Genomic DNA, 144,179 nt, shown 5'->3' with positions numbered 1-144,179 from the left:
TTCCTGCACCTGATGTTCCTGTGTTGGTAGCGATGGGTTCCCACCGGTAACCCGCTCCCCAGCTTGGATATGGGCCGGAGGAGCCCTACTTTGCCCGCAGGCGCTGGCCCTGAGAAACTGGTGCCCTGGCGGTGGTGGTGTCTCTCTGTAACGGTCGGACTGTTGCCTTCAATCGGGACTTGGTTGTTTGGAGACAGACGTCCCCTTGACTGACAGATTTGGCCAATTATGGCGACTCCTAGCCTTGCCGCGGTCCGAGAGGACCCTGCCCTGGTGCTGACTGTTCTTCGTATACTGCTCCAGACCGCCGGGCCACTACCCGTCCGCGGTCCTTGCAGCAACCTCCGAGCAGTCCCCCTCCAGACTATCACCGCCGTCTGCTGACCTTGCTGACACTGTCCTGGCACACACCCGGACCAACTTCAGGCTTTACTTCTGTCACTTTTCACTCTCTTTACACTTCACTGTTTACTCCTTCACTTAGCTCCTCACTCAAGCTCCCCCTGAGCTGACTCTAACACTCCACTCCTTCCACTTCCTCCTCCAAACTCTATCTTGCTTCCTCTCTCTTTCACTTCCCTTCTCTATCTGCCTGGTTCTCCCGCCTCCAGGGCTGTGAACTCCTTGGTGGGCGGAGCCAACCGCCTGGCCCACCCCCTGGTGTGAACATCAGCCCCTGGAGGAAGGCAACAAGGATTTTGGGTTAGCTGATGTGCCTAACTGGGGTGTAGGGTGTGGTGGTGTGATGACCTGTGACCCCTGGCTTGCCCAGGGCGTCACACCTGGAGCTGGAATAGCTTGACCCAGTGAAGCAGGAGGAGCAGAGAGGCACAGAAGAGACTTGGACATCGGAGTCTGTGGTTGCCAGGGTGTAAAATCCTTCCCTGGCAGCCGAATCCGGAGGGCAGGAGAGCTGCAAGCCCCCTGGCCCAGAAGCACTCTGAAGGTACAGCTGCATCCCAAGAGCCCGGTGTAGACTCCAGCAGAGAAGTACCAGGGAGGGCCTGCGCAGCCTACCACACAGAAAAAGGGACGAACCACCGGTCCCAGCAGCAAGAGGACCATTGCCAATCCAGAGAGCAGGGTCTTATAACAGTAAGGAAAGAACAGGAGTAGGCCTCATACTCATCTGGCCAAAAAGATTCCTCAGTTACTTCCAGGCCGGCTGGAGCCCTCTACCACCTGTAACGGTCTCCCAGGACTAACCGTTTGCAAAGTAAAAGAGGAGAAGGTAAAGAGACTGTTGTTTGTGTCCGGTCCTTTCACTGCCTGTCGGCCCTGCACTACACCTTACACCATAGACTCTCACGAGCACCAACAGTGTCCCCGGGGCACCGCTCCACCTGTGGGGAGCAGTACCACCATTTTTGCCATTCCATCACCCCGGAGGCCTCATACAGCAGCTGCGGCTTAATAGCCGCAAACCACAGGTGGCGTCACGACAAATATAAACTTTATTCACCCCAAGTCACCAGCTATATTAATTGACACCCACCAGGGCCAGGGAGCCGGGCCCCGCCACCACTGACGACCCCCGAAACTAGTCTGGCCCGGCACCGGGTGTCCCATAGCCCTGAGGTGGGCGAGTCAGGTGCCACATATACACACAGAAACCAAAGAAAATTGCGATCAAAGCCCAATTTATGAATATGAAAAAACTTTATTGGACAGGTAAATAGGTAACATGTGACACAAAACAACAAGGTAGGACGCATATTCCAAGGAAACCCAAGGCAGAATAAACAGAGTATTATGTGCTGTATATCATTGTACAACCATTGGATGTCACTAAATAGATAATTACATAGTAAATAATTATAACCAGCATATAGATGTCATGATAATTGGTGTACAATGTAAAATGTTGGTAGTCACTGTACATAACAGCGGGGCATATATAATGTGCATAATCATTAACCTGCAATGTAAAAGTCTAGCACAGGGTTACAATAAACCACACTATGCTACTAAACTGGGCAGGAAATATAAAGAACATTGATGGTAATCAATGAAATTAATGACCCATCTGTACATGCAATGTATAGTGTAACAGAGGACACCAGTCAGTGTAATGTAGTGCCCCTGAAGGACAATGATAGGCGAGAAAACAATCACACACTCGCATAGCACTCGTATGACATATGGAATAACATACACATGACCCTCGTCCCCCTATTCAGGATATCGGAGCCATTATTTATACTCTAGTGGAAGTGAAACCTGAGGAAAACATCCAGAGATGGAAGCAGCTGCTCCATGTTTAGTGGTTGAGGCCCAATTATGACATCAACCATGTGTAGCCACGCCCCCCGTGATGTCACAGTTTGATTCCAATTGTGATGTCACGGAATGTGTGCCTATAATGAGTGATGTTACAGATTGAGGCTTTGTCTGGAGAGACTCATTGTGCTAACTACACGATTAGTGATTTTCCTCCATACTAAAATGCTTTTTAAGCTACTTCTATTTCTGATTTTGCTATTAGCGCCTGTGGAAGGTGCCCCCATCAGAAACCGCATCCAGCGGTCTATACCGGAGAACAAGATCCAGGGAGGTAAGTGCATTAACAGATATACACTGACTTCGGGGTAAAGAGGAACCGCCATTTTAATTTTTATTTCATAAATCAGTAATACACATGGAAATAAGCGACTGTAATATTTCTTATCAGAGATAATCTGCTTCTTTCTCCTTCTCTCTGATTTTTCACTCTTAATTCACTTGTAAAATCTGTCTTCAGTGAATACAAATTTCCCATTCCTGAGATAGGAGATGACAGTTGGTGCTTTTCATATTCTATGGAGGAGGAGGAGCGAGTGGCCGACAGACATTCTGCTGCAAGTTCTCCTGACCGTAAGGTACAGATCTCTATAGAATATTATGAGAACCAACTGTCATCTCCTATCTCAGTAATGGGAGATTTGTAGTCACTGAAGACCGATTTCACCTCAGAATTGAGCATTTTGAGATAGAAAGATCAGAGAAGAAATAATCAGATTTCTATGTGAAGATATTACACAGTTCTGGTGAAGGGTTACACTCACATAGCACCCGTATGACATATGGAATAACATACACGTAACACTCGTCCCACTATTCAGGACATTGGAGCCATTATTTATACTCTAGTGGAAGTGAAACCTGAGGAAAACATCCAGAGATGGAAGCAGCTGCTCCATGTTTAGTGGTTGAGCCCCGATTATGACATCACCCATGTGTAGCCACGCCCCCCGTGATGTCACAGTTGGATTCCAATTGTGATGTCACGGAATTTGTGTATAATGTGTGATGTTACAGATTGAGGCTTTGTCTGGAGAGACTCCTTGTGCTAACTACACAATTAGTGATTTTCCTCCATACTAAAATGCTTTTTAAGCTACTTCTATTTCTGATTTTGCTATTAGCGCCTGTGATAGGTGCCCCCATCGGAAACCGCAACCAGCGGTCTATACCGGAGAACAGGATCCAGGGAGGTGAGTGCATTACCAAATATACACTGACTGTGGGGTAAACAGGGACCGCCATTTTAATATTTATTTTATAAATCAGTAATACACATGGAAACAAGCGACTTTGTAATATTTCTTATCAGAGATAATCTGCTTCTTTCTCCTTCTGATTTTTCACTCTTAATTCACTTGTAAAATCTGTCTTCAGTGAATACAAATTTCCCATTGCTGAGATAGGAGATGACAGTTGGTGCTTTTCATATTCTATGGAGGAGGAGGAGCGAGTGGCCGACAGACATTCTGCTGCAAGTTCTCCTGACCGTGAGGTACAGATCTCCATAGAAGGTTATGAGAACCACCTGTCATCTCCTATCTCAGTAATGGGAGATTTGTAGTCACTGAAGACAGATTTCACCTCAGAATTCAGCATTTTGAGAATGAAAGATCAGAGAAGAAATAAGCAGATTTCTATGTGAAGATATTGCACAGTTTATCTGGTGAAGGGTTATCTGCTCACTTCTGTTCTTTCTTTTTCTCTTTCAGGGGATAACATCGTCCTTACCAATAATTCTCAGGATCTGATGGTTATTATTGCTATCGCAGCCATTGTCTTTGTCATTGTGATAACGGCTGCTGCCATCTCTACCCTCATCTATAGGTAAGTATAGTAAGGAATGATTTATGGGCCACACTGGAGTCTGGAGGAGAAATGTCTCATCTTCAGGTCACTCCAGTATTGGGGACATTTATGTGTAGACTAAAAAACCATGTGCAGGACCCTGGTCCAGAGGCCATGTCAGTGCCTGAGGCCCCCGGAGCTGAGCGCTGAGGACTTCCTCCTCCCTGTCTGTATCCGGTGCTTCTTCTCCAATACCAGGACATGTGCCGCACTCCACAGAGGACATTGTGGCTCTTCCCAATCAGAAGAGGCGGCTGGACCAGGCCCCGCTCCAGGGCAGACTTCTAGGGTCTCTCCAGACTGGAGCCCGGGGACTGATGGGGCAGATTAGACTTTCATGTAGATAATGAAGAATAAATGTTGATTGACGTGACTGAATGGTGATAATTCTCCTGATAGAACATGTCATGTAACACGTGTTATTACCCTGTGCAGAAATCACTTTTCGTTATAATTCACAATATGACTTCAATGTTACCATTTTACAGACTTCGGAAAAACAACAAATCCAGAAGAGATGAGGAAGGTCTATGGCACGCCGACAAAGATAGAGAATACTACGGCGACTTTTACAGCCTATGGAATTCTTACAAAAAGCGAGAGTGCAGCGGCAGACCAAGAGGTAAATACATCTTTACACATGAGACATTGGATCACGGCCGGAGACATTTTACTAATACTGATTTATTTCAATATTCTGTGTTACAGAACATGAGTACACAGTAAAGGTTTGGCATGCCTACAAAGATAAAGAGTGCAGCGGCAGCAAACCAAAAGGTAAATACATCTTTATACATCTGACATTGTATCACAGCCGGGGAACGGCTTCTCAGGTGTGTGTGGGGCTCAGGAGCCGAGCTATACACGCGGCAGGTACCGGCTATACTCTGTAGCTGGCATTCAGAGGGCTCAGGAGTCGAGCTCCCTCCATACATGGCAGGTGCCGGCTATAATCTATAGCTGGCATTCGGAGGGCTCAGGAGCCGAGCTATACACGCGGCAGATACCGGCTACACTCTATAGCTGGCATTCGGGGGGCTCAGCAGCCAAGCTATACACACGGCAGGTACCGGCTATACTCTATAGCTGGCATTCGGGGGCCTCAGGAGCCGAGCTCCCTCCACACGCGGCAGGTACCGGCTATACTCTATAGCTGGCATTCGGGGGGCTCAGGAGCCGAGCTCCCTCCACACGCAGCAAGTACCGGCTATACTCTATAGCTGACATTCGGGGGGCTCAGGAGCTGAGCTCCCTTACACATGGCAGGTACTGGCTATACTCTATAGCTGGCATTTATCTCTTACAGCCGCAGTTAAGGGTACTTTACACGCTGCGACATCGCTAGCGATCTTGTTATCGATGTGACACGCCAGATCGCAGATAAGATTTGCTGAGATCACACATAGGTCATTTTTTGTAGCGCCGGTCACATGTGCGATCTCGGTAAATCATATGTGCGATCTGGCATGTTACATTGCTAAAGAGATCGCTAGCGATGTCGCAGCGTGTAAAGCACCCTTTAGCGTCCAGTTCCCGACACAGCTGTTAACCATTTAAATGCTGATGTTTTGCAAATAAATAGCTCCCATTATCCCTTGCATTGCTATCGTGGGTGACTGATAGTTTACTATGGCAGCCAGGGGTCCTTTAAAGACCCCTGTCGCTGTCATCTTAGTCCTCTTGTGAGGTTCAGCCAAATATTGAGCTCCCTAGGAGAACAGGGTTATCATTAGATCTTGCAGTATCATGGTATTACAGGATATAGTATAAGCAATTAAATCATTGCAGGTTCAAGTCCCCTGAGAGAACGAAGAAATATTGTAAGAAATAAAGAAAAAAAAAGATTTTAACACAAAAAATGATTACAAACCGAAACGTTCAATTCTTCCCCACTTCTCTGTTAAAAATACAGAAAGGAAAAAAAATAAAAATATACGTATTTGGTATGGCCACATTTGTAATAGTCCGATCTACTAAAATATAGAATTTATTATCTAATCAGTAAATACCATAAAAAAAAGAAAAAAAAATCAAATAGAGAGAATTGCATTTTTAGTTCCCTCACTGCACAAAAAAAAATGCAATAATCTGCAATTAAAGCACAAAACTGGTATCAATGTAACCGGACGGACGTAGACAAAAGTGTAAGAATTAAAAATTCCCTATTCCTGAAAGGGTTAATCTCTATATACATACAGGCAGTTATTGTCGGCTTTTACATTACATGGAAGCAGTCCGGGGCGTCCATTACTGTCACTGGGGACATTCTGGTTTGTTTCTTTCAATATATCAAAATGTATTTACCGTATTTTTCGGATTATAAAATGCACTTTTCCTTTAAAAAATTTGGGAGGAAAATGAGGGGTGCATCTTAAAATCCAAATATAGCTTACCGGGATGTGGAGAATTGGCTTCTGGGGTTCTGGGGGCTGTCAATGCGGATGGTCAGGTGCCTCTCTTTGTCGACTGCCGGCTGCCTCTCTGTGTGGGCGGGTGGCTGGCTGTGAGAGATGCGGTGGCTGTGCTGGCAGCGGAAGCTGTGGTGGCAGCGGAAGCTGTGGTGGCTATGCGGCGGGTGTTCCAGATGCTCTGGCTTCAAATGATGGCACCTGGAGTCAGTGCGTGTGCAGATGGAGCTTTCAGCTGAGAGCTCCATCTGCGCATGTGCCTCTACGAGCGCCATTTCTTTGAAGCCCAGACCGCCGACAGAGCATCTGAGACACACCTGCTCCACACACTCACCGCAGCTTCCGCTGCCAGCACAGACCCACCAGCACCGCCCCTGCTTCCTTTGACTCCACTCCACCACCGCTGCCACCCCCTCTTTGGTAAAACAACACCGGAGTATATATTTTTTTTTCACCATTTTTTATCTCTAAATTTGGCGTGCGTCTTAATAAACAAAAAATATGGTAATAGAAAAATAACATTTTAGGAAAACAAATTATTTACAAATCCAAATCCCGGCAGTGAATGAACCCGAGACATAAAGGAAATGGTCTACAAGAAACACAGAAGCTTTTTATTTTATTAATGCTGTTTTCAATATTCTGTGTTACAGGAGAACATGAGGGGAAAATACAGATTGTTATTGATGAAGCTCCTCATGGATCCAAGACTGAAAATGGAGACATCCTTGATGAGACCAAGATTTCTGTGCCTGGCCCCCCTGATGTAATAATCGACATGCCAGGTGAGGACGTGGTCACCGCCTCTGGCCCCCCTGATGAAATAATCGGCATGCCAGATCAGGACGTGGTCACCGCCTCTGGCCCCCCTGATGTAATCAGCATGCCAGATGAGGACGTGGTCACCGCCTCTGACAGTAAGTTTATTTCATCTTCACTTTGAACATTTTCTTTCAGAATTTTTCTCAGCGCTGGGGTGGCGCTTTAAATGTAAGTCCCTGCCCCATTCTTATACTCCCCTTCCGGTGGCTTTGCGCCACTCAGACATTATGCAACACTGAGGGGGGCTTTGCACACTATGACATCGCAGGTGCGATGTCGGTGGGGTCAAATCGAAAGTGACGCACATCCGGCGTCGCAGGCGATATCGTAGTGTGTAAATCCTTTTTGATACAATTAATGAGCGCAAAAGCGTCGTTATCGTATCATCGGTGTAGGGTCCGACATTTCCATAATGCCGGTGCAGCGACAGGTACGATGTTGTTTCTCGTTCCTGTGGTAGCACACATCGCTGTGTATGAAGCCGCAGGAGCGAGGAACATCTTCTACCTGCGTCCTGGCTGCAATGCGGAAGGATGGAGGTGGGCGGGATGTTTCCATTGGCCGCCTCCCGTGTGACGTCGCTGTGACGCCGCACGACCCACCCCCTTAGGAAGGAGGCGGGTCACCGGCCAGGTAAGTGCATATGAAGCTGCTGTAGCGATAATGTTTGCTACGGCAGCAATCACAAGATATCGCAGCTGCGACGGGGGCGGGAACTATCGCGCTCGGCATCGCAGCATCGGCTTGCGATGACGCAGCGTGCAAAGTACCCCTGAGAGCCAGAACAAGGCTCTCATAGACTTACATTGTCTTGTGACCTCCAGTGCGCTCCATGAAACACTGGAGCTACCGATTGGAGAGCCCCCGGAAAAAGATGAAGATGGCGGCAGGTGGGTATAAGACACAGCGCGGGGGACTTACATTTAAAGCACCACTCCAGCGGAGAGAAAAACAATGCTCGAGTGGTGCCTGAATCAGTTTCTTAATATTTTCTGGGTCTTCGCCCTAGGCCGACAATGAAGTAGAATCATTTTTCATTAAATTAACAGATAATCTTATGAAGAATTGACCTTATTGGCGCCAATTACTTTTCTGTTTTTTGGTGTTTTTCCCATTTTTTTGCCTAATTCTCATTTTGTTTTATGCCCTTTTAAAGTCTACTTTAAATGTGTTTGCCTGGTTTTATGTTCACCATTAGGGGCCGGGTTTTTGGTTTCTAGATATTATTTTCTGATTCATCAATCATCTATTCCGTACTCCATCCCCTCCCGGAGACATTTTATGTTTGCCTGAAATTGTGGCGCAATATTTACATCATTTTGTAAAGTGTGCAAAGAATGGCAAACCAAGTCACAGGCCAAAAAAGGACTTCTTGTTTGTTTTTCACAAAATCTATGAACCACCTGCGCCATTTTCAAGAATGTGGTGCAAAAACACCTTTGAAAAATACCAGGAAAACTAAATAAAAAATGCAACACCAATAATGTATCGGGTCTAATGTGTTTTACAGAACATCAAGAGGACATAGTAAAAATTCCATCTCCTCCTCCACTTCCAAGTTACAAGACACTTTTTGGACAAGGAACGGACATGATTGGATCAGAAGGCTCTATGTCTGACGACAAAAAGGACTGTGACCTCCAACCACAGTAAGTTCTTACCACTTATATGTCTGTATTTTTCTGTGTATATATATATATATATATATATATATATATAAAATGTTTTATGAAATATGTAGTTTTGACAAAAACAGGTACTGGGATACATTAGAAATTGGGCAATTTAGAGGTAAACATTTTAGCATAATTTTAGTATTTATTATCTAGAGTACGGCTTCTCAAACTCTTCTACTCCTTCCCCTTTAGACATACCCAAGAACTGCCCGAGTATCACCAGGAATATCTATCCGGTGATTGGGCCTGGACACCCGTAATGGACGGCTGTGATTGGGTCACCTCCGCTGACGGTAAGTTAATTATATCTTCATTTTAAGCAATTTCTAATATTTTCTGGGTCTCCAACCCCCGACTGGACACATGAAGTCAGTTACTTACACTGAGGACATTCTGGTTTGTGTCTTTCCATATTACAAAATGTATTTGTCACGCTCCCCGGGTCCCCTGCGCTGCCCTCCGGCTCACCTGTCACGCTCCCCGGCTCCCCTGCCTCGCTTCCCGGTTCCTTGGTCCGGTCACCGCCGCTCCCCGCTCTCCAGCACCCTTTGCCGGCGCGTCCCCAGCGTCCTGGTCCCCGCTCCCGGCGCCCGTCGGCTTCACAGCCCCAGGCCGGCCCTGCTGCTTCCTCCTCGCAGCTTCCTGCTCTGGCTTCTGGCACTCGGGCCGCGCGCATGCGCATTAGGGCGCGCGCGCGGTCATTGACCCTTTCTTAAAGGGCCAGCGTCCATTAACAGGAAATGATGCAAAACAGGTACAGGGTATAAAGGGGTTTAATGTCCAAGGGGGCGGGGCCTGATCTTCGTGTTTCTTAAGCTAGGAGTCAGGTCTCCTGGTGTCTCTGTGATATACTCACCTATCTCTCTTGTAGAGCCGTGCCTGCTTCGCCATCCGGTCCTGCCGAATCCCGAACCCCGAACGCTGTCCATCTGCCATCCTGACAGTCCGTACCATCTCGGATCCCTGCGGTGACCCGTCATCTCGCTCCAAAGGTTCCGGACCCCGCCTGACATCTTCTCGGCTTCCGAACCTGAGCTGCGTCACCCGGACTACCATCAGTGACTCCGTGGTCCCAGGGACTTCTCCGTTATACTCGTGTGCACGGACTGTTCTGCTGTCTATAGTGCTCCAGCTACCGGACCCCTTACCACCATCTAGGAGTTCGGCCCAGTGGATCCACCTCCTGGGTCTGCCCGTCCACCTGGCCCTGACAGTAAGATCAGGCCATGGATCCCGCTGCAGCACTAGCAGCCGTACAGGAGGAACTGCAACGCCAGCGTGAGACTCAGACCCGCATGCTGCAATTCATGTCTTCTGTGGACGCCCGCCTGAACAAGCTACAAGCGGCAGTTACGTCTTCAACATCCCGGGCTTTCACTAGTCAATCCACGGCTCCAGCTCCCGTGGCGACATCTTCAGATACTTCCAGACTTCGTTTGGCCTCACCACCCCGGTACGCTGGAGACCCCAAGACCTGCAGGGGATTCATAAACCAATGCTCCCTCCATTTCACCCAGCTGCCGCATTTGTTTGCCTCCGACCAAGCCAAGGTCGCCTTCATCATGTCCCATGTAGAGGGTGAGGCACTGGCGTGGATGAACCCCTTGTGGGAGAAGGGGGATCCTGTGACCACGAACATCCAGGAGTTCCTGCAGGCATTCCGTGGCACCTTTGATGAGCCCGGACGCGCCTCCGCGTCTGCTTCGTCTCTTCTCCGGTTACGTCAGGGGACGCTGATGGTGGGTCAATACGCTATCCGGTTTCGCACCTTGGCTTCGGAACTCGGGTGGAACAACGAGGCCCTAACTGCCGCCTTCTGGGAAGGACTTTCGGGGCGAATTAAAGATGAGCTGGCGGGTCGTGACGTACCGACCACCCTGGATGCCCTGATCGCCCTAGCGACTCGAGTGGACATTCGCTTTCAGGAGCGATCCAAGGAAGTGTCCCGTGAGAGACGTCCGGTACGGCATTCCTCTCCTCCGCAGAAGCCCTCCGTACTTCAGTCATCGACAGCTGGGGCCCCCGTCCACGAGCCCATGCAGATCGACAGAGTGCGGCAGTCTGAACAACGTCGAGCTGAGCGGCTCGCCAAGGGCCTCTGCTTTTACTGCGGAGAGGACACACACCTGCTACGCTCCTGTCCAGAGAGGCCGGGAAACTCCAAAGCCTAGGGTTGGTAGGAGAGGCCACCCTAGGTGCTGGGACTCTCTCAGACCCGGTTACGTGGACTGTGCAAGTGACAACGGGAGAGACGCGGTTCACGGCTGAGGCATACCTCGATTCCGGGGCAGCAGGCAATTTCATCCAGCAGGCCACGGTGGACAAGTACCAGGTGCCTGTTACTCCACTCGACAAGCCCCTCGTGATTGCCTCTGTGGATGGGAGACCCCTCTCTGACACCATCTCCTGGATCACCAAGCCGGTGGAACTGCGTATCGGTGCCCTGCACACCGAGAACATCGCTTTCTACGTCCTCCCACACATGTCCCATCAAATCCTGCTGGGACTTCTCTGGTTGCGGACACACGAACCATCAGTCAGCTGGGGCACTGGCGAAATCACCCGATGGGGCTCTTCGTGCCATGAGAAGTGCCTGAAGACCATACAACCCATCCGACGACCTCCGGTTCCAGAGAACCTACCGGGGCTGCCCTCGGCCTATTGGTCCTTTGCAGACGTCTTTGATAAAAAGGAATCCGAGGTACTTCCGCCACATCGTCCTTACGATTGTGCCATCGACCTGCTCCCAGGAACAACACCACCTCGAGGACGGATATATCCATTGTCTCCAGCCGAAACAAGGGCCATGTCTACTTACATCACAGAGAGCCTGGCAAGGGGATTCATTCGGAGATCCTCCTCTCCTGCTGGAGCAGGCTTCTTCTTCGTCAAGAAGAAAGAGGGCGACTTACGCCCATGCATAGACTACCGGGGTTTGAATCAAATCACGGTAAAAAACAAGTACCCTCTGCCGCTCATCCCCGAATTGTTTGACCGGCTTAGAGGAGCTCGTGTGTTCACCAAGCTGGATCTTCGGGGTGCTTACAATCTGGTACGCATCCGCTCTGGGGACGAATGGAAGACCGCGTTCAATACGCGCGATGGGCACTATGAATACTGTGTGATGCCCTTCGGTCTGTGTAACGCCCCAGCCGTCTTTCAAGAACTGGTGAACGACGTTTTCCGGGACCTTCTCTACGTCTGTGTGGTAGTGTATCTGGATGACATCCTTGTCTTCTCTCCGGACCTCCAGACCCACAGAGAGAACGTACAGCTGGTTCTACAAAGACTGAGAGAGAATCGTCTGTACGCCAAGTACGAGAAGTGTGTCTTTGAGCAGTCTTCTCTCCCCTTCCTGGGGTACATCATCTCTGATACCGGACTGCAGATGGATCCAAAGAAGGTCTCCTCCATTCTCAACTGGCCTCCTCCTTCTGGACTGAAGGCAATCCAACGCTTCCTGGGATTCGCCAACTACTACCGCCAGTTCATCCCTCACTTCTCTGCTCTGACTGCTCCTCTCTCCGCTTTGACCAAGAAGGAGGCTAATCCAAAGGACTGGTCACCTGCGGCCGACGCCGCGATTGGCTCTCTGAAGCGGGCATTTGCCTCCTCTCCTGTACTCCACCGTCCGGAGTTAAACCGCCAGTTCACCTTGGAGGTGGATGCCTCCTCCTCGGGAGCCGGAGCAGTGCTCATGCAGAAGTCCTCCTCCGGGAAGATGGTGACTTGCGGATTCTTCTCCAAGAGCTTCTCAGCGCCTGAACGCAACTACACCATCGGTGACCGAGAGCTCTTGGCAGTCAAACTGGCTCTGGAGGAATGGCGCTACCTTCTGGAAGGAGCAGTGTATCCTGTGATTATTTACACGGACCACAAGAACCTGGAATACCTGCAGTCCGCTCAGCGACTGAACCCACGGCAAGCCAGGTGGTCCTTATTCTTTGCCAGGTTTGATTTCCAGCTCCATTTCCGACCCGCGGACAAGAATGTACGCGCTGATGCCTTGTCCAGGTCTTTCATGCCCATGGAGCAGGAGGAGGAGACTACCCAACCCATCATCTGTCCTAGCAAAATCATTCCGGTGGCCCCTGTCACCCTGGCCCAGATACCGCCCGGGAAAACCTATGTCTCTGAGACAGACAGGCAAAAAGTGTTACACTGGGGTCATGCCTCGAAAACAGCCGGTCATGCTGGTCAGAAGAGAACATGGGGTGCGATTGTACGTCATTACTGGTGGCCATCCCTTCGCACGGACGTCGCTGCTTTTGTCTCTGCCTGCTCCTCTTGTGCCAGGAACAAGACGCCCAAACACCTGCCATATGGCCGTCTTCTGCCTCTGCCGATACCCTCAGTTCCGTGGCAACACATAGCGATGGACTTTATTACGGACTTGCCATTGTCCTCCGGACACACCGTCATATGGGTCGTGGTGGATCGGTTCTCTAAAATGGCTCATTTCGTTTCTATGGCTGGATTGCCCTCTGCTCAGGAACTCGCGGACGCCTATATACATCACATCTTCCGCTTGCATGGCTTTCCTTCACACATCGTATCCGACAGAGGAACTTAGTTCACCTCCCGCTTCTGGAGGGCTCTCTGCAAACATCTGGGAGTGACTCTGGACTTTTCTTCAGCCTACCATCCTCAGTCGAACGGCCAAGTGGAGAGGGTCAATCAAATCTTGACCTCTTTCTTACGTCACTATGTCAACGCCCATCATGACGACTGGTCCACGCTTCTTCCTTGGGCTGAATTCTCCCATAACCACCACATCAGTGAGTCGTCCTCCAGCTCTCCCTTCCATGTCGTTTACGGACTTCAGCCCTCCGTCCCATTGCCTGTATCCCCTTCTTCGGATGTCCCTGCTGCTGATGCTGTAGCCCGTGACTTTGCAACCATTTGGGACTCTGTCAAGGCGTCCCTTGGGCGTGCTTCCCTGCGGATGAAGAGACACGCAGACAAGAGACGTCTGGACCCTCCGTGTTTCTCTCCTGGAGATCTCGTCTGGCTTGCTTCCAAGTACGTCCGATTGAAGATACCATCCTACAAGCTGGGTCCTCGCTACATCGGGCCGTTTAAAGTCCTCAGCAAGATCAATGAGGTCTCCTACAAGCTACAGCTCCCGGCCACGATGAGGATACCCAACTCATTCCACGTCTCCCTGCTCAAGCCGGTTGTCCTTGGTCCCTTCTCCGCTGCTGCCAGTTCGGCTCCTCCTCCTATTGCCGATGACGACATCTATGCGGTAAGGGATATCGTGGCCATGAAGACTGTACGGGGTCGACAGTTCTTCCTGGTGGACTGGGCAGGGTATGGTCCTGAGGATAGGTCCTGGGAGCCCCGGGAGAATGTGGGTACTCCGCTGATCCGTGCCTTCCTGTCCCGGTTGCGGGGAGGGGGGCGTGGGGGGTGGAGGTACTGTCACGCTCCCCGGGTCCCCTGCGCTGCCCTCCGGCTCACCTGTCACGCTCCCTGGCTCCCCTGCCTCGCTTCCCGGTTCCTTGGTCCGGTCACCGCCGCTCCCCGCTCTCCAGCACCCTTTGCCGGCGCGTCCCCAGCGTCCTGGTCCCCGCTCCCGGCGCCCGTTGGCTTCACAGCCCCAGGCCGGCCCTGCTGCTTCCTCCTCGCAGCTTCCTGCTCTGGCTTCTGGCACTCGGGCAGCGCGCATGCGCATTAGGGCGCGCGCGCGGTCATTGACCCTTTCTTAAAGGGCCAGCGTCCATTAACAGGAAATGATGCAAAACAGGTACAGGGTATAAAGGGGTTTAATGTCCAAGGGGGCGGGGCCTGATCTTCGCGTTTCTTAAGCTAGGAGTCAGGTCTCCTGGTGTCTCTGTGATATACTCACCTATCTCTCTTGTAGAGCCGTGCCTGCTTCGCCATCCGGTCCTGCCGAATCCCGAACCCCGAACGCTGTCCATCTGCCATCCTGACAGTCCGTACCATCTCGGATCCCTGCGGTGACCCGTCATCTCGCTCCAAAGGTTCCGGACCCCGCCTAACATCTTCTCGGCTTCCGAACCTGAGCTGCGTCACCCGGACTACCATCAGTGACTCCGTGGTCCCAGGGACTTCTCCGTTATACTCGTGTGGACGGACTGTTCTGCTGTCTATAGTGCTCCAGCTACCGGACCCCTTACCACCATCTAGGAGTTCGGCCCAGTGGATCCACCTCCTGGGTCTGCCCGTCCACCTGGCCCTGACAGTATTTAATGGAGTAACAATATTTTAAGAGAAAAATAGTCTCTGAATCCAAATCCCGTCAGTGACTGAATCCTAGATATAAAGGAAATTGTCTACAAGAAACAGGTAGAAGATTTTTATTTAATTAATGCTGATTTCAATATTCTGTGTTACAGGAGAACATGAGGACAAAATACAGATTCTTACTGATGATCCTCATGGACCCGAGACTGAAAATACAGATATCCTTGAGGAGACCAAGATCCCTGTGTCTGGCCCCCCTGATGTAGATATCCTCATGCCAGATGAGGATTTGGTCACCTCCTCTGACGGTAAGTTTATTTTCTTCATTTTGAGCAATTTCTAATAATTTCTAATAGTTTCCACACCGGGAATAAAGTAGAATCATTGTCCATTAATATTTATAAACAATGTGTTTTACAGAAGGAGAAGACAACATGGAAGATGTTCTACTTACTCCAACAAACACCAACACTTGCCAGTGCGTAAACATGCGCTTTCTGGTAGACCTTTATGCGTACTTCAGAACAAAGGACGGAGACCTCCTGCCCTGGTAAGTTCCTATGACTTTGCATTCTGCCTATATGTTTTATGATATATGTTATGTTTTAACATAAAGTGAAGTTGTCCATTTTTTCTACTCATTCCTCATTAGACACACCAAACTAATGCCTAGTGCCTAGGCATCACCAGACAGACCATGAGGGGTGCCTGGGCCTCACCAGACAGACCATGGGTGGTGCCTGGGCCTCACCAGACAGACCATGGGTGGTGCCTGGGCCTCACCAGACAGACCATGGGTTGTGCCTGGGCCTCACCAGAAAGACCATAGGTGGTGCCTGGGCATCACCATGCATAGTTAAAGCCCATACTAATATCAAAAATATTTCTCAGTGTTATCTCATAAACCCAATATACAGTGGAACCTCGCATAACGAGTAACCCAGTTAGCGAGTATTTCGCCTAACGAGCAAGGCTTTCTGTAAATTTGTAACTCGGTTTACGAGAAAGCCTTGCTGTACAAGCAAAATACTCACCACATACACTTCCGGTTCCATACATCCACCGCGCTCTAACCCGCTCTTGCAGTCCACACAAGCACACACAAGCATGCACAAACACACACAAACAAATACACACGCACGCGCACACACACATATTATGCTCACCTTACCTTCCGTTCCCTCGCCGGCTTCCTGGTCCGATGCCGGACCTTCAGCCTTTGAGTAGTACCTGACAGGGGAAGGTCCTCCCTCCACAGGATGTGTATCTGGTAACCATCGCGACGAGGGAGGAACTTCCCCTGTCAGGCGCTACTCAAAAGCAGCGCGCTGGCCAATCAGAGGCAAGCGGCTCCTGCCTTTGACGTCAGCGCGCTGAGTGCGGAAGGTGCGGCATCGGTCGCCTTGGTTACCCGATACACGTCTTGTACGGGCGAACTGCAAGTTCCAGGAGACCGGTGAGGGAATGGAAGGTAAGGTGAGCCTAATCTGTGCATGTTTGTGCGTGTTTGTGCGTGTTTGTGTGTGTTTATGTGTGTTTGTACATGTGTGGAATGGCACACTAGGGGACCAGGATGGGACATTTAACAAGTTGTGGAATGAATTGTCTGCATTGCAATGATTTCCTATGGGAAATCTTGCTTTGCTGAACGAGTAACTTGGTTAACAATCACACTCCCAGAACGAATTATTCTCGTTAACCAAGGTTCCACTGTAATAATATAATGTTAGAATAACTACAAAATGACCAACAATGTTTCAAAATTAAATATTTCTGCAATCATAGAACGGACTGTGCAGCACACCATCACTTCTAAGGAAATTGTTCCCCCAGCTGCCTCCAGCCTTACAGTTTGAGAGACGCTGATCTGATGGAGGACATAATCTTCCTGACTGTCCTGATCGTTATCGTATACTAGGAATAATGATTCTTGCTCGTTATCATATACATCCATGTATTTATTTATCTCTAACTATTTTTCTTATTTTTGATCATGTATTACAGGTGAGGCAAAGCGAGGTCTTCAAGAGGCAGATTCCGGGCTCGGTCTCTGCCTCCACCCACTGGACATGACACTTACCGGACTTTCCGCAGTCAGATGTAGTCACAATACAAGTGACTTTCCTGCTGCATCTAGAGGCAGATTCCGGGCTCGGATTCTGCGCTCACCCATGAATATGACATTTACTGGACTTTCCGCAGTCAGATGTAGTCACAGACAAGTGACTTTCCTACTGCATCTAGAGGCAGATTCCGGGCTCGGTTTCTGCGCTCACCCATGAATATGACTTTTATCGGACTTTCCGCAGTCAGATGTAGTCACAATACAAGTGACTTTCCTGCTGCATCTAGAGGCAGATTCCGGGCTTGGTTTCTGCGCTCACACATGGATATAATAGTGGACTTTCCGCAGTCAGATGTAGTCACAATACAAGTGACTTTCCTGCTGCATCTAGAGGCAGATTCCGGGCTCGGTCTCTGCTCTCACCATTGGACATATAAAGCCCAAGGGAAGGGCTCTCCTTTAGCCATGGTTCCCTAAAGGTTTCCTCCACTGGGGGTTTTTCCTTTCCTGAGTGCTGAAGGACGACTCTTCATGAGTCAAGGCCCCCTGACATCATCATCATCAGGGCCACATAAAATATTGTCCTGACTTCTAATGGAAACTTCTATATTACACAATTTGAATGAAGTAAATAAAGAAGTCAGCGTATATCATGAGTATCTGAGTATTTTTTATAGATGTTGTTGTAGCTTTTTTGTTCTGATTCAAAGTTAGATTACCGGATCACCAAAGAGGACATATTGTGGTACGAGGCCCTCTTAGTCACGATTAGAGATGAGCGAACCGGTCCCGGTTCGGCTCGAGGTCGGTTCGCCGAACCGAACTCGAACCGCATAGGAAACAATGGCAGGCAATCACAAACACATAAAAACACCTAGAAAACACCCTCAAAGGTGTCCAAAAGGTGACAAACAACTCACAACACAACACAAACACATGGGAAAGTGACAAGGACATGTACTCATGCGAAAACAAAAGAGCTGGACAAGGAAAAAAAGGAGGAGACACAGATATAGGTATGGCACGCCCTTCTAAAATCATGTAAAACACCGCAAGGAAACTCCAAGCGGAGTCTCCCTTTTTTCCAAAAAAGCAATTGTGCCCCAGTTGTACACTTCACAGGTAGATTTCCATCAAGCACATTTAAAAATACGCCATACTTAACCGTTTCCAGGATGACCCCGGGTTAGGTAGCAAAGTCTTTCCTGATCCCAGATCTGTTCATCTAGGATCATTTTTAAAAACACAGCAAGCAAGGGTTACTCCAAGCGGAGTCTCCCTTTTTTCCAAAAATTGGGCCCCACACACACCCACCCCTTCAGTGGCAGCAGTTGTGCCCCAGTTGTACACTTCACAGCTAGATTTGCATCAAGCACATTCAAAAATACGCTATTCTTAACCGTCCCCAGGATGACACCGGGGTAGGTAGCAAAGTCTTTCCTGATACCAGCTCTGTTCATCTTGGCTTCATTTAAAAACAATGTAAGCAAGGGTTACTCCAAGCGGAGTCTTCCTTTTTTCCAAAAATTGGGCCCCACACACACCCACCCCTTCAGTGGCAGCAGTTGTGCCCCAGTTGTACACTTCACAGGTAGATTTGCATCAAGCACATTCAAAAATACGCTATTCTTAACCGTCCCCAGGATGACAGCGGGGTAGGTAGCAACGTCTTTCCTGATCCCAGCTCTGTTCATCTTCGCTCCTTTTAAAAAACACAGCAAGCAAGGGTTACTCCAAGCGGAGTCTCCCTTTTTTCCAAAAATTGGGCCCCACACACACCCACCCCTTCAGTGGCAGCAGTTGTGCCCCAGTTGTACACTTCACAGCTAGATTTGCATCAAGCACATTCAAAAATACGCTATTCTTAACCGTCCCCAGGATGACACCGGGGTAGGTAGCAAAGTCTTTCCTGATCCCAGCTCTGTTCATCTTGGCTTCTTTTAAAAACAATGTAAGCAAGGGTTACTCCAAGCGGAGTCTCCCTTTTTTCCAAAAATTGGGCCCCACACACACCCACCCCTTCAGTGGCAGCAGTTGTGCCCCAGTTGTACACTTCACAGCTAGATTTGCATCAAGCACATTCAAAAATACGCTATTCTTAACCGTCCCCAGGATGACACCGGGGTAGGTAGCAATGTCTTTCCTGATCCCAGCTCTGTTCATCTTGGCTTCTTTTAAAAACAATGTAAGCAAGGGTTACTCCAAGCGGAGTCTCCCTTTTTTCCAAAAATTGGGCCCCACACACACCCACCCCTTCAGTGGCAGCAGTTGTGCCCCAGTTGTACACTTCACAGCTAGATTTGCATCAAGCACATTCAAAAATACGCTATTCTTAACCGTCCCCAGGATGACACCGGGGTAGGTAGCAAAGTCTTTCCTGATCCCAGCTCTGTTCATCTTCGCTCCTTTTAAAAAACACAGCAAGCAAGGGTTACTCCAAGCGGAGTCTCCCTTTTTTCAAAAAATTGGGCCCCACACACACCCACCCCTTCAGTGGCAGCAGTTGTGCCCCAGTTGTACACTTCACAGCTAGATTTGCATCAAGCACATTCAAAAATACGCTATTCTTAACCGTCCCCAGGATGACACCGGGGTAGGTAGCAATGTCTTTCCTGATCCCAGCTCTGTTCATCTTGGCTTCTTTTAAAAACAATGTAAGCAAGGGTTACTCCAAGCGGAGTCTCCCTTTTTTCCAAAAATTGGGCCCCACACACACCCACCCCTTCAGTGGCAGCAGTTGTGCCCCAGTTGTGCACTTCACAGCTAGATTTGCATCAAGCACATTCAAAAATACGCTATTCTTAACCGTCCCCAGGATGACACCGGGGTAGGTAGCAAAGTCTTTCCTGATCCCAGCTCTGTTCATCTTCGTTCCTTTTAAAAAACACAGCAAGCAAGGGTTACTCCAAGCGGAGTCTCCCTTTTTTTCAAAAATTGGGCCCCACACACACCCACCCCTTCAGAGGCAGCAGTTGTGCCCCAGTTGTACACTTCACAGCTAGATTTGCATCAAGCACATTCAAAAATACGCTATTCTTAACCGTAACCAGGATGACACCGGGGTAGATAGCAAAGTCTTTCCTGATCCCAGCTCTGTTCATCTTGGCTTCTTTTAAAAACAATGTAAGCAAGTGTTACTCCAAGCGGAGTCTCCCTTTTTTCCAAAAATTGGGCCCCACACACACCCACCTCTTCAGTGGCAGCAGTTGTGCCCCAGTTGTACACTTCACAGCTAGATTTGCATCAAGCACATTCAAAAATACGCTATTCTTAACCGTCCCCAGGATGACACCGGGGTAAGTAGCAAAGTCTTTCCTGATCCAAGCTCTGTTCATCTTCGCTCCTTTTAAAAAACACAGCAAGCAAGGGTTACTCCAAGCGGAGTCTCCCTTTTCTCCAAAAATTGGGCCCCACACACACCCACCCCTTCAGTGGCAGCAGTTGTGCCCCAGTTGTACACTTCACAGCTAGATTTGCATCAAGCAAATTAAAAAATACGCTATTCTTAACCGTCCCCAGGATGACACCGGGGTAGGTAGCAAAGTCTTTCCTGATCCCAGCTCTGTTCATCTTGGCTTCTTTTAAAAACAATGTAAGCAAGGGTTACTCCAAGCGGAGTCTCCCTTTTTTCAAAAAATTGGGCCCCACACACACCCACCCCTTCAGTGGCAGCAGTTGTGCCCCAGTTGTACACTTCACACCTAGATTTGCATCAAGCACATTCAAAAATACGCTATTCTTAACCGTCCCCAGGATGACACCGGGGTAGGTAGCAAAGTCTTTCCTGATCCCAGCTCTGTTCATCTTGGCTTCTTTTAAAAACAATGTAAGCAAGGGTTACTCCAAGCGGAGTCTCCCTTTTTTCCAAAAATTGGGCGACACACACACCCACCCCTTCAGTGGCAGCAGTTGTGCCCCAGTTGTACACTTCACAGCTAGATTGGCATCAAGCACATTCAAAAATACGCTATTTTTAACCGTCCCCAGGATGACACCGGGGTAGGTAGCAAAGTCTTTCCTGATCCCAGCTCTGTTCATCTTGGCTTCTTTTAAAAACAATGTAAGCAAGGGTTACTCCAAGCAGAGTCTTCCTTTTTTCCAAAAATTGGGCCCCACACACACCCACCCCTTCAGTGGCAGCACTTGTGCCCTAGTTGCAAACAGGATGTTTTGATTTGAATCAAGCACATTCCAAATCCACAAGCATTTACTCTCCCCAGGATGACACAGGGGTAGTAAATTCCTTCTGGATCCATGACTTGTTCATTTTGATGAACGTCAGTCTGTCCACATTGTCACTGGACAGACGCGTGCGCTTATCTGTCAGCACACACCCAGCAGCACTGAAGACACGTTCAGAGACAACGCTGGCAGCTGGACACGACAAAATCTCCAAGGCGTAACTGGATAGCTCTGGCCATTTTTCTAGATTTGAAGCCCAAAATGAGCAAGGCTCCATTTGCAAAGTCATGGCATCGATGTTCATTTGGAGATACTCCTGTATCATCCTCTCCAGCCGTTGACTATGTGTCAGAGTTGTTGTCTCTGGTGGCCTTGCAAAGGAGGGTCTAAAAAAATTATGAAAAGATTCCATAAAATTGCTGTTACCAGCACCAGATACGGTCCTACTGGTACGGGTAGACTGTTGAAGATGACGAGACCGTCCCATGTTTGGCAAGTTACAACTGGGAGAATCACTCCCTGCACCTGCACGGTTGTTTGGTGGAAAAGCCGAGCTAAGATCGAGTAACAGCTTCTGCTGATACTCCTGCATACGTGCGTCCCTTTCTATGGCTGGAATTATGTCACAAAATTTGGACTTGTACCGGGGATCTAATAGTGTGGCAATCCAGTAGTCATCATCACTTCTAATTTTGACAATACGAGGGTCATGTTGGAAGTAGTGCAACAAGAAGGCACTCATGTGTCTTGCGCAGCCATGCGGACCAAGTCCACCCTGTGTTTGTGGCATAGAGGTGCTAACCGTTCTTTCTTCCTCTGACATCTCCCCCCAACCTCTTTCAACAGAAATTTGACCAAGGTCTCCCTCATCCGCTGAGTCTTCCATGTCCATGTGGAGAGTTGAATTCCAGCGTGTCGCCACATCGCATTTCAGGCGATTAACCGGCAGGCCGAAAGACTTCTGGAGCGATGCAAGTCGCTCAGCTGCGGCGGTTGAACGGCGGAAGTGAGCAGACAGTTTTCGTGCCCTGTTCAGAAGGCCATCTAGGCCGGGATAGTGTGTTAAAAATTGCTGGACAACAAGGTTCAACACGTGAGCCATACAAGGCACGTGTGTCACCTTGCCCAGGCGAAGGGCCGCACCCAGTTTTGCAGCATTGTCGCACACGGCCTTACCAGGCTGCAGGTTGAGCGGAGACAACCATTTATTAAACTCGGACCGCAGAGCTGACCACAACTCCTCAGCTGTGTGACTCTTATTCCCAAGACATGTCAAGCTAAAGACCGCCTGATGCCGTTGCGCTCTGCTGCCAGCATAGTAATGAGGCGTGCGTGATTCCTTCTGCGCAGTGAGAATGCTGGTGGCCTGACCAGGCAGGCTTGGGGCGGAGGTGGAGGACCCAGATGAGGTGGAGGAGGCAGAAGCAGTGGCGGAACTTGGACAGACAGAGGATTGACACACAAGTCGTGGGGACGGCAAGACTTGTGCAGCAGACCCTTCACCATCTATCACCATAGTTACCCAGTGCCCAGTCAGCGACATGTAACGTCCCTGTCCATGCTTACTGGTCCAAGTATCGGTGGTGAAATGCACCCGTTCACACACAGAGTTTCTCAAGGAAGCGGTGATGTTGTGTGCGACATGCTGGTGTAGCGCGGGCACACCTTTCTTAGAGAAGTAGTGGCGACTAGGCATCTGGTACTGGGGCACAGCGACAGACATAAGGTCTCTAAAATCCTGTGTGTCCACCAGGCGGAAAGGCAGCATTTCGGTAGCCAAGAGCTTACAGAGGGATAGAGTCAACCTCTTAGCTTTGTCATGGGTCGCAGGAAGTTGCCTTTTATTTGACCACATCTGAGGGACAGAGATCTGGCTGCTGTGTGTAGACGGTGTTGAGTAGGGTGTCCCTGGAAAAATGCAGGTTTGTGAGGAAAGTGCAGGCGTAGACATGATGTTGCCTTCATCCAACGTTGGTGCTATCGATGTCTGAGAGAGCTGTACACACTCACTTGTTTCCCCTTCCAAACCAACTGACGACCTACCAAGCAAAGTGCCTGTTGCGGTTACAGTGGTGGAAGTTGTGCGTGGAAAAACAGGTGTGACAGCTGTCCCCACAGTCCTAGAAGATGAAGAGCGCGCGGATGCACTGGAAGGGGCAGGTGGTGGATGGTTCGCTCTGCTAGGCCGCATTGCAGCAAGGTGAGCTTCCCACCGGGAGATATGATATTTATTCATGTGACGATTCATGGAAGAAGTTGTCAAACTGCTGAGGTTTTGACCTCTACTAATAGAACCATGACAAATTTTACAGATCACATAATTTGGGCGATCTTTTGCTATGTCAAAAAAGGACCAGGCTAGGCAAGGCTTAGAGGGCATGCGACCTGTTGATCCACCCCGACTAGTGCTCAGAGGCAGAGTGGTAGCTGAGGATGCAGTTGTAGACGTGCTACCAGTACTCCGACTCTGTCCAGGAAGGCGCAAGGTAACTTCATCATCAGTTGCATCCTCCTCCACCACCTCTGTTGACCTCCTCGAGTGCCTGACTGTGGGTTGACAGTAGGTGGGATCTAGAACTTCATCATCAATTGTTGTGTTTGCACTCCCTCACCCTCAGACCGAGCCTCTTCTTGCCCTGACCGAATATTTAAGTTGTCATCCCAATCGGGTATCTGCGTCTCATCTTCATCAGTATGTTCCTCATTGTCTATAACCACAGGTGATACAGTTTGTGACAAAGGGTCAACATTATGCTCAGAAACTTGGTCCTCACGGCCTGAATCAGAGTCACAAAGGTTCTGGGCATCACTGCAGACCATTTCATGTTCTGTACTCACTGTAGCTTGGGAGCAGACCTCTGATTCCCAGGCTATAGTGTGACTGAACCGCTCTGCAGACTCAGCCATCTCAGTTCCACCATACTGTGCAGGGCTGATGGAGACTTCAGAGCTGGGAGAAAGCAAGTTTGATTTGGATGACAACTCAGAGGACTGCTGTTTTTTGGATGCGGTACTTGAAGTGGCTGAGAGGGCACTTGTTGGACCACTTGAGATCCATTCAAGCATTTTCCTTTTTTGGCCATCATCTACCTTTGTTCCTGTTGTTCGTGTCCGTAAAAAAGGGAGCACATCGGATTGTCCACGGTAAGTAGTAGACATCTTACTTTTGCTGGTAGATGGTCTATCTTCAGCAGATGATAATGGAGCTTTGCCACCTTCCCCACGGACAAACCCTTTTTTTCCTTTTCCACCACGCCTCTTCCACTTTCCACCAGCATCTGTCATTTTGCCACTCATGTTGATTGTGACAAGATTGTGCTCTGAAAATGTGGTAGTAAAAATTGAGAGGTGGTGTAGATTGCAGCGGTGGTCTAGCTTTATTAACAGCAGAATAATAAAGAATAAATATCCCTGACAATGCAACTACGGCCCTTAAACTGGCAGCATAAATTGCTAGTATAATGGATTAGTAGCTATGAGTTGGAGTGTGCAATGCAGGCAGACGTGCTGCAAATGTCTTTGCACTAGTGTGACTAGACAAAAGTCCAATAGCCACGTTCAGGATGCCACTAGGTACACTGAGTGTTTCCTAGTATAATGGCTTAGTTATGAGTTGGAGTGTGCAATGCAGGCAGACGTGCTGCAAATGTCTTTGCACTAGTGTGACTAGACAAAAGTCCAATAGCCACGTTTAGGATGCCACTAGGTACACTGAGTGTTTGCTTGTATAATGGCTTAGTTATGAGTTGGACTGTGCAATGCAGGCAGACGTGCTGCAAATGTCTTTGCACTAGTGGGACTAGACAAAAGTCCAATAGCCACGTTTAGGATGCCACTAGGTACACTGAGTGTTTGCTAGTATAATGGCTTAGTTATGAGTTGGAGTGTGCAATGCAGGCAGACGTGCTGCAAATGTCTTTGCACTAGTGTGACTAGACAAAAGTCCAATAGCCACGTTTAGGATGCCACTAGGTACACTGAGTGTTTGCTTGTATAATGGCTTAGTTATGAGTTGGAGTGTGCAATGCAGGCAGATGTGCTGCAAATATCTTTGCACTAGTGTGACTAGACAAAAGTCCAATAGCCACATTTAGGATGCCACTAGGTACACTGAGTGTATGCTAGTATAATGGCTTAGTTGTTACATCTCGTGGCTCTCCTCTTGCAAGGAATGAGGTGGTCACCCATTCCTTGTCTGCCGCGAGCCCTCCTGCTCAACAGCGCCAAAGGCCTGGGAGACTGCAGGAGTTTCCTCCTCCTAGATGCAGCAGAAGGGTGACACCTAGTGGTTTACTCCTTGTAAGGAATGGAGTGGTCTCCCATCCCTTGCCTGCCACGTGCCCTCCTGCTCGGCATCGCAGAGGGTCGGAGTGGTTGCACAGTTTGCAAAGGATAGATGCTCAGGGAAGCAGCAAGACTTCCCTTAGCTCTGCACATTGTGAAACCGAAGATCCCGCCTTTATGACCCAGAGGCAGGAGGTTGAGCATGTGCCCCACGTGACGTCTTCTGATTCGCTCACTGGTATCACATGGCCAGATAACGAGGCTGGTGATGTGCTGAATCCTGACTGGCCGGGCCAGGACGTCACAGATCATGATTGGGTCACATCCGTCTTGCGCCCGCCCTTGGCTGGAGCTACATCTCCTTAAAAACCCCTCCTGCCATCATGGCGGCGCGCGACCGTCCTTCTATGTTTGGATGTCTGGCAGCGTGCTGCCACGCCACTGTACAGACATCATTGTATTTTGCAGGTCTTGCCCCTGCCTTGCTGCTCCGGCAGTATTCCGTTTAACAGGCTGTGTTCCTGTCCCAGGTGAGCTCCTTGAATCTCTGTCGGACTCACCTGGTTTCTGAAGCACACGTGCGTGGGCACCTCTGTGCTACCCTCGTGCCATATTCCTGTGACTCCCGCTGGCACACGTGCGTAGGCACCTCTGTGCGTCCCCGTGCAACAGGTACACTGAGTTGTGAGCCCCGTGCCATACAACCCTCACGGGTTAGGGCGGACAGGTGTACGCAGATCGTCTGTGACAATCCAGACGATCGCTAGCAGCAACCCGCTCACTCTTCTCCCACCATAGCAGCGGTCCCTTACACCGCACAGTGGACCTTGACCGGCGGAAGCTGTCCATATACCATCTTGGCACGCTTCCCCGGGTCCCCATCGTAACACATAGTTATGAGTTGGAGTGTGCAATGCAGGCAGACGTGCTGCAAATGTCTTTGCACTAGTGTGACTAGACAAAAGTCCAATAGCCACGTTTAGGATGCCACTAGGTACACTGTGTGTTTGCTAGTATAATTGGCTTTGTTATAATGAGTTGGAGTGTGCAGAGGACAGGAGGGTACAGTGCCACGGTTGTGGGGCTCTGGGTAGAGGAAAGGAAGCCTGCCTTTCTATTCCCTCCTAATGGGGAAATGCAGCGACGAAATCCCTGACCTTAGCTACACAGACGCTGTCTCTGTTTTCAGGACCTGTCACCTATGGCTCTGACCCTGCCGGTATGAGCCCTTAAAAGAACTTATAGAAAGTGCTATCCCTAAGCTGTCCAGCGCTGTGTATGGAGCGCATACAGCTGTATCGGCGATAGGACAAAGGACGGAGCTGCGCCAGTGATGTCTGACGCCAAGGACGCAGAAGGCAGATAATGGCGTGCTGGAGGAAAATGTCCGGTTTTATAATGCAGGGACATGTGACATGGACATCCTATCACACATGCCGTTGCTTCTCTGGCTAAAAGTCCACTTAGCTGTGTGTGTGTCTGGGATTGGCTGACATACTGGCCCGCCCCACAAGACGCGCGCGCTTAGGGAAGGAAGACAAGGAAAAAAAAAAAATGGCGATCGCCATTATACAAACAGCAGTGATCTGAAGGCGCTGTTCACGCACACTATACACTGAAATTTCATAATAGTGTGAGTCACAGAGTGACTTACACTATTACAGCGGAAAGCCAGCTAGGAATTAGCTGTTTTTTTGCTGCTAGAACCATTATCGAACGTTTCTAGAACTATCGAGCTTTTGCAAAAAGCTCGAGTTCTAGTTCGATCTAGAACAGGCCCCAAAATCACTCGAGCCTAGAACTGGAGAACCTCGAACCTAGAACCGCGCTCAACTCTAATCATTAGTGATGAGCGAGTACTAAAAAGCTCGGGTGCTCGAGGCTCGGGCCGAGCATCCCAAGATACTCGTGTACTCGGCCCGAGCACCGAGCCCCATGTTATCCTATGGGAGACCCGAGTATTTTTATGAAATGACCCCCTGGCAGCATGTAGAAACCCTAAAAATGTCACAAAAGTCTCAGAAGAGTGCTCAAATGACATGGCAACAGCATGGGGAAGACCCCTTGAAGCATTTATCACTCAAAAGTCACAGCTGTGAACAATTTTGTCCGCGTTTTACGCCATTTTTACGGACTCACCAGAAAACCTTCAAAAATGACACCAAAATGAATTTTCATGGCAGAAATGTTAAGGGCACATACCCAATAGTGAGATAGAGCTGGTGTATGTTACTTTTTGAGATTAATACATGAAAGATTTTACGTAAAACATTGTGTGGCACTCCGATGTCCCTGAGAAGAGACGTACATGAAGGCCTCTTGAGTCTAATGTGCCCATTTTGAGGAAGTGAGTCTTTGTAGTATTTTCCTTTGCCAGGGCAGTCCAAAATTGTGAGGTTCACCAATGCCCCTGCATACAGACGTGCATGAGGGCCTGTAAACCTGAAGTGCCCATTGTAAGGAAGTGTGTCTATTGTAGTATAGCCCTTAGACAGGGCAGCCAAAAATTGGGAGGCTCCACATTGTCCCTGGATAGAGACGTGCATGAGGGCCTATAAACCTGAAGTGCCCATTGTAAGGAAGTGGGTCTATTGTAGTATAGCCCTTTGGCAGGGCAGCCAAAAATTGGGAGGCTCCACATTGTCCCTGGATAGAGACGTGCATGAGGGCCTCAAAACATTGTTCCCATTGCAAAGGAGCGGGTCTCCTGTCATTGTAATGTCCATTCTGAAAGAATGGGCGAAAAAATTTACCACTGGGGGTATACCTGAAACAACGGCCTAACTATTGTAACGGTCATCATGGTGGCGCATGAGGAGAAGGAGGAGCAGTCCAGCGATTATCCAAAGTCCAGAAGTGTGTACCCATGGGTGAGTGGAGGTACTTGGCAAATTCCCGTTACAAACTTTAAATTCCGCTCTCATTTGCTGGTGGTGTAGTGAAGTCTGGCCCAATCCAACCCTTGTTCATCTTGATCAGAGTCAGCCTGTCAGCATTTTCAGTTGACAGGCGGGTGCGTTTATCTGTAATGATTCCACCTGCGGCACTAAAAACACGCTCTGACAAAACGCTAGCGGCATGGCAGGCCAGGACTTCCAAGGCGTAGAGAGCCAATTCATGCCACGTGTCCACCTTCGATACCCAATAATTGTAAGGCACAGAGGAATGTCGGAGTACAGTTGTTCGATCTGCAAGGTACTCCTTGAGCATCTGGGCAAACTTAGGATTTCTTGTGGCACTACCCCGCACCTCAGGGGCTGTGGTACGTGAGGGGCTGAGAAAACTGTCCCACATCTTAAAGACTGTTTCCCTACCTCTGGCGGATTGGACTTGTGCCTCTCTCGGCTGTACGCCTTGGTTGTCCACTGATTCCTGACCTATGCCGCTAGCGTTTTGTGAGGGGAATGCTTTGCCTACTTCCGTGACTATGGCCTTCCGGAACTGCTGCATTTTGGTTGACCTCTCCGCCTCGGGAATAAGAGACATAAAGTTCTCCTTGTAGCGTGGGTCTAAGGCGGGCTTTGCACACTATGACATCGCAGCCCGATGCTGCGATGCCGAGTGCGATAGTGCCCGCCCCCGTCGCAGCAGCGATATGTGGTGATAGCTGGCGTAGCGAAAGTTATCGCTACGCCAGCTTCACACACACACTCACCTGCCGTGCGACGTCCCTGTGGCCGGCGACCCGCCTCCTTGTTAAGGGGGCGGGTCGTGCGGCGTCACTGCGACGTCACACGGCAGGCGGCCAATAAGAGCGGAGGGGCGGAGATGAGCAGGATGTCAACATCCTGCCCACCTCCTTCCTTCCGCATATCCTACGGAAGCCGCAGTGAGGCCGGTAGGAGACGTTCCTCGCTCCTGCGACTTCACACACAGCGATGTTTGCAGGAGCGAGGAACAACATCGGACCGTCGCGTCAGCGTAATCATGGATTACGCCGACGCTGCACCGATGATACGATTACGACGCTTTTGCGCTCGTTAATCGTATCATCCAGCCTTTACACACTGCGATGTCGCATGCGATGCCGGAAGTGCGTCATTTTCAATTTGACCCCACCGACATCGCACCTGCGATGTCGCAGTGTGCAAAGTGCCCCTAACAGTGTTACCAACCAGTAATGATTGTCGGCCAAGATGTTCTTAACGCGAGGGTCACGAGACAGGCAGCTTACCATAAAGTCAGCCATGTGCGCCAGACTCTTAACGGCCAGGACTTCAGTAGCCTGACCAACACGATGACTGAACATGCTGTTCTCCTCCTCCTCCTCATCATCTACCCTGTCCTCTGGCCAGCCACGCTGAACCGAGGATATGACTGGTGTGCATGTCATATCCTCAATTTGGCCGGAGAGTTGCTCCATGTCTTCATCCTCCTCCTTGTCATAGTCCTCCACTGCATGTTGTGATGAGACGAGGCTGGGCTGTGTGTTATCACCCACACCCACTACTGTTTCTTGCTGCAACTCATCGCGCTCCGCCTGCAATGCATCATGTTTGTTTTTGAGCAGAGACCGTTTTAGAAGGCAGAGAAGCGGTATGGTGATGCTAATAATGGCGTCATCACCACTCACCATCTTGGTGGAGTCCTCAAAGTTTTGGAGGATGGTACGTAGGTCGGACATCCATCTCCACTCCTCAGGTGTTATGTGTGGAGTTTGACCCATTTCCCGACGGCTTAGGTGGTGCAGGTACTCAACAACTGCCCTCTTCTGCTCACATATCCTGACCAACATGTGCAGAGTTGAATTCCAATGCGTGGTGACATCACACACCAGTCTGTGAGCCGGAAGATGCAAACGGCGCTGAAAGCCGGCAAGGCCGGCTGAAGCAGTAGGTGACTTTCGAAAATGTGCAGACAGGCGGCGAACTTTTACCAGCAGATCAGACAGCTCTGGGTATGACTTTAGAAACCGCTGAACCACGAGGTTGAGCACATGGGCCACGCATGGAACATGTGTCAGCTGGCCTCGCCTCAAAGCCGCCACCAGGTTCCGGCCATTGTCACACACGACCTTTCCTGGCTTTAGGTTCAGAGGTGTGAGCCAGTGATCTGCATGCTGTTTCAGAGCTGTCCACACCTCTTCTGCATTGTGGGGTTTGTCACCTATGCAGATTAGCTTCAGCACAGCCTGTTGCCGCTTCGCCGATGCAGTGCTGCAGTGCTTCCAGCTTGGGACTGGTGTGGAGGGTAAAGTGGATGAGGATGCGCAGGAGGAGGAGGAGGCTGAAGAGCATGACATTCCGGAGCTGTAGAGTGTGGGTGAAACCCTGACTGAGGTAGGGCCTGCAAACCTTGGTGTGGGAAGGACGTGTTCCGTCCCTCGCTCAGACTGGGTCCCAGCTTCCACAATATTAACCCAGTGTGCCGTCAACGAGATGTAGCGGCCTTGCCCACAAGCACTTGTCCACGTGTCTGTGGTTAGGTGGACTTTGAGTGAAACAGCGTTGTTCAGGGCACGTGTGATGTTTTGTGACACGTGGTTATGCAACGCGGGGACGGCACACCGGGAGAAATAGTGGCGGCTGGGGACCGAGTAACGTGGGACAGCTGCCGCCATCAGGTCGCGAAATGCTTCTGTCTCCACCAGCCTAAAAGCCAACATTTCCAGCGCAAGCAGTCGCGACATGTTAGCATTTAGAACTGTGGCATGTGGGGCGTTGGCAGTGTATTTGCGCCTGCGTTCAAAGGTTTGCTGAATGGATAACTGAACGCTGCGCTGTTACAAGGACGTGCTTGATGATGGTGTTATTTCTGCGTAGGCAACTGCAGGTGCAGGACCGGAGGAGGCTTGTTCGCAGGCAGCATGGACAGGGGATTGGCTCGCATGCACAACAAGCGAAGACGTAGCAGTGACATCAGCAAGCACTGCTCCTCGACTTCCCACAAAGTCGGGTGCTTGGGTGACATGTGCCTGATCATGCTGGTTGTGGTCAGGCTGCTAGTTTTGGTACCCCTGCTGATGCTGGCACGGCAGGTGTTGCAAATGGCCTTTTTAGGATCATCTGGAGCCAACTTAAAAAACTGCCAGACTCGGGAAGACCTAACATTTGTACATGCACCTTGTGTCGTGTTGTTGTTCCGGGGAACGGTTGCCTGACTTCTGCCTGGAGCCACCACCCTGCTTCTTATTGCCTGTTGGGATGCTACGCCTCCTTCCCCCTGTGCACTGCTGTCCTCGCTCTGCATATCCTCCTGCCAGGTTGGGTCAGTTACTGGATCATCCACCACGTCGTCTTCCTCTTCCGCACCCTGCTCCTCCTCTTGACTTCCTGACAATTGTGTCTCATCATCGTCCACCCCTTGTTGAGACACGTTGCCAACTTCGTGAGAACGTGGCTGCTCAAATATTCGGGCATCTGTACATACGATCTCCTCATGACCCACTTCAACATGAGCTGGCGAGAGGCCAGAATGTGCGAATGGAAACGTGAACAGCTCTTCCGAGTGTCCAAGTGTGGGATCAGTAATGTCCGAGGACGTGTACTCAGCCTTGTGGTAGGAAGGAGGATCAGGTCATCTGAAATGTGCGGTGCAGTATCACGGCTACTGACACTTGACCGTGTTTGTGGTGGTGCCAATCTGACTGGAAGCATTATCCGCTATCCAACTAACAACCTGTTGACACTGGTCTTGGTTCAAGAGCGGTGTACTGCTGCGGTCCCCAAGAATTTGGGACAGGACGTGCGAGCGACTAGATGTGGCCCTTTGTTGTGGCGAAATTAGAGCTTGCCCACGACCTCTGCCTCTGCCTGCACCACCATCACGTCCACTTCCTTGTTGCTTGCCAACGCCCTTGCGCATTTTGCAATGCTGTGCTGACGTGTATTCACTAGACTTGTGCGTTATATCCAAGTTTGTGCAAATCGTGCACCTGTACGCTGCCACCGACAGGCACACACGTGCGTTTTTTAAATGCAAGCACGGACGCACTAAGAACCTAACAGGTTTTTAGGAGCGACAATTACTGAGAAGTCTGACACTATCAGACACTGCTGACTGACGTGTATTATACACTAGACTTGTGCGTTATATAATAGTTTGTGCAAATCGTGCACCTGTACGCTGCCACCGACAGGCACACACGTGCGGTTTTCAAATGCAAGCACGGACGCACTAAGAACCTAACAGGTTTTTAGGAGCGACAATTACTGAGAAGTCTGACACTATCTGGACTGTTTTAGGCCCCCTTCACAAGAGCCGGGTACAGCCCCAGAACTGTCGCATATAATGTATGCGGCAATTCTGGGCGGCTGCTGACTGAAATTGTTAGGCTGGGGGGCTCCCCATAACGTGGAGCTCCCCATCCTGAGAATACCAGCCTTCAGCCGTATGGCTTCATCTGGCTGGCATTAAAATTGGGGGGAACCGCACGCCGTTTTTTTTTAATTATTTATTTTACTGCAGTATAGACACGCCCACCGGCTGCTGTGATTGGGTGCAGTGTGACACCTGTCACTCAGCGTGGGGGCGTGTCTCACTGCAACCAATCATAGGCGCCGGTGGGCGGGGAAAGCAGGGAATAGGAGATTGTTTAATGAGCGGCCGGCTTTTTCAAAATAGTAAAAGCCGCCGCAGCAGTGTGAATGCCGTGCAGCGCTGCGCCGGAGATCGAGGAACGGTGAGTATGAGAGAGGGGGGGAAACTTCAGTCACTTGGGGGATTAGCGGTCACCGGTGAATCCTTCACAGGTGACCGCTAATCAGTACTCGACACAGACAGAGACGCGGTATGAGGATGAAGTCGGGTGAAGTTCACCCGAGTTCATTCTCATCGCGCAACTCTGTCTGCTGTCAGCCGACATTTATAAACGACATTGTGCATCACACACACGGACATTCCACACGGACATTCCATGTACACATACACGTTAATTCCACACGCACACACGGACGTTCTGCACACAAACACGGCTAGCATACGCAATTCACACAGGTGCCACACGGACCATAAAAACGGACACAAAAACGGGACACGGACCCGAAAAACGGCCCGTAACACACGTGCGTGTTTTTCACGGACGTGTGAAGGGGGCCTTAGACTGTGTACACCAGTCCTAGATATGATGAAGGCTGGTATACGGTCACCACTAGGAATGGCTATATACCCTGCCTGCCTGCCTGTATACTGCTACAATAGTCCTGACAAGGACTCTTCTGGTCACTAGCCTGTATTCCGACCTGGCTATACCCTGCCTGTATACAGCAACAATAGTCCTGAGAAGGACTCTGCTACTGTACTCCGACCTGGCTATACCCTGCCTGCCTGTGTGATGCCCTGGGCAAGCCAGGGGTCACAGGTCATCACACCACCACACCCTACATCCCAGTTAGGCGCACCAAAGCTACTGAAATCCTTGTTGCCTTCCTCCAGGGGCTGATGTTCACACCAGGGGGTGGGCCAGGCGGTTGGCTCCGCCCACCGAGGAGTACACAGCCCTGGAGGCGGGAAGAACCAGGCAGATAGAGTTTGGAGGAGGAAGTGGAAGGAGTGGAAGTTTAGCCCAGGCAGGGCTCGAGTAGAGTCCAGCTAGGGATGGATAGGAGTAAACAACTAAGTGAAAGTGAAGTGGTAGTGGAGCAAAGAAGAAAAGGAGCAAAAGTGAGCGTAGAAAGACCTGAAGTTAGTCCAGCTAAGTGCAGGACAGGTCAGCAAGGTCAGCAACAGCGGTGATCGTCTGGAGGGGGACTGCTCGGAGGTTGCTGGAAGGACCGCGGACGGGTAGTGGCCCGGCGGTCTGGAGCAGTATACGAAGGACAGTCAGCACCAGGGCAGGGGCCTCTCGGACCCCGGCAAGGCTAGGAGTCGCCATAATCTGCCGAATCCGTCAGTGAAGGGGACGTCGATCCCCCAACAACCAAGTCCCGACTGAAGGCAAAAGTCCAACCATTAAGGAGGAACACCGCCACCGCCAGGGCACCATTTCCTCAGGGCCAGCGTCTGCGGGCAAGAGAGGGCTCCTCCGGCCAATATCCAAGCCGGGGAGCGGGTTACCGGTGGGAACCCATCGCTACCAACACAGAAACACTAGGTGCAGGTCAAAGGGACATCACCGTTACCTACTGGGAGAGCAAGTGCAGCCGTCCGTGGGAACTGTCTTTCCAGCCGTGTGGTTGACCGTAAAACTGTGTCAACGTCTCAGGCTGAGTGAGTACCACAGTGCTGCAAGACACAGCGCTGCCCCCGCGTCCCTGCGCCCACCAGGCCCTGCACCTTCCACACCATCACTGGGCCCCGGGATCACCAACCCCTACCCACGGAAGGGCAACACAACACCTGGCTGCTCCGCATCACCACTCCCGGGATCCCCATATTGAGCAGCGGTGGTGCTACAAATCACCACAACCGTGGGTGGCGTCACGGCCAACAAACAATCCCCACACCCAACAAACCCCCCTTTCACTCACGGACGAGGAGCGCCGCTAGAGTCCCCGGGATCTGGCTCATCGCTCGAGCCACCGAGCAGCAGCAGGCCAGGCCGCAGCAGCCGTGGCAGCCGGACCCGAGCAGCAGTGGGAGAGCATGGCGTCCCCTCCTCCGCCCGCGACACCTGTATACAACTATAATAGTCCTGAGAAAGACTTCTGGTCACACTGTTTGCAGCCCTGATACGGAAATAGCTATAAAGGGCCGCAAACCTTTCCCTGAAGCAGCAACACTCTCCCTGCACTCACTGTCTGGATGGCTGTGTGCAGAGCACAGCGCGCCCGCCGGTATAAAGGCTCGGTCACACTGTGCAGGCCGGCCAATCACTGCAATTCCACAACTAACAGGGCTGTGGCATTGCAGTGGTCTGCCAGCCAATCCCTGCATGAGGGCTGGCTCTCAAAAGAGCGCCAACATGCAGGGATGAAGACCACGAGTACAGCACGAGTATCGCAAGATTACTCGGTCCCCGCCGAGTAGCCCGAGTACAGTGATACTCGTGCGAGTGCCGAGTAGTAACAAGCATACTCGCTCATCACTATTTATCATATGATTAGTTATGCAGATTCTCGTAATGTCACTGTATTGTTACTGCTTTGCTCCTAAAAATATACATTTTTATTTTTTGTTAGTGTTTTGTAAATCCACCTTTCATTGTCATTGAACCACTTGTTCATCAATCTTGCTGTATGCTGATATGCATTGATAAAGTTTGCCTTAAAAGTAAAGCACCAAATTTGCACCTCCTGGCAGAAAACCACACCAAAACTGTGTGAAAACCGTTTTTGTGCATTTTCCTGCCAAGAGATGTAGATTTGGGGCTCAAATACACTTCCTGGCGAAAATAATGCAACAAAACTACATGTGGTATGATGTAGTAGTGGTGCGATTTTTTAACAAGAGCTGTATAATGGGTGCAGGATTATGCTGTAGAAATTTCAGCACCAAAGCTGCATCTCTTGGCAAAGAAAATGTGGTTTCTTGCCAGGAGATGCAGGTCTGTGACCTCAGTTTTCCCACCTAAGGGGAGGTCACTGAGTTTAATGAGATTGTGTGAGGTCAGGTTACCTGCGATCACAGGTAGAGACTTGTGGGAACCTCCAGCTATGACCACAGATACCCTTAGTGATGCTATTGTGCCGCTCACTATCTGTCTGAAGCTCACAGCAGGCAATCATGTTCTGCACCCACTCACTGTCACTTCATATGTAGCATAGCTGGAATCATCATGGCAACTTGTGTGGATTATGTTGCACCTGGGTGCTTTGTGGTTATATAAAGGAGAGAAAGAGGGTCATTTTTTTGCATTATATTTCAAATAAAGAAATATTTCAATATTTGTGTTTATTTCATTTCATTCACAGATAAGTAATGGGGAGGTCTCATAGATGCCTCCCATTACTAATATAGGGCTTAGTGGAAGCTGTGGGATGTTATTAATCCCTTATTACCCCAATTTCCAATTCACCAGGGCAATTTGGATGAGCCGGGTAAAGTTCTGGGATTGTCACATCTAATGGATGCGACAATCCTGGGCTGCTGCAGTGTGTCATTTTTAGGCTGGGGGGCCCAATAAGTGTGTGCAGAGTGACAGGTGGGCGGAGCCTAGCGGGACCATGTATGCAGAGTGACAGGTGAGCGGAGCCTAGAGGGGCCATGTGTGCTGGCGGCGGAGTGCGAAATGGGTGGAGCCTAGCGGGGCTATGTGGCGCTGAGGACGTCAGTGTCATGGACTGCATGGCTGGGGACAGGTGAGTGTGAGTGTGAGTGAGTGTGTGTGTGTGTACATGCCGCGTGCAGGAGGGGGGCGGAGCGAGCTGAGCGGGGTAGTGTCGGCTTCCTGCACACGTAACTAGGATAAATATCGGGTTACTAACCAAAGCACTTTGCTTGGATACCCGATGTTTATCTTGGTTACCAGCTTACCACAGGCTGCCAGCGATGGCTCCCTGCACACTGTAGCTGTAAAAAGTCCTGCTTTTGCTGCTAGAACTGTTCTCGAACGTAACTCGAACTGTCAAGCTTTTAGCAAAAAGCTCGTGTTCTAGTTCGATCTAGAACAGCCCTCAAAATCACTCGAACCGCGAACTGGAGAACCGCGAACCGCGCTCAACTCTAGTGATGGGCGGACCTGGACTGTAAAGTCCGGTTCCACGAGGTTTAAAATGTACCTCTGCCCGGGCCTGGAATTCTCAGGGGATTCCAAGTATTGATTTGGATATGTCAACTCATGAAATAAAAAAAGGAAAAATAAAGAAAACAAGCGCTTCATACTTAGTCTCCTCAGTAAGTCTCCTCAGCTGTAACTGCTCCCGTGGCCACTCATTCTTCTTAAGGGGCCACTTGTCATTCATTGCAGGTGCCCTACTTTCCCCACCCAAAAGCATCGGTGATTGGTTGCAGTCAAACGGATGTGGCAATCTTGGGCTGCTGCAGGTTGCTTTTTAAGGCTGGGGGCACAATAAGCACAGGTCTCCCCACCCTGAGAAAAAATGCAAAACAGGACTGCCATGGAAACACCATCACATGTCTCAACGCTGGCAGGAAACTAGCCAGGTCTTTCACCGGGAAGGAACAACCACGGGAAGGGCAGTCTCCAGTCAAGGAAACCGCCTATGCCAAAACATGGTATCCATCCACAGACAGCTGTTTCGGGGTATTTGCCCCTCATCAGTGTGGAGTAGGAAACTGGCTAGAGGGAGCAATGCCTAGTAAAGACTACATAAGCAAGGATGATTGACCTTAGGGAGATCAACATCCAGCACCATGGAGACACCATCACGTGTTTCTCAACGCAGTGATTCTAGAACAAGGCCCCCTGGGAAAATATGCAAAACAGGACTGCCGCAGAAACACCATCACATGTCTCAACTCTGGCAGGAAACTAGCCAGGTCTTTCACCGGGAAGGAACAACCACGGGAAGGGCATTCTCCAGTCAAGGAAACCGCCTATGCCAAAACATGGTATCCATCCACAGACAGCTGTTTCGGGGTATTTGCCCCTCATCAGTGTGGAGTAGGAAACTGGCTAGTGGGAGCAATGCCTAGTAAAAGACTACATAAGCAAGGATGATTGACCTTAGGGAGATCAACATCCAGCACCACGGAGACACCATCACGTGTTTCTCAACGCAGTGATTCTAGAACAAGACCCCCTGGGAAAATATGCAAAACAGGACTGCCGCGGAAACACCATCCCATGTCTTAACGCTGGCAGGAAACTAGCCAGGTCTTTCACCGGGAAACTAGGCATTGCCAGTTTCGTACTCCACACTGATGGCACACAGAATCGCGTGGACCCATCACACTACTTACCTGCCTAGCGATGTCGCTGTGACCAGCAAACCACCTCCTTTCTAATGGGGCAGTTCATTCGGTGTCACAGCGACGTCACTAAGCGGCTGCCCAATAGAAGCAGAGGGGCGAAGATGAGCGGGACGTAACATCCCGCCCACCTCCTTCCTTCCTCATTGCCGGCGGCCGCAGGTAAGGTGAGGTTCCTCGTTTCTGCGGTGTCACACAGAGCAATGTGTCCTGCCGCAGGAGCAACGAACTACATCGTACACACAACAGCAACGATAATTGAGAATAGGGGGGCATGTCACCGATTAGCGATTTTGCACGTTTTTGCGACGATTCAAAATCGCTCAGAGGTGTCACACGTAACGACATCGCTAATGCGGCTGGATGTGCGTCACAAATTTCGTGACCCAAACGACATCGCTTTAGCAATGTCGTAGCGTGTAAAGCGGTCTTTGGATCGGATGTTGCACATTGAAAATTGTAAATATGTCGTCTTAGCAGTCAATACACTGTGCTCAGCTTGTCCTTGTGGAAACATGAACCTTGTAAATTGTGGATATTTTTCATTAGAGTAATGCCATACATGAGGACACTAATGCAGGGATCTGAAAAAAAGGCGTCTTTTGGTTTTGGAAATACAGACTTCACATGATTTTATCTGAGTGGAACCAGAGCTTTTGTGCTACTATGGAAACCACTATTATTTCATTGACATATGATGGACCAAATAGGTGTTTGTTTTTGGGGGGCGAGTTTACATTTTTATTAGTATAATTTTGGGGTACTTAACATTTCTTGATCTCTGTTAAGGGCAGGTTCCCCTTTATTCTGGATAAATCTGAAAGAAAAAATAGATTTAGCTGAAACACACAACGGAATTATTTATTATAAAAATGAGGATACATTCACTTTGGACTCCATCTATCATCTGGTCCAGTGTTGTCTGTATTTTTAGGCATATTTTTAGCACAGAAAAGTGTGGTCGACTACAATTCTATGTTTGAAAAGCGCAACAATGCTGGAAAACAAAGGCAGAAGGATTCAAAAGTGACTCCATCTTTCTTATTATAGTGAATGATTCTGTCGGGGGTTTCATTTAAATCCTGTTTTTGGGGATGTTGATGGACACCCTGAGGTAAGTGCACAGACTAGAGCACAGGATAAATGTTTTCCTACGCTTATACAGCATTTTATGAGGCAGAACGAACAAATAAAAAGCAGTTAAGTATAGTTTTTATTCTTTTTTTATGCTATGCATCATTGATACAACTTTATTCTTTGGGTGGGTATTTTTGCAGCAAAACCACATTTATATAGGGATTTTTTGCTACTTCTGCACAGTAAAAACAAATTTTTATAAATATTGTTTTTTGATAATTATATTACGAACAGTATAACTTTGTATTTTTTGGCCAACAGAGTTGTATGAAGACTATGTATTTGTGAGATGTATTGACGTTTATATTGTATGATTTTGGGGTATATAATATTTTATAATTGCAGATTATTTTGGACACAGAAAAAAACCAAAACCTAGCAATTTAGGAATTGTTTTTATTTATTCACTTATGTTACTGTTCACTGTGCGGATAAAGTGATTAGACTAATTTGGTGTTCGGGTTAGGATGATTACAGCAATACCAGATTTAGGAAATATAAATATGACTCATTTTAGATGGATTCCACCTGAAAAAGAGCTGCAACACTACAAATGGACACAATTACATTACTGTTCAGACTTTCTTTGAACTGATTTAGGATTCAGAAATCCTGCGGCAGTTAAAAGAAATGACATGCTCCTTCTTTGGGCAGCATCCATGTTATTGAAATTTTTTTCATTTTTATTACTACAAAACTTGAATATTTTTTACTTTGCTGGTTTTATGTACTATGGTACTTTTAACACTGACACAGCCTGTAGACCACTCATATTGCAGGGTGTAACAGGTCACTGTACCAAAAGGCCTTTACGTAGCCTTGGATTGCCATAACAAATATCAAGGCTATAGGTTTAACTGCCTAGATGCTGTTATCATGATTCATAGCAGCATCTAGGTGGTTAAACAGCTGTGACTGGTGCTAAAACGTAGTGACCAATCCAGTAGACCATCAGCTATAATATTCAGCTGATATTGAATGCATTTTCACCTATCAAAGGGTGCCATTTTCTTACTCATTAGCAACTAAAAAAGGGGATTCGGGAGATTTAGGCCTATAATCACTGCCATAAAAAGAGATATAAATGTTGTTAAAATATTAATAGGGAATAAATAGACCCAGTAACCATTTCCAATAAAACCACAACAACATTTTTATATGAGAGTCTTGTGGGCACAACGGCCCACTGAAGTTAATATGCAGGGTCGGACTGGTGGTGATGTGAGAGACAAGCTCAGGAAATCAACAGACAGGGCATGTGTTTTAGTGTTCTGCTTAAGGTTTCCTTTTAAATAGGACTGGTGCTTGGATTATTTACACCCTTGAACAAAGAAGGATCTGTGCTAGAAAAGCAAGATACAGGTGCAGCTCAATAAATTAGAATATCATCAAAAAGTTCATTTATTTCAGTAATTCAATACAAAAAGGGAAACACATTTATTATATGGAGTCATTACATACAGAGTGATCTATTTCAAGTGTTTATTTCTGTTAATGTTGATGATTATGGCTTACAGCAAATGAAAACCCAAAAGTCATTATCTCAGAAAATTAGAATATTATATAAGACCACCTGAAGAAATTATTTTAAACTCAGAAATGTTGGCCTACTGAAAAAATATGTACAGTAAATGCCCTCAATACTTGGTTGGGGCTCCTTTTACATTAATTACTGCATCAATACAGCATGCCATGGAGGCGATCAGCCTGTGGCACTGCTGAGGTGTTATGGAAGCCCAGGTTGCTTTTGATAGTAGCCTTCACCTCATCTGTATTGTTGAGTCAGGTGTCTCTCATCTTCATCTTGACAATACCTCATAGATTCTCTATGGAGTTTAGGTCAGCCGAGTTTGCTGTCCAATCAAGCACAGTGATAGTGTGGCTATTAAACCAGGTATTGGTACTTTTGCCAGTGTGGACAGGTGACAAGTCCTGCTGGAAAATGAAATTTCCACCTCCAAAAAGCTTGTCGGCAGAGGGAAGCATAAAGTGCTCTAAAATTTCCTGGTAGATGGCTGCGATCATATTCCGATGTATCAATTCCCCCCATTGTTTAAATATAATTAGATATCAGTCCAATTGATAAAAAATACTGGACCTACACCAGCAGATGACATGGTTCCCCAAACCATCACTGACTGTGGAAACTTCACACTAGATCTCAAACAGCTTGGATTGTGGCCTCTTCCTCCAGACTATGGGACCTTGATTTCCAAATGAAATGCAAAATTTACTTTCATCTGAAAACAACACCTTGGACCACTGAGCAACAGTCCAGTTCTTTTATTTCTTGGCCCAGGTAAGATGCTTCTGGCGTTGTCTCTTTGTAATGAGTGATTTGACACAAGGAAAGCAACAGTTGTAGCCAATGTCCTTGATACGTCTCTGTGTGGTGGTTCTTGAAGCACTGACTCCAGCAGCAGTCCACTTCTTGTGAATCTCCACCAAATTGTTGAATCGCCTTTTCTTAACAATCCTGTCAAGGCTGTGGTCATCCCAGTTGCATGTGCACCTTTTTCTACCACACTTTTTCCTTCCACTCATTTCTATATTAATATGCTTGGATACAGCACTCCATGAACAATCAAACTTCTCTAGCAATGACCTTTTGTGACTTACCCGCCTTGTGGAAGGTGTCAATGACTGCCTTCTGTCAAGTCAGCAATCTTCCCAATGATTGTGTATCCTACTGAACCAGACAAAGGGCCCATTTTAAATGCTTAGGAACCCTTTTCAGGTGGTAATTAATTTCTGAGAAAATGACTTTAGGGTTTTCATTGGCTGTAAGCCATAAACACTTGAACTAGATCACTCTGTGTGCAATGACTCTATATAATATATGCATTTCACTTTTTGTATTGAATTTCTGAACTAAATTAACTTTTTGATGATATTCTAATTTATTGAGATACACCTGTATGTTTTCTTCTGCTAGGGGAAGATATGTCTAGGTTTGCGATATATATCAGTCTCTTAGTTCCTCAAGAATTTAGGAATGATAGGCAAGTGTCAAGGCGAGTTTTAGTATAGATGTGCTATGCAGTGGATTTGAAATATAAAATGGAGATGTAGAGATCAAAATGGACTCTGATCTCCCACAGTCTAGACATTTGGTATGCACATTTAATAAAAAAAGATGTGAATGATTTCAATGGATGGCAACATACCTGGTATGTTAATCTATTTCTACTTTTAATGGAATAAAAGAAAATAAAGATGGCTGCATATTTTCAAACAAATTTAACAGCAAATAGCAGAAACTGATGATGATTATGATGTCAACACAGTATCTTCATAACTATGAAATTCCTAATGATTTATCAAAGTCAGTATTCAGAAAAGTTTCTTTTTTATTACAATGTGTAATTATAAAGTATGCACGAAAGAAGACAAAAATAAGGTATTTTGAAATGAGTTGTAGTTAAGATTGCTTTTATCTTCAGAATGAGCTGCAAAAACCTTGACATTTGAAATACAACAAAACTAAAATCATGTAAAGCTTCATAAAAAATATAAAGAAAAAAGGAAAGCGGAACAATATGAAAATAGATAAAGTGTATTATGAGAACTTTATATCTTATGTTCTACATTGCTTTAAAAAAAATAAAGTGTTGAGCTCTTTCCCCTCTACATGAATGCTGAGTGACAGTATTAACATAAAAGTACCTAAAATATCAACAAGTAAAAGTACTGCAAAACCTGAAATACTTAGCGATCCTAATATCAGTGGGAAAAGTAAATATGCCAATGTAGTTGTTATCTGGTGTTATGATTTCATCAGGTTTAACGTTTATTACAATATAAGAAGTTCTGAAATTGAGTAGACCCAGCAACCTGCTGCTGCCGCCAGGCACCGAGAACAGCTGATTTGTGGGTGTGCTGGGTGTCGGACATTGATGACCTATCGTAAGAATAATCCATCAATTTTAAAGTAGTGGACAACCTCTTCCATTTTTTATGTTATTTATCAATTATAGTGGAAAAAATTAGATACATAACTTCCAAAACAGCTTAAACCATTTTACAATGGAGCCACACTGTTGAGGCACAGCCATTAGCTTACTAGACTAATTAAAATAAGAAATATTGAGGTGGATGAGTTAAAGATATAGGCCTGGTGCTCTGAGACCCCTGCAACTACAGACAACACAAAACTTGGAGACCAAAGTTGAAGTTTCTACATTTAAAAAAAATAGGGGCAGACACTAAGAAAAGTGGCATCAATTACCCCAGAATACAAATAATATAATGGCACAGCATGGATGCATTGGACAGGGCCTGGAACAAGGCCTGGCCCAGCATTTTTAGCTTAAACATTGATCAGTAACAAGTGAACGAGTGACAGGTGTAGGAATGTTGCTTTGAGACCCCTGCTACTACATTCAACACACAACTTGGAAACTTAACTTGGAGTCTCCATATTTCCAAAAATTAGGGGCAGACACCAGGACAGTGGCATCAATTGCCCCAGAGTACCCATAGTGTCTACGCAGTAGTCAAGCATGGTCATGCATGAGACAGACCACCCTGTGCACCAGCAGAACAGAGTACAAGTCTGACACATAGTGAACAACTGGAGAGGATAGTGCCTAAGTATCTAGAGTTCAATATTGATGCCATCAAGGAGGGGTTGGGACGTTTAGCATTTTGGTCTTTTAAAATGGAAGAATGGCCTGAGCTCGCAAGTCACGCCATGGAAGCTTTCTTACCGGCAGCCGGCGTTTTCTCAGAATGGGTCTTTAGCACTGATGGTGGTGTTCTGATGGATAATCGCATCTGTGAAAGTGTAAGCCGCCTAATTTTCATCCTGATGAACAAGTCATGGATCTCTTATATCTTTTCCCCCCAGGTGCAGACTGTGCAGACTAGGCGATGCTGTAGTTTTCAGTGTGCTTCATTGATGTTGCATTATTGAAGTCTGTGACACCTTTGTTGTGGCTTCTGTGGCTCCTGTTGCGACTGTTGCTGATGTTACTAATAAGTGCCTTGGTAGCGCAACAATCAAATGATGTGTCCACTGCTGTTACTTTTCAATTTGCCCTTTTTTATGTAAGATGCTCCTAATATTCCTCTTATTCCTCCTCCTTTTGCTTAATTTTGAATCACAACAAGGAAATTTTTGGTAAATGTAGCGTGAAAAAAAGGTGTAACAACATGATCACATGCCAGACGTGAGGACAAAGTGACTCCATCTGCCTCATTACAGTGAATTTTCCATTGAGAATTTTGTCTGATTCATGTTTTTCAGACGTTTACACATTCTGGGTATAAGCGCACAGCATAGAGCGCAGGATAAATATGAGCTGCACTGTGCAAGTACAGTCTAATGAAGGTGGAAGAAAAATCCGAATATTGTGTGTGTTTGGAGAAATTATGAAAGCAGTAGGTGGAATACCAGTAATCGTCGCCCCATAAAAAGAGTTTACCATTCTGGGAAAAGGGGTGTAGGGTAAATAAGTGATGACTGGCCCAAGTGGATTAAACAGATAAGAAATTGTAAAAAAAAATAAAAATTGTCTATGGACATTCATAAGAATGATCTGTTGAAAATAAAAACATTAAAATTTTATGCAATGGGATCTTCAGCATAAAAAGATTAAAAGATTTTTTTTTTCAAATATTTATATTCATTACATAAATGTACGTATTTCTCGGCATTTTAAAGTATTTAAAGGAGTTGTCCACCCGCCAGATATTTGTTCTACTTAAATGCATGTATTCCAGCCTAAAAATCATTTTTGTTAGCGTTTTATCAAATAAATTGCAGTTTGTTTTTTGATAGCCTTTGTGTTAATGGATGCAGAGTGAGTTATTTGAGAATCTTTCAGTGAGCTTGTTCTGACTGACTCCTGAGGGTTTGAGAAGTTATTTTTTTGAGCTCCTCTCTCAAAGTTGGAAGGTGTAGGGAAACAAAATGCTTGTGAAAGCTAAACTTCAGTATTTTAAATAAAAATCAGTTGCAAGAATTTTAAGCCCCTAATGCCTAATCAAATGTAAATAGTTGAGCACCATTTAGGAAATGATCAGACCAGTATGAAAAAATGGCCATGCAGGTGACAAAGCATCGGCACATCTGTCAGGTCCCAGGAGCAATCAGCAGGTAGAATTGGTATTGCCTGGCAGCCCAACAGGATTGTGCATGATCAGCGCCTGATGAAAACTCCTTTAAAAAGAAAGCGTCCTTAACCCCTTAACGACCGCGGGCCGTAAAATTACGTCCTAAATGACATAATGTTACTGCCCGCGGTCCTCCGGCGGCAGCATGCCGCGATCGGCACACATCTCAGCTGATTTTCACAGCTGAGATGTGTGCCTGCTAGGCACGAGCAGAATCGTTATCTGCTCGTGCCGATTAACCCCTTATATGGCGCTGTCAATACATGACAGCGCCGTTATAAGCGCGATTGCGGTAATATTTTCCTTACCGCCCGATACCGGAAGTCACGTGACGCAATCACGTGACTCCCGATAGTTGTCATGGTAGCACAGGGTCATGTGATGACTCCTGTACTACACCTGACTTGGTTTCACTTTCGCTGTGCCCGGGGTACAGCAAAAGAGAAAGACAGCGTATCTGCTGTTTACAGCCTTTCAGCTGTGATCAGCAGATACTGCAGAGCGATCGGAATGCTGATCGCAATAGCCCCCTAGGGGGACTAGTAAAATAAAAAAAAAAAGTTAAAAAATAAGTTTTAAAAAATTAAAAAAAAACAAAAAAACCTAAAAGTTCAAATCACCCCCCATTCGCCCCATTGAAAATTAAAGGGTTAAAAAAATAAAAAATATACACACATTTGGTATCGCCGCGTTCAGAAACGCCCGATCTATCAAAATATAAAATCAATTAATCTGATCAGTAAACGGCGTAGCGGCAAAAAAATTCCAAATGCCAAAACGACGTTTTTTTGTCGCCACAACTTTTGCGCAAAATGCAATAAGAGGCGATCAAAACGTAGCATCTGCGCAAAAATGGTACCGTTAAAAACGTCAGCTCGAGACGCAAAAAATAAGCCGTCATTGAGCCTAAGATCCCGAAAAATGAGAACGCTACGGGTCACGGAATATGGCGTAAAACGTGCACCACTTTTTTCGGACAAACTTCCGATTTTTTTTTAACCCCTTATATAAAAGTAAACCTATACATGTTTGGTGTCTACGAACTCGCACTGACCTGAGGCATCACACCCACACATCAGTTTTACCATATAGTGAACACAGTGAATAAAATATCTCAAAAACCATAGTGCTATCGCACTTTTTTTGCAATTTTTCAGCATTTGGAATTTTTTTGCCATTTTCTAGTACACAATATGGTAAAACTGATGGTTTCATTTAAAAGTACAGCTCGTTCCGCAAAAAATGAGCCCTCACATGACCATATTGACTGAAAAATAAAAAAGTTACGTCTCTCAGAAAAAGAATGGCGAAAAAAAAAAACGGAAAGCGAAAAATCGGCCGGTCGTGAAGGGGTTAAACAAAAAAATACCCACTTAGAAATTGCAAAACTGTTTTAATTTAAAGTACAGATGAAACCAGAAGTTTTCCTACACTATCTAAAAAGACACATCTGCAGGTTTTTCTCACTATCTGACATGAAATCAGAATAAACCTTTCCCATTTTAGCTCAATTAGGAACCAACATTTTTTAAATTTTCGAAATGCCAGAATAATGAGAGAGACTGAATGTTTAAAGGCATTTTTATTACTTTCTGCAAAATCAAAACTTTACATACAGTAAGAGTAATATGCTTTTAAACAGTATGGGACAGCCCATTTGATGATGTCATGTCTGAGTTAATTAGAGACAGACCTGTGGAGTTATTTTAGTGAACACCTGAAACACACTGCTTCTTTGTGTACCATCATGGGAAAGTCAAAAGAAATCAGTCAAGATCTCAGGAAGAAAATTGTGAACTTGTACAAGTCTGGTTCTTCTATGGGTGCAATTTCCAGATACCTGAAGGTGCCTCATTCATATGTACAAACTATTATACACAAATACAAACAAAATGGGAATGTCCAGCCATTGTACTGCTCAGGAAGAAGAAGGGTCCTGTATATCAGAAATGAATGTACTTTGGTCATACATGTGCATATGATGCTGGCGGAAGCTGGTAGGATTGCGTCATTATCCACAATGAAACGAGTACTGTATCAACATGGGCTAAAAGGCCACTCTTCCAGAAAGAATCCATTACCCCAAAAGAAACATACAAAAGCCCGATTAATATTTGCAAATGCACACAGGATAAAAGACCTTAATATTTGGAGACATGTCCTGCGGTCTGATATATTGAACTGTTTAGCTATAATGACCATTGCTACATTTGGGGGAAAAAGGAAAAAGCTTTGAAGCCTAAGAACACCATCCCAACTGTGAAACATGATGGTGGCAGCATCATGTTATGGGGATGTTCACCTCACAAATAGATGGCATTCCTCCCGAGTACTAGAATACTTAATCGAGTATCAAGCGTCTCGAGCACCCCAATGCTCGATCAAGTACAGAGCGGTGCTGAGCATGCTTTCACATCATTAATGGGTATCATTTCTACACATGGGATATGTCTGGAATCTCAATCTAGCTCAATTGAAGTGAATGAGATTTAGCTGCTATAGGAGACACAAGCAATGTTCCAGAGTTGCTCTGTTTTTGAAAAAAACAGCCAGGTTGGTGTTATCTTGTTTTTTGAATCATCTGCCTGAATTACTTTATAGAATCTAGTTTGAGAAATTATTCCAAGATGAAAGTGAGACTCAGCGATTTCAACTGAGAGGGAAGTAATGCAAACAAAATAGCTTTAGGCTTATGATTAATTGCGATTAGTTTTACATCAAGAGAAAGTAGAAAAATCTCATAAAAAAACAAATAGAAAGACAACATAAAGGAGCTAAACAACTAGACATCCATATAAATGTAAAGATGTAGGTTGCATCTCAGAGGGTGGTAAAGCTATATTTGCTGTGGGCAAAATGAGCAATCCAAGTTCTTAGTATTTATCCATTCTGTCAATAAGAAAAGAGTAGAGCAAAGCTAAATTTGCCATTAATTCTTTATATCGATATCTTTCTAAACTCTATTGTCCTGTTTCTTAATGTAGTCAGCAGTATACATAGTGAATTTTCATGTGCAAACTTATATACTTATATGTATATAATTAGAAAAAAAAACACCTGGAAATGAGAGAGAAAAAATTAGCTTATATCTCAAGCTATCTCATGTCTTCAACTAAAGCCCACTTTACACGCTACAATATATCTTACAATGAGTCGGCGGGGTCACGTCGTAAGTGACGCACATCCGGCATTGTAAGGTACATTGTAGTGTGTAACAGCTATGTGCAATTGCAATTGAATGGTAAAACGTTCATTGCACGCACATCGTTCATTCCTCATGAATTGAACGTCAGATTGTTCATCGTACCCGGGGCAGCACACATCGCAGTGTGTGACACCCCGGGAATAATGAACAGATCTTACCTGCGGCTCCCGGCCGGTAATGCGGAAGGAAGGAGGTGGGCGGGATGTTTACGTCCCACTCAGCTCCGCCCCTCCCCTTCTATTGGCCGGCTGCCGCGTGACGTCGCTGTGACACTGAACGTCCCTCCCACTCCAGGAAGTGGACGTTTGCTGCCCACATCGAGGTCGTATGGACGGGTAAGTACGAATATTAATATATTAATATATTCAACAAATTGAACGTGCCGCACATACGATGGGGGCGGTTACGATCGCATACGATATCGTATGCTGGATCATAAGGTGTAAAGCAGGCTTAAGGCTACTAAGGTACTGTATATATAAATGATTAAACTGCATTTTTCTTTTTGGTGTGCAAATGGTGTATCTACTGGCTCTTCAATGCTCTAACCTTACTTCTGTACAGCTGTATTACAAGCTTTTATATAGTCCATATCTCCTTGCACATGTTACAGTGTATGCAATTATGGTTGATTCTTGGATGCCACTGTTGTTTTTCATATATGTTCAAATGGATATATGTATATTTTTTTAAGTTTATTACTCTTTCAGTAAAAATATTTAAAAATAATCTCTTTGGGGATATTAAAAAAAAAATTAAATATATGTTTCTGATGGTCATGAATAAGAGCGTGATACGCTCAAAATATGTAGACTGGCCTATGCCAATGGGTTTTACCAATAGGTGGCACTAGAGTTCGTCTCCTTCCTCCCTGAAAAGACAAACTGAATATTTCCCAGAGGAGCATTGAAGCTATAAGACTCCTCACTGGCAGCCAAATTGGATTGTCAGGTGTTTGCAAGGAGAAAAGTTTTCCCCTTAGACGGCACTATAGCTTCTCATACATCCAGATCAGATCTCATACTTTGCACTGACAAAGGGACATCATCCCGAAATACCGTGTTTGCAAATTGAGGTTCTGATCTGGAATAAATCCTAAGTCATATGAAAAGGCTCATTAAAGGGCCACTTTTGACTTTTAGGATTTCTACTCCATTAAGCAGACGCCAGGTGCTACTCTCAGGGCAGGGACTGGAACTGTGGCAGCTGACCCCAGGGCAGGGACAGATACAGGTGTAGACAGGCTAAGTCCCTAGTGTAAACAGGGACCACCAGGATAGCTGAAACAGACTGGATGGACAGGCATAGTTACTAACAAGGCTGGGGCACTGGAGACAGATGGCATGACTAGGAAGATCAGGCAGAGTCACTAAAAAAACTGGGGTTGTCGGACACAGTCATTTGTAGAAACAGGGCAGGATGAACAGATAGCAGGTACCAATAGGACAGCATGGACTGGAACCAGGTTCCACAGGGCAGGAAAGAGTGGAACCAGGTGCCAACAGGGCAGGACAGACAGGAACCAAGAACATGCAGTACAGGATGCACAAGAGCACCTGACAACTAGCTGGCTAGGGCACAGAAATAATAACTAACCAAACACAAGCATTAATCAGGCACCACCCATAGTTGGAGAGCACCTTAAGTACCCAGATTCACCACTTTATTAACCCATAATACCCCTGCAGGGTCGACATAATCAACACGAGGTCCCACGGTGATTCAGCTCTGCTACATCTCATTCACAGCGTGTGATCATGGAATATAACTGTCCATTGTGACTGTAGACAGAGACTGAGCCGCGATGAGCAATGACACTGGAGGTTCCCATCTCTGACTCCAAATAACCTGAGTGATGTCACCACTGATCGCGGCTCAGTCATTGTCTATCTGCACCCACAGCGGGCAGTTATGCGCTATGGCCACTCGCTTTGACTGAGATATAACAAAGCTGAATCACTATGGAACCTCGTGTGGGGTGCAAGGGTGTTTAGAGGGTTAATTAAGTGGTGAAAAAGGGTGTTTTTAGTATTTTATTCCAAAATAAAGGATTTTTCTCTGTGTTTGTGTCTATTTCTTTTTACTTATAGGATTATTGATGGGGGTGTCATAGACCCCTACCCATCACTAATTTTGGGCTTTATGACAGTTGTGCGCTGTTATTAACCCCTCATTACCCCAATTGTCACTGCACCAGGGCAATCGGGAACAGCTGGGTAAAGCGCCAAGCTTGTCGCATCTAACAGATGCAACAATCTCGGGTGGCTGCAGCTTGCTATTTTTAGGCTGGGGGGGCAATAACCATGGCCCTCCTCAGTCTGAGAATACCAGCTTTCTGCTGTCAGGCTTTATCTTGGCTGGGTATCAAAATTAGGGGGGACCGCACACTGTTTTTTTAAATTATTTATTTAAATATTGAAAAAAAAAAAAAGTTGCATGTGGTTTCTCTTCTTTTCGTACACAGCCAACATTAACGCAGGGTTGGGGGCTGTGGGCTTTATCTGTGCTGGGCTGTGCTCGACAGAGTGCAATGCAAGAAAATCTCACATTGCACTTGACCCCATGTACTGTAAGACAATGTTGCAGCTCACATCTTCTAGTTTTTCCTCAGCCCTAATAAGACTGAGGAAAAAAATCGCAGCATAGTGCGATTGTCTGCCAGTCTCCTATCACTCACACACATACAAGTCTATGAGTGCGAGAGAAACATCGGACTGCAATAATGACATTCAAGTGCAGAGCGATATATGCACAGGCTGACAATGGATGAGATCAGGAAGAATCCCTCCCTCTCCTCCGCGGCTCTGATTTGAACTCAGGATCAGATCACAGTCACATGACACTCGACACATGCTTATAGACTTGTACAGGGACCGGATTCCAGACCAGAACCTGATTTTTAAAAAAGATAATAGGGACTAGCAAGTCCCTGTTTTCTACTAGTCTGCTCATCTCTAATTATACACTGTTTCACGCAAAATGGATTTAATACACATGTACACTAAGTATGACAATATAAGGTTAAATTATTACTCAATTAACTAGCACTGCTAATTAATTACATACTTAAGTCAGGATAAATAGGAGCACTGGATGGCAGGACAGTTTTCCCTGAGGATGAAAGCAGTATGCATTTGAAACATGTTAGAGTAGAACTGTCCATCGGCCACATAAGGCCCATCATAAGACAGCCAGGATAACACATGCACAGGATTTGTGTCTTTTACTGCAGGAACTCCCACTTCCAGCCAAACCAAGCGCCCTGCCCATTGGACTTCTCACCTGCACATTGGACTTTACTCTGAAGAACAGCTCATTGATACAAGATACAAGGAGCTTAAAGGGTTGTTTATTGGACATCCCAATATTCCCAATATGCGCATTTATATTTTCCATTATTCCTCTTTACACTGTATGCCAGTGATAGCACAAATATTCCTTTTTCAGAGATATTCACATTTATCAGTAGTTAGACAGGGTATGCCAAAAATGAAATCTTGCAATAACAAGGGGAGATGTTCACACTTGAGAGATAGAGTGCAAAATCAATAAATCTCCTGAATTTCTCTTTCAACTGGTGAAATTATTTGACCACTGCAGCTAATCAGCGCTTCCTGATCAGCTACCACCATCAAATTCCATTAGAGACAGATTGTTTCTCCTGCTCAGCTTGAATGTGTAGGTTGCAGCCAATTAGTAACCAGTAATTAGTTGCAGCGGTCGCTTCTTTTGCCCTGTGGAAGTTCGAGTTTGGCGGGTTCCGCTGGACTCTAGATAAAGTTCAGTTCAAGACTTGTAATTGACCTAAACTTGAACCCAGAGCCCGAACCCCATTGGAAGTCAATGATTGGGCAGTTCAGCTCTCCATCCAGATACAACCAGCCATAAACAGAGCGGTGAATTTCCAGAGAATGGAGGGTGTTTTTTTTTGTACACACTACATCTGGAAATGCTGTTTTTACCCCCAGTGAGAGCCATTGAAAGACTGCAAGCAGCTCGCACTGGACCAAGCACTTAACGTACCCAAGCACCCCAAAATTCGAGTGGTTACCATACGTACAGCACCCAAACTTGGACACTGAGTTTTTTTAAAGTCTGTGTTCTGTACGAACCCCAAACTTTACAGTTTGTATTCGCTCATCTTCAGTCACTTTGAAGCCAGAGGAGGGAGTTAGGCTATGTGCGCACGTTGCGTCGGAGTACCTGCAGTTTATTCTGCACGTTTTCCTTCCCTTGGTTTTTGACCAAATGGCTTTTGACAATTTTTTAGCGCTAAAAACGCATGCGTATTTAGCGCGTTTTTAGTGCGTTTTCTGCGCTTTTTACCTGCGTTTCTGCAGATGCGTTTTGTAGATCAAGACACTGAGAAATAAAGTTGGAATAGTCAAAAAGAATGATAAAAGAGAAAAAAAAGGATAAAATTAACCTTTAATAAAACTATATTGAAAATTATCAATTTTAATTAATTAATAGTGGTTATGCACATTTTAACAGAAAAATAGGTAAAGTTTCTTATTTTTTAGCATTTAAATTTTCGGTTATTGTATGTGTGTAAAGGAACATTATAACCCTTTAATTTTATGCCAGAAAAGCATGCGTTTTTGAAGCTAAAAACGCAGTGGAAAAGCAGGTAAAAAGCATGAAAAACGCAGGAAAGTTGATTTTGGTTGCGTTTTGCCATTTCTCATTGACTCCAATGTTAAGGAAACGCTGCAGAAATGGCAAAAACAACTGACATGCTGCTTCTTTTTCAGCATGGTTTTTGACCCAAAATATGCAAATAAAATGCTGCAGAAAAAAAAGCAAAGTGCAGACAGGATTTCATCTTTTCCCATAGACTTTGCTGGAAAACAAAAACGCATGCGTTTTAGCGCAAAAGCGCTGCCGCTAAAAACGCTGCAGAAACGCGGGTAAAAACGCGATGTGCGCACATAGCCTAACAAGTAGGGTGGGAGACACTGTTTATCAAAAAATTGCTTACAAAATATAAAAAAAATGTATTGAGGCATATAAGTTAAAAATATGAAAACCGCAAAGGGGCGGAAAGGGGTATCATGGTATCATTTTCCCCCCTTTGCGGTTTTCATATTTTTAACTTATATGCCTCAATACATTTTTTTTTATTTTTTTATATAAAATAATTTTTGGTGCTGGATTCCGTTTTCCTCTGCACCCTTCCTCCTTTCATTGACATGCTGTTGGTTCCAGACTGGGCTATGCTGGAGGATCCGTGCACCGCAAATTTTTCCGGGGACCATACATCCTGGTAAGCTGAAAATACTTTTTTCTAATCAAAAAATTGTACATTTTCTTTTCTGTTGCATTGTATACCCCAAGAAGCTCAACTCTGATATGAAAAAAGATAGTGGACATCCTTTTAACACTAGAACTACTGGACTTGTGACACCTATATAGAAATACATAGTGCAAAGTAGTCAAAATGACTACCTCAGTAGTTCTAGTGTTAACAGGCTGTCGCAGAGCATATCTAGCATGTTATTTTGGCTGTTTTGATTTATTATAGTATTCAATGCATTAAAAATAAGATTGCATTAGATCTTTATTTTAAAGGTCAGTTTTAGTTCTCTATGGTTGTTTCTGGGAAAGACGACACACATTTTGTCATATTTTAGGCCAGCACTGATTTAAACAATTTTTCTACTTTTGTCTGTTTTCAAGGATTCTGAATGAGGTTGGTGCCAAGTAAATGTGACAGCTGTGGAATATGCTGTGCCTCGAGAAGGCATTACAGCTAATAGAAGGTGGGTTATGGTAGAATATCAGTGGAAATGGAGGTAAATTGGCCCAGTACACTGACAGAAATAGAAGAACTTTATATTAATTGAGAATAACAGATTTCTGACACTGACTAGACTGGTATTTGGAAACCGAGTGATAAATTTCATTTTTCAAATTATACAATAGAATCCTGAAATGTTTGTTTTCCATAGAAGTGCTCAACCATGTCAATTTATATTGTGGCACCTGTTCTGTCAGAAATATATGTTTCCTGTGCTACTTTTTTAAATTAAAAGCAATGTATTGACTGTAGCTTATATAGCAAATTGTCACTATCCATATTTCTTTCACTCACACAAAACAATTTCATAGAAGAATAAAAATAAGGCTATCTTCATGCACACTTTTTGCTGCCATTTTGCTTATTCTTTGTTTTTTTTTTTGTTTTTTTACCTATACAGAAGTCTATGAAGAAACAATGGTAAAAAAATCCCATACCCATGGGTATTGACATGAAAACATTGCAAAACTAGCATAAACACCTTTATGAAATGGGCCTAATGTGTGTGAAGGCTATATAAATATAATTGGCCTGCACAGACTTCTCTAATAAAAAAATAAAAATCATGTATAATAAGATGATTAGCTAAATCATCTTAGCCAATAGTTCCTGCTAACTGTTGGAAAGACAACACAGTCATGACTGAAGTTCAATTTATCAGAAATTTTGCAAGGGTTTGATCTCATGGTGCTTTACTCACCCTTCCTGGGTCCATTGATGAATCTCTTCCACTGCTCCCACTATCCATTCTTGTCTGACATCACCAAGCTCAACAACTCTAAACAGCTTGTGTAATGTACTTGGGCAGTGCCGCTGAGCTCACGTATTGGCTGCAGAGTTGTCAATCTGACATCAGATCTGCAGATAATAAAAGACAATGTGAGAAGTTTTAGAGTCTCAATAATTGACCCGCTTTTTCATAGCATCCTAGGGGAGAAAATCTGCAAAGTATAGCCTAGCAATGAATGATGACTCCTCTATGGCTCTCTCTTAGGTAAAGTTCATATAGCTGTGTAAGGAAATGGTGACTAACAAGGTTTAACCTGGAGCCAGGAAAACCCCCAGCAGGTGATACAACACACTGGGTACACAGGAGTCACAATTAGTGATGGGCAGACCTGGACTGTTTTGGTGCAGTTTTCTTCTAGAAGGTGCAAATTTGGTGCTGACATGTCTCCACCAGATTTCAACACCAAATTTGCACCTCCAGCAGAAAAAACACTTTGTTTTGCATTTGTGAGCTAAGAGATGCAAATTTGGTGATTACATTTTTACACCATATTAATGCACCCAATCTACATCTCCTGGAAAAAACCCAAATCAAAACCGCATGCTTTATGATGCAGTGATGCGTTTTTTGCCTGGAGCTGTAGATTGGGTGCAGGAATATGGTGTAAAACTTTCAGCACCAAATCTGATTATCTTGGCTAATGAAACGTGTTTTTCTGCCAGAAGATGCAGGTCTGTGAACCTGACTTTACTGAGGTCACATGAGGTGCTCTGAGGTCACGTTACCTGTGGTCATTTGTGGAGGACCGTAAGAAGCTCCAGCTGTGACCGCAACTAACCTGAGTGACGTCACCTCTGATCGCGCAACTCATTCATTCTGTGCCTGAAAGACAGCATGTGGTCATTGTTCTATGGCCACACACTGTCAGTTCAGATGTAGCAGAGCTGGTGTGGAGCCCCGCAAACGCTGTGTCGGTGCATTACCTTCAGGGACTCCACGTAGATGGATCTGTCTGGTCACAGGTAGGAAACCTTCTTTGTAGTTTGTCGTGACGCCACTCTCAGATTTGCGGTCAGTGGGGGACCGCCACTGCAGGTTAAGGGATGCCTGGGGCTGATGGTGGGTGCAGCCAGTTGTAGTAGCCTCCTGAGAGTGAGGCAAGCCCCAGGGCCCTGTGTAGATGCGTAGAACTACAAGGCGCAGAATGACTCAACACAGGCAGGATGTCTTTCAGGGTTTTTACTCACAGTTGATGGCAGGGTGAGTGACCCGGGCGTAGCTGGGATGAACCAAGTGGGAACCAGGTGTCCTTCAGGCTGACTTGTGAGGGTGACTACTAACTCGCCTTCCTTAGCCCTTGGTGGTTTGGGGTAACCCCGACTTTGAGTCCCTATGGGGGTCACCCAGGGAAGATGCTGCAGCCTCTCTCCCCTTCGTTTGCCGTTTGCTTGTCGCCTGGACCAGGCCACTCCAGCTGCTTGCCTCCTGTGACCTATGGGCCCTAACTGTGGCTACGTGGCTGCGGCTTTTGTGGTGTTGTGGCGTGGGCTTTGAGAGCCCCACACCGGCAGGTTTAGCAAAAGAAAGCTGGATCTATCTCCGCTTCGGGATCTGCCGCCCGTTTGGGCCTGGTACTCTCTAGCAGTCTCCTTACTTCCCACTCCGTTGCTCTCTCTCTAGCTGAAGATGGATTTCGGGTAGCACTCCTAGTTGACCGTTCTCCCCCGTCGGTAGCCACTGCGCGGACGCTGTCAGACTACAGCAGCCCACGGGATCTGCTCCTCACTCGAGCTCCCTGGACTCTGCACTGCCTGGCTCACTGCCCCTCCTCTCCTGTTCTTGCCTACGCCACCTAGCAACCAGACTCTCTTACCACACCCCTTGAGAGGAGATGGAGGCTTTTGGCCCCCTCCACTATTCCAGTGGAGGTGAAGGCTTTTCCCCCTCCTGGGATCCCCAGGGGTCCTCTCATAGGTACATGTGTGAGACCTGATCACTATGCGCCTGTGTACCACACCCCGGTCAGCCTTCTGGATTACCTGTGTTGTACTGTCCCCAGCATGGGTGCAGTACTCAGTGGTGCCTGACCAGGTCAGGGGCGCCACATTCCCCCTTAGTTATCACCAGCACGTCCTCGGGCTGCAAGACAACATTTTAAAATGCATAAAACATTAAAACATGGTAAAACATTTTAAGACCACCAGCTATCATACATCACCACCCTCCACCCACAAGTCCGTTAACCACCCAGACCCTCTCACGTTGGCCGCGCCTTCAGCCACTGCTGGCAGGATGTTGAGGCGGCTTTCCTGGTCTGGTAGTTTCAGGGTATACCTGGCCTGGTGGAGTCGCGCCTTCAGCCACTTCTGGCAGGATGTAGAGGCGGCCCCCACAGTTGGTGCTGACCAGGTACCCTCTTTGTGGTGGAGAGCCAGGCCCCATAAACAGGCATGCTCTCTGGTCGCAGGTGAGCCAAGGCCCTATATACGGACGGGCTCCTCCTGGTTGCAGACGAGCCAAGCCCCTAAACAGGCTGACTCTGGTAGTGGTGCCTCTGGTGTAACTATTTACACTGCGAGAGTTTGTGGCTATAGCCAGTTCATAGCCTTAAGGTTTATGGTTTTCTCACACAAGTTTATGTGGGCACATACTTAAACGTAAACGTTGCAAAACTTCAAACTTTTCAAAACTTTAACTTGCTGCATGCTTTCTTCTTGCTTTATGTGAACTTTGCTCCTGTTTCCTCCTTACCAGGGCTTGGGCCTGTAGGGCTGGGGCATCTGTTACTTCCTGTGCTTTTATCGTCTGTTTCTTGATCCTTTCTTTCCTCTTCTTCAGTGTCTCTGTCTTCATCTTCTGTTGTGACTGCAGGGCTTCTGCAAGGACTTCTAGGACATGGTGCAACATCTAGGGCATACCAGCTGTTACGGTTGCTGCGAGCACTGGAGACTATGTCCAGATTTCTTGCTACTGCACATGTGCGAGCGCTGGAGACTAAGTCCAGATTTCTTGCTACTGCACATGTGCGAGCGCTGGAGACTAAGTCCAGATTTCTTGCTACTGCACATGTGCGAGCGCTGGAGACTAAGTCCAGATTTCTTGCTACTGCACATGTGCGAGCGCTGGAGACTAAGTCCAGATTTCTTGCTACTGCACATGTGCGAGCGCCGGAGACTAAGTCCAATCTTGGAGCCATTGCACATGTGCGGGTGACATCATCGCTGACACAAGGTCACATGTCTCTGACACCTTCTATGCCGATTGGTCGCTGGTCATGTGCTTGTGACGTCTTGCTCGGTGATAGGCCAGCATGACGTCACTCCTGTCGTTCTGGCAGCGGATTGGCTCTGGTGTCCTCCATCTTAGATGAGGCACAGAGTCTATATAAGACCCTGATACACGCCGCATGGTGCTCAGTCCTCTTGGTTCATGCATATGAGTAGACGCTCTGTGCGCGTTCCTCTAGGCATTCCTCTGTCTATGCTAGGTGAGCGCTACCGGCAGGGTAGCGTTCTTATACCTTACAGCTTCGGCTGCTGTCCGTATCCTTACCTCTTAGGGGAGCGGACATAGGCAGGTGCCTGAGGCACATGGTCTGGCTGGGCCTTGTGATTCTACTCGTAGGTGGACGTTGCCGCTAGGGTAACGTTCCTTATACTGCGTCTGGCAGTTGTTCGTATCCTCGCACACTAGGGGAGCGAACAGAGGTAGGAGCTTTGTGCGGCTTACGCTGCTGTTCGTCTCTTTTGCACCACTAGAAGAGCGGACCTAGGCAGGTGCCATATCTAGTGGTTCGTGTCCTCGCACACTAGTGGAGCGAACGCAGGTAGGAGCTTTGTGCGGCTTACGCTGCTGTTCGTCTCTTTTGCACCACTAGAAGAGCGGACCTAGGTAGGTGCCATTTCGCACACATTGCCTTTGTCTCTGTGATTATTAACAGAGATCATTCCACACACCCTCCAAGTAAGGGAGGAATTGCTTTACTTACTTATTAGATTCTTCTGTGAGTTAACAGAGGTATTGCACTCTGCCATAGTCTGCAGCAAAGTCTTTGCACGGTGGACCCTGACTGTCTGATACTCCTTTCAGTTATTATCAGACAGCCCCCCGTAACATTAGGACTGAGCCTAGGGTCTGGCAGTTATGGCAGAATATCAGCAGTTACACCGTTACATACAAGTACTTGAGTCACGGCTCAAGAGTATAGAGGATAAACCTCAGACCATGGTGACATCTGCACATGATCCTCGACTTGCTCTGCCAAACAGATATTCTGGCGATGCCAGATCATGTCGTGGTTTCATTAGTCAGTGTCAGATACACCTAGAGGTCAACTCTTCTCGCTTCTCTACGGAGAGGTCCAGAGTAGGCTTTATCATCTCCTTACTTCAGGACAAAGCCTTAGAATGGGCGACTCCCATATGGGAGCGCTCTGATGTGGTTACTCTGAGACATCAAGACTTTCTTGATGCTCTTAAGGCGGTATTCATGGGTCCGCAGGTTACCCATGATGCGGCCCTGAGACTGTTAGATCTATCTCAGGGTTCGTTATCCACTAGTTCTTATGCCATTGCTTTTAGAACTCTGGTGGCAGAACTAGATTGGCCAGAGAAGGTGTTGATTCCTATCTTCTGGAGAGGGTTGGCAGGCTATGTCAAGGATGCCCTTGCTACTCGTGAGGTCCCTGCTTCTCTGGAGGACTTGATCACAGTAGCAACGAGGATCGATGTACGCCATAAGGAACGTAGACTCGAGGTCTCTTCCTCACGCCCTAAGCATCGGGCTATTCCAGTTGTTGAGGGTCCACTACCATCTTCCTCAGCATCTGAAACATCTCCCACTCCTATGCAGTTAGGTCATACGTCCTCCAGACTACGCAAGTCTTGTCCTCCTATATGTTACGTATGTCGTCAGGCTGGGCACTATGCCAACAAGTGTCCTAGTCGTCAGGGAAACTTCCTGGCCTAGTAACCATTAGAGGGGGGTTACTAGAGACGTCTTCTGCACCCTCTAAGTGTTGTATCCCAGGTCAGCTCTCGTTATCTGAGAATACATGGCCTATTATGGCTTTTGTGGATTCCGGAGCTGACGGGATTTTTGTGTCCTCAGGATTTGTAAAGGGACACAATATTCCCTCTATCATGTTAGAGGCGCCTATTCCTGTCCGTGTTGTTAATGGAACTATGTTGTCTGACTCCATTACATTGAGGACAGTTCCCTTGCGCCTTTCCCTGTCTCAGGGTCACATAGAGGAGATTTCTTTTCTTGTTTTGCCTGAGGGTATAGACGACGTCCTTCTGGGTCTTCCATGGCTTCGGACTCATGCTCCTCACATTGACTGGGAGTCTGACAGCATTATTAGTTGGGGTTCGAAATGTCAGTCCCGATGTCTTCCCTTACCACCTAAGGTCATTGCGGTTGCATCAACTGATCTCTCTCCCATACCTACACCCTATTTGGATTTCGCTGACGTGTTCTCCAAACAGGGTGCTGAGGTTCTTCCACCCCATAGGCCGTATGACTGTGCCATAGACCTTATCCCAGGTTCGGTTCCACCTAAAGGCAGGGTTTACCCCCTGTCGATACCTGAGTCGGAGGCCATGTCGACCTATATAAGAGAGAGTTTAGAGAAGGGGTTCATTCGTAAGTCTGTCTCTCCCGCGGGAGCTGGGTTTTTCTTTGTTCGGAAGAAAGAGGGTGATTTGCGTCCCTGCATAGATTACAGGGGTCTCAACGCAATCACAATAAAGAACAAATACCCATTACCTTTAATTTCGGAGCTCTTTGACAGACTGAGAGGAGCTCAAGTTTTTACGAAGTTGGATCTGCGGGGTGCGTATAACTTGGTACGAATTCGAAAGGGTGACGAATGGAAGACCGCTTTTAACACCCGAGACGGTCACTATGAATACCTCGTCATGCCTTTTGGGTTATGTAATGCACCCGCAGTATTTCAGGACTTCGTAAACGATGTGTTCAGGGATTTACTGTTATCCTCAGTAGTGGTGTATCTGGACGACATCCTGATTTTTTCTCCTGATCTGGAGACTCATCGTCAGGATGTCGTTCGTGTCCTTTCCCGTTTAAGGGAGCACTCATTGTTTGCTAAACTCGAGAAATGTGTATTCGAGCAGTCCTCATTGCCTTTTTTGGGTTACATTATCTCACAAGAGGGTCTGGCTATGGATCCTGCGAAGCTCTCTGCTGTCCTGCAATGGTCCGAACCTCGTTCCTTGAAGGCGGTGCAACGCTTCTTAGGATTCATAAATTATTACAGGCAGTTCATACCCCATTTTTCTACTTTGGTGGCCCCTTTGGTGGCCTTGACTAAGAAAGGTGCTAATCCCAAAGCCTGGTCTACTGAGACATCTCAGGCTTTTGAGGCAGTAAAAAGACACTTTTCAACTGCTCCCGTTCTTCAAAGACCCGATGAGAATAAGCCCTTCCTCTTAGAGGTTGATGCCTCTTCAGTGGGTGCTGGTGCGGTCTTGTATCAAAAGAACGGTGCAGGTAGAAAAAGGCCGTGTTTCTTCTTTGCTAAAACCTTTTCACCGGCAGAGAGAAACTATACCATTGGGGATAGGGAACTGCTCGCCTTGAGATTAGCCTTGGAGGAGTGGCGTCACTTGCTGGAAGGAGCGAAACATCCTTTCCAGGTCTATACAGACCATAAGAATCTGACGTACTTACAAACCGCTCAGCGTCTGAATCCTCGCCAAGCCCGCTGGTCCTTGTTTTTCTCCCGCTTTCACTTCTCCATCAACTATCTGTCTGGGAGTAAGAATAACAAGGCAGACGCCCTGTCTCGCTCTATGCTTTCTACCCAGGAAGAGATTGACGAACCTCGTCTTATCCTTCCCTCCAGGGTTTTTCATACGCTCTCCCCTGTGACGTTAGACCAAATCCCACCGGGCAAGACCTTTGTTCCGCCTGATCGACAGAATGATATACTGTCATGGGCCCACACCTCAAAGGTGGGTGGGCATTTTGGTATTAGGCGGACACGAGAGTTACTGGAGAGGTGGTATTGGTGGCCACACTTAGCCAGCCACGTCAAGAGATATGTCGGTTCCTGCTACTCGTGTGCTCGCAACCGTCCATTACGGCAGAGACCGGCTGGGCTCTTGCATCCTTTACCAGTGCCAGATAGACCATGGGAGGTGGTAGGCATGGACTTTGTGGGTGATCTTCCATGTTCACAGGGACATAGATTTGTGTGGGTCATTACGGACCATTTCTCCCGGATGGTTCATCTCGTACCGTTATCGAGAATCCCATCTTCCAGGGTACTAGCCAAACTATTCCTCAAGCATGTCTTTAGGCTTCACGGGATGCCAGATCGTATCATTTGTGATAGAGGCCCGCAATTTACTTCCCGTTTCTGGCGAGATCTTTGTAGCCTTCTGCAAATAGAGTTGAATCTCTCTTCGGCATACCATCCGGAGACTAATGGTTTGGTTGAACGTACCAATCAATCTATGATTATATACCTTCGACACTTTGTTGCTGAGAACCACGATAACTGGTCCTCCCTCCTACCCTGGGCAGAATTTGCCCTTAACAATTCGCTGGCTGAGGCCACTGGGCAGACACCGTTCGTACTCAATAATGGGCAACACCCTAGGGTACCAGTACCGTTTCCCGCTGCTGCACCTCCTCCTCTTGTGGCCGACTGGGCAACTAATGCCAGAGAGGTTTGGGATCGGACTCAAGAGTCGATCCAAGCAGCTAAGGACCGTATGAAGACGGTGTCCGATCGGTTTCGTCGCCCGGCTCCTGTCTTTTCTCCAGGGGACTTTGTGTGGCTCTCTGCAAAACACGTGAAACTTAGAGTGAGCTCTGTCAAATTTGCTCCTCGCTTCCTGGGTCCTTATGAGGTTCTTCGACAGGTAAATCCTGTAGTCTATCAATTGAAGTTACCTGTCCATCTTAGGATTCATGACAAATTCCATGTCTCACTGCTAAAGCCGGCTATTTTACCTCACGCTCGTGAAGTGCACTCTCCTGCCTCTGATTCCTCTCGCTCTAGCTATGAGGTACGAGCCATAGTTGGTTCTAAGATGGTTAGAGGGCGCAGGTTCTTCTTGATAGATTGGGAGGGCTATGGCCCGGAACATCGCTCTTGGGACCCTGAGTAGGCTGTCCATGCTCCCGACTTAGTTGCCGATTACCTGCGTCGCCGGGAGGGGGGCCCTTGAGGGGGAGGTACTGTTACGGTTGCTACGAGCACTGGAGACTATGTCCAGATTTCTTGCTACTGCACATGTGCGAGCGCTGGAGACTAAGTCCAGATTTCTTGCTACTGCACATGTGCGAGCGCTGGAGACTAAGTCCAGATTTCTTGCTACTGCACATGTGCGAGCGCTGGAGACTAAGTCCAGATTTCTTGCTACTGCACATGTGCGAGCGCTGGAGACTAAGTCCAGATTTCTTGCTACTGCACATGTGCGAGCGCCGGAGACTAAGTCCAATCTTGGAGCCATTGCACATGTGCGGGTGACATCATCGCTGACACAAGGTCACATGTCTCTGACACCTTCTATGCCGATTGGTCGCTGGTCATGTGCTTGTGACGTCTTGCTCGGTGATAGGCCAGCATGACGTCACTCCTGTCGTTCTGGCAGCGGATTGGCTCTGGTGTCCTCCATCTTGGATGAGGCACAGAGTCTATATAAGACCCTGATACACGCCGCATGGTGCTCAGTCCTCTTGGTTCATGCATATGAGTAGACGCTCTGTGCGCGTTCCTCTAGGCATTCCTCTGTCTATGCTAGGTGAGCGCTACCGGCAGGGTAGTGTTCTTATACCTTACAGCTTCGGCTGCTGTCCGTATCCTTAACTCTTAGGGGAGCGGACATAGGCAGGTGCCTGAGGCACATGGTCTGGCTGGGCCTTGTGATTCTACTCGTAGGTGGACGTTGCCGCTAGGGTAACGTTCCTTATACTGCGTCTGGCAGTTGTTCGTATCCTCGCACACTAGGGGAGCGAACAGAGGTAGGAGCTTTGTGCGGCTTACGCTGCTGTTCGTCTCTTTTGCACCACTAGAAGAGCGGACCTAGGCAGGTGCCATATCTAGTGGTTCGTGTCCTCGCACACTAGTGGAGCGAACGCAGGTAGGAGCTTTGTGCGGCTTACGCTGCTGTTCGTCTCTTTTGCACCACTAGAAGAGCGGACCTAGGTAGGTGCCATTTCGCACACATTGCCTTTGTCTCTGTGATTATTAACAGAGATCATTCCACACACCCTCCAAGTAAGGGAGGAATTGCTTTACTTACTTATTAGATTCTTCTGTGAGTTAACAGAGGTATTGCACTCTGCCATAGTCTGCAGCAAAGTCTTTGCACGGTGGACCCTGACTGTCTGATACTCCTTTCAGTTATTATCAGACAGCCCCCCGTAACACCAGCCTCTTTCTCCCTGATGCATAGTGAACTCCACTGAGTCTCCTATCTTCAAATTTCTTCCAGGGTGTCCTCTGGGCAAATGGGCTCTCACATCCCTTCGATTGACGAAAATCCCTTCCTTCACACCAGGTGATACTATAAAGCCGTATCCTGATTTGAGGCTGAAATCTTCGACAATTCCTCGACGCAGGGGTCCTCTGATCTGGGGTTTGAACCTTCTCAGGAACCGTTTCTCCTCTAGGTCTCTGGCGGTGACTTCGTCTTTCTGCTCAGGAGATTGTGATGTTGGAGGATACTTTGTACTACCGCCTCGGCGCCGTGTCTTGCGGGCTGGATTCTGCGAAGTACAGCTTACAAGCTCCCAGGTGGGGCGGTTGGGCAGGTCTTCTTCAGCAGGAGGTGTCAGGTCTTCCTCGTCCCAGCGGGAATATGGCAGCATCTCCGGCTCTGGGACTAGCACTGCTGCTGGCTCCGGGGGCAACTCCTCAGCTTCTTGCCCTCCTCTCCCCCTTAGTTCTTCGCTGCACTCTGGTCGTGGCAGCGCTGGGGATGAGTGTTCCTCAGCTGGCCCAGGCGGTGGACTCTTCGGCGTGGTTGCCGCAGGGGTTGCCTTAGGGGTGTGCGGAGGGAGCATGTACTGGTCCACCATCTCCTGTGGGAACTTGGCCTCCAGGTCAGCCTTCAGCTGCCAGTATGCGGGGTCCTCACCTACCAGGGATTTCCTAGTAGGGACTTCCTTAGACTGGGGAGCGGTGTCTGCTCTGGCCCTGCAGGCCGGGATAAATGGTGATGTAGTCTTTTCTTGGCGGGCCGCGCAGGGCATCGCTGCGGCGGCCTGGTCTTGGCGGGCCGCGCCTGGCATGGCGGCGGCCTGGTCTGTGCGGGCCGAGCCTGGCGTGGCGGCGGCCTGGATCTGCGTCGCTGTTGCGGCCAGTTCTTGGCGGGCCGGACTGGGCATTGCAGCCGCGGTCTGAATTGGCGTCGCATCCTCAATGGGGTCCGTGCAGGTGGAGCTGGGCGTCGCTGCAGTGATCGGGGCTTGACGGGCCGCACCTGGCGGGGCTGCGGCCTGGTTCAGCATCTCACTTGCGGCTCGGACGAGCGTCGCTGCTGCGGTGGGGTCTTGGCGGACTGGGCTCAGCAGGGTGGCAGCCTGGGTCAGCGTCACACCTGCGGCACGGATGAGTATCGCCGTGGCAGTCGGACCTTTGTGGGCCAGGCGGGGTGTCGCTGCGGCGGCCTGGATTTGGCGGGCCGCACCTAGCGTGGCTGCGGCCTCGCTCAGCGTCGCCGCGCCAGGCGCCTCTTCTGGGACCGCGGTCGTAGCAGCAGGGGTCGGAGCACTTGCGCTGGCCGGGGCAACTCTGGACTCACCCATCGGTGGCACCATCGGGATCTGAGTCGTCGCCGCTCGATCTGGCATGCGTCGCGCGGCTCCCTCCTCGTAGGTCCGAACCGCCGCAGCCATCTCCAGAAGCTCCGTGCGTCCCTCACCGAGCTGTTGCATAATCCTGGCCTCCAGCTGATCGCAGAAGATAGCAAGCTCCCGGCACCACCAGGCAGCAGAGCCTGGTTCTGGGTATCCACGTCTGGACTCCATTTCTTCTCTCTGCAGCAGCAGGCTTGTGGCTCCCTTTCCTTCCCGCCGTCTCCGGACGCTTCCGCTCTCTTCACAAGCGAGGTCAGAACTCTGCAGGGGATCTCTGGGTAGCCACACCTCTTCGTGGGCGGTAACTTCTTCCAGCACGGGCTGCTGTTGTTTTTCAGCGCGCTTTTCATGGTGGCAATATGGCGGCGCTTCCAATTTTTCAAGCGGACCGCCCAGGCACATGGTCACCTGTCTCAACAGGTCTAGTCCTTATCCTGTTCGTGACGCCAGATGTGGAGCCCCGCAAACGCTGTGTCGGTGCATTACCTTCAGGGACTCCACGTAGATGGATCTGTCTGGTCACAGGTAGGAAACCTTCTTTGTAGTTTGTCGTGACGCCACTCTCAGATTTGCGGTCAGTGGGGGACCGCCACTGCAGGTTAAGGGATGCCTGGGGCTGATGGTGGGTGCAGCCAGTTGTAGTAGCCTCCTGAGAGTGAGGCAAGCCCCAGGGCCCTGTGTAGATGCGTAGAACTACAAGGCGCAGAATGACTCAACACAGGCAGGATGTCTTTCAGGGTTTTTACTCACAGTTGATGGCAGGGTGAGTGACCCGGGCGTAGCTGGGATGAACCAAGTGGGAACCAGGTGTCCTTCAGGCTGACTTGTGAGGGTGACTACTAACTCGCCTTCCTTAGCCCTTGGTGGTTTGGGGTAACCCCGACTTTGAGTCCCTATGGGGGTCACCCAGGGAAGATGCTGCAGCCTCTCTCCCCTTCGTTTGCCGTTTGCTTGTCGCTTGGACCAGGCCACTCCAGCTGCTTGCCTCCTGTGACCTATGGGCCATAACTGTGGCTACGTGGCTGCGGCTTTTGTGGTGTTGTGGCGTGGGCTTTGAGAGCCCCACACCGGCAGGTTTAGCAAAAGAAAGCTGGATCTATCTCCGCTTCGGGATCTGCCGCCCGTTTGGGCCTGGTACTCTCTAGCAGTCTCCTTACTTCCCACTCCGTTGCTCTCTCTCTAGCTGAAGATGGATTTCGGGTAGCACTCCTAGTTGACCGTTCTCCCCCGTCGGTAGCCACTGCGCGGACGCTGTCAGACTACAGCAGCCCACGGGATCTGCTCCTCACTCGAGCTCCCTGGACTCTGCACTGCCTGGCTCACTGCCCCTCCTCTCCTGTTCTTGCCTACGCCACCTAGCAACCAGACTCTCTTACCACACCCCTTGAGAGGAGATGGAGGCTTTTGGCCCCCTCCACTATTCCAGTGGAGGTGAAGGCTTTTCCCCCTCCTGGGATCCCCAGGGGTCCTCTCATAGGTACATGTGTGAGACCTGATCACTATGCGCCTGTGTACCACACCCCGGTCAGCCTTCTGGATTACCTGTGTTGTACTGTCCCCAGCATGGGTGCAGTACTCAGTGGTGCCTGACCAGGTCAGGGGCGCCACACTGGAATCACCATGGGACTGCTTGTGGATTATGTCAGACCTGCAGGGGTGGTTTGGAGGTTAATAAAGTGGTGAAAGAGGGTGTTTTTTGTATTTTATTTCACATTAAGGAGTTTTTGGTGTTTGTGTTTATTTACTTTCACTTACAGATTAGTAATTGGGGGTCTCATAGACCCTCCCCACAACTGATCTAGGGATTCATGTCAGCTGTAAGCTGTTATTAACCCCTTATTACCCAATTGCCACCACACCAGGGAAATCGGGAAGAGCCGGACAAAGTGCTGGGATTGTCGCATGCAATGGATGCAACAATTCTGGGAGGTTGCAGGGTGCTATTTTTAGGCTGGAGGATCTAGTAAGCATGGGTCTCCCCAGCCTGAGAATACCAAGCCCCAACTGACAGGCTTTATCGTGGCTGGGTATCAAAATGGGGGGACCGCATTTTGTTGTTTTAAATTATTTATTTAAATAACTAAAAAAAAAAGCCACTGTATTTTGATACACAGCCAAGAAAAAAGCACTGTTGTGGTCTGCAGCTTGTAAAAATAGGCTTTATCTGTGCTAGGTATCATAATATAGGGAGACCCTACTCCAATTATTTTATTTGTTTATTTATTTTTACTGTACAAATGACATGCAGACAGTGTCTCTGATTGGAAGCAGTCAGCTGACATGCCACTCAGAGTCTGACTGCAACCAATCACAGACGCCAGTGGGCAGGGAGAGCAGTACATATGCAATAAAGGTAAATGAGCGGCCCCAGAAGTGAATGAATGGCCTGGAAGCAATTACAGCAATGGCAGAGCATCAGTAAGTACAGTGCGCTTGCTCCTTTTCCCCTATCCTTTCTACGATCATTTTTAATTGCCAGATATTGTTCCTCGTAGACTTATATGGGGACTTGTATCCAGCTAAGAACTGGCCTTTTTTTATTCTGGTTGGACTCGCCAGTCCCAGTTAGCTGTGAGTCCGCCCATCACTAGTCATGATGCAACGGACGTTCCTGCTGCTAGGGAGGGGATGATGGGACACTTGAACTCACCTCAAGCTTTTTCCTGCGCTGCATAGCATCCCTATACAGGTTTTTTCAACCTGTCGCCGACCACATTCCTAAGTCCTTACTAGCTCTAAAATTCATTCTGGCTAGTGAGCAGGCTGACAAGATCACTAGTCTCACCACTGCAGACAGAAACACAAGGGTAGGAAAACAGACAGCGGAGATAGACATGAAAAGGAAAAAAACACTCCAAGCAACTTCAGTGCAGCAGAAAACACAACTGCAAACAACTAGACAAACGTCTTTTAGAGCAGGCTCCTTCCAAAGTGGACCACATAGAAATGAGGATTCAGTTTCTATCACCGGCATCATGTGATCAAATTACATGACTTAAATAGTGAAGGGGAGTGATCCAAAAGAGCAGCACCTGATATTAAAAGCTACAGCCAGCAGCTAGGCAGGAAAGGGTGAATAGCCCTTGCAGAAGTTCTAGAAATAACATGTTTAAGAAGAAATAACAGTGGATCTGCCAGCCACAAGGCGCTGTGATCGTCAGATACCAGAGTCACTCAAGGTCGCCACCGGGCAGGATACACTCAGAAGAAGCACACAGCTAACATTTTGCACTACTTGCAAGTAAATATTACTACCTGCCGTCTCTCTCTCCTCTCTCTCTCTCTTCTCTCTCCCCTCTCTCTCTCTCTCTTCTCTCTCTTCTCTCCTCTCTTCTCTTACTTCTCTCTCTCCTCTCTCTCTCCTCTCTCTCTCTTCTCTCTCTCCCCTCTCTCTCTTCTCTCCTCTCTTCTCTTCTCTCTCTTCTTTCTCTCCTCTCTCTCTCTCTCTACCCTCTCTCTCTCTTCTCTCTTCTCTCTCTTCCCTCTCTCTCCTCTCTCCCTCTCCTCTCCCTCTCCTCTCTCTCTTCTCTCTCTTCTCTCTTTTTTCTCTCTCCTCTCTCTCTCCTCTCTCTCCCCTCTCTATTCTCTCTCTTCTCTCTCTTTTCTCTTTTCTCTCTCTTCTCCCCTCTCTCTCTTCTCTCTCTTCCCTCTCTTCCCTCTCTTCCCTCTCTCTCCCTCTCTCTCTCCTCTCTCTCCTCTCTCCTCTCTCCTCTCGCTCTCCTCTCTCTCCTCTCTTTCTTCTCTCTCAGACCTGGCGATGATCAGCTGATGCGGTCACCTGACGGCATCAGCTGACACTATAAGTTGAGCGGTGATGCCGGCTTTTTACCACCCGGCCGGCTAAACTATCAGCTGATGCCGTCAGACAGGAGTCTGCACAGAAGTGTGTAGTTGTTTTTTTATTTTTGCACTGATGCATCAGCTGATTGTATAAAAGCCGTTTATACAATCAGCTGATGTGTCATGTGATTCAGGCCCTTGAACCTGACACATCATCTGATCGCTTTGCCTTCCAGCAAACCGATCAGATGATACTGGATCTGGATTGGACGGTGCGGGACCCTTGACCCAGGATTACTGCGGAGGGGGGTTCTTTATTTCAATAAAGATGGAGTCACTAAATGTGTTGTGATTTATTTCTAATAAAAATATTTTTCTGTGTGTTGTATTTTTTTTTATCTGTACTAGAAATTCATGGTGGCCATGTCTAATATTAGCGTGACACCATGAATTTCGTGCTTAGGGCCAGTTGATAATATACAGCTAGCCCTAACCTCATTATTACACAGCGAGCCACCCATCACCAGGGCAGCTGGAAGAGTTTGATACAGTGCCAGAAAATGGTGCTTCTATGAAAGCGCCATTTTCTGCGGCGGCTGTGGACTGCAATTTGCAGCAGGGGTGCCCAGAAAGCTTGGGCACCCTGTGCTGCGATTCCAATCCCCAGCAGCCTAGTTGAACCTGGCTGGACACAAAGATTGAGCGAAGCCCACGTCATTTTTTTTTAATTATTTCATGAAATTCGTGAAATAATTAAAAAAAAAGGGCTTCCCTATATTTTTGGTTCCCAGCCGGATACAAATAGGCAGCTGGGGGTTGGGAGCAGCCCGTCGCTGCCTGCTGTACCTGGCTAGCATACAAAAATATGGCGAAGCCCACATAATTTCTTTGGGGGGCAAAAAACTCCTGCATGCAGTCCTGGATTGAGTATCCTGAGTCTTGTAGTTCTGCAGCTGCTGTCTGCTGTCTGTCTGTATGGAGGAGAGCAGACAGCAGCTGCAGAACTACAAGGCGCAGCATGATCCATCCAGGACTGTATTGTTATGATCCGGAACCATGGAAGATCACAATAGATCATCGGCAAAAAGGTGACAAGAGCACTGGCAACTAATCTGGCCGCCATCCCCTTACTAACCATCAACACTAGAAGTAGCTGAGGGGTGAACTAACATCCTATGCACCGCAAACCCAGCCGGAGAACTAGCTATCCTAAAGGAAGGAAGGATGAATAACTCTCTGCCTCAGAAATAGACTGCAAAAGGTATAGCAAGCCCCCCCATTCAAGATTACGGTGATATAGGAAAATACAATACACAGATGGAGGATAGGATTAGCAAAGGTGAGGCCCCACTGACTAAATAGGAAAGGATAGGAAAAAGGCTGATGCTGGCCAGAGAAAAACCCTACAAAAACACAAATACCTGATAGTACAAAAAGGTCCTCAGATCGCACGATCTGTACTCAGTCCTATATCAGGAGCTCTTGTCAAACCAATGAACAGAAAACAGGAACAATTACAAATTCAAGAAGCAACAAACACTCGGACTTATAGGAGCAAAACTCCAAACATAGCTGCAGGGAGCTTCCCAGCAAAGCCACAAAGAGGGAAGATTCCTGCATGCAAATAAACTGACAATAACCACAATAATTGACAACCCAGATAAGAACAAAAGAACAAAACAACGTAAGAAAGAACCAAGCACTTATCTGGGGTAGATGTGGTCAGAAGCAAGATGAAAAGGCTGGTATGCTACAGGACAATTATAACCGGCTCAGACTGCCACTAGGCCAAGGTATAAATAGGCAGAGAGTTAGCAATGGAAACGCCCATTGCTCCAGCACACTTGGTCTCTGTCCAAACCCTTACTGGCCACAAGAGGGAGACTCACAGCAGCAAAAGCATGACATTCACAACGCTGTATGCTGGAGGGAGAGGAAGGGGGAGCAGAGTTGCAAGGCTCAGCATACTTTATCCAATAGTGTATGCAGGAGAGCAGGCAGCAGCTGCAGAACTACAAGGCTCAGCATGCTGCATCCAGGACTGTATGCTGAAGGGAGAGACAGGGGGAGCAGAACTACAAGGCTCAGCATGCTCCATTCACTAGTGTAAGCAGGAGAGCAGACAGCAACTGCAGAACTACAAGGCTCAGCATGCTCCATCCAGGAGTGTATGCAGGAGTTTTTTGGCCCCCCCCAAAAAAATGACGTGGGCTTCACCATATTTTTGTATGCTAGCCATGTACAGCAGGCAGGTATGGCTGCCCCCAACCCCCAGCTGCCTATTTGTACCCGGCTGGGAACTAAAAATATAGGTAAGCCCCTTTTTTAATTATTTCATGAATTTCATAAAATAATTAAAAAAAAAAAAAAAAACCCGACATGGGCTTCGCCCCAGTTTTGTGTCCAGCCAGGTACAACTAGGCAGCTGGGGATTGGAATTATCAGCACAGGTTGGCCTGAGCTTTCTGGGCCGCTCCGCTGCGAATTGCAGTCCGCAGCCACCCCAGAAAATGGCACTTTCATAGAAGCACCATTTTCTGGCGCTGTATCCAACTCTTTCAGCGGCCCTGATGCCGGGTGGATCGCTGTGTAATAAGGGGTTAATACTATCTTTATTTTACTAGCTAGTATTAAGCCAGAGATTCTTAATGTCAGGCAAGTTTGATCTGGCCACTAAGAATCTCCAATATAGGGTTCAAAAAAAGACACCACACAGAGAAAACATACTTCAATAGAAATAAATACACAGACACACTTAGAGACTCCGTGTTTATTACTCCCTCTCACCCCTCCATGATCCTGGTCTTCTGTCTTCTTTCTCCTTCAACCCATGCAGCTCTGCTACATCAGACAGCACTGCATGGGAGGAAGAACGCTACTGCTCCCGTACAGTCTAATCACTCAATGAGTGAGCAGAGGCTGCGGGTTGGTAAGTGGTGACGTCACAGCTCCCACCATTGCAATAGTAACCTGACAAGGCGGGTTACTACAGCAACGGTGATCTGCGATCACCTGATTCCCGGCGCCGCTATTCACCTGCTGTGGCATCCAGTCCCTGCATTTGGGCTGACTCTGTCAAGAGCGCCGACATGCAGGGACGGGGAGCCGACCATGTGCATCTCGCCGGTACATGGAGATGCTCAAACGAGCACCGCGTACCGGAGAGATGCACTAACAGAACCTAGCATGACGTCATAGTAATGTGACCAGTCTGTAGCCAATGAGATAATACAAACGTGACTGTTCAAATGCTATGACATCACGAAAAGGTCCTATCATCAGTGCTGGTTACCAGGAGGACGCAGCAATGATCGGAAGGAGAAGTGGCGGGAGACAGAGTGCGGGACGCGTCACGGGACCTGTAAGTATAATGGCAATGTTTATTATTAAGTGTATATGTATATGTATAATGCGTTTGTATGTGTTTGCCTGCCATTGTTTTAAATGGGGTTCGAAGGTGTTCGTCGAAGGTTCATCGAACGTTCGACGAACACACCTGCCGTTCGACGAACCGAACCGAACTCGAACATTAGGGGGGTGGCTAATCTCTATACATGAGCCAACCTCTAGAAGCTCGAGTTCGGTTCGTCGAACGAACCACGCGTTCCAGTTCGGTTCGGCAAGCCGTTCGACGAACCTCTCGAACCCCATAGAAAACAATGGGAGGCAATCACAAACACATAAAAACACATAGAAGACGCCTTCAAAGGTGTCCAAAAGGTGACAAACAACTAACAAGACAACACAAACACATGGGAAAGTGACAAGGACAATTACTCATGCGAAAACAAAACAGCTGGACGAGGAAAAAGAGGAGGAAACACAAATATAGGCATGCCATGCCCTTCTAAAATCATGTAAAACACAGAAAAGGGACTCCAAGCGGAGTCTCCCTTTTTTCCAAAAATTGGGCCCCACAGACACCACTTCAGTGGCAGCACTTGTGCCCCAGTTGTACACTTCACATGTACATTTGCATCAAGCACAATAAAAAATACGCCAGCCTTAACTGTCCCCAGGATGACACCGGGGTAGGTAGCAAAGTCTTTGCTGAACCATGACTTGTTCATTTTGGCTCGTTTTTAAAAACACAGCAAGAGGACTCTAAGTGGAGTCTCCCTTTTTTCCAAAAATTGGGCCCCACAGACACCACATTAGTGGCATCACTTATGCCCCAGTTGCAAACTGGACAGGTTGATTTGCATCAAGCACTGTCAAAAAAATGCCAGCCTTTACTCTACCCAGGATGTCACAGGGGTAGTAAAGTCGTTGCTGATCCATGACTTGTTCATCTTGATGAATGTTAGTCTATCCACATTGTCACTGGACAGATGCGTGCGCTTATCTGTTAGCACACACCCAGCAGCACTGAAGACACGTTCAGAGACAACGCTGGCAGCTGGACACGACAAGATCTCCAAGGCATAAGTGGCGAGCTCAGGCCATTTTTCAAGATTTGAGGCCCAAAATGAGCAAGGCTCCAGTTGCAAAGTCATGGAATCGATGTTTATTTGGAGATACTCCTGTATCATCCTCTCCAGCCGTTGACTATGTGTCAGAATTCTTGTCTCTTGTGGCCTTGCATTGGATGGTCTAAAAAATTTATGAAACGATTCCATAAAATTGCTGGTACCAGCACCAGATATGGTGTTGCTGGTACGGTTTGACTGATAATGACGAGACAGTCCCATGCTTGGCAAGTGACAACTTAGAGATTCACTCCTTGCACCACAGGCGTTTGGTGGAAAAGCCAAGCTAAGATTGAGTAACAGCTTCTGCTGATACTCCTGCATACGTGCGTCCCTTTCTATGGCTGGAATTATTTCACCAAATTTGGACTTGTACCGGGGATCTAATAGTGTGGCAACCCAGTAGTCATCATCACTTCTAGTGCAGCAAGAAGGCACTCATGTGTCTTGCGCATCCATGAGGAGCAAGTCTTCGCTGTGTTTGTGGCGTAGAGGTGTTAACCGTTCTTTCTTCCTCTGACATCTCCCCCAACCTCGTTCAACCGAAATTTGACCAAGGTCTCCCTTATCTGCTGAGTCTTCCATGTCCATGGACAGTTCGCTCTCCATTTCTTCATGTTCTCCTGCACCTTCCTCAACATTTTGCCTGCTACCATGCACCCTTATTAATCCCTCTCCCCCATCGTCCCATGCCTGCTGCCTTGGTGATGATGAACGTCTGGACCTTGTAGATGTTGGTATCCTTTGTGCATATGAATCCTCCTGTACTTCCTCCCCTTCCTCTTATCCCACCCCCTGACTCCGAATAGTGTTTATCGTGTGCTCCAGCATGTGAATGACTGGAATTGTCATGTTGATAATGGCATTGTCAGCACTAAACATATTCGTCGCCATGTCGAAATTGTGCAGAAGGGTGCATAGGTCCTTGACCTGAGATTACTCCAGCAGCGTGATCTGCCCCACCTCTGCATCTCGTGTGCCCAGGCTATACGCCATAATGTATTGCACCAGGGCTCGGCGATGCTGCCACAGTCACTGTAACATGTGGAGAATCGAATTCCAGCGTGTTGATACATCGTATTTCAGGCGATGAACCGGCAGGCCGAAAGACTTCTGGAGTGATGCAAGTCGGTCAGCTGTGATGGTTGAACGGCAGAAGTGAGCAGAGAGTGACCGTGCCCTGTGCAGAAGCCCATCTAGGCCGGGATAGTGGGTTAAAAATTGCTGGACAACAAGGTTCAACACGTGAGCCATACAAGGCACGTGTGTCACCTTGTCCCTGCGAAGGGCCACACCCAGGTTTGCAGCATTGTCACACACGGTCTTCCCTGTCTGCAGGATGAGTGGAGACAACCATTTACTAAACTCGCTCTCCAGAGCTGACCACAACTCCTCAGCTGTGTGACTCTTATTTCCCAGACAGTTCAAGGTAAAGACCGCCTGATGCCGTTGAGCTCTGCTGCCAGCATAGTAAGGAGGTGTGTGGGATTCCTTGTGCGCAGACACAACATGGGTTGCCTGACCAGGTTGGCTTGGGGCGGAGGTGCAGGACCCAGACGAGGTTGAGGAGGCAGAATCAGTGGAGGAACTTCGACATACAGAGGATTGACGCACAAGTCTTGGGGACAGCAAGACTTGCTCAGCAGACCCTTCTCAATCTATCACCATAGTTACCAGGTGCCCAGTCAGCGACATGTAATGCCCTTGTCCATGCTTACTTGTCCAAGTATCTGTGGTGAAATGCACCCGGTCACACTCAGAGTTTCTCAAGGAAGTGGTGATGTTGTGTGCGACATGCTGGTGTAGCGCAAGCACACCTTTCTTTGAGAAGTAGTGGCGAGTGGACATCTGGTACTAAGGCACTGCAATGGACATAAGGTCTCTAAAATTCTGTGTGTCCACCAGGCGGAAAGGCAGCATTTCGGCAGCCAAGAGCTTAAAGAGGGATAAAATCAATCTCTTAGCTTTGCCATGGCTCAGAGGAAATGGCTTTTTATTTGTCCACATCTGAGGGACAGAGATCTGGCTGCTGTGTGGAGACGGTGGTGAGTAGGGTGTCACTGGAAAAATCCAGGTCTGTGAGGAAAGTGCAAGCGGAGACATGATGTTGCCTTCATCCAAAGTTGGTGCTCTCGATGTCTGAGAGAGATGTACACCCGCACTTGTTTCCCCTTCCAAACCAACTGACGACCTACCAAGCAAACTGCCTGTTGCGCTTAAAGTGGTGGAAGTTCTGCATGTAAAAGCAGTTGTGACAGCTGTCCCCACAGTCATAGAAGATGAATAGCGCGCAGAGGAACTTGAAGAGGCAGATGGTGTTCTGCCCGCTCCGCTAGGCTGGATTTCAGCACGGTGAGCTTCCCACTGGAACTTATGCTTGTTATTCATGTGACGATTCATGGAAGAAGTTGTAAAACTGGTGAGTTTTTGGCCTCTACTTATAGATTGCCGACAAATTTTACAGATCACATGATTTGGGAGATCCTTTTCAAGGTCAAAAAAGGACCAGGCTAGGCAAGGCTTAGAGGCCATGCGACCTGCAGAGCCACCCCGACTTGTACTCAGAGGCAGAGTTGTGGCTGAGGATGCAGTTCTAGACGTGCTTCCAGTACTCCGACTCTGTCCAAGAAGGCGCAAGGTAACTTCGTCGTCAGTTGCATCCTCCTCCACCGCCTTTGGTGACCTCCTCGAGTGCCAGACTGTAGGTTGACAGTAAGTGGCATCTAGAACTTTATCATCAAGCGTTGTGTTTGCACTCCCCTCGCCCTCAGACCTAACCTCGTCCTGCCCTGACTGAATAGTTAAGTTGTCATCCCAATCAGGTATCTGAGTCTCATCGTCATCAGTATGTTCCACATTGTCTCCACCAACAGGTGTTACAGTTTGGGAATGAGGGTGTACAACATTATGCTCAGAAACTTGGTCATCAGGGCCAGAATCTGAGTCACAAAGCTTCTGAACATCACTGCAGACCATTACCTGGTCTGTACTCACTGTAGCTTGGGAGCAGACCTCTGATTTCCAGGCTATAGTGTGACTGAACAACTCTGCAGACTAGGCCATCTCTGTTACACCATACTCTGCAGGGCGGGTGGAGACTTGAGAGCTGGGAGAAAACAAGTGCGATTGGGATGACAACTCAGAGGACTGTTGTTTTTTGGATGTTAAAGTTGAGGTGGAGGAGAGGCACTTGTTGGAGCACTTGAAATCCATTAAAGCATGTTCTTTTTTTGGTGCATCATCTACCTTTGTTACAGTTGTTCAGTTCCGTAAAAAAGGGAGCTCATCGGATTGTCCACGGAAAGTAGTAGACATCTTACTTTGCTGGAAGATGGCCTATCTTTAGCAGATGTTAATGTAGCTTTCCCACCTTCCCCACGGACACAAACCTTTTTTCCTTTTCCAACACGCCGGTTCCCCTTTCCACCAGCATCTGTCCTTTTGCAACTCATTTTGTTAGCAACAAGATTGGCCACTTAAAATGTGGATGCAAAAATTGAGAGGTGGTGTAGATTGCAGAGGTGGTCTAGCTTTATTGACAGCTGAAGAACCAACACTGACTATCCCAGACAATTTTAGTATGGCCCTAACAGTGGCAGCACAGTTTGCAAATAGAATTGCATTTCAAAAATGGACAGGTGTGTACAATGCAGAGGTGGTCTTGCTTTATAGACAGCTGAAGAACCAAAAGTGACTATCACAGACAATTTTTGTATGCCCGTAACAGTGGCAGCACAGTTTGCAATTAGAATTGCGTATCAAAAATGGACAGGTGTGTACAATGCAGAGGTGGTCTTGGTTTATAGACAGCTGAAGAACCAACACTGACTATCACAGACAATTTTTGTATGCCCGTAACAGTGGCAGCACAATTTGCAATTAGAATTGCGTATCAAAAATGGAAAGGTGTGTACAATGCAGAGGTGGTCTTGGTTTATAGACAGCTGAAGAACCAACACTGACTATCACAGACAATTTTTGTATGCCCCTAACAGTGGCAGCACAGTTTGCAATTAGAATTGCGTATCAAAAATGGACAGGTGTGTACAATGCAGAGGTGGTCTAGCTTTAAAAACGGCTGAAGAACCAACACTGACTATCACAGAATATTTTTTTATGTCCCTAACAGTGGCAGCACAGTTTGCAAATAAAATAGCGTGGCAAAACTGGGCAGGTGGGTACAGTGCCCGGGTTCTGTGGGTCAGTGAACAGGAAAGGAAAACTAACTTAGTATTCCAGACACTTTTAGGATGGCAGAAAAAGTGTTAGTTCTTTGGGCAAATAAAATATCGTGGCAAAACTGGGCAGGTGGGTACAGTGCCTGGGTTCTGTGGGTCAGTGGACAGGAAAGGAACAGTAACTTAACATTCCAGACACTTTTAGGATGGCAGAAAAAGTGTCAGCTCTTTGGGCAAATAAAATAGCGTGGCAAAACTGGGCAGGTGGGTAGAGTGCCTGGGTTCTGTGGGTACCAAGAAAGGAAAGGAACACTAACGTAGTATTCCAGACACTTTTAGGATGGCAAAAAAAGTGTCAGCTCCTTGGGCAAGTAAAATAGCGTGGCAAAACTGGGCAGGTGGGTACAGTGCCTGGGTTCTGTGGGTCAGTGGACAGGAAAGGAACATTAACTTAGTATTCCAGACACTTTTAGGATGGCAGAAAAAGTGTCAGCTCTTTGGGCAAATAAATAGGGTGGCAAAACTGGGCAGGTGGGTAGAGTGCCCGGGTTCTGTGGGTCAGTGGACAGGAAAGGAACACTAACTTAATATTCCAGACACTTTTAGGATGGCAGAAAAAGTGTCAGCTCTTTGGGCAAATAAAATAGCGTAGCTAAACTGGGCAGGTGGTTACAGTGCCCGTGTTCTGTGGGTACCAGGACAGGAAATGAAGCCTCACTTTATATTCCTCCTAATGATGAAATGCAGCAGGAATTCCCTGAGCTGAGGTACACAGACGCTGTTATCTAAAGCTGTACACAGCATTTGCACGGACCTGCCTATCAGCTATGGCTATGAACGCATGGAAATCAGCCCTGAATATGGCTGAAATAACCAACAGTCCCTAATCCCTACAGCGCTGTGTAGCTTGCACTATGTGTATAGCATACACAGCAGGATCGGCGGCAGTAGCGTGAGCGGTGACTGTCACCCACACACAGAAGGCAGTTAATGGCGGCGACAGGGAAAATGGCAGTATTTTATAAGGCAAGGACATGTGACATTCACAGCCTATGATACATGCCCTTGCTTGTCTGGCAAAAATCTACTTAGCTGTGTGTGTGTCTGTGATTGGCTGACATCCTGCACGCGCGCTTAGGAAAAAAAAAAATGGTGATCGGCATTCTCTCAGCACCACAGATCTAAACCGCGTCCCCCCTGCATACTATACGCTGAAATTTGATAATAGCGTGCATCACAGTGACTCACACTATTACAGTGAAAAGCCAGCTAGTAACTAGCTAGGCTTTTTGCTGATCGAACCGTTATCGAACGTAACTCGAGCTATCGAGCTTTTAGCAAAAAGGTCGCATTCAAGTTTGATCTCGAGCACCCCCAAAAATCACTCAAACATGAAATTGGCGAACATCGCTCAACTCTACTTCATCCCTACTTGTGACATCTGTGGCATGGCATTCTGCTGTGTGATAAAATTACTCAGTTTAGAGTGGCCACTTATTGTGGTCAGCTTAAGGTACATCGGGGTGATAATCATGGTGTCTAATCAGCATCTTCATATGCCACACCTGTGAGGTGGATGGATTATCTCAGCAAAGGAGAAGCGCTCACTATCACAATTTACAGTATTTGAGAGAAAAAGTAATTTTGTGTACATAGAAAAAGTCTTAGATCTTTGAGTTCAGCTCATGAAAAATTGGTACAAATCATAAGTGTTGTGTTTATATTTTGCTCAGTTTATATATATATATATATTTTTTTTTTATTCAATTTTTTATAGAATCTCTTGCAGGAATCCTTATTGTGTTGGCAAAGAGCCACTGATCTTGAGTATCCTGGCTTCAGCCCTCTCTGGCTGGAAGTCAGAATATTTACTTGCTGTAAACGTTGTAGATGAAATATAAGTACTTAACTGCAATAATACTACATCATTAATAGGTATTATTATGTTTATTTTAATTAGCTTGTACTTAAAGGGGATATAAATCCTAACTAAAAATTTATTCACAGGACTTACTGTATGCAATGTATTTAAAAGTTAATTTAAGTACCACTCTATTGGAAAAGATGATTCAAAAATCTGTGAATAGGCAATAGCAAATATAGTACCCATTAGTATAAAAAAATTACACATTTAAAAATCAATTATTTGAATGGGTATTCTGGTATCAAAAATTTGCCGTCTGACCACTTATTGTGGGGGTCTGATAGATAGGTATTACCTTCTTGTAACCAGAGAGCCCTTATATTACTAATTGCTATATTTCACTTCTTTAAAGGGAACCTGTCATCAGAAATTTCGCCCAAAAGCTAAAAGATTCCCCCTCTGCAGCTCCTGGGCTGCATTCTAGGAAGGTCCCTGTTATTATTGTGCCCCATGTGAGACCAAAATAAAGCCTTTATAAAGTTCTACCTTTTTGTATGCGGCTTCTGTAAATCCGTCACGGGGGCGGGCTCTCTGCCGTCCGTTATTCTGCCTCCTGGTCCTGTATGCCGCCCCCCATCGCTCCTTTCCATATCTGATGCACCGCCCACTGCTCCAGCCATCCCCGCGCATGCCCAGTGCCAGTCTCACAGGACTGAGCAGTTTGACCGCTGGTGACGTGTGCGCAGGCAAGTGATTATGGACGGGACTGTGACTGTTATCAGCAAGTACCCGGCCATAATCTCTTGAGCGCGCAAACCTCTCCAGCATCACACTGTGCTCAGTGTAGATGCTAGACTGTATGGGCTGCTTCCAGGAATGACGTCCCTTTGTCACGTGATAGTATTTCGAACACGCCCCTATCACATGACAAAGGGACGTCATCCCTGGAAGCAGCCCATACAGTCTAGCATCTACACTGAGCTCAGTGTGAATGCTGGAGAGGTTTGCGCGCTCAAGAGATTATGGCCGGGTACTTGCTGATAACAGTCACAGTCCCGTCCATAATCACTTGCCTGCGCACACGTCACCAGCGGTCAAACTGCTCAGTCCTGTGAGACTGGCACTGGGCATGCGCGGGGATGGCTGGAGCAGTGGGCGGTGCATCAGATATGGAAAGGAGCGATGGGGGCGGCATACAGGACCAGGGGGCAGAATAACGGACGGCAGAGAGCCCGCCCCCGTGACGGATTTACAGAAGCTGCATACAAAAAGGTAGAACTTTATAAAGGCTTTATTTTGGTCTCACATGGGGCACAATAATAACAGGGACCTTCCTAGAATGCAGCCCAGGAGCTGCAGAGGGGGAATCTTTTAGCTTTTGGGCGAAATTTCTGATGACAGGTTCCCTTTAAATGGTTACAAGTAGAGTTAAGAAGATCGATCTTTGAGAAATTGACTATGAGTAGGTTTTTCTGAAATTTCTAACACGAAGATTAATTAAAAATACAAATAAAAATAAATAAAAAACATTTTGCCATTTCACACACTGCTAAAGACTCAGACAGAGAGATAATAGAGTCAGGAAGGGGCTTCATAATAGTACCCTGTATCTATCAAATCCCATATTCTAGCACCGCTAATCATCAAACAAGAGCAATTTTATGATTTTACAGTATAGGGATAAAAAGTCAAAGTGCACTGCCATTTCTACCTAGGGATAGTAGAGGACTACTTTCAGTGCAAAAGCAAATTAAAAATAGAAGAGTTAAGGCCACTTTGCACGCTGCAATATCGGTACCGATATCGCTAGCATGGGTACCCGCCCCCATCTGTTGTGCGACACGGGCAAATCGCTGCCCATGCCGCACAACATCGCCCAGACCCGTCACACGTACTTACCTGCCCGGTGACGTCGCTGTGACCAGCGAACCACCTCCTTTCTAAGGCGGTGGTTCGTTTAGCGTCACAGCGATGTCACTGAACCGCCGCCCAATAGAAGCGGAGGGGCGGAGATGAGCGGGACGTAACATCCTGCCCACCTCCTTCCTTCCGCACAGCGGACGGGAGGCAGGTAAGGAGAGGTTCCTCGTTCCTGCGGTGTCACACGGAGTGATGTGTGCTGCCGCAGGAATGAGGAACAACTTTGTTACTGCTGCTCAACGATATTTGAGAATGGACCCCCATGTCACCGACGAGCGATTTTGCACGTTTTTGCGACGAAGCATACTGTATGCAGGAGTTTTTTGCCCACCAAAAAAATGATGTGGGCTTTACCATATTTTTGTATGCTAGCCAGGTATAGCAGGCAGGTACGGCTACCCCCAACCCCCAGCTGCCTATTTGTACCTGTCTGGGAACAAAAAAAAATAGGGAAACCCTTTTTTTAATTATTTCATGAATTTCATGAAATAATTAAAAAAAAAAAAATCGACATGAGCTTCGCTCCATTTTTGTGTCCAGCCAGGTACAACTTTTAAGCTGGGGATTGGAATCGCAGCGCAGGTTAGCCCAAGCTTTCTGGGCCCCTCTGCTGCAAATTGCAGTCCGCAGCCACCCTAGAAAATAGCGCTTTCATAGAAGCGCCATCATCTGGCGCTGTATCCAACTCTTCCAGCTGCCCTGGTGACGGGTGGCTTGCTGGGTAATAATGAGTTAATACTAGCTTTGTTTTACTAGCTAGTATTAAGTCAGAGATTCTTAATGTCAGGTAAGTTTCACCCGGCCATTAAGAATCTCCAATAAAGGGTTAAAAAAAAGACACCACACAGAGAAAAAATACTTTAATAGAAATAAATACACAGACACACTTAGAGACTCCATGTTCATTACTCCCTCGCATCCCTCCACGATCCATGGTCTTCTGTCTTTTTTCTCCTTCAACCCATGCAGCTCTCCTACATCAGACAGCACTGCAAGGGAGGAAGACTTGCAGTCTATATCACTCAGTGAGTGAGCAGCAGCTGCGTGCTGTAAGCGGTGACATCACCGCTGACAGGAGCGTTGCTATAGCAACGGTGATCTCCGTTATTGAACGGCTGTGGCAGCCGGTGAATAACGGAACGGGGAAGCAGACCATGTGCCAAAGCATCTCGCCGTTACACGGGGATGCACAAACGAGCACCGCGTACCGGAGAGATGCACTGACAAGACCTAGCAATGACGTCTAGCCATGTGACAAGTCTGTAGCAATGAAATAATAGACACGTGACTGGTCACATGCTTTTTTGATGTCACGGAAGGTCCTATCATCAGTGCTGGTTACTGGGAGGACGCAACGATTATCGGAAGGAAAAGCGGTGGGAGACAGAGTGCAGGACGCGTCGCAGGGACCTGTAAGTGTAATGGCAATGTTTATTAACTGTATGTGTACATTTATAATGTGTTTTTATGTGCTTGTGTTTGCCTGCCATTGTTTACAATGGGGTTCGAGAGGTTCGTCAAACGGTTCGTTGATCCGAACTCGAACGCGGTCTCTGTTCGACGAACCAAACCGAACTCGAACTTCTAGAGGCTCGCTCATCTCTGGTCATCATTAACAAAGGCTTTTGTGCAATGTATTAAATACATTTCAGTATGCGTATTTAATACCTTTTCCTGGTGTAATTTTTTACTATTACACATAATACAACGACTCCAGTTCAAAACATTAACCATGACATACAAAGCCATGCACAACCTGTCTCCTCCCTACATCTGTGACCTAGTCTCCCGGTACCTACCTGCACGCAACCTCAGATCCTCACAAGATCTCCTTCTCTGCTCCTCTCTTATCTCCTCTTCCCACAATCGCGTACAAGATTTCTCCTGTGCATCCCCCATTCTCTGGAACGCTCTACCTCAGCACATCAGACTCTCCACTACTGTGGAAAGCTTCAAGAGGAACCTCAAGACCCACCTCTTCCAACAAGCCTACAACCTACAATAGCCCTCAGTCCAGTAGACCACTGCGCAACCAGCTCTGTCCTCACCTATTGTACCATCACACATTCCCTATAGACTGTGAGCCCTCGCGGGCAGGGTCCTCTCTCCTCCTATACCAGTCTGTCTTGTACTGTTAATGATTGTTGTACGTATACCCTCTTTCACTTGCAAAGCGCCATGGAATAAATGGCGCTATAATAATAAATAATAATAATAATAATTTATGGACATCTATGGTTTTATTTCTTCGCATGTGTGAATTGGATGGGTTGTTACTAAGATCAGGTGAGACTTTCATTTCAATAGCACCTTTAGAAATATAAACGTGCTATAATGTCAGGACTTTATACTGGCTATCCATATAAAAACCAATACATATTTTCTGCAGCTTTGCAAAAATGTCTACATATTTTAATTTCAAGGATTTACAAAATTTTATTTATCAAATGTTTTATTTTAAATAATTATTTAAGATGAAAAAAAATAGCTAAAGCTGTGTACTCTCAAATTTGCAGAGATATCATTATTAAATATATAAATAAGTTTGAAAAAAGAGAATTTCCATGTTTTTTCCAGATATTTAATGGGAACTCACCAGTAATTTTCTAAGAAGCTCATTTTTGTTTAATCCTAACTTAGTCGTATCCATAAATTTTGAACTGTTTCATTATGGGAAACCATATTATGGGATCTCCTTCTGGCCATGAGTCTAGATAAGAGGTTCACAACCTTTTTTTTGTAGCATGCCAAATTTTATGATTGCTCTACTCGCAAGGGCCGCAAACATTTTGATCTGGGGTATAGTGGGGAAAAAAGTATTTAGTCAGCCACCAATTGTGCAAGTTCTCCCACCTAAAAAAGATGAGAGAGGCCTGTAATTGACATCATAGGTAGACCGTAACTATGAGAGCCAAAATGAGAAAACAAATCCAGAAAATCACCTTGTCTGATATGGTAAGATTTTTTTTTGCAAATTATCGTGGAAAATAAGTATTTGGTCAATAACAAAAGTTCAGCTCAATATTTTGTTATGTATCCTTTGTTGGCAATGATAGAGGTTAAACATTTTCTGTAAGTTTTATCAAGGTTGGCACATACTGTTGGTGGTATGTTGGCCCATTCCTCCATGCAGATCTTTTCTAGAGCAGTGATGTTTTGGGCCTGTCGCTGGGCAGCAAGGACAACTCAACTCTCTCCAAATATTGTCTATGGGGTTGAGATCTGGAGACTAGCTAGGCCACTTCTTACGAAGCCACTTCTTTGTTGCCATGGTGGTGTGCTTGGGATCATTATAATGCTGAAAGACCCAGCCACATTTCATCTTCACTGCCCTTGCTGATGGAAGGAAGTTTGCACTCAAAATCTCACCATACATGGCCCCATTTATTCTTTCATGTACACAGATCAGTCATCCTGGTCCCTTTGCAGAGAAACAGCCCCAAAGCATGATGTTGCCACCCCCATGCTTCACAATAGGTATGGTGTTCTTGGATGCAACTCAGCATTCTGTCTCCTCCAAACACGACGAGTTGTGTTTCTACCAAACAGTACTACTTTGGTTTCATCAGACCATATGACATTCTCCCAATACTCTTCTGGGTAATCTAAATGTTCTCTAGCAAACTTCAGACAGGCTTGGACATGTCCTGCCTTAAGCAGGGAAACACGTCTGGCACTACAAGATTTGAGTCCCTGGTGGCGTAGTGGGCTACTGATGGTATCCATTGTTACGGTGGTCCCAGCTCTATGCAGGTCATTCAATAGGCCTGGGGTTTTTGTTCACCGTTCTTGTGATCATTTTGACCACACAACGTGACCTCTTGCATGGAGCTCCAGATCGAGGGAGAGTATCAGTGGTCTTGGACGTCTTTCATTTTCTTATTATTGCTCCCACAGTTGATTTCATCACATCAAGCTGCTTGCCTATTGCAGATTCAGTCTTCCCAGCCTGGTGCAGAGCTACAATTTTGTTTCTGGTGTCCTTCGACAGCTCTTTGGTCTTCACAATAGTGAAGTTTGGAGTGTGACTGCTTGAGCTTGTGGACAGGTGTCTTTTATACTGATAGCAAGTTCAAACAGGTGTCATTACTACAGGTAATGAATAGAGAACAGAGGAGCCTCTTAAAGAAAAAGTTACAGTCTGTGAGAGCCAGAAATCTTGCATGTTTTTAGGTGACTAAATACTTATTTTCCAGCATAATTTAAAAAAAAATCTTGCCAAATCAAACAAGGTGACTTTCTGGATTTGTTTTCTCATTTTGTCTCTCATAGTTGTGGTCTGCCTATGATGTCAATTACAGGCCTCTCTCATCTTTTTAAGTGGGAGAACTTGTACAATTGGTGGCTGACTAAATACTTTTTTCCCGACTCTATATATTAAAAGTTCTATATTCCATAATCTAAAATATGTTGGTTACATATTGTAGACAAAGAAGTCACTGTGCTCTCCAGTTTAGCTCTTCAGAAAAAGGAGTCAAGATAAGTATAGAATGGGTGCAGAATAAATAACATAGATTATAAAAGCTACTCAATACAGTGGATTCAGAGATGGCTGGAGGCCACACAGAATGTTATGTTTTTCTACATTTGATCCCCAGGCCACACGTTAAAAAACCCTGGTCTAGATTTTTTTTTCTCTGTAAAAATCCATTAAGTTTAAATTTCTGTGAACTTCAGGAGTATATTAGAATCTATTAAATCACTCCAGACTGCATATAATAATCTTTGTTTCCCACCATGCTCCCTGCCCCTCTGAATGTGCCTCTTGTGCATAGAGTGCTGCTATAGTTGAAAATTGATGTACTATATAAAACACGAAATAAGCAATGATACAGTCTGTGAATTCCTACAATGATTAATTGCATTTATAAAGCTCCCTTGACTCATACTGACTATCAATGCTATCTGTTGGTGCTGTTTGCTTAGAGTCCAGTGTATTCTTTATGGAGGTCAGCTTTCTTGCTTATGATTGATACATTTCACCCTGTCAGCTCCGTTAAGCAATAGGTTTAGCAGGGTAATGTGAATCTTCAACTTATAGTATATACTGGACAGCGTCGGACTGGCCCAGCAGAGCACCGGAGTATCCTCCGGGTGGTCCCCAGGGCCCATGTGGCCCTGGTGGGCCCCCCTGTCCCCAGTAAGCCCCCATGCTTTATATAGTGAGGGGTAACGCGGGCTTGTTACCGCGGACTGGGCAGGGGTGTTTAGTGGGCAGACTGGGCCCCCATGCTCTGATGTGCCCCCATGCTCTGATGGGCCCCCATGCTCTGATGGGCCCCCAGCCTTTTCATCATAAACTGCAGTCATCACACAGAATAAGCTATGCGATCTCTGCAGTTCTGTGGTTGTAGCAGGACCTGTGGTGACATCCCAGTCATGTGACTCACCACAGGTCCTTGCAGTGTGGGAGTCCTCAAGGAAGCACAAAATGAGGTGCACGCAGGAACAGCAGACTGCACCTCTCATATTCAAAAGACAAAAAGAGAAACTTTCAGCTCACCCATTCCATGTGCTCAGATTTCCTTCTGCTGCTCGGGCTGCAGGTGCTGTTACCTGTGTATAATGAAGAGGGAAGAGTTCTGCCCAGCGCAAGAAGGAGAGATACGTCAGTAAATTTCCAGGTGCTTTATTCTGCTTGGTTTCCAATAAAAATGGTCATATAAACATATGAACAGTTAAGACATAGTCCTCCATGGATAATGACACAACAGCGACGCGTGTCGGCTACTGGAGTGTAGCCTTTGTCAAGTGGCTTTACTATGTGAACTGAGTCCTCTTTATACCCATACATGGAAAAGTTCTCCAAACAAACAGGTGTAGGTTCTTGCTGAAATCCTCAGAATTAACCCGAGATCCACTGGCTCAAGATGTATCACAGCACATTACAGGTACATGAGTTCAAATACAATATAAAAACAAAAGATAGGCACATTATATAACAGTTCTCTCATATCAAAAGACACTGCTTGAGAGTTACATAATAATATTCATATAATAAAAGTTACATGAAAAATACATGAATATATAACAATCAGAGTGATATGAACCATTACCAAAGAGAGTGTGTCATAATACAGATGCATTGTTATAATTGCCCTGTTCCTTAGAGATGATGGAATAATATATGTAGTAAATATTCCATACCCAGCGATCAATGCACAAATACAATTGAATCCAGAGAGAAAAGAAAAAAAAAAAAAGGGAAAATTTTGATGGGTTTATAAACCTTTTCTATGTCTCCAGAGCTGAAACTACTATTGTATAACAGTTCTCTCGTATCAACAGACACTGCTTGAATGCTACATTATAATATTCCCATGATAAGAATTACCTAAAAAATATATACAAATGTATAACAATCAGAGTGATGTGAACTATTACCAAAGAGAGTGTGTCACAATATAGATGTATTGTCATAGTTGCCCTGTTCATAGATATGATAGAATAACATATGTAATAGATATTCCATACCCAACGGTCAATGCACAAGTACAAGTACAAAAAAAAAATTATTTTCGAAAAAATACCTATGTGGCTGTTCTTTAAGTCCCACCAAACCGCAACTCCACTGAATTCAACTAACAATAGTATTGACAAATCTCCGCTATAGAGGGAGGAAAAAAGGGGGGGGGGGGAGGGAAGAGGGAGGGGAAAAGGGGGGGGGAGTGTGTGTATATTTCTCTGTTCATTTATTATATATCATGTATAATTATAATTCTTTATTTTATTTCCATATATATTATCATTTGTTTAATCAATTATATATGTATTACACCCTACGGAGACATGTCAATCAATTGTATTGCAATATCAGATCTTTGGTTTTATTAAAGCAAACATGAATTCCTTTCATACACACAATAGGGACTACTATCTCATTAATTCTAGACCCTTGATTTTTGATAGATTCCAAGATCTCATTGAGGAAGATTTGGTAAAACTGCACTCCTCACACAGGGATATTAGATCTAATCTCACTAAACTAGAAAAAGCAGCTTTACAAGAAATAAAAAATGACTGGCATATCACAGTAAAAAGGGCGGATAAAGGGGGCGCAATCACAATTATGGACACGGATCTGTATATTAAGTGCAATGTAGAACTTCTTAGCAATAGTGATACCTATGGGATTTTGGGGGGGGGATCCCACCTCATTTTTTCAAAAGGAACTGCTATCAGTACTACGGGATGGAGTGGAGATGGGGATCATTACGCAAAAATTAATGGATTTTTTATACGTTGATAATCCTGTTATCCCCATCTACCACTCCCTCCCCAAGGTGCATAAGGGTGGATTCCCCCCTAAATTTAGACCCATCGTGTCGGCCATAGGGTCTCTATCGGAAAGAATAGGGGCCTGGCTAGACCATGCCTTGCAGCCCTTGGTCAAGTCTTTGCCGGGGTACATAAGAGACATTAAAAGTGTCCTTTGTGCCTTTGAAAATTTTCAATGGGAGGATCGTTTTATATGGCTGACAGCAGATGTGGTAGCTCTTTATCCCTCTATCTCTTATGAGGTCATCATGACATCACTCAGACATTTTTTATGCAAATATAGTGACTATGACAATTACATGCAGTCTTTTATACTTGATGTTACTAAATATCTTTTGAATAAAAACTACTTTCTCTTTAATGGAACTTTTTACATCCAGAAGCAGGGTGTTAGCATGGGAGGGAAATATTCACCCTCCCTTGCTAACCTCGTTATGGGTTTCTGGGAAGAGATTTTTCTGATGAATGATGGTAACCCGTGGCAACGGCAAATAATGTGGTACGGAAGGTACATTGATGACCTCCTGTTAGTGTGGGGTGGCACCCAGGAAGAAATCGGTCTGTTTATAGAGTACATCAATCGCAATGATTTTAATTTGCGTTTTACTTCAAATTATCATCAAAGCCAAATAAACTTCCTGGACATCACCCTGCAGGCTGGCGTAGGTACGCCTGATGTGCTTCTTACTCCTTACCGTAAGGAGATAAGTGAGAACACCATTTTGAGATATGGTTCATGTCATCCTAGGCATGTGACTTCTAACATCCCTAAGGGGGAGTTAATTCGAACTAAACGTAATTGCTCAGATAGCAGGTATTTGGAAGAAGTATTAAGGGACAAGTGTAAGGATCTAAGAGATAGAGGTTACCCCAAAGATTTGTTAGCTAGAACATATGATGAGGTCTCTCAGATAAAACGGGAGTCACTGCTAATAGATAGGGTAAAACCCTCTTGTAGTAGTGACAACAATGTCATAAACTTTGTCACTACTTACAGTGAGGATTTTAATGACATTGTTAAAATTGTGAGAAAATACATTCCCATTTTGAATAGTGATTTGACAACCAGAGAAGTACTGACCAAGTGTGATATTAGATTCATTCCAAAAAAAGCTCCCACAATTGGTAATATAGTATCCCCAAGTTTTTTAAAATCTCCCCCGCAAAAGGGTTCTACATGGTTGGACCTTAAGGGTTTTTTTAAATGTCATCACAATATTTGTATTTCTTGCTCCCATGCTGATAGGACGAAAACATTTACCTCAATAGTTAATGGCCATACTTATGACATTAATGGATTCATCAACTGTAATACCACCGGAGTAATTTATCCAATAACATGCACCCTATGTCGAATCCAGTATGTAGGGTGCACTATTGGTCCCCTTAAGAAACGAATAAGGCGACATTTATCTGATGCCTTGGGAACGAATAAAATTGGTACTTCAATGGTATCAAAACATTTTTCTGAAGTACACAGAGGTGATAACAGTAGTTTCAGTTTTTGTGGCATAGAAAGGGTTCAGAAACCTATCAGAGGGGGATGTTATAGACGTAAAATCGTGAGTCTTTTTGGATCTTTAAATTAGGAACTAGGCAGCCAAATGGTTTGAATATACGAAAAGATCTGATATTGCAATACAATTGATTGACATGCCTCCGTAGGGTGTAATACATATATAATTGATTAAACAAATGATAATATATATGGAAATAAAATAAAGAATTATAATTATACATGATATATAATAAATGAACAGAGAAATATACACACACTTCCCCCCCCCCTTTTCCCCTCCCTCTTCCCTCCCCCCCCCCCTTTTTTCCTCCCTCTATAGCGGAGATTTGTCAATACTATTGTTAGTTGAATTCAGTGGAGTTGCGGTTTGGTGGGACTTAAAGAACAGCCACATAGGTATTTTTTCGTAAATAATTTATTTTTTTTTTTTGTACTTGTACTTGTCCATTGACCGTTGGGTATGGAATATCTATTACATATGTTATTCTATCATATCTATGAACAGGGCAACTATGACAATGCATCTATATTGTGACACACTCTCTTTGGTAATAGTTCACATCACTCTGATTGTTATACATTTGTATATATTTTTTAGGTAATTCTTATCATGGGAATATTATAATGTAGCATTCAAGCAGTGTCTGTTGATACGAGAGAACTGTTATACAATAGTAGTTTCAGCTCTGGAGACATAGAAAAGGTTTATAAACCCATCAAAATGTTCCCTTTTTTTTTCTTTTTCTTTTCTCTCTGGATTCAATTGTATTTGTGCATTGATCGCTGGGTATGGAATATTTACTACATATGTTATTCCATCATAGCTGAACTGGAGAGGGTGCAGAGAAGAGCCACCAAGATTATTAGAGGAATGGGTGGGCTGCAATACCAAGACCGGTTATTAAACTTGGGGTTATTTAGTTTGGAAAAACGAAGGCTTAGGGGGGATCTAATCACAATGTATAAATATATGAGGGGACAGTACAGAGACCTTTCCAAAGATCTTTTTACACCTAGGCCTGCGACTGGAACACGGGGGCATCCGCTACGTCTTGAGGAAAGAAGGTTTAATGATAATTGCAGACGAGGATTCTTTACTGTACGAGCAGTGAGACTATGGAACTCTCTGCCGCATGATGTTGTAATGAGTGATTCACTACTAACATTTAAGCAGAGCCTGGATGCCTTTCTTGAAAAATTTTATATTACCAGTTATGTATATTAGATTTTATGACAGGGTATTGATCCAGGGAACTAGTCTGATTGCCGGATGTGGAGTCAGGAAGGAAATTTTTTTCCCCATTGGAACTTGTTTGCCACATTGGGGTTTTTTTGCCTTCCTCTGGATCAACATGTTAGGCTACGGGTTGAACTAGATGGACTTAGAGTCTCCCTTCAACCTTAAAAACTATGATACTATGATACTATGATCATCTCTAAGGAACAGGGCAATTATAACAATGCATCTGTATTATGACACACTCTCTTTGGTAATGGTTCATATCACTCTGATTGCTATATATTCATGTATTTTTCATGTAACTTTTATTATATGAATATTATTATGTAACTCTCAAGCAGTGTCTTTTGATATGAGAGAACTGTTATATAATGTGCCTATCTTTTGTTTTTATATTGTATTTGAACCCATGTACCTGTAATGTGCTGTGATACATCTTGAGCCAGTGGATCACGGGTTAATTCTGAGGATTTCAGCAAGAACCTACACCTGTTTGTTTGGAGAACTTTTCCATGTATGGGTATAAAGAGGACTCAGTTCACATAGTAAAGCCACTTGACAAAGGCTACACTCCAGTAGCCGAAACGCGTCGCTGTTGTGTCATTATCCATGGAGGACTATGTCTTAACTGTTCATATGTTTATATGACCGTTTTTATTGGAAACCAAGCAGAATAAAGCACCTGGAAATTTACTGACATATCTCTCATTCTTGCGCTGGGCAGAACTCTTCCCTTCTCATATTCAAATGTACGCGAATCTTTCATCTGTCATCACCGGTGCCGCACAGAAGAAGAGTATGGCAAAGAGAGAAAGAGTAGGCAAGGAGCACTCTATGAGTGCTCCTTGCCTACTCTTTCTCTCTTTGCCATAATCTGTTTTGGTAGGCTTTGCACCCTAGCTTATTCACTCTATATTCCTATGATTCTAGCTGTGCGGCTCTGCCCCCTCTTCTTGCACAGAAGAAGAGGACGTGCAGGCACCAGGTAAGCGCTTTGGCCTCCCCCTGCCATGAGCCTCACCTTGCTATGAGCCTATCCCTTGCTGTGAGCCTATCCCTGCAGTGAGCCTCCCCCTGCTGTGAGCCTCCCCAAGCTGTGAGCCTTCCTCTGCAGTGAGCCTCCTGCCTCCCCCTGCTGTGAGCCTCCCCAAGCTGTGAGCCTTCCTCTGCAGTGAGCCTCCTGCCTCCCTCAGCTGTGAGCCTCCCCCTGCAGTGAGCCTCACCCTGCAATGAGCCTCCTGCCTTCCCCTGCTGTGAGTCTCCCATTGCAGTGAGCCTCCCCCCTCCTGTGAGCCTCCCCCTACAGTAAGCCTTCTCCTGCTTTGAGCCTCCTGCTTCCCCCTGCAGTGATTATCCCCCTGCAGTGATCTTCCCTTTGCTGTGAGCCTCCCCTTGCTGTGAGCCTCCCCCTGCTGTGAGCCTCCTGCCTCCCCCTGTTGTGAACCTCCCCTTGCAGTGAGCCTCCTGCCTCCTGCTGCTGTGAGCCTCCTGCCTCCCGCTGCTATGAGCCTCCTGCTGCTGTGTATGCCCCTAGTACTGTGTGCCACCAACTCAGTGCTGTGCCACCCATGGTGTAGAAATTGGGGGAAAAGTGAGGAATGGGCTCTGGGAGTGATCGGCTATGGGTGACTGTGTTATTTTCTGCAGAGTCGCGTCATGGCAGGAAGAAGTGATAGAGCTCAGTGCCAGATGAAGAGGAAAAGCAAAGATGAATAACCTTAGCTAGAAATGTCACTGATAAGTCAGTGTATTAGATGTACCCACACTATACACTATATACACAGCTCCTGTGTATAATGTCACTGGTGATCACTGTATTACCTGTACACTGACACTATATACAGAGCTCCTGTGTATAATGGCACTGATGGTAATATTAGTATTGTGGTTTTTATTCATGATCATTATTGTAGTATTATTCAGGCACTGTGTGGTGGTAATATGTGATGTGGTCACAGTGTGGTAGTATGTCTTTGTTGTATGTGGTATTATTTGGTCATTTATGTGGTCTGGTCATAGTGTTGAGGTATTTCTCCCTTCTATGTGGTAATATTCGATCACTATGTGCTCTGATTATGGTGTGGTGGTATTTCTCGCTTGTATGTGATTGTATTCAGTTACTATGTGGTGGTAGGTAATATGTTGTCTGCTCATGGTGTGGAGGTATTTTTCCCTTGTATGTGGTATTATTGGTCTTGGTAGAGTGGACTTTTTCTCTCTATCAATAAAGGGAAGATTATTTCCAGTAGAGATTAAATACTTGAATGTTTAACCCCTCCCTGTCCTGTAGACTATTACACTGTAGCAAATATGCTACATAATCGCCTATGCTAAGACCATGTGCACACGTTGAGCATTTGGTCAGTATCTTACCTCAGTATTTGTAGCCAAAACCAGGAGTGGTAAAATCAGAGGAAAAATCTAATAGAAACACCTCTGAATTTTTAACCCACTCTTAGTTTTGGCTTAGAAAAACGGATGTAAGATACTGACCAAATATTGAACGTGTGAACAAGGCCAAAGGATAAGTGATAACTTATTCATCTGTGGGGACTGATTGCTGGGACCTGCACCGATCGTGCAACTTTTATCCCCTTGAAAGTGGAGCTGATGTCCGACTCGTCCCCTGATAGATTCAATCAATAAGGTATCACCTCCCTAACCTGTGGATCGGTGATCACTTGTTTTCACCAAAGATCCCTCTTACTGCAAACTATTGTAACTGTACATCAGTTATTGTGTGTGCACAGGAGATGTGCAGGAGCCGTCTGTGTTTTACAGTCAATGCTCCACTATAACGGGGATAATGGCTAACAGGTATTTGCATATCACTGTAGGGTGGGCCCCTGGAGTCAATTTCTCTGGTGGGCCCCAGACACCCCAGTCTGACGCTGATACTGGATATTCTGCAGTCACTAATGTTCTGTCACTGAAATTGATCACTTGCTGCTGTAGCACCCACGGGGCAAGGGGGTTCAATTTACTCGTCGCCAGGTCGGTGATGTCTGGTTTGGGGATAATACGGGTGACCCTGACCGGCTTCATGGCCCCGAGGCATACAATAAGAGGGAAGGATTGGAGGATGGGATGATGGGGATAGTTGTTTGTCTCGTGTCGCCACCTGTGGAACGCGGCCAGGGTTTAGCTGCCACTGTGGTTGATGTCCTCCGGGGTTAACGATAGTGTGGCAGCAAGGATTGTGCTGCTCCCCACAGGTGGTGCGGGTCCCAGGGAGGATGATGAGGGTTGTAACATGGCCGTTGGCGCCAAAGCGCGGGGCAACGGCGTCGGCAATAAGAGGCTGAGTCAGCTGCTGCGGGTCTAGGTCTTTTTGCTCACAGTTCAAGTGCAGGCCCAGGGTGCCGGCCTCCGCCGTGGTGGGCCCCAGCTGATCCAGGGTAATTCGGAGGTCACCGCCGTTGTTCCCACTGTGTGTCCTTTCTGGTCGGGTCCCTCCAATCCCATGGATAGAATGTAGAACAGACTGCGGATGTTTACTGCACTCGCTGCAGACGCTGGAATCCACGGGAGCTGTGGAGAATCCGGGCTTAGCTGCTTGCTCCAAGCCACGGGCCTCGTAATGCTGCCAGAAGTGTGAAGGTAGAGAGAATATGCTTGGACCGAAGCCCCGACTGTGCTCCCCACCCCAAGCTGTTCCCGGGGCTAACTGACTATTTGTGGAGATGCTCCTTCCTTTTCCTTAATTGGTGCCCACCCCCCAGGTCGCTGACCGGGAAAGTCCCATGCCTCATGATGGCCAGCCCCTAACTAGCCTAGGACAACCCCCAGTGGGAAATCACCTAACTGTGTGTGGTTTTGTGAATGTGAGAAACACCAGCAGTTGACCTCTTCTTTACCCGGGATGAGTACTGCACCTTAAGTGGGGTGTACTACCCTATGGCGACTGAATCTTAAGGGGCGCCACACTGCAATTGGTCCCATTATGGCACACATCTCTGCTTATAAGGATCTGCAGCAAAAATTTGAGAACAATGTCCTGATTTCTAACTTGAATTAGCTATGGAACCTATTAATTTCTGTTTGCTAAGTTTTAAGCTGGAGAATATAGACACATCAGACAAGACCTGAGCAAAGTATAGCCCGCAGACCACATCTTTCTGTTCCTGTCTGGCCCGAGGACCAAGAGTGCCCTTGGGCAGACAACACTTGCCCACAGACCTCACAATGCAGCTGCCTTCCCTCACCTGGCATATTGATTTCCCTTCTATCTGCATGCTAACGATGCAGATAGCAGAGAATATAATAGTGGAGGATTGAGTCACCGTCTCCTTCTTCCACTATTCAGCAAGCGAGACTAAAACAGCTGGCACGATGACGTCACTATATCATGTTTGGTATGCAGGGTCTTAGTGCACACAGCAGACTGGAACAGATGGCCGGGGGAACAGAAGCAAGATAATTATTTATTTAATTTTTTAAAATATGTGTCATGCCGGGTAGAGGGAACTCCCGTAATATTGCGCAAAAGGAGGGGAACACAAGGGAAGATGTAAAGGAATTCCCTGACAATAGGGAGTGAAAAGAGGGGTCACCACCTAATGGCTGATCCCTGAGCTTCGTAATGTGGCGCCCTGGCCTAGCCAGGTCATCACAGGTAACATACAAACACCCCCACCCCCATTAGACAGGGACACCAGCCAAACAAAAATCCTTGTTGCCTCCCTCCAGGGTCTGATGTCCACACCAGGTGGGGCGGGGCTAAGCGGTTGGCTCCACCCACCGAGGAATTCACAGTCCTGGAGGCGGGAAAAGTGACAGTTTAGTGTTGAGCAGTGAAGAGTGAGGAGTGAACACTTGGGTGTCTGGGTTTGTGGCCCAGGCACTGACAGCAAGGTTGGCAGACGGTGGTGGCCGTCTGCAGGAGTGGTGGAGCAACGCGGAACCGTAGGACCGGGGACTGGCGACGGCCCGCCGGTACCGACCGGGGAGCGAAGTCAAGCCAGCAAACACAGGCAGGGCCATCGGACACCGACCAGGCTTGGAGCCGCCATCAATAGTCAGATCCGAATATGACTGGAACCCCAGGGGTTTCACAACAGCAAAAGTCCTGATTGAAGGCAGCAGCCCACACCGTGAGGGTATACAGCTACCGCCTAAGGCTAGAGACCCAAGGGCCAGCACCTGTGGGCAAACGGGCTCCTCCGGTACCCATACACCGGGGAGCGGACTACCGTTGGGAATCCATAGTAGTCAGCAGAAGAACATCAAGGTGCAGGGAAAGACAGCCACCATCACCTGTCCGGGGAGAGACACTGCAGCCGGCTGTGGGACCCGTCCATCCAGCCGTTTGGTTTACCGAGGACTTTGTACCTTTCTTGCTGAGTGAGTACACCTGTGCCATCCGGCACCGCGCCGCGCTGCCCCTGCAACCCTGCACCTCACTGACCCTGCCTCCCCGTCACATCACCGGGCCCCGGGACCACCGACCCCTACCCACGGAGGGGGAAAACAACATCCCAGGTGCTCCCTACCATCGCTCCCGGAATCCCTGTCACCAGCAGCGGTGGTGCCTATCTTCACCACGACCCGTGGGTGGCGTCACAGACTAAATTCCCCAAACCAACCACCCCTTTCACTCACGGGCGAGGAGCGCCGCTCAAGTCCCTGAATCCGGCCCACTGCTCGAGCCACCGAGCAGCCGCAGCAGCGCCGGAACCGAGCGTTAGCTAGAGCGCAGCAGCGACGGCGTCCTCCCCGCCCGTGACACTAACATCCCTAGATGGATCCTTATTCTGATGTGCAATCATGTGCCTGGGCCTGGCTGACCTTGGTCTAGTCCTGATTAGTGAGTATGCCAGCAAGACACTAGTCTTTCTACTAATGTAAAGACAACACGAGGAAGGGAAGACAGATCCAACAAAAGAACTGTCATTTTTCTCCAGAGAGAAATTCCACCTCATCCACTGGAAAGATAACCACAGCTTTCTCTAAATATAACTCATTCACAGGTGAGTATAGAATGAACTGTAAACTGCAAAGAGAAAGGAGAGAGTAAGGAGTGGGTTTACATACCATAAAGGAGTGTCTACAGCTGTTATTAACAACCACATATAACTCACAACAGGATAGAAAAAAAACTTAACCCCATCAGCATCAAATGGAATTAAATAAACTCCTGCTCAGGATAAATGATGAGCAGGTTTTAAAGAGAATCTGCAATTAACTAAACGCTGTGACATTCTGATCCCAGATCTCCTCGAGGTCTCATCAGGCTGTGAAATGCTCTTGACAATATGTGAAATTGCGGGAACATCATACCAATTTTGGAGCACTGTGTGATCAAACTGTATATTGGAGGTCTGTTTGTGGGATGCATACTATTTACAGGAGAACTACGTATGGGCTCATCTTGTATAATATATGGAGGACGTTAAGTGTGTCATCATACTGTATACAGGGAGGGCTGTGTTTGGGAACATACTGTATATGTAGGGATTGTGTGAGGGATCATATTGTATATAGTGGGGTGTGTGAGTTCATATTTTATATTGGGGTTTTGTGTGGGCTCATACTAATATAGAGGCGAGTTGTCTATGGGTTCATACTTTATATAGGGGGCCACTGTTTTCATACTGGATAGGTGGACTGTGTGTAGGCTCATACTTTACATGGGGGCTGTGTGTTGGATCATACTGTATACCTTCATATGCACGTGACATGACCGATGTACTGACTAAAACCAATGAACTAACTATTTAGCAGGACATGTGGCTGATGACTGCAGATGTAGAGTTCCTGTACACCTGTATTGCACACCAAGATGGATTGGAGGTGGTATGCTTCTTCTTGGGGACCAGCCAGTGGGATGGCCCTATTCGTGGATGGATTATGCATTACTTGAGTTTATTTTAACTCTTAATGCATTTGTATTCAAAGACCAACTCTTCCTGCAAAGGAGTGGCATCACTATGAGGGCAGCATGTGCATCGTCTTATGCCAATTTATTTCTCGGCATGTGGGAAAAGACGGTATTCTTTGACATCACCCTGGCCGAACACGTGGTGTGCTGTTTGAGATATATCGATGACGTGCAGTTCAGCTGGCAAGGTGCTAAGCCTGAGCTGGAAGAATTCTGTCTGATTAACAAAAATCTTGACATCAAATTAACATACTGTGCACATAACAAAATAATAAAATTCCATGTTTGAGGTGGGGGACGATGAAGTATTGCAAACTGACATGACAGGAAAGACAACACAGTGAACCCCATGCTGGAGCCACGATTAAATCCATCCCGATGGTACAGTTAATGGGGATGAGGCATATATATTCAACAAAAGACAGGTGTGTGTGTGGGCACATTATTAATATATATATACATACTGTGTATATATATATATATATATATATATATATATATATATATATATATATGTATTATTTATTATTCTAGCACCATTTATTCCATGGCGCTTTACATGTGAAAATGTGAAAAGGGGTACACATAGTATGGACAAGTACAGTAATCATAAACAAAACAGGGCACAGACTGGTACAGGAGAGAGGAACCTGCTCACAGTCTACAAGGGATGGGTGAGGATACAGTAGCTGAGAGTAGAGCTGGTCGTGCAGCGCTATATTAGACTGAGGGTTATTGCTGGTTATAGGCTTGTTGGAAGAGGGGGATCTTCAGGTTCTTTTTGAAGCTTGTCAAGGTAGGCGAGAGTCTGATATGTTGTTGCAGAGCATTCCAGAGTATGGGGGATGCATGGAAGAAATCTTGGATGCGAAGGTGGGAAGAGAAGATGTGAGGGGAGTAGAAAAAGAGATCTATAAGACGCACTTTTCCTCCCAAAAATTTGGGAGGAAAATGAGAGTTGCGTGTTATGATCTGAATATAGCTTACCGGGAGGTGGATAGTTGGTGGGGGGCTGACTGTAAGGGCGGCCAGGTGCCTGTCCTTGCATGTAGGAGGCTGACTCTCTGTGCCAGCGGCTGTCTGCTTCTCTGTGTGGGCAGGCGGGCGGCCTGCTGGCTGCCACTCTGTGTGGGTGGGCAGCCGGCTGGCTGTGCGGGCTGCGGTGGCTGTGCGGTGGGAGTCCCAGATGGTCTGTCTGCAGTCCAGGCTTCAAATGATGGCACCCGGAGTCAGCGTGTGCGCAGATGGAGCTCTTTGATGCGAGCTCCATCTGCACACACACCACTTTGGGCGCCATTTCTTTGAAGCCCGGACTGCCGACAGAACATCACCGATCTGGGATACTCACCGCGCCGGCCTGCTCCACCACAAAACCACCGCAGCTTCCACTGCCATCACTGACCCACCACTGCTAACAATGACCTGCCGCTGCTAAAAGCACTGACCAGCTGCTACCAGCACTGAACCGCCGCTGTGAGCACTGACCTGCCGCCGCTGCCAGCACTGACCCGCCGCTGCTGTGAGCACAGCCTCTGCCTCCTGTGACCCTGATTTACCACGCTGCCGCCCCCCTCCGGTAAGACAACACCAAAGTATAAGACGGATTTTTTTGTTTTTGTTTTTTCTTACCTTTTTTTATCTCTAAATTTGGGGTGTGTCTTATAAACCAAAGCGTCTTATAAAATGAAATATACAGTATATACATATATAAAAATAAAATGTATTTACTGTTTCAGCACTAGTTTTGCAAGGCATCACAATATTGATGTAATATATTCTGGCAGGAAACCTTGTATGAGAATATACTTGAATCTACGTTAGATTTTCTTCAACTGTCATAACACACAGAAATAAATATTACATGCTGCAAGGCTGACAGCTAATGATAGATGAAAAAATCAGAAAGGTTACAAAAGCAGCAAAAGTTCACCATAAATAAATGTTATAATCATTTGACTATGTGGCTTTCAATTCTCCGATTTTTCTGTAAAGCAAATACTTTTTATTATTATAATTCATGGGGGAATATGACAGATCATGTGGATAGATATATGTAACAGTTTTAATTATTCAAGACATTGTCCACTTTACCCTTTGTCAAACTACTTTTTTTAAATAATAAAATCTAAATAAATGCATAAATAATTAAAACAGAAAGAGACTTAAGGTCGCTTTACACGCAACGACATCGCTAATGAGATATCGTTGGGGTCACGGAATTCGTGATGCACATCCGGCCTCGTTAGCGATGTCGTTGCGTGTGACACCTACAAGAGTCCGCTAACGATCAAAAATACTCACCTAATCGTTGATCGTTGACACGTCGTTAATTTCCAAAATATCGTTGCTCGTGCTGGACGCAGGCTGTTCGTCGTTCCTGAGGCAGCACACATCGCTATGTGTGACACCCTGGGAACGACGAATAACAGTGTTCCTGTGTACTCCGGCAACGAGGTGTGTGTGACGTTAATGCGGCTGGTCTCCGCCCCTCCGCTTCTATTGGCGGGCTGCTGTGTGTCGTTGCTGTGACGGCGCACGAACCTCCCCCTTAAAAAAGAGGTTGTTTGCCGCCCACAGCGACGTCGCTAGGAAGGATAGTATATATGACGCGTCCTAGCGATATTGTTCGCCACGGGCAACGATTTGCCCGTGACGCACAACCGACGGGGGCAGGTGCGATCACTAGCAACATTGCTAGCGATATCGCAGCGTGAAAAGCGCCCTTTAGTAGAAATGATAACACTTTAACCTTAAATATTAGAGATAATTGAATCAATCCACTGTAAATTGACTTTGAGACAAATTTTATGAAATTCTCAGATCCTAACAAGTTCAAAAAATGTGTGATTTGATTAGCCACAGTTATCATATTACATGGCTTAGCGGACACAAACAGAGGGAACAATAGTCACTACAAAAGATGAGGTCAGGAAAAGCAGTGGCCATTTTTGAGCTTTATCATGGCAGACAGGGATAGAAGGGCCGAAATTAGAGTATTGTGAACTATTGCAGTACTGAAAAACAGAAAATGACAATAGTTGTTTCAGACTGTGAATAATAAACTAGAGATGAGAGAATTTATTTGAATGGAATTAAATTCTATTCAAATGTTACAAAAATCTGTATTCGCCAAAGTGTAGATTTTTTGTTTTGTAATTTACTTCTGTGCAGATTTAGCTTCCTGACATTTTCCTGAACCGTAAATGGCCATCAAAATGGTAAAAGTTAGGAAGAATAAATATACTAACCTTATCACTAGAGTTGAGCGCGGTTCGCGGTTCGTGGTTCTCCAGTTCGCGGTTCGAGTGATTTTGGGGGCTGTTCTAGATCAAACTAAAACTCGAGCTTTTTGCTAAAGCTTGATAGTTCTAATTATGTTCGTTCGAGAACGGTTCTAGCAGCAAAAAGACAAGCTAATTACTAGCTGGCTTTCCGCTGTAATAGTGTAAGTCACTCTGTGACTCACACTATTATGAAATTTCAGCATATAGTGTGCGGAAACAGCGCATTCAGATCACTGCTGTTTGGATAATGGCGATCGCCATTTTTTTTTTTCCTTGTCTTCCTTCCCTAAGCGCGCGCGTGTAGTGGGGCGGGCCAGCATGTCAACCAATCCCAGACACACACACAGCTAAGTGGACTTTTAGCCAGAGAAGCAACGGCATGTTTGATAGGATGTCCATGTCACATGTCCCTGCATTATAAAAACGGACATTCTCCTCCAGCACGCCATTATCTGTCTTCTGCCTCTGGGTGTCAGTCACCGCTGGCGTAGCTCCTGTCTCCGATACTGCTGTGTACGCTCTACACACAGCGCTATACAGAATAGGGATAGAAGTTTCTATTAGTCCTTGTAAGGGCTAATACCAGCAGGGTCAGAGCCATAGGTGACAGTCAGGTCCATGAAAACAGATTTTAACAGCTACAGAAGATGACAGCGTCTGTGTAGCTAAGGTCAGGGATTTCCTCGCTGCATTTCCCCATTAGGAGGGATAGAAAGTGAGGGTTCCTTTCCTCTACCCAGACCCACAACCCTGCCACTGTACCCTCCTGCCCTTTGCACACTCAAGCTCATTGTTACTAAGCCATTATACTAGCAAACACTGAGTAAACTTAGTGGCATCCTAAAGGTGGCTGTTGGACTTCCATTAGTGTCCCACTAGTGCAAATCTATGTGCAGCACCTCTGCATTGCACACTCAAACTCATTGTTACTAAGCTATTATACTAGCAAACACTAAGTAAACTTAGTGGCATCCTAAAAGTGGCTGTTGGACTTCCATTAGTGTCCCACTGGTGCAAAGCTATTTGCAGCACCACTGCATTGCACACTCAAACTCATTGTTACTAAGCCATTATACTAGCAAACACTGAGAAAACTTAGTGGCATCCTAAAAATGGCTGTTGGACTTCCATTAGTGTCCCACTGGTGCAAAGCTATTTGCGGCACCACTGCATTGCACACTCAAACTCATTGTTACTAAGCCATTACACTAGCAAACACTGATTAAACTTAGTGGCATCCTAAAAGTGGCTGTTGGACTTCCATTAGTGTCCCACTGGTGCAAAGCTATTTGCAGCACCACTGCATTGCACACTCAAACTCACTGTTACTATGCCATTAAACTAGCAAACACTGATTAAACTTAGTGGCATCCTCAAAGTGGCTGTTGGAATTCCATTAGTGTCCCACTGGTGCAAAGCTGTTTGCAGCACCACTGCATTGTACACTCAAACTCATTGTTACTAAGCCATTATACTAGCAAACACTGATCAAACTTAGTGGCATCCTAAAAGTGGCTGTTGGACTTCCATTAGTGTCCCACTAGTGCAAATCTATGTGCAGCACCTCTGCATTGCACACTCAAACTCATTGTTACTAAGCCATTATACTAGCAAACTATGCTGCCAGTTTAAGGGCCGTAGTTGCATTGTCAGGGATAGTTATTGTTGTTTATTCTGCTGTTAATAAAGATAGACCACCACTGCAATCTACACCACCTCTCAATTTTTACTACCACATTTTAAGTGCACAATCTTGTCGCAATCAAAATGAGTGGCAAAATGATGGATGCTGGTGGAAAGGGGAAGAGGCGTGTTGGAAAAGGAAAAAAGGGTTTGTCCATGGGGAAGGTGGCAAAGCTCCATTAACATCTGCTGAAGATAGACCATCTTCCAGCAAAAGTAAGATGTCTACTACTTACCGTGGACAATCCGATGTGCTCCCTTTTTTACGGACACGAACAACTGGAACAAAGGTAGATGATGGCCAAAAAAAGAAAATGCTTGAATGGATCTCAAGTGGTCCAACAAGTGCCCTCTCCTCCACCTCAACTACCGCATCCAAAAAACACCAGTCCTCTGAGTTGTCATCCCAATCACACTTGCTTTCTCCCAGCTCTGAAGTCTGCATCCGCCCTGCACAGTATGGTGGAACTGAGATGGCTGAGTCTGCAGAGCTGTTCAGTCACACTATAGCCTGGGAATCAGAGGTCTGCTCCCAAGCTACAATGAGTACAGACCAGGAAATGGTCTGCAGTGATGCCCAGAACCTTTGTGACTCAGATTTAGGCCGTGATGAACAAGTTTCTGAGCATAATGTTGACCCTTATTCACAAACTGAAACACCTGTTGTAATAGACAATGAGGAACATACTGATGATGATGAGACGCAGATACCAGATTGAGATGACAACTTAAATATTCGGTCAGGGCAAGAAGAGGCTCGGTCTGAGGGTGAGGGGAGTGCAAACACAACAATTGATGAGGAAGTTCTAGATCCCACCTACTGTCAACTGTCAACCCACAGTCAGGCCCTCGAGGAGGTCAACAGAGACGGTGGAGGAGGATGCAACAAACGACGAAGTTACCTTGCGCCTTCCTGGACATAGTCGGAGTACTGGTAGCACGTCTACAACTGCATCCTCAGCCACCACTCTGCCTCTGAGCACTAGTCGGGGTGGATCAGCAGGTCGCATGCCCTCTAAGCCTTGCCGAGACTGGTCCTTTTTTGACATAGCAAAAGATCGCCCAAATTATGTGATCTGTAAAATTTGTCGTGATTCTGTTAGTAGAGGGCAAAACCTCAGCAGTTTGACAACTTCTTCCATGAATCGTCACATGAATAAATATCATATGTCCCAGTGGGAAGCTCACCGTGCTGCAATGCGGCCTAGCGGAGCGAACCATCCACCGCCTGCCCCTTCCAGTGCATCCGCACGCTCTTCATCTTCTAGGACTTTGGGGACAGCTGTCACACCTGGTTTTCCACGCACAACTTCCACCACTGTAACTGCAACAGGCAGTTTGCTTGGTAGGTCGTCAGTTGGTTTGGAAGGGGAAACAAGTGCGTGTGTACAGCTCTCTCAGACATCGATAGCATCAACGTTGGATGAAGTCAACATCATGTCTACGCCTGCACTTTCCTCACAAACCTGCATTTTTCCAGGGACACTCTACTCAACACCGTCTACACACAGCAGCCAGATCTCTGTCCCTCAGATGTGGACAAATAAAAGGCCATTTCCTGCGACCCATGACAAAGCTAAGAGGTTGACTTTATCCCTCTGTAAGCTCTTGGCTACTGAAATGCTGCCTTTCCGCCTGGTGGACACACAGGATTTTAGAGACCTTATGTCTGTCGCTGTGCCCCAGTACCAGATGCCCAGTCGCCACTACTTCTCTAAGAAAGGTGTGCCCGCGCTACACCAGCATGTCGCACACAAAATCACCGCTTCCTTGAGAAACTCTGTGTGTGAACGGGTGCATTTCAGCACCGATACTTGGACCAGTAAGCATGGACAGGGATGTTACATGTCGCTGACTGGGCACTGGGTAACTATGGTGATAGATGGTGAAGGGTCTGCTGCACAAGTCTTGCCGTCCCCACGACTTGTGTGTCAATCCTCTGTCTGTCCAAGTTCCGCCACTGCTTCTGCCTCCTCCACCTCATCTGGGTCCTCCACCTCCGCCCCAAGCCTGCCTGGTCAGGCCACCAGCGTTCTCACTGCGCAGAAGGAATCATGCATCCCTCATTACTATGCTGGCAGCAGAGAGCAATGGCATCAGGCGGTCTTTAGCTTGAAATGTCTTGGAAATAAGAGTCACACAGCAGCTGAGTTGTGGGCAGCTCTGGAGACTGAGTTTAATAAATGGTTGTCTCCACTCAACCTGCAGCCTGGTAAGGCCGTGTGTGACAATGCTGCAAACCTGGGTGCGGCCCTTCGCCTGGGCAAGGTGACACACGTGCCTTGTATGGCTCACGTGTTGAACCTTGTTGTCCAGCAATTTTTAACACACTATCCCGGCCTAGATGGCCTTCTGACCAGGGCACGAAAACTGTCTGCTCACTTCCGCTGTTCAACCACCGCTTCTGAGCGACTTGCATCGCTCCAGAAGTCTTTCGGCCTGCTGGTTCATTGCCTGAAATGCGATGTGCCGACACGCTGGAATTCGACTCTCCACATGTTACAGCGACTGTGGCAGCACCGCCGAGCCCTGGTGCAATACGTCATGACATATAGCCTGGGCCAACGAGATGCAGAGGTGGGGCAGATCACCGTGATGGAGTGGTCTCAGATCAAGGACCTATGCACCCTTCTGCACAGTTTCGACATGGCGACGAATATGTTTAGCGCTGACAATGCCATTATCAGCATGACAATTCCAGTAATTTACATGCTGGAGCAGACGCTAAACACTATTCGGAGTCAGGGGGTTGGACAACAGGAAGAGGAGGAACTACAGGAGGATTCATATGCGCAAGACACAACAACATCACCAAGGTCCAGACGTTCATCATCACCAACGCTGCAGGCATGGGAATATGGGGGACAGGGATCAACAAGGGCGCATGGTAGCAGGCGAAATGTTGAGGAAGGTGCAGGAGAACATGAAGAAATGGAGGACGAATTGTCCATGGACATGGAAGACTCAGCGGATGAGGGAGACCTTGGTCAAATTTCATTTGAAAGAGGTTGGGGGGAGATGTCAGAGGAAGAAAGAACGGTTAGCACCTCTATGCCACAAACACAGCGTGGACTTGGTCCGCATGGCTGCGCAAGACACATGAGTGCCTTCTTATTGCACTACCTCCAACATGACTCTCGTATTGTCAAAATTAGAAGTGATGATGACTACTGGCTTGCCACACTATTAGATCCCCGGTACAAGTCCAAATTTTGTGACATAATTCCAGCCATAGAAAGGGACGCACGTATGCAGGAGTATCAGCAGAAGCTGTTACTCGATCTTAGCTCGGCTTTTCCACCAAACAACCGTGCAGGTGCAGGGAGTGAATCTCCCAGTTGTAACTTGACAAACATGGGACGGTCTCGTCATCTTCAACAGTCTACCCATACCAGTAGCTCCGTATCTGGTGCTGGTAACAGCAATTTTATTGAATCTTTTCATAATTTTTTTAGACCCTCCTTTGCAAGGCCACCAGAGACAACAAGTCTGACACATAGTCAACGGCTGGAGAGGATGATACAGGAGTATCTCCAAATGAACATCGATGCTATTACTTTGCAAATGGAGCCTTGGTCATTTTGGGCTTCAAATCTTGAAAAATGGCCAGAGCTCTCAACTTATGCCTTGGAGATTTTGTCTTGTCCAGCTGCCAGCGTTGTCTCTGAACATGTCTTCAGTGCTGCTGGGTGTGTGCTGACAGATAAGCGCACGCGTCTGTCCTGTGACAATGTGGACAGACTAACGTTCATCAAAATGAACAAGTCATGGATCCACAAGGAATTTACTACCCCTGTGTCATCCTGGGTAGAGTAAATGCTTGTGTATTTTGAATGTGCTTGATGCAAATCTAGCTGTGAAGTGTAAAACTAGGGCACAAGTGCTGCCACTGATGGGGTGTCTATATGGCCCAATTTTTTGAAAAAAAGGGATACTCCACTTGGAGTAACCCTTGCTTACATTGTTTTTAAAAATGATCCAAGATGAACAGAGCTGGGATCAGGAAAGACTTTGCTACCTACCCCGGTGTCATCCTGGGGACGGTTAAGTATGGCGTATTTTTGAATGTGCTTGATGCAAATCTAGCTGTGAAGTGTACAACTGGGGCACAAGTGCTGCCACTGAATGGGTGAGTGTCTGTGTGGCCCAATTTGTGGAAAAAAAGGGAGACTCCGCTTGGAGTAACCCTTGCTTGCTGTGTTTTTTAAAAGGAGCCAAGATGAACAAGTCATGGTTCAGCAAAGACTTTGCTACCTACCCCGGGGTCATCCTGGGAACGGTTAAGTATGGCGTATTTTTGAATGTGCTTGATGCAAATCTAGCTGTGAAGTGTACAACTGGGGCACAAGTGCTGCCACTGAATGGGTGGGTGTGTGTGGGGCCCAATTTTTTGAAAAAAAGGGAGACTCCACTTGGAGTAACTCTTGCTTACATTGTTTTTAAAAATGATCCAAGATGCACAGAGCTGGGATCAGGAAAGACTTTGCTACCTACCTCGGTGTCATCCTGGGGACGGTTAAGTATGGCGTATTTTTTAATGTGCTTGATGCCAATCTAGCTGTGAAGTGTACAACTGGGGCACAAGTGCTGCCACTGAAGGTGTGGGTGTGTGTGTGGCCCAATTTTTTGAAAAAAGGGAGACTCCGCTCGGAGTCACATTGCGGTGTTTTACATGATTTTAGAAGGGCGTGCCATGCCTATATCTGTGTCTCCTCCTCTTTTTCCTTGTCCTGCTCTTTTGTTTTCGCATGAGTATATGTCCTTGTCACTTTCCCATGTGTTTGTGTTGTGTTGTGAGTTGTTTGTCACCTTTTGGACACCTTTGAGGGTGTTTTCTAGGTGTTTTTATGTGTTTGTGATTGCCTCCCATTGTTTCATATGCAGTTCGAGCGGTTCAGCGAACCGAACTCGAACAAGACCTCCGTTCGGCGAACCGAACTCGAGCCGAACCGTGGCCGGTTCGCACATCTCTACTTATCACTCTCTCTTTTACTTAAGGGGACCACATTATGCTCCGCAAAGTGGGGAGAACCCAATATTTGTGAAAATGAATCAGGCATGGATCAGTGCTGACTTTTGTTCACCAACTGCTGATGGCGATAATTAGATTGGCTTTCAAGTCAACCTGCCTATTTCTCCATTGCATTCTAAAATGCTCTCCTAATAGTAGAACTCTTTTGAACTCTTTGAATTACTAATATGGACATACAGATTTTATAAAGCTGAAATTAATCATACCTGCATGCCTCCTGTATGATGGTTTGTTCTGCAAAATCATCTTTTATAGCTTTTTTCTTCCAGGCTATGGACCATATGCTGACCAGAAGAAAAGACTGCCTCCGGTCTTCATTATACAAGATTTCTCCTCTCTTTTTTTTCAGTGTCCCTTTGACATCAGGTACGTGGCCTGAAATCCTGCATCAACATATTCTGCCTGCTGTCTTTCCTCTATACTACTTTGTACTGTTCCCGTATTCTGGGGGCAATGTCTTCAATTTTGATATGCACGGGCGCTGGATAGTAACAAAGAGTAAAGGTGGTGTCACACACAGCGACGATGACAACGATGTCGCTGCTACGTCACCATTTTCTGTGACGTTGCAGGGACGTCCCGTCGCTGTCGCTGTGTGTGACATCCAGCAACGAGCTGGCCCCTGCTGTGAGGTCGTTGCTCGTTACTGAATGTCCTGCTTCATTTTTTCGTCGTTGCTCTCCCGCTGTGACGCACACATCGCTGTGTGTGACAGTGAGAGAGCGACAAAATGAAGCAAGCAGGGAGCAGGAGCCGGCGTCTGGCAGCTGCGGAAAGCTGTAACCACTGTAAACATCGGGCAACCAAGGGAAGACCTTTCCCTGGTTACCCGATATTTACCTTCGTTACCAGCCTCCGCCGCTCTCGCTGCTAGTGCCGACTCCTGCTCTGTGCACATGTAGCTGCAGTACACATCGGGTTAATTAACCCAATGTGTACTGTAGCTAGGAGAGCAAGGAGTCAGCGCTAAGCAGTGTGCGCGGCTCCCTGCTCTCTGCACTGTGACATGTAGCTGCAGTACACATCTGGTTAATTAACCCGATGTGTACTGTAGCTAGGAGAGCAGGGAGCCAGCGCTCAGTGTGCACGGCTCCCTGCTCTTTGCACATGTTGCTTCGGCTGCTGTGTTTGACAGCTAAGCAGCGATCATAACAGCGACTTACAAGGTCGCTGCTACGTCACAGAAAATGGTTACGTAATAGCGACGTCGTTGTCGCTGTCGTTTAGTGTGACCCCAGCTTAACACAATACTGAATAGCACATAGTTCATTATATACCAAGAGGAGTGAAGTCCTTGCTAACAAGCTCACAACCTTTTAGTAAATAAGGGGTATCCCAAAATGTAAAAATAAAGTGCTTGTCATGTAAAGTTCAGCCATAAGTATAGTAAATAGGAGCCTTCAAATAACACTGCACAAACCTTACACTAGCCAGTATCTGTACAAGTAGAGGTGCTGAGTGCTCCAGAGTGCATGGAAAAGAGAACAGGGGATAGTTCATTAAATCAGTGAGGGGAGGTGATAAGCCAGTCTGAAGAAATGTATTTTTAGTGCACTCTTGACACTGTGGATACTGGAAATTAGTAGGTTCTTCTGGGGTAGTGCATTCTTGAAAATTGATGCAGAGGAGTCCTGGAGATGGGAGTGCAAGGTTCAGAGTACAAAGGATGTTTGTCTTAGGTCATTAGCTGAGAAGAGAGGATGGGTAGTGTGGTAGACAGAGATGAGGAACGAGATGTGGGGGAGTGCAGAACTGTGGACAGCTTTGTATGTAAGAATGATGAGTTATATTGGACTCTGGAGTGGATGGGCAACCAGTGCAATGACTGGCACATGGTGGTGACATTAGTGTAGAGGTTGAACAGAAATATCCTGGCACCTGCATTCATTACAGATTGGAAAGGGGAGAGTTTAGTGAGAGGGAGACCACCAGTTAATAGAGAGATATAGTAGGCCAGGCTAAAATGAATCAGAACAACAGTAAAAGTTTGTACAGAATCGAAAGTAAGGAAAGTTGAATTCTAGAGAATTCTTTGAGGTACAGGTGACATGAGTGAGCAAGTGATCAAATATTGGCATTGAGGGAAAGTTTTGAGTCAACTATAACACCAAGACAGTAAGCATTCTGCCTAGGAGTTATAGTAGTAGAATCACAAACAAAAGTCAATTTTAGGTTTCAATAGGTTAGTAGAGGAGGGAAACACAAGTGTGACACCCCTGGACTACCGGGTCATCACAGGGTATTGCACAATCTGCCCTCCCGTGCAGCATCCACCTCCCTCTTGGTTTAGGGTCCCTAACTACATGGTGCTGCCTACATCAGCTAATCAAACCCTAGATACACCCTGCACCACACCCACCAAACACACCAGTGGACGGCTTGAGTGGAATAGAGTCGCCCACCTGGGGGGTTGTAGAGGGGAGTTCAGGAGTGTCAAAAGGAGAGAGATGGGTCTGAGAAGTGAAAGTTAGAGGAGGTGAGGAGCGGGGCTCCTGGGAAGCAATCTAGGTGGCAGATGGTGGTCTGGGCCTAGAGGATCTGGACCCCTGGTCGCAGGGGATTGTGGCAAGGGGCACGGATCTGTCGAGGAGGACAGCCGGCGGCCTTGCACCATCACCGGGCTGGGACCAAGGCACAACGGGGTACGTGGACCCTAGGTCGGGCAGTAGCTTCAGGCAACCCGATAATTTACCCGAGGAGAACTGAGTCTTTAAGATCCGTTCCCACCCACTCCAAAATCGGGGCATTAGCGCAATGATAGGACTTTCCAATTAAAAATAGTCCAGAAAATCCCAAGCGTGAGCCCTGAGAGCAAGCTCCCACACTTAGCCATAGTGGGGAGCGGGACCCAGCAAGTTTCACACTACCGGGACGACCAAAGAAGTAACATAAGTGCCAGGAGACAGGTCACGGATCACCAGGCAGCACCATTGGGGACAGGACCCAAACTAAGCTCTACTCAGCGGCAGCAGTGTCCAGACACTTGTTTGACCAGTTGTCGGTGTCAGCTTGAAGGAGTTGTCCGACATTAGCTTACCAAAATATTTTGAGTTTATCTGTGCTGTATTGTCATATAAAACACCCCTACATTGTTATTTTTTGTTTTCTAACTTTTGTTCCTCTTGCACCCTTTATTCTCTGCAGCTCTTTGTTTACATTCAGCTCCAGCAAACATGATAACTTCCTGTGTTAAACCTCAGTCAGAGCTGACACCGCCCGGCCTCAGTGTCCAGCCCCACCCTCTGCCCGGACTCAATGTCCAGCCCCGCCCCCTGCCCGGCCTCAGTGTCCAGCCCCGCCCCCTGCTCGCCCCCTGCCCACACATTTCTTGTCAGCATTCTACCCCAGCACCTGACCTCTCATCACTACAGCATTGGAAATAACAGCCCCACATCGGGCTCTGCACCCCACACCACATCAGGCTCTGCAACCCTCCCCCCACACACAAACATGGCGCTCTCTGTACCGACCCCCCATCGTTCTGCACTGACCCCACCCACCATTGTTCTGTACCGACCCCCTACCCACATAGGGAACACATGTGGGCTACATTCACATGACTGTTCTGTTTTTGCGGTTCACAAAAAATGGTCAGTTTTTTTCATGGATGCATCTGTGTGCCTTCCATTTTTTTTGCGGATCGCAAAAAATGGAAGCAGCAAGGAAGATAAATAGATGAGTAGATCTAGAGATGAATAGATATAGAGACAGAGAGATAGAGGGATGAATGAATGAATGGATGAATGAATGAACAGAGGGATAGATTGATAGATGGATAGATAGATAGATAGATAGACAGATAGATAATGGATAGATGAATAGATAGATAGACATATATAATGTCCTACCCCCCTGCATATTCTAAGCTGGCACTCTTTAGTGACTTTCATTTGGCACTAAAGGGTGCTTAGCCTTGTATTTAGCCAAAAAATAAATAATTTAAAAAAAAAAACGACGTGGGGTCCCCCACATCTTTTGAAGCCAGCTAGGTTAAATCAGACGGCTGCAGCCTGCAGACCACAGCTGGCAGCTTCACCTTGGCTGGTAATCCAAAACAGAGGGCACCCCACGCTGTTATTTTAAATTAAATAAATAATTTAAAACAAAAAACGTGGGGCCCCCCCAAATTGGATCACCAGCCAAGGCAAAAAGGACAGTTGAGGTCTGGTATTCTCAGACTAGGGAGGTCCACTGTTATTGGACACTCCCCAGCCTAAAACTGGCAGGCTACAGCCGCCCTAGAAGTGGCGCATCCATGAGATGTGCCACTCCTGGCGCTTCGCCCCAACTCATCCCGTGCCCTGGTGCGGTGGCAAATGAGTTGATGTCAGATGTGTAATGTCACCTGGCATCAAGCCCTGGGGTTAGTGATGTCACGCGTCTATCAGATACCCGACATCACAAACCCAGTCAGTAATTAAAAAAAATAGACAACAAAAAAAGTTTTATTTGAAAAAACACTCCCCAAAACATTCCCTCTTTCACCAATTTATTGAAAAGAAAAACAAATCCGGGTTTAGCGTAATCCAATAAGGGGGTCCCACGACAATCCATACCATAGTCAATGTCCCAGTCAATGAAGAACAGAATGTTCCCCATTGGCTGGGAGAGTAATGCAGTGACCTGAGCTAACATCAATATGTCAGCCCACGTCACTGCAGGGGATGACGAGCGCTGCTGTCAGGAGGTTAGATGAGATCATTACCTGCTGTGACAATCTTCTGCACTCCTGACTTCAGCGCCTTCTATGCCCGCCGCATTCTCAGCGAAGAATTGTGGGAGCCTGCGATGTCACCGCTAGTGACAATCTCGGGCCGCCCGCGAGACGTGACGTGAGAACGCGGCGGGCATAGAAGGCAGTGACAGCGCTGATGCAGGAGATCGTCACCGCAGGTAATGATTTCAGCTAACCTCCTGACAGCAGTGATCGTCATCCCCGCGGCTGCCTGCGTTGCACTGTGAGAAGCTGCTGAGCCTGCACTGCTTGCAGCCGCGGGGCTGGCAGGGAGCGGGACACAGACTGCACGGGCACTACTGCTATCCTGAGCAGGGGGCCCGGTTCTGGCAGTGACACCGTGGGCGGAGAGAGTACGGGGTGCAGGGGAATGTGTGGGAGGGTGCAGGGAAGGGGGCGGTGACTCACGCACTGTAGCCGCCCAGCAGGGCTGCAACAAGCTGCTCCCAGATTTGCATGTCAACATGGTCCTGCCCATGTTGACATGAAATGACCGGAAGCAACAAAATCGCAGCAGGAGCGGTCATATGACCACTCTGAGCCGGGGGAGAGGGGCTGACAGCAGGGCAGGTAAGTAGTCACTATCTACTTACCTGCCCCAATGTAGGCCAATAGGGTAATAATAAAAAATGTCAAAATAAGCCAGATAACCCCTTTAATGGATTGAGTGAGTACCACAGTGACCCCCTTGCATCCAGCGGCACTCCCCTTCGATCACCGAGCCCCGGGGTATGCCCCCTAGCCATGGAGGGTCACAACACCTGGCTACCCAATTCCATCATAACAGGGTACTCCCAACTGCAGCGGTGGTACTCCTAATTACCACATACCACGGGGGTGGTGTCACAAACTCTATAAAATCCATTGTAAATCACCCCCTTAATTTGAGTGACCGCACGACCCCCGGGTCTGGAATCCCTCGAGCCACTGAGAACCCAGATCCGAGCAGCTCGGCTGCTTGCACAGAGGCAGCACAAAAGGAGTTATTGAGAATAATTTAAACATGCTATGAAGAAAAAGACATGGATCGCACATCCCACAAAAATACAATGATCTAAAGCCGCTAGGCAAAAAATTAATTAAATAGAACATGAGGATCTTTTGTTACCATTCTGATCAGATTGTATTAAGCCCACTGCCACTTCACGGCAAACCTCTTGAGTGGGTCCCTATCCTAAACCTTATAGTGCAGCACCGTGCAACAACCACAGCCGCAGCGACAAAGCGCAAGCAAGGCAGGCGACCTGGTGCCTCACAGCACCTATGCTGCAAGGCAAAGCCCCCAAGGCTCCAGGTCGCAGTGCCCCACTGACACGACACCACCACAATAGCGGCCACTACACAGTACCAGCACTCAGTGAGAGGAGCTGCGCACTCACCTCCCACTGGCTCCCATATGTGGACTGGGAGCAAAAAAAGGCTGACCCCTCTTGCAGTCTCCTGCTGATTAACATCACGTGTGCCAAATGGGGGGAGTGCAGATCCAAGCAAAAAAAAGAGGGGGATAGAATGTTGTATAACATGCTATGAAGAAAAAGACATGGATCGCACATCCCACAAAAATACAATGATCTAAAGCCGCTAGGCAAAAAATTAATTAAATAGTACATGAGGTTATTTTCTTACCATTCTAATCAGATTGTATTAAGCCCACTACCACTTCACGGCAAACCTCTTGAGTGGGTCCCTATCCAAAACCTTATAGTGCCGCACCGTGCACCAACCACTGCTGCAGCAACAAAGCGCCAGCAGGGCAGGCGACCTGGTGCCTCACAGCACCCATGCTGCAAGGCAAAGCCCCCTAGGCTCCAGGTCGCAGTGCCCCACTGACACGACACCACCACATCCTGGTTGATGGCTTAAGATGTTACTTCAGCATTGTCACATAATTTCTTTCCTCATGATTTCATCTATTCTGTGAAGTGCACCAGTCCCTCCTGTAGCATCCCACCCCCGACAATATGATGCTATTACCTCCTTGTTTCACAGTTGGGATGATGTGCTTAGGCTTCAAAGCTTCTCCCTTTTTACGCAAAATGTAATGATGGTCATTATGGCCCAACAGTTCAATTTTAGTTTTGTCAGACCACAGGACATGTCTCCAGAAATTAAGGTTTTTCTTCCTGTTTGCATTTGCAAACATTAATCTGGCTTTATTCTGTTTCTTTTGGAATAATGGCTTCTTCCTCACAGAGTGGCTTTTCAGCCCATGTTGTTACAGTACTCGTTTCGCTGTGGATAATTACACAATCTTACCAGCTTCTGCCAAAATACATCCACGGGTGCGTCTCTAATTAAGTCAGATGTTGCCAATCAACCTATCAGAAGCTTCCAAAGGCATAATATCATCATATGCTCTGTCCCATATTGTTTAACTGCATAGTACTCTTCGCGTATGCAAACTTTTGACTTTGCAGAAAGTAATAAAAATGCCTTAAAGAATTCTCTCTCTAATAATTCTGACATTTGGCAAATATAAATAACTAGCTGTAGTACCTGGGCATTGCCCGGGATAGTAACTGTCTCTGTCTCTCTCCCAGTCTCTGTCTGTCTGTCTCTTTCCCTGTCTGTCTCTGTGTGTCTGTCTGTGTCTATCTCTCTGTCTCTCTCTATCTCTGTGTCTGTCTGTGTGTATGTCCGTCTCTTTCTATCTCTGTCTGTTTGTCTCTCTCTCTGTCTGTCTGTCTCTCTTTCTCTTTCCCCGTCTGTCTCTTTGCCCGTCTGTCTCTTTGTCTCTTTCCCCATCTGTCTGTCTGTCTCTTTCACCGTCTGTCTGTCTCTATCTCTCTGTCTCTTTCCCTGTCTGTGTCTCTGTCTGTCTCTGTCTGTCTCTCTATCCTTCTCCCCACCGACATCATATTACCTCACACATAAGCTTGTTATACTATGAATGTCTTTCGTTCCTATAGCAACCAATCAGAGCTGCTAATAATAACCTCTGGCATCCAGCTGAATTGACTCTAATGGAGGCATGATTTTTGGAGAGCAACTGTAAAGTGCGGGGTTAAATTTTCCGGTTAAAACAGTCTATGACGTTTTCTCAGTCACATGAGGCGTCTGTGCAAAATTTCGTAATTGTAAATGCGACGGTGCGGATTCCTTTAGCGGACATACACACATACATACATACACACATACACACATACACTCAGCTTTATATATTACATTTTTGTTCCTAATGGACCTAAAATAGGAAAGGTTTATTCTGATTTCATGTCAGATAGTGAGAAAAACATGCATATGTGTCTTTTTAAATAGTTTATGTCAACTTCTGGTTTCAACTGTATGGCTTAAATCGGAGTCTGTATCAGGTCCTAAATGCCTAAATAATAAAATACTATAATGAAATCAGAGCTTGCAGTAAGTTAAAGTTATGGGGGAAATTACCCTGAGTAGATATGCACAGCAGTCTCAACACTATTCACTTACCACGACGCATGTTTCAGTGAAGGTAAGGATTTTCTTGCCATATCATTTGTGAAACGTTTATAGATCAGGTTGTTGCAGATGTGGCTATACCAAATATGTATACTTTCTCCTTTGCCTCTTTGCTTTTAAATTATTATGCATATTTATTGACATTGTATTTTTGTGATTTATTTATTCTTATTTTGAGGGTTTTTATTTTCATTATCATTTTTGTTTTTATTCTCTTTATGGGACTTTATGTTTTACTTGTCTAACATACTTATGTATTGCAGGATATTAGACCTGGAAGTATTACACTGACAGCAAGCTTTCTAGGCTCTTCCTATGGCAGGACCTTACGGGCCACAATACTTTTACTTTTTAATACCATAATACTTTTTTACCATCATAGCTGTGACAACCATTGGCAACCCCACAATCATACGTGGTGCAGAAAGATTGATAGATCTTGCCTCTTCCCTCTTATAACCTTCTAAATACCATGGTCGCTACATTTAGAAGGTTAAATAGCTGTTACAGCAGAAATATGACTGTCAGTTAGGTTGAGCTTGCAGTGGTGTCTGTGTGGTGGGAGCTCCCAATTTTGCATAATCACCTGAGCATATTAGTATGTCTATTTCAATGAAGGCTGCAAAATAGAAGATAACAGTACGTCCACTGGCAGGACGTGGTTAAAAGGGTTGTGTCATCAGAGGTATCATATTCAGAATATGACCCCACTCAGTATCCGGCAGCTGATGATGAACTAGGCAAGAAATGAATTATTACATGTCACGTCCTTGCTGATAAAGTGCACATTGAACACAAAGGATATGTGCTTCAATGCTGGAATGCACTGCCATTGACCCGTCAGGTATGATTATGCATGCTCAAAGTAAAGGCATATGCTCTCTAACACTGGAATGCATCACTATTACCCCACATCAAATCTTGTTTATGATAATGATATGTGCATGCGCAGGAACTAGAGTGTACATTCTGACGCTAGAGTGAACCAAGAGATAACCATACATAATAATGAAAAAAGCACACCCCAGTCATATTTCAAAGAAGTTGTTGATGTCAATACCCAGAGGAGGGGGGCTAGTTTTTAATGCATAACGGGTAGGCAAAACAGATCTGTGAAAGTTCAGGTTTGCTGAACTTTAGTTAAAAGTTCAGTTCGGGATTGGGACTTGACCCGAGCATGACCCCAAATGCCTTATAAGTCAATGGAGACCTGAACTTATGTGCTGTAAAATGGCTGTAAAATGGTTGTAGTAATGGATAGGGGCTGCAAAAGGATGCAAAATTGAGGCAATTGCCTTGCAAACAAATGTGGGTGAGGATTACATTTTTTGAAAAAATATGTGGGATCCCACCAATTTTTGATAACCAGCAGAGGTAAAACAGAGAACTGAGAGCTACAACCCTCAGCTGTCTGCTTTAACTTGGTTGGTTATCAAAAGCAGAGAAGATCCCTCACTGTTATTTTAAAGTATTTAAGTAAGTCATTTTAAAAAATGATGTGTGCTCTATACTATTTTTGATAACCAGCCAAGGTAAAGCAGCCAGCTGAGGGCTGGTATTATCAGGCTGGGAGGACCCATGGTTATTTGGCCTCTTCTTGCTTAAAAATAGCAGCCTACAGCTGCCTCTGAAGTAGCATATCCATTAGATGCACCAATTTTGGTGCTTTACCCTGCTCTTCCCAAGTGCCCTGGTGGAATGGCAATTGGGATAATACTTTTGGGGTTGATGTCAGCTGTAAAATGACAGCTGGCATTAAGGCCATGGGTTAGCAATGGATAGGCGTCTATCAGACACCCCTTTTACTAACACGGTAAGTACAATGTTAAAACATTCACACACAGGAAAAAAAAATAATTTGAATAAACACTCCCCCACATGCCCTCATTAACCTATTTATTGAATAAATATAATCTTCTACGTTCTGTCATAATCCAATTGGTAAATAATCACTCCCCAACAGTCCTTCATTCACCAATTTATTAACAAAAAATTCTTGAAGTTCCTATGTAATCCAATAGAGTAATATCCATAGGTCACTGCTGGTCAGCGGCAGCTTGGAATTTCTAATTTCTAACCAGCAGTAACCTTTGGACAACGTTGCATAGGTCAATCTTCGTCAGCGGTAGGTATGGAATTTTTAATGAGAAAATGCGGGCTGCTGCTAAGTCGCAGTAACATATCAAGTCTTGTTCTGAAAACATCCTCAGAAAATTTCTCCATAGGAATTGATGGGAGTCATGAGACATTACTTGGTTGTGTAAGAACTTCCAGGATTTCTTTTTAGTTATTAAATTTGTGAACATGGGAATGTGGGAAAGTGTGAATTCTACAATAGCATTACATCAGAACATAATGGATTGTTTTATTTAGTAAATTGGTGAACAAGGTCATGCCGGGGAATGTTTATTCAAATAAACCTTTTTTCCCTGTGTGTTGTTTTTTACTCTGTACTTACCAGGTTAGTAATGGGGTTGACTGATAGACACCTATCCATTACTAAACCATGAGCTTGATGTCAGCTGTTAATTCACAGCTGACATCAAGCCCAGAAGTGTTATCCCAATTGCAACCACACCAGGGCAATCAGGAAAAGCTATGGCTAAGCACCAGAATTGGAGCATCTCATGGATGCACCACTTCAGGGGCAGCTGTTGGCTGTTTTTTTTAGGCTGGCAAGGGCCAAATACCTCTTCTATCCTTCATAATATTAATCCACAACTGTGTGCTTTACCTTGCCTGGTTATTAAAAATAGAATGAACCCAACTCCTTTTTTTAAAAAAAACTTATTTATTTATTTAAATATTTAAAAAAAAACTGTGTGGCATCCCCTCTATTTTTGATAACCAGCCAAGGTAAAGCTGACTGCTGATGTTTGAACCCCCCAGCAGTTTGCTGTACATGCACTGGTTATCAAAAATAGACTGGAGCCAAAATCATTTTTTCAGGCACTGTAAAAGGGTTGTAGTAATGTGAAGGGGGCTGCAAAAGGAGGCAATTGCCCTGCAAACAAATGAACATAGGGAATATTTTTTTTTTTTTTTTAAAATGATGTGGGTTCCTACCTACAAGTGTATCTTAATAAATTAGAACATCATCAAAAAGTTAATTTATTTCAGTACTTTAATACAAAAAGGGAAACAAATATACATATTATATAGAGTTATTACAAACAGAGTGATCTTTTTCAAGTCTTTATTTCTGTTAATGTTGATGACTCTGACTTACAGCAAATGAAAACCCAAAAGTCATTATCTAAGAAATTAGAATATTCTATAGGACCAACTGAAAAAATTATTTTAATTTATATTATATTTTAATGTTGGCCTATTAAAAGTATGTACAGTGAATGCACTCAATACTTGCTTGGGGCTCCTTGTGTATAAACTACTGCATCAATGCAGCGTGGCATGGAGGCGATCAGTCCGTGGCAGTGATGAGGTGTTATGGAAGTCCAGGTTGCTTTGATAGCAGCCTTCAGCTCATCTGTATTGTTGGGTCTAGTGTCTTTCATCTTCCTCTTGACAATACCCTATAGATTCTCTATGAGGTTTAGGTCAGGCAAGTTTGCTGGCCAATCAAGCACAGTGATACTGTGGTTATTAAACTAGGTATTGGTAATTTTGTCAGTGTGGACAGATGCCAAGTCCTGCTGGAAAATGAAATTTGCATCTCCAAAAAGCTTGTCGGCACAGGGAACCATGAAGTGCTCTAAAATTTCCTGGTAGACGGCTGCGCTAACTTAAGTCTTGATAAAAAACAGTGGACCTACATCAGAAGATGACATGGCTCCCCAAACCACTCATTGTTGAAACTTCACACTAGACCTCAAGCAGCTTGGATTCTGTGCCTCTTCACTCTTCCTCCAGACTCTGGGACCTTGATTTCCAAATGAAATGCAAAATTTACTTTTTCTCATTGGCCCAGTTAAGGCGCTTTTGACATTGGCTATTGGTGATCAGTGGCTTGACACACGGAATACAACAGTTGTAGCCCATATCCTGGATACGTCTGTGTGTAGTGGCTCTTGAAGCACTGACTTCCTGACTTCAGCAGCAATCCACTCCTTGTGAATCTCCCAAAAAAATGTCAATGGTCTTTTCTTATCCTATCAAGGCTGCAGTCATGCCAGTTGCTTGTGCTTTTTCTACCACACTTTTTCCTTCCACTCAACTTTCCATTAATATGCTTGGATTCAGCACTCTGTGAACAGCCAGCTTCTTTAGCAATGACCTTTTGTGCCTTACCCTCCATGTGGAGTATCAGGCGGGCTTTACACGTTGTGACATCGCTACCGATATATTCTCGGGTCACGTCGTTAGTGACGCACATCCGGCGCCGGTAGCGACATCGCAATGTGTAAATCTTAGGTGCGATATGAACGAGCGCAAAAGCGTAAAAAATCACTGATCTGTGTCACGTCGTTCATTTCCATAATGTCGTTACTGCTGCAGATACGATGTTGTTTGTCGTTCCTGCACCACCACACATCGCTGTGTGTGAAACTGCAGGAGCGACAAACAGCTCCTTACCTGCGTCCACCAGCAATGCGGAAGGGAGAAGGTGGGCGGGATGTTATGTCCCGCTCATCTCCGCCCCTCCGCTTCTATTGGCTGGCCACTTAGTGACGTCGCTGTGACGCCGAACGCACCTCCCACTTGAAGGAGGGATTGTTCGGCGGTCACAGCGACGTCGCCGACCAGGGACATTATCCCTGGTCGGCGATGTCGCTGTGACCGCCGAACAATCCCTCCTTCAAGTGGGAGGTGCGTTCGGCGTCACAGCGACGTCGCAGACCAGGGATAATGTTCGCTACGGCAGCAAGCACTAGATATCGCATGTACGATGGGAGCAGGTGGTATCGCGCTCGACATCGCTAGCAATTGCTAGCGACGTTGCAACGTGTAAAGCCCGCCTAAGGAAAAAGGAAGGATCCAGCGTTCAACTATGTAAAAAACATACAAATTTTATTCCAAAAATATTAGTTAAAACCATAGGAAAATGGCATGGTAAAAAATGTGCAGAGATATCTCAAAATAAAGCAAACATGTTTCGGACAATGGCATCCTTAATCATTGCATAAGAAACAGCACTTACACTAGCGTCTTGTTTCACATCCTATTACTCCCTCTAGATCGACAGACCAATCACTGCAAATCATTAGAAGAAAACCACCCCATTAGTCATAGTGATAGAATAAATCGTACCTACAATTCAGACCATTAGGTATTAGGTATTCTAGCTTGCAACAAAAACATCCAAGACTCCCTGTTGAACAGGATCTGTCTCTGATCTCCACTTTTAGTGGGCATGCAAACTTTTTAGATCCCCGTCTCTTTGCATGACTTGATATTGCTGTTATGTACCATAGAAAAGTTGAAAAGTAACGGAAAGCTGAAGAACACTTCACTTGCAGTATTTTTGTCCCATCGGATAAATGGTGGCGGATTCTGTTCTTCAGAGGTCCAGAGGTACAGCCAACATACTGTAAATTGTAGTCAACAAAGGTAGAATTGAAAGTGCTATAATTCTTAATGTTATAAACTCTACCAGTTTTCACAGAACAAAAAGTATTACTTGAAACTACGTGATTGCAACAGGTACAAACCTGATGTCCACATCGGAAAAAAACTTTAGTATGCAGCCCAAGTTTCAATCTTAGTCTTATCTAGTAGAAATAAACTCGGAGATAACATATCTCCCAAGATCGTGCCTTTTTAGAAATAAAATTAACAGGATAAGACAGTAATTGTTTTAATCTTTTATCCTGAAACAATATAGATTAAAGAATAGAAGATGCAATTTAACAATATTTTTTTATATGGTGAAACTGAGGGCTAAAAGTTGTAATAAATGGTAAGTCAATAGCAGGAGATTTTGAATTTTTTTATTTTTCTTTGAACATACGAGACCTATCAATTTTAAGAACCGCATCCATCCATCTCTTTCTCATCCAGAAGGGATAACCTCTTTGTTGCAGTCTCTGATCTACTTTTTTAACCCCCTCCTGCAAATTATAATTATTAGGGATGATCAAATACTAAAATATCCACTTCAACGAATATCCGACAAATAGGTCGGCACTATTCGACTATTTGGGAATTTTCGATGCGCAATATAAGTCTATGGGAAACTCGAATAATTTCATGTTGGACCTAATGGCGAGCTGTGGTGACTGAGAAAAAGGCTGAAATGGATGGGAAAAGGCAGAAACAGTTATGGGCATAGCGTGTAGAAGGTGCGTGACTGCATTTCTGGTGTCTTGGAATAACGTACTCAGAGCAGCAAGCAGCATTTACGTAGTCGCCAGAACAGCTCTCAAACCAAAGTAATCACTTTTTTAACAAATAGAACTCAGGTCTTTTGGTCTCTCTCTCTGTCTGTCTGTTGGTCTCTCCCTTTCCCACCCTCTCTCATACTCACCGATCACTGACCGATCACCGACACGGCGCTGCACGGCTGTCACATTGCTCCGGTGGCTTCTCCTGCTTTTGAAAATGTTGGACGCATATTATTCCATCTCGTGTTCCCTGCTTCTCCTGCCCACCGGTGCCTATCATTAGTTGAATTCAGACACTCCCCCACGCTAAGTGACAGCTGTCTCACTGCAACCAATCACAACCGCCGGTGGGTGGGTTTATGTAGTGCAGTCAAATAAATAAATAAATAATTTTTAAAAAAAAACGGCATGCACTCCCCCTCAATTTTGATACCAGCCAAAGTAAAGCTATATGGCTGAAGGCTGGTATTCTCACAACAGGGATACCCCCAGCTTAAAAATATCAGCCAGCAGCTGCCAGGAATTGCGGCATCCATTAGATGCGACAGTCCCAGGACTCCACGGCTAGTCAGTATTATTGCTTAGGCTAATCAGTTAGGTCTATATTGCCCCTATTTTTTATGTCTTCCTCTATGGCAGCGCTATATATATTTTTGGAAATATATGTGACCTAACCTGTGGACCCCCTTTTGATTTTATTTATGATTTTGTTAGTTCGGCATTTTTAATGTATGCCTAATAAATGAATGATTTTCAAGGTTTTTCTTTTTCTTATTTTAGTTGTGCACTGTTGACCACCTATTTTGATTCTTTTTGTTACAAATTATGGTGCAATTTATGTTGAATCATATTTTATTGGGAGAATATTTTAAAGACAGCAGTAGAACAGTGAAAATAAAGCCACACAGGACTTAATTATATGTCACGACTTAATTATATATATACAGTATATAATGTATTTTCCAGCATATAAGTCGACTTTTTATCCCCTGAAAAACTTCTCAAAAGTCGGGGGTCATTTTACACGCCGGGTGTCATCCCTTTACACACAATAAAAGATATTCTCACCTCTCCTCGTGGCCAGCTGTTTCTTGCAGTCCGCACACAGACTCCTCCGTGATAGCGTCCAGTGCACGGAGCAGCTGCTGCAGGATGTTGTCATGGCTTTACTACAGTTGAATGCTTTATGGCACCACAAAACATTCAACTGCTTTAAAGCGCTGACAGTAGCGGCGGCCCTGTGTATTGGAAGCACTTTACTGCAGTTGAATGCTTAGTGGCACCGTAAAGTATTCAACTGTAGTAAAGCCATGACGACATCCTGCAGTGGCCGCACCGTGCACGCTATCATGGAGGAGCCTGTGTGCGGACTGCAAGAAACAGCTGGAGGCAGCACGGGCACAGAGGACAGGTGAGAATATCTTTTATTATGTGTAAACAACTGCATGATAAGGGACAGAAGGAACCAGCAGGAGGGCACTATTAAACAATAGAGACATTACTGCACGGGACATTAGGGACATGGGACATTACAGCAGGAAGGCATTATTAAACAATGGGTTCATTACTGCATGGGACATTACAGCAGGGGATTTCACTAAACAATGGGGACATTACTCAGTTCGGCTTACACTCGAGTATATACAATATATCCCAAACTCTATATTTTAACTGTAAAAGTTGGGTGTCGTCTTATACACCCAGTTGTCTTAGGCCCGTTTCACACGTCAGTGAAAAACACTGACGTTTTTCACTGGCGTGTAAAACACGCACATGTCCCTCCGTGTGCCGTGAATCACGGCACACATGGGTTGTCTAAGTGCAATCCGGGCTCCGTTCTCCGTAGCCCGTGATTGCACTTAGAGATTAACTCACCTGTGCCCGCTCCCGCTCTCCATGGTGCTGATCACTCCCGCGGTGCAGCATCTGGCCGGCGCTGACCCCCGCAGCAGCTGCTTCCGGGTCGGCTGTGTCGTGCATCATGAATATGCGCGACAGTAATCAGCCGGCTCAGAAGCAGCAGGGAAAACAGGCTGCAGAGAGCGCGGCTGAAGCCGGGTGAGTTAAAATGGTTTTTATTTTTTAAGCACGTTTTTTTCTGGCACGTGTTTCACGGACCACACCACTGCGTGGTCCGTGGGACATCAGTGATGCCAGAAAAAAATGGACATGTCTTCGTGCGTCAATAACGCACACGTGGGTACGCCGCACGGAGACACGTGCAGTGAAAAATCACTGATGTGTGAGCAGACCCATTGATTATAATGGGTCTGCGTATGTCAGTGATTCTGGTACGTTTAAAAAAAAGCACAAACGTACCAGAATCACTGACGTGTGAAAGGGGCCTTATACACAGGAAAAAATGGTATATATCAAACAGAAATCATTTTATCCAGTATAAAACTATGTGAATGTAAAAAAGCAATGTGTATTGTATTACTATTGTAATATCTCCAGTTTAGGCCCGTTTCACACGTCAGTGAAAAACACAGACGTTTTTCACTGGCGTGTAAAACACGCACATGTCCCTGCGTGTGCTGAAAATCACGGCACACGTGGGTTGTCTAAGTGCAATCCGGGCTCCGTTCTCCGTGGCCCGTGATTGCACTTAGAGATTCACTCACCTGCGCCCGCTCCCGCTGTCCATGGTGCTGATCGCTCCCGCGACGCAGCATCCGGCCGGCGGTGACCCCCGCAGCAGCTGCTTCTGGGTTGGCTGTGTCGCGCATAATGAATATGCGTGACAGTAATCAGCCGGCACAGAAGGAGCAGGGAGGACGGGCTGCAGAGGACATCGCTGGACGCCGGGTGAGTTAAAATGTTTTTTATTTTAAAAGCTTGTTTTTTTCTGGCACGTGTTTCACGGACCACACCACTGCGTGGTCCGTGGAACATCAGTGATGCCAGAAAAAAATGGACATGTCTCCGTGCAGCAAACACGCACACGCTAGTATGCTGCACGGAGACACGTGCAGTGACAAATCATTGACGTGTGAGCAGACCCATTCATTATAATGGGTCTGCGTATGTCAGTGATTCTGGTACGTTTAAAAAAAAGCACAAACGTACCAGAATCACTGACGTGTGAAAGGGGCCTAAGACAGTAGAAATATATCATTGAGGAAAATAGTGTAAGAGAGTAGGGTAGAAAAGAGGGGGAGTGCAGCGAAGGAAATCACAAGTAGGTTGTAAGTAACGCAAGAGAAGAAAAAAAAGGAACAAAAAAGTAAAAAAAAGAAAAAAATGGAGAAGGAAGGGAGGAGGGGAGGAAGGGGAGGGCAACTGTGCACTAATAAGTGTAAAGAAGTGCTATATCCTATGTACCGTTTTCTAAGTCTAATCTTAATAGTACAGAATTCTCTTATATGTTTAAAAAGTCAACGGAGTCTCTAAATAGGATCCAAAGCTGCCATGTCCTAATAAAATTGATATTATCTCCAGATGACTCTGCTGATAACTCTTCTATTTAATGAATATGAGCAAATTCCTTCAGCCACTCAGTTATTGATAGGTCTCTTCTCTGTATTTGCCAGTGCCTAGAGATTATCGTGCGTGCTGCTGCAAGGCAAAAATCTTAAATGGCTAAGCTTTTGAGTTGCGATAGATGCTGGCCATATAGATAGAATGGCTACTTGATGATTTAGTACAACTTTCTCTCCAGAGACTTTATTATTAGCTGAAAAAACTCATTGCAAAATTGGTTATGTTTTGTTTGACACTTCCACCAAGTCTCGAGCATCGTTCTCCTTTTAGTTCCACAGCACCAACATAGATCTGATACCGATGGTAATATTGTGTGTAATCTTACAGGTTATTGGCACCACCTGGTTAGAATTTTATAAGTTTTCTCCTGTGTAAAACCAGCTGGGTACGTCTTGTGAGAAAATAGGAATATAGGAATGTTTTTTGTACATCTTCTTCCTAGTAGGTAAAACAAGTCTCTACTTCCCAATCTCGCATAAACCTATGAGCTCTTGCAGGTATAATCCCAATCGGTAAACCATAGACAAGAGATATCCCATGTGAGAGCAGCGACCCTTGTAAGAATAATCTTTCAAATGGAGGTACAGCTGGTAGAAAGGAATGCCATCCCCACCAACCCTGCCCCATAGCAAAGGAACTCTGTTTTTCGTATTCCAACCTGGACATTTTTTGTGTAGAATCTTGATTATGAATTTCCTTTAATGAAGGAACGCCAGAACCTGTGATTATATTGCATAACCATACATCGGAATGAGAGTACTATTTAAGAAATGTTTCTCTGTTGATGCCAGGAGGAAATTCGGGATTAGAGAATAGAGATGAGTGATCTTGAGAGGCAAAAATCAGAAAGTGTTAAAATCATACGATCTTTGACTGGATCGGATCGGGATTAGATATCTGAACATTTACCACAAAAGTCAGCGATCTTGCCAAGGATTGGTAAATGTTCAGATGGCATTAACCATCCTCTCGCTGCCCATCATAGTAATGTGAAGTATTGGCAAGGCTGTGATTGGCCACTGTAAAAAAAGGAAGCAAAAGGATTAAAGCAGTTCATACTTAACGAGTCTCCCAATGGCTACTGGGCTACTTGTGGAGTCAATAACTATCCCTCATACATATTCATATGCTTTCCCCACCCACCAGCATCTTTGATTGGCAGCAGTCAGACCGCACCACCACCCTCTCTCACAGTATTATCCTGCTGGTGTAAAATAATAAATAAGTAAATAAAATAACTCTCTAATATATATATATATATATATATATATATATATATATATATATATACTAGCTGTACTGATGTTAACAAAATAGTATTAACAAAAATGTATTCTGCACACAAAAACCACAAAAGAAATAGGTAGACATGTAATTATTAAAAGGCAAAAACTAAGCTAATAGTAGCATTTCACAACATATATTTCAACACCCCAGATATTCCACACAGATTTAACTAAATTGGCCAAGTAATGTGCTCCGTCTGTCTCTTTCCAGATCTGTCTCTTTCCCCGTCTGTCTCTTTTCCCGCCTGTCTCTGTCTGTCTCTTTCCCTGTCTGTCTCTTTCCCTGTCTGTCTCTTTCCAGGTCTGTCTCTTTCCTCGTCTGCCTGTCTCTGTCTCTTTCTTTCTTATCTATCTTTGTATGTCTCTCTGGCTCTCTCCTCCTTACCCATCTGCCAGTCTCTGTCCCTGTCTACATGTCTGTCTGTCTCTTTCCCCATATGTCTCTTTCCAGGTCTGTCTCTTTCCAGGTCTGTCTCTCTTTTTCACCGTCTGTCTCTTTCCCTGTCTGTCTCTATCTCTCTGTCTCTTTCCCTGTCTGTCTCTCTCTATCCGTCTCCCCACCGACATCTAATTACCTCACATATAAGCTTCTTATACTACGAATGTCTTTTGTTCCTATAGCAACCACTCACAGCTTCTACTAATAACCTGTAGTTCCAGGCTCCATTTACTTTAATGAAGGCATGATGTTTTTTGGAGAGTAACTGTAAAGCGCGGGGTTAAATTTTCCTGTCAAAACATAGTCCACAACATTCCCTGGGTCACATGAGGTGTCTGTGCAAAATTTTGTGATTGTAAATGCGACGGTGCGGATACACTTTTCGCTTCACTTTTTCCCCATTATGTAGATAGGGTCAAAATTGATTGGTAAATTGGAACGCGTGGGGTTAAAATTTTGCCTCACAACATAGCCTATGACGCTCTCGGGGTCCAGAAGTGTGAGTGTACAAAAATTTGTGGCTGTAGCTGCAACGGTGCAGATCCCAATCCCGGACACACACACACACACACACACACACACACACACACATATACATATACACATTCAGCTTTATATATTAGATTTCTATTTAGTGGTGTGGTGGTGAATGATAGGTGGATCAGAATAATAAATTATTAAGATTAATCAGAGGTATTTCATGAATAAATGTCTATACAGTGAAATAATAAAGTGATTGCAATGTCAGCTAATGTACACATTGATTCATTCATGTTCTTCTAGCGTGTACAAATTAATATACTGTTTTAGAGAGACAAATGTATTGAGAAAACTGTCAAGCTAGCTAATTATATAGATAACGGCGTCTTACCGGAATAATAACATTTTCATTGACATGGTTGTAGAGTCTGTGCTTAGCCTTCCTGCTGTAATACTGTAGGTCACAAACATCTTATCATGCAGCTTCATACCTAATAAACAGGGAATGTTAACTTTAGAGAGCTTGTCAATAATTCTAGCTAATCTAATAAAATTGGATTGCTCTGATTGCTTAGAGCTAATTTGTGCAGATACAGTGGTACCGGAGTAGAATTTGGATTTATGCCTGCCTTGTAGAAAACAATTGCAATTATTAGTATTGATGCATCAAACCTTTAGCTAATGTCTAAAGACTATTATTCATCTGAAACCCTAAGGGACATTTATTTTCTAAACTTGCAATAACAAAAAGCAAAACAATGCACAGTACTGATTAACACAGCTCAAATTGTGATTCTTACAAGTAGTGATCAATTGTCATCTGATATTTTTCTTATCCTTAATAGTGATGAGCGAGCATGCTTGTAACTACTCGGTACTCGCACGAGTATCGCTGTACTCGGGCTGCTCGGCGGGGACCGAGTAATCTCGCGATACTCGTGCTGTACTCGTGGTCTTCATTTCTGCATGTTGGCGCTCTTTTGAGAGCCAGCCCTCATGCAGGGATTGGCTGGCAGACCACTGCAATGCCACAGCCCTGTTAGTTGTGGAATTGCAGTGATTGGCCGGCCTGCACAGCGTGACCGAGCCTTTATACCGGCTGGCGCGCTGTGCTCTGCTCACAGCTATCCAGACAGTCAGTGCAGGGAGAGTGTCGCTGATTCAGGGAAAGCTTTGCGGCCCTTTATAGCTTTTTCAGTTGCAGGGCTGCAAACAGTGTGACCAAAAGTCCTTCTCAGGACTATTCTAGTTGTATACAGGCAGGCAGGGTATAGCCAGGTCGGAGTACAGTAGCAGAGTCCTTCTCAGGACTATTGTTGCTATATACAGGCAGGGTATAGCCAGGTCTGAATACAGGCTAGTGACCAAAAGAGTCCTTGTCAGGACTATTGTACCAGTATACAGGCAGGCAGGCAGGCAGGGTAGTGGTGACCGTATACCAGCCTTCATCATATCTGGGGCTGGTGTACACAGTGTAAAACAGTCCAGATAGTGTCTGACTTGTCTGTAATTGTCGCTCCCCAAAAAAACCTGTTAGGTTCTTATTGCGTCCGTGCTTGGTTTTTAAAACCGCACGTGTGTGCCTGTTGGTGGCAGCGTACAGGTGCATTTGTGTGCAATTTCCACAAACTTTGATATAACGCACAAGTAGTGAATATACACGTCAGCAGTGCACAGCATTGCAAAATGCGCAAGGGCATTGGCAAGGAACAAGGAAGTGGACGTGATGGTGGTGCAGGCAGAGGCCGAGGTCGTGGGCAAGCTCTAATTTCGCCACAACAAAGGGCCACATCTAGTCGCTCGCACGTCCTGTCCCAAATTCTTGGGGACCGCAGCAGTACACCGCACTTGAACCAAGACCAGTGTCAACAGGTTGTTAGTTGGATAGCAGATAATGCTTCCAGTCAGATTGGCACCACCACAAACACTCTGTCTTCCACACGGTCAAGTGTCAGTAGCCGTGATACTGCACCGCACATTTCTGAACCTGATCCTCCTTCCTACCACCAGGCTGAGTACACGTCCTCCTCGGACATTAATGATCCCACACTTGGACACTCGGAAGAGCTGTTCACGTTTCCATTCACACATTCTGGCCTCTCGCCAGCTCATATTGAAGTGGGTCATGAGGAGATCGTCTGTACAGATGGCCAAATATTTGAGCAGCCACGTTCTCACGAAGTTGGCAACGTGTCTCAACAAGTGGTGGACGATGATGAGACACAATTGTCAGGAAGTCAGGAGGAGGAGGAGGGTGCGGAAGAGGAAGACGACGTGGTGGATGATCCAGTAACTGACCCAACCTGGCAGGAGGATATGCAGAGCGAGGACAGCAGTGCACAGGGGGAGGGAGGCGTAGCATCACAACAGGCAGTAAGAAGCAGGGTGGTGGCCCCAGGCAGAAGTCAGGCAACTGTTCCCCGGAACAACACGATGACACAAGGTGCCTGTACAAATGTTAGGTCTTCCCGAGTCTGGCAGTTTTTTAAGTTGGATCCAGATGATTCAAAAAAGGCCATTTGCAACACCTGCCGTGCCAGCATCAGCAGGGGTACCAAAACTAGCAGCCTGACCACCACCAGCATGATCAGGCACATGTCAGCCAAGCACCCGACTTTGTGGGAAGTACAACAGAGTCGAGGAGCAGTGCTTGCTGATGTCACTGCTACGTCTTCGCTGGTTGTGCATGCGAGCCAATCCCCTGTCCATGCTGCCTGCGAACAAGCCTCCTCCACTCCTGCACCTGCAGTTGCCTACGCAGAAAGAACACCATCATCAAGCACGTCCTTGTCCCAGCGCAGCGTTCAGTTATCCATTCAGCAAACCTTTGAACGCAGGCGCAAATACACTGCCAACACCCCACATGCCACAGTTCTAAATGCTAACATTTCGCGACTGCTTGCGCTGGAAATGTTGCCTTTTAGGCTGGTGGAGACAGAAGCATTCCGTGACCTGATGGCGGCAGCTGTCCCATGTTACTCGGTCCCCAGCCGCCACTATTTCTCCCGGTGTGCCATCCCCGCGTTTCATAACCACGTGTCACAAAACATCACACGTGCCCTGAACAACGCTGTTTCACCCAAGGTCCACCTAACCACAGACACGTGGACAAGTGCTTGTGGGCAAGGCCGCTACATCTCGTTGACGGCACACTGGGTTAATATTGTGGAAGCTGGGACCCAGTCTGAGCGAGGGACGGAACACGTCCTTCCCACACCAAGGTTTGCAGGCCCTACCTCAGTCAGTGTTTCACCCACACTCTACAGCTCCGGAATGTCATGCTCTTCAGCCTCCTCCTCCTCCTGCGCATCCTCATCCACTGTACCCTCCACACCAGTCACAAGCTGGAAGCACTGCAGCACTGCCTCGGCGAAGCGGCAACAGGCTGTGCTGAAGCTAATCTGCATAGGTGACAAACCCCACAATGCAGAAGAGCTGTGGACAGCTCTGAAACAGCAGGCAGATCACTGGCTCACACCTCTGAACCTAAAGCCAGGAAAGGTCGTGTGTGACAATGGCCGGAACCTGGTGGCGGCTTTGAGGCGAGGCCAGCTGACACATGTTCCATGCGTGGCCCATGTGCTCAACCTCGTGGTTCAGCGGTTTCTAAAGTCATACCCAGAGCTGTCTGATCTGCTGGTAAAAGTTCGCCGCCTGTCTGCACATTTTCGAAAGTCACCTACTGCTTCAGCCGGCCTTGCCGGCTTTCAGCGCAGTTTGCATCTTCCGGCTCACAGACTGGTGTGTGATGTCCCCACGCGTTGGAATTCAACTCTGCACATGTTGGTCAGGATATGTGAGCAGAAGAGGGCAGTTGTTGAGTACCTGCATCACCTAAGCCGTCGGGAAATGGGTCAAACTCCACACATAACACCTGAGGAGTGGAGATGGATGTCCGACCTATGTACCATCCTCCAAAACTTTGAGGACTCCACCAAGATGGTGAGTGGTGATGACGCCATTATTAGCGTCACCATACCGCTACTCTGCCTTCTAAAACGGTCTCTGCTGAAAAACAAACATGATGCATTGCAGGCGGAGCGCGATGAGTTGCAGCAAGAAACAGTAGTGGGTGTGGGTGATGATAACACACAGCCCAGCCTCGTCTCATCACAACGTGCAGTGGAGGACTATGACGAGGAGGAGGATGAAGACATGGAGCAACTCTCCGGCCAAATTGAGGATATGACATGCACACCAGTCATATCCTCGGTTCAGCGTGGCTGGCCAGAGGACAGGGTAGATGAGGAGGAGGAGGAGGAGGACAGCATGTTCAGTCATCTTGTTGGTCAGGCTACTGAAGTCCTGGCTGTTAAGAGTCTGGCGCACATGGCTGACTTTATGGTAAGCTGCCTGTCTCGTGACCCTCGCGTTAAGAACATCTTGGCCGACAATCATTACTGGTTGGTAACACTGTTAGACCCACGCTACAAGGAGAACTTTTTGTCTCTTATTCCCGTGGAGGAGAGGTCAACCAAAATGCAGCAGTTCCGGAAGGCCATAGTCACGGAAGTAGGCAAAGCATTCCCCTCACAAAACTCTAGCGGCATAGGTCATGAATCAGTGGACAACCGAGGCGTACAGCCGAGAGAGGCACAAGTCCAATCCGCCAGAGGTAGGGGAACAGTCTTTAAGATGTGGGACAGTTTTCTCAGCCTTACCCTGAGGTGCGGGGTAGTGCCACAAGAAATCCTAAGTTTGCCCAGATGCTGAAGGAGTACCTTGCAGATCGAACAACTGTACTCCGACATTCCTCTGTGCCTTACAATTATTGGGTATCCAAGCTGGACACGTGGCATGAATTGGCTCTCTACGCCTTGGAAGTCCTGGCCTGCCCTGCTGCTAGCGTTTTGTCAGAGCGTGTTTTTAGTGCCGCAGGTGGAATCATTACAGATAAACGCACCCGCCTGTCAACTGAAAATGCTGACAGGCTGACTCTGATCAAGATGAACAAGGGTTGGATTGGGCCAGACTTCACCACACCACCAGCAAATGAGAGCGGAATTTAAAGTTTGCCATGTACCTCCACTCACCCATGGGTACACACTTCTGGACTTTGGATAATCGCTGGACTGCTCCTCCTTCTCCTCATGCGCCACCATGATGATGACCGTTACAAATTGCAATACTTAGGCCTTTGTTTCAGGTATACCCCCAGTGGTAAATTTTTTCGCCCATTCTTTGCAGAATGGACATTACAACGACAGGAGACCCGCTCCTTTGCAATGGGAACAATGTTTTGAGGCCCTCATGCACGTCTCTACCCAGGGACAACGTGGAGCTACCCAATTTTTGGCTGCCCTGCCTAAGGGCTATACTATAATACACCCACTTCCTGACAATGGACACTTAATGTTTTGAGGCCCTCATGCACGTCTCTACCCAGGGACAACGTGGAGCCTTCCAATTTTTGGCTGCCCTGCCTAAGGGCTATACTATAATACACCCACTTCCTGACAATGGACACTTAATGTTTTGAGGCCCTCATGCACGTCTCTACCGAGGGACAACGTGGAGCCTCCCAATTTTTGGCTGCCCTGCCTAAGGGCTATACTATAATACACCCACTTCCTGACAATGGACACTTAATGTTTTGAGGCCCTCATGCACGTCTCTACCCAGGGACAACGTGGAGCCTCCCAATTTTTGGCTGCCCTGCCTAAGGGCTATACTACAATAGACCCACTTCCTTCCAATGGGCACTTCAGGTTTACAGGCCCTCATGCACGTCTCTATCCAGGGACAACGTGGAGCCTCCCAATTTTTGGCTGCCCTGCCTAAGGGCTATACTACAATAGACCCACTTCCTTACAATGGGCACTTCAGGTTTACAGGCCATCATGCACGTCTCTATCCAGGGACAATGTGGAGCCTCCCAATTTTTGGCTGCCCTGCCTAAGGGCTATACTATAATACACCCACTTCCTGACAATGGACACTTAATGTTTTGAGGCCCTCATGCACGTCTCTACCCAGGGACAACGTGGAGCCTCCCAATTTTTGGCTGCCCTGCCTAAGGGCTATACTATAATACACCCACTTCCTGACAATGGACACTTAATGTTTTGAGGCCCTCATGCACGTCTCTACCCAGGGACAACGTGGAGCCTCCCAATTTTTGGCTGCCCTGCCTAAGGGCTATACTACAATAGACCCACTTCCTTACAATGGGCACTTCAGGTTTACAGGCCCTCATGCACGTCTGTATGCAGGGGCATTGGTGAACCTCACAATTTTGGACTGCCCTGGCAAAGGAAAATACTACAAAGACTCACTTCCTCAAAATGGGCACATTAGACTCAAGAGGCCTTCATGTACGTCTCTTCTCAGGGACATCGGAGTGCCACACAATGTTTTCACGTAAAATCTTTCATGTATTAATCTAAAAAAGTAACATACACCAGCTCTATCTCACTATTGGGTATGTGCCCTTAACATTTCCGCCATGAAAAATCATTTTGGGGTCATTTTGGAAGGTTTTCTGGTGAGTCCGTAAAAATGGCGTAAAACGCGGACAAAATTGTTCACAGCTGTGACTTTTCAGTGATAAATGCTTCAAGGGGTCTTCCCCATGCTGTTGCCATGTCATTTGAGCACTCTTCTGAGACTTTTGTGACATTTTTAGGGTTTCTCCATGCTGCCGGGGGGTCATTTCACAAAAATACTCGGGTCTCCCATAGGATAACATTGGGCTCGTTGCTCGGGCCGAGTACACGAGTATCTTGGGAGGCTCGGCCCGAGCTTCGAGCACCCGAGCTTTTTAGTACTCGCTCATCACTAATCCTTAACCAAAAGAGCTATAAAGAATGAATGTAAATCTGCTAGAGGTAATATTCATTCTCTAGTGAAATGGGCTGTTTCATCACCAACAACCCCTGTAATGTTAGAGAAAGATAACTGGTTTTGTTGCTTATTTTTCATACAGTGTCCACTATAGTAGAAATTTCATATTGCTTGTGCAAGCCAAAGTTTACCTGAGTAAGAGCTTGTCTTGACTTGTGGAAGAAGATCCTGTCAAGAAGACCCCCACTGTTATACTCATATGTTTTAATAGAGAATGACAGAGGTTGTCTTGACTTAAAGGCAATCTGTCAGCACGTTTTTGCTATGTAACTGAAGACAGCATGCTGTAGAAGTTAAAATACAGATTTCAACAATTGCTCTCTTATCAAGGTCCATGTTTGTTTTAGTTTTAGGAGATTAACATTGGTCAGGCTAGGTCAGCTAAAGCAGGGAGTGAACCCTAGTTTGCCACACCCCTTGCTATGATTAGCAGCTCACTGCCTATGGACATTGTACATAGAGCCTGGTGTGTGGGGCAACTTTTTTGAGTTTTTGCAAAATATTTCAGCATTCCTTCAGCTATTAAAGGGAATTTATCACCAGATTTTTGCTACTTCATCTGAAAGCAAAAAAACCCCCAAAAACGTGAGCCGGAGTATGAGTTGGTTTACATGTAACTTGTAAGCTCATGTTCACACTGGCCATAGGACAGCGAAAAACCAAGATAAAGATAATATGGATATATACCCTTCTATAACTAAATAAAAGCATAATGCATATAAACATAGGGTACTTAGTAAACACTGTTTTGAACAAAAAAGTATAAAGCCATCCCACCGCGACAAAGTGTACCCAGTCAGGACAGTACCTAACACTCTCTAATATTAAACCTCACCATGTGTCAACAGACATCAATCTGAATAAGGCAGAGAGTGGCTTAGTCCCAACTGGACACACAGCCATGGGAAGCACTAGATGAAATCCACAGCTTACTTAAATCCCATGGTAAGTTTTTAATATTAGAGAGTGTAGGTACTGTCCCGATTGGGTACACCTTGTCGCAGAGGGATGGCTTTACGTTATTTTGATCAAAACAGTGTTTTCTATGTACCCTATGTTTATTTATATGTATTATGCTTTTATTTAGTTAATGCAGAGTATATGTTTAGATTATTTTTATCTTAGGTTTTGCCATCTGAGAACAGCATAATGTGGAGACAGAGACCCTAATTGCAGCGATGTGTCACTTACTGAGCTGTTTGCTGTCATTTTGAAAAAAATCAATGTTTTCTCTGCTGCAGTTTGTGCAGATTTACACTTGCGAGTGACTCATGCATTGCATCACCCGCCACAGCAGCACACTCTCCAGACACGATCATCTCATTTGTATAGAAATACATGCAGCCGACCCGTTCCTGGCAGGAGAATAAGCATGCTGCGATGTGAGACTCACGCGAGTCATTCGCGAGTATAACTCAAGCCTTATGCAGAGCTCCTGAATATGCTGGACTACCTGGCAGCATGCCTAGTAGTTCTTTAATGATAATCTACTACTGATTAATCAGTGATTTTATCCACAATTCACTAAACAGCTCAGTAATGGACACATTGCTGGAATCAGGATCTCTGCCCCTACATTATATTGTGCTCAGATTAAGTGTTAAAAACCTGGTGGGAGATTCCCTTTAAATTAGATTACTTGCATTTTTACTTGCATTTTTATCACATTTCTGATGCTGCATTTTTTATCTCTTCTCTGTATGTTATGTTTTAAATAAAGTTGCTTTTGTTTTGATAATTTCTGTTTTTTGGCTCTGACAAAATATCATGTAAATGTTAAAAGTGGCTTTATTTGGGCAATTTTACAAATTTATGATATTTTAAATTAAAAAAAAAACTGTATGTATGGTGTCACCTTAATCATGATCATGTTGACCTAGAAAGTCAGGTTGCCAGGTCTCTTTATTATGGTACACAATGAACATGGTAAAATTAAATTTCCAAAAAATATTTTGGAATTGAATTGTGGGTTTTTTTGTTTTTTTCTTTTATTAATTAATTGCAGGGGGCTTTTTTCCTGCTTGTTTATTACATTATATAATAAAACTAATGTTTGTCATTTAAAATGTATAACTTATTACACAAAAAAAAGAACTGATATGGCTAGGTCAACAGAAACATAAAAAAAGTTTGGGCTCTGGCAAGAAGGAGAAGAAAATAACAAAGCGCAAAAGCGTAAAATCACCCGGACATGATGAGCTTTAACAGCCAGCTCTACTTTTTACCTAGATATTGTTTCTGCTGTTTGAGTTCCTGAAATTTCAAATCGTATTTCAGAAAGAAAAGCATTGAACAAGATTGGACAGACTCAGAAATCCATGTACATCCATTTACAAGTTATTTGTGCAATCCTAAGCAATTTCCCCTGCAGACCCTCGGAGATTCTCCTTTACACGTTTTATTGTTTGCACATGGGATACTCAATTCCATTATATTTCTTTGTTCAATTGAGAATAAAGTATTGTAGCGGCATTTCAACTAATACATTTTTGTTGGCTATTAAGTTTTCACTCAGCAATATAAAAGGCAAAGAAGTAATGAATTTATTGTTATTTTTATGTGATCTCAGTACGACTGACAATCAAAGACGTTTTTCTGAAAGGAGATGGAGTTAAGAAAAAACAACTATTTCAATTTAATTGAACAAGTGCTGTGCTTTTAGGCTAGAGGTCAGATCTATGTGCCCACTGATAAAATGCAATGTATCCACATATCAGATGTTTCACTGATTTGGATGGGAGCTTCTCAACTTGTTTTCTTGCTAGGTCAAAGCTCTAGACAGCAGGGAAAGCTTTATTATCTTACCTTTGAAGTGATGGCTCTGTAAAACTAGAAATAAACAATTTGAAACAGGAATTTTACAGTTACAAAATTCCCTTCTAGTGTCGTAACAAGGCTTAACAATTAGGTTGAGTACTTTTTTAACCTCTTTACTTCATGATTTTCAATATAATCTCTGCTAGGGATGGGCAAACCCGAACTGTAAAGTTCGGTGTCCGTACCGAACACATGGTGTTTGTGCACACGACCCCGAACAAGAGCTTTCTGGGACATTCGTGTTACAGTTCGTGTAACCGTTCGGGTCCGGGGGCTGTTAAAAAAAGCATGTTATTAAAAAACATTATGATCATACTTGCAGGTCCCGCAACGCATCCTGCAGACTCTGTCTCCTGGCGCTTTTGCTTTTGCGTCCGTCAGATCATTGTTGTTCCCCCGATAAGCACCTCTGGCTAAAAGGACCTGCCGTGACCGTGACGTCATACCCATGTAATCAGTCACGTGTGAATGTTGTATTACCTCAATGGCTACAGACTGGTCATATGAGTATGACGTCATCAAAGGTCCTGGTGCGCCATGATGCAAGTGTCATTGCATTACGGCGCACAATCTCCCGATGGCAGCAGGTCAGCTGCATGCATTTCCACAGCTGAGGCGCTGTTGTCGGGAGAGTGGGGTGATGCAATGCGAGACTGCACAAGTCATACCCTCACTGTCAGCGTCTGCTTCATTGCTCTGTCCAGAGCGATGAAGCAGATCTGACATGGCTCTCTGTGCTTCTCACTGTGTATAGACACAGTCTATACACAGTGATGAATCAGAGTTGACATTGTTCTTTGCTTCTCACTGTGTATAGACTGTCTCTGCACAGTGATGAAGCTGACTTTGCTGTCCCTGTGGATTATGTCAGATTAAGGATTTTTTTTACAATAAAGATGGAGTCTCTAAATGTTTTTTTATTTTATTTCTAATAAAAATATTTTCTCTGTGTTGTGTTTTTTTTTACTGTTTCCTAGAAATTCATGGTGGCCATGTCTAATTTGGCATGACCCCATGAATTTCGGGCTTAGTACCATCTGAGAATGCAAAGCTGGTATTAACCCCTTTATTACCCAGTTAGCCACCGCCATCATGGCCACTGGATGAGCCGGGTAAAGCACCTGGAAATGGTGCTAAGAAACAATGCACCATTTACAGGGGCGGCTGAGAATCCCAGCCCCCAGCTGCCTGGCTTTACCTGACTGGCGATCAAAATACAGTGGGAGCTCATGCATTTTTTTTTTTTTTAAGAAAAAAAAAATTAATGGGCTTCCTTGTATTTTGATTGCCAGGCAGATGGGGGTGTGGCAACCCATAGCCGTCTGCTTTATCTGCGCCGAGAATGAAAAATACCGTGGAGCGCTACGTCATTTTTTTTAATGATTTATTTATTTTTACAGTACTGTGATGTCAGGCAATAAAGATACAGGGAAGCCCATTTTTTTTAGTTATTTAAATAAATAATTAAAAAAAAATGCGTGGGCTCCCGCTACATTTTTTTGTATTGCTAGCTAAGGGTAATCCAAGCAGCTACTGGCTGCTAACCCCCACTGCTTGGTGGTACCTTCACTGGCAATGGAAAATCCAGGGAAGCTTCTTTTTTTTTAAGTTTTTTGACAAAAAACTAAAAAAAAGTACGTGGGCTTCGCCATTTTTTTATGCTTGCCAGGTACAGCAGGCAGGTACGGGATGCCCCCAATACCCAGCTGCCTATTTGTACTTGGCTGGGAACCAAAAATATAGGGAAGCCCTTTTTTAACTTCATGAATTTCATGAAATAATTAAAAAAAAATTACATGGGCTTCGCCCCCTTTTTGTGTCCAGCCAGGTACAACTAGCCAGCTGGGGATTCGAATCCAAGTTGGCCCAAGCTTTTTGGGCCCCTCCGCTGCGAATTGCAGTCCGCAGCCGCCCCACAAAATGGTGCTTTCATAGAAGTGCTATCTTCTGGCGCTGTATTCTGGCGCTGTCTTCTAGTGGCCCTGGTGACAGATGGCACGCTGGGTAATAAGGGGTTAATACTAGCTTTGTTTTACTAGCTTTTATTAAGCCAGAGATTCTTAATGTCAGGCAGGTTTTACCTGGCCATTAAGAATCTCCAATAAAGGGTTAAAAAAAGACACCACACAGAGAAAAATACTTTATTAGAAATAAATACACAGACGCACTTAGAGACTCCATGTTTATTACTCCCTCTCACCCCTCCATGATCCTGGTCTTCTGTCTTTTTTCTCCTTCAACCCATGTAGCTCTGCTACATCAGAGAGCACTGCATGGGAGGAAGAATGCTGCTGCTCCCCGTGCAGTCTAATCACTCAATGAGTGAGCAGTGGCTGCGGGTTGGTAAGTGGTGACATCACCGCTGCCACCGTTGCAATAGTAACCTGGCAAGCGGGTTACTATAGCAACGGTGATCTCCGATCACCTGATTCCCGGCGCCGTTATTCACCGGCTGTGATAGTCAGTCCCTGCATGTGGGCTGACTCTGTATAGAGCGCCGACATGCAGGGACGGGGAGTCAAGCATGTGCCTGAGCATCTCACCGGTACACGGCACTCGCCGAGTATACTGAGAACGGAGACTGGCGAGATGCACTGATAGGACCTAGCATGATGTTACCACCATGTGACCAGTCTGTAGCCAATGAGATAATACACACGTGACTTGTCACATGCTATAAATATCAAAAAACTGACCCGCACATCCAACAAATGTGAACAGGTGCTAACTGAAAAAACATAGTAACTATAAATGCAAACAGTTGCACACTGAAAAAGCCAAAAATGTACTATGGAAAATATGGCACTGCATTACTGCAAAAGAGAGATATTTAGTTTATGTATTGGTCAATGCATGTAAGCCTGGACACCAAACGGCAAGGTATATCTCTGTAATCCGGGAACCTAACTTAAAGGCCACTATCTAGGTTAAAAACAACCATATCTGGGAAAAATTCCACTATTTGGACTGCAAACCTCCATGTATGGGCAGCTAGGCTCCTGCTATAATGGTTATGAACAGCAAGGTCTTAGGGCAGAGTGCCCAGTCAGAAAGAGACTCACTAGAAATATCAAGAAACTGACCCGCACATCCAACAAATGTGAACAGGTGCTAACTGAAAAAACATAGTAACTATAAATGCAAACAGTTTCACACTGAAAAAGCCAAAAATGTACTATGGAAAATAGGGCACTGCATTACTGCAAAAGAGAGATATTTAGTTTATGTATTGGCCAATGCATGTAAGCCCAGAAAACAAACGGCAAGGTATATCTCTGTAATCCAGGAACCTAATTTAAATGCCACTATCTAGGTTAAAAACATCCTTATCTGGGAAAAATGCCACTATTTGGACTGCAAACCTCCATGTATGGGCAGCTAGGCTCCTGCTACAATGGTAATGAATAGCCAGGTCTTAGGGCGGAGTGCCCAGTCAGAAAGAGACTCACTAGAAATATCAAAAAACTGACCCGTTTGATTTCCGGGCTTACATACATTGGCCAATACATAAACTAAATATCTCTCTTTTGCAGTAATGCAGTGCCATATTTTCCATAGTACATTTTTGGCTTTTTCAGTGTGCAACTGTTTGCATTTATAGTTACTATGTTTTTTCAGTTAGCACCTGTTCACATTTGTTGGATGTGTGGGTCAGTTTTTTTAAATTTCTAGTGAGCCTCTTTCTGACTGGGCACTGGACCTTATTATTGCTGTGACTTGCTGAATGTGCAATGTTGTTCTGCATGCTCCCACCTCTGTTGGGCACTTCACTGTCTATATACTTTGAAAGCACCAATAAAGAACCATAGCAAGATAGCCAAAATTAAAATGTAGAATTTATTTAAATCAATTAACAGCAAGGTACAAAAACAGTGATTGAAAAAGAGGACACAACACAGCAGGGGGAGACAATGAAAAATGCAGCCGCACAAAGGTTGTTGTATAAAACTGTTCATGTGACACCAGGGGGTAAATAAATAAATCATCTGTGTGAATAACACCAGTGTATCTGAGATTGCAAAAGAGATAGTGGGCAGTATGTAAAAGGTACAAAGGTACAGAGGACAATGTCAATAGAGAAATAAATAGACACATATAATATAATACCTAAAAACAAAAAATCCAGCACAAAATGTGCACTACAGCACTAAAAATTCCAACTGTACATATTATAAATTTGAGATTTTTGGCAAAAAATTGCAATTTCTTGAGATACCCCGCCACGGCAAATCTCTTTGGGGCAGTCCTACGCTAAAATATTTTTATAAAATGTGCCAAACGGTTTCACATATGAAATAGTAGAACTGATCTTAGCAGCACTCACTTGGTCTTTTTCAATCCCGTACCCATGACAGACAGGACAGGTATTGGTACATGGACAGGGTAGATAAGGCAGACTTGAGCTGGTTACATTCAGGACTGGTGCTGGATACTGGTAGACCAGAGCAAACAGGCTGGACAAATCGACAGATAGTAGGATCAAATGCTAATAACTTGCTATGGTCCCTCCCATCATGGGCAGGGAGTCTCAAATATAGTGTCTTGTGAAATTATTCCACCCCCTTGAATTTTTCAACCTTTTCCCACATTTCAGGCTTCAAACATAAAGATAAAAATGTTAATGTTATGGTGAAGAATCAACAACAAGTGGGACATAATTGTGAAGTTGAACGAAAATTATTGCTTATTTTAAACTTTTTAAAAAAATATAAATAACAGAAAAGTGAGTCATGCAATATTATTCGGTCCCTTTACTTTCAGTGCAGGAAACTCACTCCAGAAGTTCATTGAGGATCTCTGAATGATCCGATGTTGTCCTAAATGACTGATGATGATAAATATAAGCCACCTGTGTGTAATCTAGTCTCCGTATAAATGCACCTGCTCTGTGATAGTTTCAGTG

The sequence above is a fragment of the Anomaloglossus baeobatrachus genome, chromosome 1 (assembly GCF_048569485.1).
Source record: "Anomaloglossus baeobatrachus isolate aAnoBae1 chromosome 1, aAnoBae1.hap1, whole genome shotgun sequence".
NCBI lineage: Eukaryota > Metazoa > Chordata > Amphibia > Anura > Aromobatidae > Anomaloglossus > Anomaloglossus baeobatrachus.
Note: the sequence above shows the minus strand (reverse complement) of the source record.